The 138,660-nt window shown below is 35.0% G+C and overlaps 1 long non-coding RNA gene across 1 annotated transcript; it reads left to right on the forward strand.

The window, feature by feature from the left end:
* The first annotated feature begins 32,799 nt into the window (after positions 1–32,799).
* Positions 32,800–119,838, forward strand: LOC141516385 (uncharacterized). The gene is made up of 3 exons (XR_012476680.1): positions 32,800–33,331; positions 116,450–116,528; positions 119,777–119,838. It is a non-coding gene; the product is annotated as an uncharacterized LOC141516385 (long non-coding RNA).
* Positions 119,839–138,660: the final 18,822 nt, after the last annotated feature.

The following is a 138,660-nucleotide window of genomic DNA, read 5'->3' on the forward strand; positions in this document are numbered from 1 at the left end:
GGATCAAAAAAAAATGACCTTTGTTTAATTTAACAATAACAGCAAGATTTTTTGAGCCACTCAAGTTTGTAAGCAGTTCAGTGACCTGAATTAATCCTTATGCCTTCCAGGAACTTCCCAAGCCCTGCTTAAATCACTTGAGGACTGTCATTCTCCACTGCTACAGAAATCCTACTGAGGAGAGAAGCTAGCAGTGTTTCTGAAGCAGGGGTGAAAATGTGTAAAGGTTAAACTCTGTGCTAAAACCATTGACATTTGAATGGCCTAGATGTAAAGCAACTAGAAAGTGGGATACATTAACTGGAGGTATTGTACTGGAAATGTGATTGATGTAATGATTGTGAAGAACAATAGGCTTGTTAGAGATCAGTATGAAAGGACCAAAACTGACTTAATTAAAAAGGAGAAACCCCTATTCCAGGCCTTTAAAAAAAGGACATGATAAGGCAGAGTCAAAATGGTGGAGAGAAGAAAAGGACTTACCTGAGCATTCCCTCAAATTCCTCAGAACACCATTTAATAATGCCCTAAAACAAAGCCTGGAGTAGCAGAACCCACAAAAGGAATTCGAGGAAGCAATTTTCTAGTCTAAGACAACTTAAAAGTTTGGCAGGAAAGGTCTGTTGCCCCAGGGTGGCAGTGCAGTTACCTCCAGTTCAGGTCTCACCTACACAGATCAGATTCCAGCAAACTAGAAGCAGTCCTTGGGAGTGAAAGAACCTGCAGTGCAGGAACTGCACCCTGAGCTCTCAGTCCACAAGGGCATCAAACAACTGGTCAGAGATTACTAGGGTCTCTGTGCTGGCATTGGGGGTAGGTCTCTGTTGCTTTGCCCAGATTCAGGTCCAAGTAACAGTTGTGGGTGGTAGTCAGAGCTTGCAGCTGCAGTGGAGCAGGGACCTTTGTCACAGTTCTTGGGCAAAAAAGATGTTAAATGTTCATCTTAAATGTTAATGTTTTGTTCCTGAAATCCTGAGGGTCTATCCCATCCCAGGTTGGTTTTTTTCTTTTTTGAATGGGTAAAAGAGGCCATTCTCTGCCTTATTTCTTATCTAGCCTTATCACTGAGGCAACATTGCCTCAGTCTAACTTAGACATGTTAAAGACTTTAATTTAAAAATTCCAAGGTATTGGTACTTAATCCAGGGCCATCTCCAGTAATATTGACCATTGGACTCAGATAGCTCTAGGGGGAAAATAAAACTGATGACTTTGCACAGCTCATCCTCACTTAAATCAGATTCACTTGGACGTCATGGAATCACCTCCTTATTGTCATGGTCTTCTTTGAGAACAAAGGACAAAAAACAACAAGGCAGAAAAAAGTGCTTGTGGTCTCTCACAGAACAACATATAGATCAGGGGGGTAATAAACCTCTCCTTAGATCATACCACCTTGGGAAAACTGAAAATGTATAAATCTCTAGAAGCACATTGCACCCTCTATCCTGGATGTTTAGCCCCCACTTTAGCACAGATTTAAAAACCTGGGAAAGTAAGCAAGGAATAGAAAAAAAAATTGATCACAGAAAGTGACTATTATAACAAGGAAGATCAAAACACACACTCAGAAAAAGACAGCAAAGTCAAAATTCCTTAGCCTTTAAGAAAAAATAGGAATTAGTCTCAGACCATGGAAGAGTGCAAAAATCATTTTAAAGATGAAGTAAAAGAGGTAAAGGAAAAACTGGGAAGGAAAGTGAGAGTGATATGAGAAAATCTTGAAAAAAGAATTAGCAATTAGGTAAAGGGAGGAGCAAAAAATCCCGAATAAATAATACTTTAAAAACAGAATAGGTCAAATCAAAAAAAGACAAGCAAAAATTCACTGAAGAGAAGAACTTCTTAATATGCAGAGTTGGTCAAATGGAAATAAGAGGAAAAAATTCACTGAAGAAAAGAACTCATTAAAAAAAGGGGGGGGAATGGATGTACAAATCCTTAAAAATTATGTTTGAGTGAGTGAAAGCTAAAGAACTCTCTGAGGCATCAGGAAAAAGAAAATAAAATCAAAAGAATGAAAAAATAGGTGATGTAAAATATCTTATTAGAAAAACAACTTGACCTGGAATACAGATCCAGAAGAGATAATTTAAAAATTATTGGTCTTCCTGAAAGTCATGATCACAAAAAAAGCCTAGATATCATCCTTCAAGAAGTTAAGGAAAACCTAACTGCCCTGATATTCTAGAATAGAAAGTAAAATTGAAATTGAAAGAATCCATTGATCACTTCTTAAAAGATATCTCAAATTGAAAACTCTCAGAATATTGCAGTAAAATTCCATAGCTTCCAAGTTAAGGAGAAAATATTGTAAAAAGAATGTTGAAGACTATCTTTACATATAATTGGAAAAAATAAAATAGCATTCAGCAAAAGAGAAGAAAATATTATAAGTGGTCAGAAATTAACAATTCACTTATGATGGAGTCACAGACAGGATAAGACAAAATTTAGCAGTTTCTACATTAAAGGACTGTAGGGCTTGGAATATGATATTCTGCAGGGCAAAGGAGTTTTATTTCAACTAAGAATCACCAGCTCAGCAGGACTGAGTATAATGCTTCAGGGAGAAAATGGAGACTCAATTAAATGGAGGACTTTCCAATGCATTTCTGATAAAAGGAACAGAAATGAATAGAAAAATTTACTTCCAAATACAAGACTGAGAAGCACAAAAAGGAAAACAAGAAAAGGAAATCTTACGGGACTTAAAAATATTGAACTAAATACATTCCTACATGGGAAGATGACACTTATAAATCATAAGAACTTTCCATTATTAGATGGAATCTATATAGACAGAGGACTCAGGTGGGAGTTTAATGCAATGGGAATGTTTCTTTAAAGTCAGAATTAAGGGATGAGAAAAGATGAATGCATTAGGAGAAAGGGAAAGGGAGAGATAGAATGGGATAAATTACCTCACATAAAAGAAGTGAAAAAGAACTATTACAGTGGAGAAGATGGGGGAGCTTGAGGGCAACATTTGAATCCTACTCTCATAAAAATTTGTTCAAAGAGAAAATAATGCATACACTCAATTGGGTCTAGAAATCTATTTTATCCTATAGGAAGGGAGGAAAGAAAAGGTTCAAGGGAAGGGAGGGGATTGGAGAAGGCAATAGAAGCAAAATATTTTGAAGAGAGACAAGGTGAAAGGAGAGAGAGAGAAAAGAGTAAAGTCTGGGGGGAATAGAATGAATGGAAATCAACCATCATAAATGTGAAAATATTTTTAAGCAAGTTTTTTTCCTGGGCTGAAGGCCTCATCTCTCAAAAATAGAGAAATGGGTCATTTAAAATATCAGATCTATAGTCATATGAAAATATTCAAATTATTATTGATTAGAGAAATTCAAATCAATACTGAAGTACCACCTCTCTCCTATTAAGACAGAAAAGGAGAATAATAAATGTTGCAGATGTGAGAAAACTGAGGCACTAAAGTGCTGTTGAAGTTGTGATCTGAATCTACTATTATGTGAAACAATTTGAAATTATGCCCAAATTTTTATAGCAGTTCATTTATGGTGGCAAAGAATTGGAAATTGAGGGGATACCTATCAATTGGAGAATGACTGGACACTTTCTGGCATATGATTGTGATGGAATACTATCGTGATATGAAAAATGATGAACCAGATGGCCTCAGACAGAGTATCTGATAATTTAAGTTTGAAGAGATTTATATGAACTGATGAAAAGAAGTACCAGAAATGCAGAGTAGAACCAGAAGAACATTATTTACAATATCAGCAATATAATTTGATCAACTGCAAATAATTTAGTTATTTTTAGTAATACAATTCCAACAAAACTCTGAAAGACTTATCATGAAAAATGTTATCCATCCCCAGAGAAAGAAACTGTTGGAGTCTGAATATAGATTAAAGTATACTTTTTTAAACTTTCTTTACTTTTTATGGGTTTTTATTTTGGTCTCTGTTTTTTTCCAACTTGACTAATATGGGAAGGGAGAGAGTTTAGAATTCAATTTTAAAACAGTTTTAGAAATTGCTTTTTCATGTAATTGAGGGGAAATTGGGGTTCTTTTTGTCATTACTAAGAGCTAGGGAATCTTCTTTTATTTTGTTGAGTTGTGGCAGGGTAGCTTTGTGATTTCATAGGGTTGAGGAGATCCCAGCATAGACGTAACCTCCACTGTTTGAGATTGGTAGCTTTTTTGTAATTTATGGTCTTTGAAAGCTGCTTGGATTGATTATTGTAAGCTTAAATTATTGTGCCTATGTTACAGCTTAATGGCAGTCAACATCTCAAGCTCTATCTTTTGAACTTCAAAGCCTGTCCTCTATGATGCTAGACATCATTAGGAACATAAAAATAAAATTATCCCCTACCCTTGAGGAAGCTACCTTCTACTGGGAATATATTGTTAGCACAGAGACATATAACAAAGAGTAGAGAGTGAATAGGGTAAGGAGAAATTAGACAAAGATGTTTAGGTTATATTTAATTATTTCAGTGCTGAATTTTTTTACTTTCTTCCCATTGCTGAATATTTTGTACTAAAATTGGGCCAAAATATGAATTTCACAAGACATCAATTAAAGTTGCAGTTTATGTTAGTTTCTTCTTATCTACCCTAGAAATGAACCTAAAACAACTAAAATACAAATTACACTTGCAGAAAATATGTATTTTTTTCCAATATAACATGTTCCCACACCAAAAGAGTTAAAGAGGAATAGAGGGTTCCTATAAAGATTAAAGAAGTCTTCACTAGGATGTGGCACCTGAGCTAAACTTTAAAGGAACACAAAGATTCTGAGAAGTTTAAAATTTGAATCTTGATTAATCTGTTGAGCTCTCCATCCATAAAATTGGAGGAATGATACTTGCAAAAGCTTCTTTGCATAATTGTTTTGAAGTTCACATGAGATCATGGGACTTTGTACAGAGTGTGTATATCCTAATGTCTCAAAAAATGGGCTTTGCATTTTAATTGACCCTCTTGGAAGCTTTAAAGTATATATTGTTTGTATTATGCTTAAGTTTATTTACTTTGAAGAATAAAAATCATGCCCTTTGTGATTATATAGTTGATAAATGTTCATCTTAAAAAGGTTATTGGCAGGGACAATTTTGGTGTACCTGTGATGGAGAATATCATCTGTATCCAGAGAAAGAATTGTGGAATTTGACCAAAGACCAAAGATTATTACCTTTAATTAAAAACAAAACCCTGTCATCTTATTATTTTGCTATCTCTTATATTTTATGTTTTTTCCTTAAGGATATGATTTCTCTCTCTCTTTCAATTTACATCAGTGTATAGCATGGAAACAATGTAAAGACTAATAGACTGCCTTCTGTGGGGAGTGGGGGGGTGAGGTTAGGGGGAAAATTGTAAAATTCAAAAACAAATAAATTAATTAATTAAAGTTAAAAAAAGGTTATTGGATGTGCCACCCAATCAAATGTGCTGAGATATCTATGAATGAAATACTATATGTGAAAGTACATGGAAAGAAAATTATTTTTATTGATATCTTTTGTTTTGGTCATCAGCATTACCCTCCATATACCTCCCAGAAGGTTAGCTCTTGTAACAAATATTTTAAGATAAAAAAAAGTAATTTAGCAAAATCACCAGTATTCTGCAAGGGAACGGCAAAGAAGTGGGTAGGGAGTGCCTTTTCATCTCTTCTTTGGAGCCTTGGTTGTGCATTAAATTTGCAGCATTCAGTTGTTTCCTTATTTTGTGATGGCTATTCTTTCCATTTGCATTGTGACAAATACTGGGTATATTGTTTTCTGGACCCTGCTTACTTCACTTTGCATCAGATCATGTAAAAGTCTTTCCATACTTATTTATATTTAAGCTCCAGTGAAGGGTTTTCCAGGTTTGTAACTGTGTCATAATTTTGTACTCCTCTTCCCTACCCTATATATCTGATTGGTAACCATATATTGTCATTTCTACCATCTCAATTTCTCTTGCATCATTCTCCTCTATAATCACAACTATGTACTTCAGGCTCTCATATTTCTCATCTAGATCACTGTAGTAATGTCCTAATTGGTCTCTGCTTCAAGTCTCTTCTCACTCCATTCCATTCTTCACACTGCTGCCAAAGTAATTTTTCTTAAGCACAGATCTGACTATGTGACTCCCCTGCTCAGTCAACTCCAGTAGCTTCCTATTCTCTCTAGGATAAAATTGAAACTTCTCAGTTTAGCCCTTAAATCCCCACACAACCTGGCCCCAATCCATCTTTCCAGCCTCATTGGGCATTAATTCCCCATCTTTCAATCTGCAATCCAGCCAAGCTGACCTTTTCTCTGTCCATCATGAATGACATTTCATCTCATACTTGAGCCTTGACACATGTCTGGAATACAATCTTGACTCGTTTTTATTTTATCTTTGACTGATAGATGGACTCTTCATCTTCCTTCAAGATGTAGTTTAAGCAACACCTTTCACATCAAAACTTTCTTGATTCCTTCCCTCCCCTACTGTTCTTAGGGAATGTTCTTCTCCCTACCAAACTACCTTATAATGAAGTAATTTGAATTTATTTAAAGTTAACCTTTTAATATATATGTGCTCAATATATTTTTATTATTCATCTATTTATTCTGTTTTCTATATATGCATATGCATAAGCATTTTGTACATATGTATGTACATGTATAAAATATATACATATTTTAAGCTTGATAGTTTAACACTGCATTAGGATTTTGGGGACAAGTATGATTATATCTACATCATCTATATCTATATAATTTCTATAAAAATATATGTCATCTACATGTGTCATATCTATCTAAATCAGCAGTTTCAACTATAACTACAGTCATATCTAGAATTATCTATTTGTATTCCTTCTTCATCTCTAGCATCTATATCTCTACCTATGTCTACTTCTCTCTATTTCTATCCATATTTCTATCAGTACATACATTTGTCCATATCCATATCTACAGCTCTAGGCTATATATATATATATATATATATATATATATATATATATATATATCTGTTGTTCAAATTCATGTCTATCTCTACCATGTATTTCTATATCTAAATATACATATCTATATCTGCTGCTATAACTATATTCATAAATCTACTATATCTAATCTAATCTCTATAGATCTTTGTGTACATGTTTCATTCTCTCACCTGTTAGAATGGAAGTTTATTGTGATGAGAAATTGTTTCCTTCATTGTACTTATATTTCCAGCACCTACTACAGTATCTGGTAAATAGTGGATATATAATATTTACTGATTAAATGACAGGGCATTAAACTTAACAAAGTAGACTCTATGAGTATTTATGCATTTTTAATTAAATGGAAGGCACATGATGTTGATTTTCCTAAAGCACTTAAAAACACAAATTCTAACAAAAGTATATGAAATTTTGGTATCTAGTTTGTACATGAACATTTTTAAATCAAGTTCTTCAAACAAAAGAAAGAATGTTTGTGATTTTTATTAAAACAACCATAATAGTAATGACATTCATAAAATCTACAAACTGTTTTATAAGCCTTTATTTAGAAGTAGGACTTTGAATGTCTGCTTATAGGCTTCTAAGCATTTTTCTCTGCATATCTTGACTATCTTTTGGAATTAGAAAACTTAAAACATAATAGACACCTCACCAGATGTGGTTATCCTTAACTAATAAAAAGGAAACCTGTCAAAACAAGGAGAAGATAATTTTAAGTTATCTTTTAGTTTAGTAAAGAACCCCTCAGTTAAGATATCAGAAGACCTACGTTTAAGGAAGAGAAGGAATAAGACTGAATAATTGGGTGAAATCTAGGCTCTGAGAACCAGGGCAATGGATCAGAGTAAAGTGTTTAGTTTATTGCTTGAGAATTCCACTTCATTAGCTTACCTAGGAGGAATTGGGTACTGGAAAACCAATTAAGAGTAACCAAATTCATAGGAGATTTATTTATAAATCAGAATGCCAGTGGATTGCTTTACATTTGTATTAGGTAGAATTCCTCTGCTCATTTTCCAGGGCATCCCCTTCCAAATTATATAAAATTTCCTGGAAAAATAAATTGGAAAAAAGAATGGAATAAACAAAGCCAACAAGATGTAGGAGCAATAAAACAGCCTGGTCTCCAATAAATCCTCAAACGCAGACTGCTAAGGTAAAGACTACGTATTTGAGAAGAAATGGTGGAAAAACTGAAAAACAGTGTGGTAGAATTAATTTTATTTCAACATCTACATATCATAATAATCTCCAAATGTATTGTCAACTTAAGTTCAAAGTCATATTTTTTTTATATTAGAGGAAAATGTCAAGAGATACCTTGCAAAACACTGGCTAAGGGAAGAATTTTTTAAATATACAAGGGGAAAAAGATGATTATAATAGATAAAAATCAATTTCAATTACATAAAATTGAAAAACATTTGCATAAATATATATGCACACCTACAAATGTGTATATGCATGTACATGTGTGTACATTTTTATATAAAAATATAATATATATTATATGAGTAGCTGTTGAGAAGAAATCTTTGTAGCAAATATTTTTGAGTCAAGATTAATCCATAAGATATATATCTATATATGTACACACACACACACACACACACATATATATATATAATATATATATATATATTATATATATATGGAACTGATCTAAATATTTAAGAACGAGGGCCATTCCCCACCAGAGTAGTAGTCAAAAGCAGTTTAATAGCAACCATATGAAAAATGAGTCCAATAACTTGCAATAAGAAAAATGCATATTAAGACACCTCCAAATCTCACTTCATATTTAGAAGGTTGGCAAAGATGACAAAAAAATTTTTTGAGAAATTTTGAGAAGACAGATCCACTAAAATATTTTTTGGTTTGCTTAATATATCCTCCAATTTTATTGTTAAAAGCTTTTGCAGTGATCCATTTAAGGTTGTTCATTTGTTTTTTCCACTAAACTTTCTTTAAATATTTGCTTATTTATTACCTAAGAAGTTCTTTGCTTTAGAAAATAATATAGGGGCAGTTAGGTGGTGCAGTGCATAGAGTACTGGTCCTGGAGTCAGCACTCCCTGAGTTCAAATCCGGCCTTAGACACTTAATAATTACCTAAGCTGTGTGGCCTTGAGCAAGCCACTTTAACCCCATTGTCTTGCAAAAACTAAAAATAATAATACTAATATATAGAACAATGCATTCCATATTAAAGTATATATGAAACACAACAGAAATACATTTTATTACCTTTAAATTCAAATAATATGGAATAATTTAATGAAATCTAAAAATAAAGTTATTTTAATCTTTTCAAAATTAGCAGGTTAAATAATTTCATTAACTTATGTTGGGTAAATAGATACTACTAAGAGTTTTAAAACACTGACATTTAAAAATTCTTTAATAAATTCTCTGATATAACCTGTATAATCAAATCTAACTGATCTAACTCTAAACTATGGATCTAGTAGTTTCTAAAATTATGAGACCTTAAAGTAAAGCTTAATGTAATTTTAAATTTTGCAAAAATTAATTTTATTTTAAAAGTCACTGAACTTGCATAAACTCTTTTTTAAGGTTATATATATGTAAATATTTTTAATATAATTCCACATTAGTCATGTGAAAGAAGAATTAGAATTAAGGGGAAAGGAAACCCTGAGAAGGAAGGATTAAAAAAATCATAAAAGAAATTTTAAAAAGTGAACATAGTATTCTTTGCTCTCCATTCAAAATCAATAGCTTCTTTTCTGAATGTGGATAACATTTTCTGTAATAAGTCTTTTGGGATTGTCCTGGATCACTGAAATGCTGAGAGAAGTTGCTTCCATTGTAGATGATCATCTCACAGTGTTGCTGTTAATGTATACAATATTCTCTTGGTCCTGTTCACCTCGCTTGGCATTAATTCATGCAAGTCTTTCCTGGTATTTCTGACGTCAGATCATTCATGGTTTCTTACAGAACAATAGAACTCCACAACATGATATAATATATCTTGTTCTGTTATTTCCCAATTGAGAAGTATTATAAGGAATATTCGCAAAATTTTACAAACACTTTTTTTAGTTAGCCACATCTGTACAATGTCTTCCTCCATCTTTATCCCTTTTAATCAGGACTATTTTTGCTTTTGCTTTGTCTGAGTTCAAGATTGCTATCCCTGCTTTTTTTATTTGTTTGTTATTTTACATCAACTGAAGCATAATATATTCTGTCCCAGTCTTTTATCTTTAACCTGTGTGTATCTCTCTCTGCTACAAATGTATTTCTTATAAATAACATTGTAGGATTCTGGTTTTTAATCTACTCTGCTCTCCACTTCTGTTCTATGGGAGAGTTCATTCCATTCACATTCACAGTTAAGATTATTAATTCTATATTTCTGTCCATATTATCTTCTCCTCTTTTACTATTTCCTTTCCTTTCTCCTTGTCCCTTCTCATCTCTCAATCTGCCTTCCATTCTACAAGCTCTCTTCCTTTTTCTTCTCCCTTTCCCCTTTAATTTTCTTTTTTAACTTTTAGCTTTAGCTTTACTTCTATTTATCCCTTCCCTTTTTATCAATTTCACCTTCTCCTTTCTTTCCTCTTCCCCCTTACTTCCATAAAGGGTAGGATAAATATCCAAACTCATTTGAAAATGTATGTTATTTCTTCTTTAATCCAAATCTGTTGAAAGAAAGATTTACTCAATGCTCACACACTCTTCCTTATTTCCCTTTACTATAACAGGTTCTTTGGGCCTCTTCATATGGTATCATTTATCCTCTAACATCTTCTCCTTGTATAATTCTCTTTTTCATTTCTTGTTTTATACTTATCTTGTACACATATCCTCTCTCAAAGTATACTCCTTTCAACTGTCCTGATAAGCATCCTTACATCGTAAGTAATTAAAACTCATACCCTCTTTTCACGAACAATCTCTCCAGGTGTCCCAATATAAATACAAGCCTCACAGTCAATTTATACCCCTTTCAAGTATCCTTCCTTCCACTGACCCAATAGGATGACAGTCCTCAAGAACTAAGAGTTTGACCATATCACAGTCAATTTATACCCATACCCTATCTAAATATATTCCTTTCAATTGTCCTAAGAGAAATATAATTCTAAAGAGTTAACTAACATTCCCCCTTCATTTTCCCCTTTACCCATTTTTTGAATCTTTCTATTGAGTTCTCTATCAGATAAATTTGAAATTCCTTTAATTTGTTGAAATCCATCTTTACCCCTGAAAAATTATGCTGAATTTATCCTCTAGTATATCATATTCCTCCCATCCTTTAGTGACAAAACTGCTATCTTGCATAATCCCGACTGTGATTTCCTACTTCTTTTTTCCTCTTTTTTAATTTTATTGAGTTTTTTTTTACCTCAGCTACCTGCAAAAATAAGTTTCAACATTTCCAAATCCTTGAATTCCAAATTCTCTCCCTTCTTCCCACCTCACCCCCCCATGGAGAAATCAAGTTACTTGGTGTAGGTTAAAAATGGGTAGACATGAAACACATTACTACAATAGTCATGTTATATAAGTAAGTATAATCCTCTCATAAACAAAGAGAAAAATCAAGAAAAATTAAGTAAGGGAAAAGAAATGTGCTTCAGTCTATATTCAGACACAATCTGTATTCAGACACAGAAGTTACCACTCTGCTCCCTGGTCTGGGGATAGGTAGTCCAATACCACACTAGCTTCCCAGGGCTCAAAACCTTGCTCTCTGAGCTAGGGTTGGGATTCTCATTGATGGAAGAGTTGCACCAGGACTTAACAACACTATGACTAAAAGCTTCTTGCTAGCTTCCCAGCTCTCCCGCCTAGACTGGGCTTTCCTCCCCTTTTTACCCATTCAATGCACCTTCTCTTGTAGTTCCTCGAAGATATCTTGCTGAAAAGCTGTTTCACTATGTTTGTTTTTTGGTGGTTTCTGTCACTTTTAGGATCAGGTTAGGGACTTCATTAAAAGTTGTTTCAGGAAAAGCTCCAGAACCTTCCTAGCTTTGTGGCACCATCTCTTGACTCTACCGCAGAAGTCTCCCATATTTTTTAAAGTTGTCAAACATTTATCTTTTCTCCCTCTCATCTTGCACCAATACCATTGGAAAAAAGGGGAAAACAATCCTTTTAGCAAATAAGTATTGTAAAACAAAACAAGTGCCATATCAATCATGAAGAAAAATGTATGCCTCATTCTACATCTTGATTGTGTATTTCTGTCAGGAGAGGGATCGATTTCTTCATTCTAAGTATTTTGGAATCATGGTTGACCATTGCCTCAATCAGAATTAAGTCTATCAAAATTTCTCAATTTTTTCATTGTTGATTCTATTGTTTAAATCTTGTTTCCTGATTCTACTCACTTTTCTCAGCTATACTTCATATGTTATCATAGGTTTCTCTGAACCTGCCACATTCATTTTTATTACATTTATCATTAATACATTATATTCATTTACCATAATTCATTCAATCATTCCCCAATCAGGGACTACCCTTTAGTTTCAAATTCTTTGCTCCTACAAATAAGAGCTGCTGTAAATATATTTGTGCATTAAGGTCCTTTTCCTCCATGATTCATTTGGCATATTATTTAATCTTTTGAATCAACTATAAAATATAAAGGCCTTATATGAACATAAGTATACTCAAATAGATATGTGATTTCACGAATTGGAAATCCTCTCCAATGATGTTTTCTATTCTTTTGCCTATGTCTTCTTAAAAGTTTATGATTATGAATTCCCTGCATGACTCATCTTCTCCTGACAATGGGACAGGGTAGCAGTGGAGTTCTCTGGATGCCTAATTGTCATCTCTCACCCACATCATTTTTTCTTCCTATCATACAATTCCATATTGACATCTCTTCATCTTAATCTTCACCTCAACTAGTTATTGATTGCAGCCTATTCACACAATCTCATTTGTTCATACTTTGCCTTTCTGTATAGGATTTTGCTGGATGGTATTCTATATTTTACTACCATAGTTTGTATTAGAAGAAAGTTGTTTTGAAAAGTATAGACCTGGCTCCTGGATCCTAGGGAGCGACAGCTCGTGGCAGTAGAAGCAGTCTCCAACCTGGCAACCTGACGAATACCAAGTACAACTTGGAAGATCTGCGAGAAACCTCTGCCAGAGTGAGTGTGGAGTCCAGGCTAGCGTGGTCCTTAGTGCAGCCATGGCCCTCAATGCAGCTGCAGCTCTCGGTGGGAAACAGAAGCAGTCCCACAGAGCTGCATAACAAGGAACTGCCTGGCAGCTGCACCGGGAGTGCTCAGCCCACTGAAGGAAATGGGGTGGGGGGAGACTGTCGAGGGCTCTTCTCTGTCCCTGGGATAGGACTCTTGTGCTTTGTCCATATTCAGATCCAGGACACCGTCTGGGCCCCCATACTACCATAGGGGAATAGGGATCCTCCTCACAGCTCCAGGGCAGAGGGGAGGACTTGTGGTCATCCACAGAACAGGGGTCTCACTTATTAGGGCAGTTAAAATGAGCATATATAGACACAGGAGAGAGCTGAAATATATGGTATAATATATTGTAAAAATGGGTGAGAAGGGAAATGAATGTACTGGGAGAAAGGGAAAGGAGAGGGAGAATGGGCTAAGATATTTCATCTAAAAGAGTCAAGAAAAAGCTTTTGCAATGAAGGGGAAGGTGGGAAGGTGAGGGGGCAGGAATGAGCCTTCATTCTCAGCAGAAATGGCTCAGAGAGAAAACAAACACACACTTACCAGGGTATAGAAATCTTTTACCACAGAGGAAAAAGAAGAGGAAAAGAGATAGGGGGGGTATAGGTGATAGAGGAGAGTGAAGATCATGGGAGAGGGTAATCAGATACAACACACTTTTTTGTTTTTTTGCAAGGTGGTAGGGTTGTGTGACCTACCTGGGACCACATGGCTGGGTGGTTGCTGGGTGTCTGGTTTTTAATCTTAAGATGTGGCTTTGGGGCTTCTTGGCTCTAGGGTTGGTGCTCTGTCCACTGGGCCACTCAGTTTCCCCAAAACACACTTTTGAAGAGGGATAGAGTGAAAGGAGAGAGAAAATAGAATAAATGGGAGTAGGAGGAATGAATGGAGGGAATTACAATCAGCAATAGCAACTATGGAATATGGAAGTAACTTCTCCAATGAACTTATGAAAAAGAATGTGGTCCTCCCCAGAGACAGAATTGATGGTTTCTGAACACAGACTGAAGTACATTTTTTTCTCTTTCTTTCACTTTATTTCTAGTGAGGTTTGTTTATTTTTGTGGGGGTATTATGTTTACTCTTACAACAAGACTATTTTAGTAATGTTTTAGTAATGTTTAAATAAATAAAAATCTTTCCTAAAAGGAAAGATTCACAGAGTAGGGGAGGTGGGGACTACATGCATGTGATACATAAACACATACATATATGTATATATGTATGTGTTTATGTATCACATGCATATATATGCAAAATAAAATAAATACAAGACAATAATTTTAAAAAGTATATAATTTTGTTATTATGGGAAGCTTGAGAATAAGCCTTGCAATTTCCCAAAGACAGTTTAATCTGCTCACTTGCTTTTATTCAGATCTGGGTCCAATATACTGTCCATCTATTCTTTCTATTCCAGATATACATAATAATGGGAAAGTGTGATAAACTGGTGATCCAAAGGCATGCTATTATTTGGGCAATAGATGTTCATCATCCACTTGTTCTTTTCTATATGAATGGTCATGATTATAAATGCATGATTATAAATCTCTTCCAGGAAATTCTGCAATTTTCCAGATACTGATGAAATTAACAGTGATAGAAAACTTTTTTCTGCCAAGGAACATCCTGCCAAGGATATTTCTAACATCATTTGTGAGCCATACTTGGGCAAACATTTAATTAATTCACCCCTAGAAACCTTCTAGGTTTATTGAATTTTGTGTACCACCTGTGGTTGCCTTGGCAGTGCCAGACCATATGATTTTGTGGTCACTATTGGGGTCCCAGGCTGGACATTGCCTTCCTCTGAATTTGTGCAATTCCATATGCAAGTCAATGTCCTAGAGGCAATAGGGAGCCATTGGAATCTATGGAGCACTTAACAACTATCTGGAAAATAGTAGAAAGTAGATATTGAATGACTAAGAGAATCACCTGATCAGAGCTTCCTTTATGAAAAAATCATAAATATGTGATTTACTATACTTAGCTCTGCTTCTTTGGAGGGAGTCATTTTGGAATAACAGGAATATGAGAAAAAATAAAATATGTTTAAATTTTATTTTAAAGAAGGAAAATTGATAACTCGAAGATTGCCCAGTAAATGTGGAATTGGGACAAGGGGAGTTGAATGGTCCTGAGGAATAATAGAATCAAAGTTAGGAAGGATCTCAAAAGCTTAGCAGAAAACTTGATATTGAATCTCTACTAATACATTAAAAATAATCATTCAGACTTTGTTTAATAACTTCTAGTGATAACAAGGAACTCAATAACTCACAAGAAAGTTAAAATTTAAGTCAGCTCTCATTATTAGGGAATATTCTCCATGCCCTACCCTCTGCCCCAATTTATAGAATGTCCCAAAAGTCTTCATGCAGTTTAAAGAGTTACCAGTTTAATGATGCACTAAGGATTTTGGGACATTCCATACAATCTAGAATCAAAATCTACCTCTTGCTAATTTATAATGAATTGGCCCTAGACTGAACTGGGACCAAGTAGAGCAAGTCTAATCACTTTCTACATGATAATCCATCAAGTTTTTGAAAACAGAGGATATCCTCTCTAAGTTAACAATCCCCTGTATCTTTTACCTAATTCACCCTCCTCCAGTTCCCACCATATACACAGTCCACTATCTGGGTCACTATCTTCTGCATAGTTCTGATTTATCAGTGTTCTTCCTAAAACTATACATCTAGCATTGACTCTAAAATGCAGTCTGACCAGGCTATCCCTGGCAAGATATTTCTTTTAACACGATTCAACTATGGAACCCCCCCAGATTGGGATACTTGTTTCCTAATATCCTATCTTGTACAGTCAAAGCACAAATCTCTTATGGACAGTGGTGAATAAAACAATTTAAATATGTGCAAAGTATTAACAAAGACTTAATTTTTGACTTTCCTTGTTTTAGCTTCCATTCAAATTGCATTTTCTTCTTTTTGTTATGACAATATTACTTTGACCATGTTATAACTAATTAGGTCACAACTACTCTTATTTTGCATTTTTGTCATCTTGATGAGATTAGGAAGGACTAAAATCTCATCAGTAACAACTTTACAACTATCTCTTCTGATGGATGGATTATTTCTTAAGATAACTAATGTCATCAGTTTTGTTTTGCTCCAGCTTTAATTTCAGAGGAAGATTTTTTTAGCCACATTACCAAATTTAGTATCACATCTTATTTGAGTTCTCCTATACCTTCATACACTGAAATTGATTGTACTTTTAGATGCATATAAGATTATTAATTATTAATGAAAAAATTTGCTTGCTTTCATTTAGGCATGTCTAAAAGGAGCTACTTTTCTTTAAGAAGTTATATGAACTCAAAACTTAGGATAACATTTTCCCACTTATATGAAAGACTTCACCAAGTCCCACTTTAATGCCTCATTCTGACTAGGATAAAGCTTCAAATAGGGGCCTGATGATAGCCTGAGTCTGCTCTCTGACCCAAGAAACAGACAGGTACAAAATAATTGTAATGAGTAACTTTTTTTAACCCTGGAAATCCAAGGAACAGAAATTTGGGGAAGGTCTGTCATTCAGCAATTCAGATATCAAGTTTTCACTCCTAGTCCACCTCCATCTTAATAGATGGTTTTGAATAGTCAGAAATATTCATTTGATGGCCAATCTTCTGGCAATAAATCTATCTCTCTGTCTCTGACTTTCTCTGTCTCTCTGTCTCTCTCTCTCTCTCTCTCTCTCTCTCTCTCACACACACACACACACACATGCTGTTTTTCTCTTCTCTCTCTTTTCTTTTTCTTATAATAAATGTACTAGTATAGTCTGGAATGTGTGAAGGTAGAAATGGAGTAGATGAATCTTATAGTAGCAGTGGAAAGGAGTAGAAGGACAAGGTAATTGGGATAAGACAGATTTCTGAATGCAGAGAACCAAGCTGACTCAGAGATCAAGGAAGGTCAGGAAGCTAGATGCTTTGTGTTACAAGGTTCAGTAATCCTTGAAGTTTAGAAAATAGTAGTAGGTAAAAGCCCTGGAGGAAAAAGCAAGTTTTGCTTGGCATATTCTGGAAAAAAAAAAGATCAACTCTGAGTGTACTAACAAGCCCTGAACTATATTCTTTATAGTAGTAAACTAAGTTGATAAGATCTAGCTATATTGTACCCTAACCAGCATTTTGCTAGGGTACTTTCTTTCCCCATCATCAAGATTTCATATAAATGGTCTCATCTGACCTTCACAATAAACTGGTGATGAGGGAAATCAGTGTTATTTGTGCCACATTAGAAAGAAGGAACTAAAACCAAGAGTTGGAGTAACTTGGGGGACATAGTTTTAAAGTGGCAGAGTGAAACCAGGTCTTCTGCTTTTTCCATGATGGTACATCAGGGCATCTCTTCTTTGGTTAAAAGATTTATTGCTATTTACTTTTTCATGCATTCAGTTCTTACATCCTCAAGTAAAGTATAAGCTTCCTGAGGGCAGAAGCTATTACTTTCTACTTCTGGGTATTATCTCAAGAGCTTTATACCCAGAAAGTTATCAGTAAAAATGGTTGATTTGATTTGAACATATAAATTTTTTTAATAATGTCATTAGAACTTGCTCTACCAACCAATCTAAAAAAATTCATTAATTTGATGTTTGCTTCATCTTCTAGATCAATAGTGATTATGTAAGTTCTATTCCTGGCCTTCCCCTGAAATTCTTTGAAAAAAAAGAAAAAAAGCTCCTTTTCGCTCAGCAGACAGATGTTTCAGTCTTTATTTAGACTGCTTCTGTTGGCCTGTGCCAGTGATGGCATCAAGCTCATCTGAACTAATGTTGTAATTCAGATTTTATGCAGTTGTGGGGAGATATATGCTGTATCCCTTTTCATTCCTGACTTTTTAAATCTAATTAAAAAGACAGTTATGGCAGATTTGTTTCTTCTTAGTTTCACTTTCCTCTGAAGAATTTTTAGCTTGTTTTATAGGATTTTTTTAAAAGTGTTCTTCCAGTCATAAGGATTGCAGTCAAGGTGTTTACCATTTTTCTTGGATCTAGCAGCTGTGTAAGCTGTTGTGATGCCCAATACAATCCCCAAAGGTAAGCAGTAAAGGTAACTCCCTTTTTCCATCTAAACCATCTCATTTGCATTAATATCAAGTTAGATGTTTGCATATGTTCAGGTGTGACAGGAGGATGATGGGAGTTGGATACTAGCACTAAGTGTGAAAGAAAAGGAACCTTGTTATTGGCAAGGATTTTGTTAGAATAATGAAACACAGGAAGATAATTTATTCCAACTTTTTCATTTTAATAGATGAGGAAAGTAGGGGATCACTAAGGTGAAGAGGCTGGCCAAGCTCACCAAATCCCTATATCTGGCAGTAGTGGATAAATGAACAGAAATGAGCAGGTATTACTGGAAAATTATTCAAAACTAACCTTTCTCTAAGATATAGCATGCAACCATAGAAATCCAAAAAAAAAGTCGCCAAACTTTCACTAAAATATTTACTAATTAGTATTCAAACATTTTCCTCCTTGACTATTATAATTTTTGAACTAGAAAAGAGTACTCTTTGGAAGGCTACCACTGTAATATATTGATTATAAAAAATCAATAATACTGTTGTCATCCATTTGAGAAAAAATCACTTTATATTGTTGCTGGTAATTTCTTATGATTAACATTGGATATTTTCTAAGAATTGACTTGATTAGATTTGCTGTGCTAGAGTTATCCTACAACAATCCTAATCTTTGGTCCTCAGACACCAAAGGGGTTTGTCAATCATATTCAAGTGCTTTTTAATTTGAATGGGAAAAGTTTATTTTTATTTTACTAAACTCTTAAAGAAATTTAACATGTCCTACAATCATGTCTTAATATATTTGTATTCATTTCATTAAATGAATTTCATTTCATTATTTTTTATTTATTAAAAATAAATTTACATCTTATGTTCTTCTCTTTCCTCCTTCAGGAAGGATGTGTATTGATTATATATGTGGAATCTTGCAAAGCATTTCCATGTTAGGTATGTTGCAAAAAAAAAACAGAAAGAAAAACAAAAAATCACAAGAAAAATTTTTAAAAATTTAAAAATGCATGCTTCGATTTGCATGCAAAGTTCATCATTTTTCTTTCTGAAAGTGTTGTCTTGGGATTGTCTTGCATCATTATCTTGATCAGAGTAGCTAAGTCTTTCACAGTTTATCATCCTTATAATATTTGTTACAGTTTATGATGTTCTTTTTCTTCTCACTTCACTTTGCATCAGTTTATATGTCTCCCCAAGTTTTTATGGAACCATCCCATTCTTCATTACTTAAAACACAATGGTGTTCCATTATAATCATTAAAATAATTACAATCATATACCAAAATATGTTTAGCTATTCCCCCGTTGATGGGTAGCCCCTTGATTCCTATTTCTTTGCCACCACAAAAAAAGCTACTGTAAACTTATTTGTACAAACAGGTGCTTTTCCCTTTTCTTTGACCTATTTGGGATACAGCCTAGTGGTAGGACTAGGCCAAAAAAAATGTATGTACACTTTAATAACCCTTTGGGCAAAGTTTCAAATTGCTCTCCAGAATGGTTGGAACAGTTTACAACACTTGCAGTAGTAGATAAATGTGCTTATTTTTTTTCATCACTTCCAGCATTTGTCATTTACTTTTCTGTGACATTAGCTAATCTAAAAACTCTGAGGTGGCATCTCAGAATTGTTTTAATTTGCATTTCTCCAATTAAGCAGAGTATTTTTTCATGTAAATGTTGATAACTGTATTTTTTCTCTGGAAAACTGCCCGTTCATATTCTTCAGCTATTTTTTGATTGAAGAATGGCCCATATTTTTATGAATTTGTTTCATCTCACCACATATTTGAGAAATGAGGTCTTTGTCAGAGAAACATACTGTCAATTTTCCCACCAGTTTTCATCTAATTTTGGCTGCATTAGTTTTGCTTGTGGAAAACCTTTTGAATTTCATTTAATCAAAAGTATCCTGTACTTATCAACATAACTTTTCAAGATCCTCTCTATTCATCAACTATTTCCTTAGCCATAGATCTGACATGTACATTTTCCCCATGCTCTTCTAATTTCCTTATGATATTTTTACTAATTTATCCGTTTTACTTACTCATATCTTATTTATTATTAATTTATTTATGTTTAAATCATTTCTCCACTTTGACCTTATCTGGGTGTACAATGTGAGATATTGATCTATGCTTAGATTCTTATAAACTACTTTCCACTTTTCCCAGACAATTTGATCAGATTGTGAATTCTTGTCACAAAATCTTAGATCTTGGTTTTAGGAACATCAGATTACAGTTGTCATTTGCAACTGTGCATTGTGCACCTAATCTGCTCCACTGATCCATCACTGGATTTATTAGGTAGTTGCAGATTGTTTTGATGATTATCACTTTATAATGTGGTTTCAAATCTGGTACTACTAGGTGACCTTCCTTCATTTACCCTCCCCCCCCCACTGGTATCCTTGATATTCTTTTTTATTTTTATTTTATTTTTTTATTTTGTAAAATATCTTATTTATATAGTTTTCCAACTACATGCAATGGTAGTTTTCAACAATCATTTTTTGCAAGGTTTTGAATTTTACATTTTTCTCCTCCCTTCCTTCCCTCTTCTAGAAAGCAATCTAATATAGATTATACATGTATAACATGCTAAATATAAAGCCATATTAATCATGATACCTATACAGTAATTTTAACTCTTCCCCAAGTTCTATTCTTACTAACTCCAAATTCATGTCTCCAACAATCAAGCTTTCTATCATAGCTAATAGATAACTCCCACTTTTATTTTTTCCAATTTCTTTGGTCAGACCATCTTGACTCCTGACTTCCATTGCAGTTCAATTTCAGGGTCAGGTTTTATATCTCTTCTATTTTTGGTTTATTTATTTTATATTATTGCAATAATCTTAAGAGTAAACATAACCCCCCCTTCCCCCCAAGAAGATGAGAAAACTCAAAAATAGTAAGAGATTACTCTTTTAGTAGTGTACTACTATAAAGAGTGAGAGTACTACTCTTGTAATAGTGAGAAAAAAATATACTTCAGTCTGTGTTCAGATTCCAATGGCTCTGTCTCTGGGATGAGTAGCCTTCATTATCATAAGTCCACCAAACAAGTTGCTTAATTATTTTTTCCCAAAGTTGCTATTACTAGCTGTTTTTCTCTCCACTCTATTCCTTCCCATTCTCATTTATTCTATTCTCTCACTCTCTTTCACCCTGTCCCTGTTCAAAGGTTTGTTGTATCTGAGTACCCTCTCCCATGATCTTCCCTCTCTTCTATCACCTATTCCCCCCTTTCCTTCCCCCATTCCCCCTTATCCTATCCCTTCTCATTTTTCTGTAGGATAAGATAAATTTCTATACATTATTAAGTGTGTATGTTATTTCCTCTCAGAGCCATTTCTGATGAGAATGAAGGCTCACTCATTCCCTTTCACCTTCCCCCCATTCCACTCCATTGATAAAGCTTCTTTTTGACTCTTATGTGAAATATCTTAGCCCCTTCTTCCTCTTCTTTCTCTTTCTCCCAGTACTTTTCCTTTATCACCCATTGACTCCATCTTTTTTACCATATTATACCATTATATTCAGATCCTTCCTATGCCTTGTCTACATATATACTCCTTCTAACAGCTCTCATAAATGAGAAAGTTCATATGAGTTAATCAGTATCTTTTTCCTGTGCAGGAATATAAACAGTTCAATCCATTAAGTTCCTCATAGTTAGTCCTTCTCTTCCGCCCCTTCTATGGTTCACCAGAGTCCTGTACTTGGAGATCAAACTTTCTCTTCAGCTCTGATTGTTTCAATAGAGAAGTTTGAATGTTCCCTGTTTCATTGAAAATCCATCTTTTCCCCTGAAAGAGGATCCTCAGTTTTGCTGGGTGATTGATTCTTGGTTGTAAACCAAAATATTTTGCCTTCTGGAATATCATGTTCCAATCCCTATGAGCCCTTAATGTAGATGCTGCCAGATCCTGTGTAATCCTGACCAGAGAGCCACCATAGTTGAATTGTTTGTTTCTGAGCTTTTAGAATTTTCGCTTTGATTTGGAAGTTTGGGAATTTGGCTATAATATTCCTGGAAGTTTTTCTTCTGGGATCTCTTTCACAGGAGGTGATTGGTGAATTTCCTCAATTTGTGTTTTACCCTCTGCTTCTAGGATCTCAGGGCAATTTTGGTGTATTATTTCTTGAAAAGAAGAAATCTAGGGGGCGGCTAAGTGATGCAATGTATAGAGCACCAAGCCTGGAGTCAGGAGTACCTGAGTTCAAATCCAGTCTCAAGAAACATAATAATTATCTAGATGTGTGATCTTGGGCAAGTGACTTAATCCCACTGCCTTGCCAAAAAAATGAAATCTAGGCTCTTTTTCCTGGTTGTGACTTTCAGGTAGCTCAATTTTAAAATTATCTCTCCGGGATCTATTTTTGAGGTTGATTGTTTTTGCAATGAGATATTTCACATTTTCTTCTAATTTTTGGCTTTTTTGGAATAGTTTTATTTCACCAAGCTGCTGATTTGGTTTTCATGATTTATCTGCATCACTCTCATTTCTCCTCCCAATTTTCCTCTACCTCCCTTAATTGCTTTTCAAAGTCTTTTTTGAGCTCATTATCTATTTCTCTTGGAGGTTTTTGGTACAGATGCCTTGATTTTGTCATCTTCTGAATCTTCCATGGGATCAAAGTAATTTTCTATGGTCAGATTCTTCTTTTTCTATTGTTTGCTCATTTCCTCAGCCTGTGACTGATTTACCACACTTCCAAGACTTTGGAGGGTTTTGGGGGGCATTCCCACTGGGACCTTAATTCCTTCAAGGACTTATGAGAGGCTCTGACTGCTTTCTTGCCTGTGCTTTGATATGTAAATGACCATAGGCCCTCCCCTCTTCCCTGGAGCTGTGAGTATGGCCCCTGCTTGGCTATCCTAGTATGGAAACCCAAACTGCAACCTGGATCTGAGTGTGGACAAACAGCAGAATCTTGCACCAGGGAGAGCAGAGAGATTTCTGAAGTCTCCCCGATCCCCTTACTGTCTGTGGGATGTACTCTGGATATGGAGGCTGGCTTCCCCAATTCCCACTGCAGAGTTGTTCTGAGGCAGTGCTCACTATACTCACTCTGGTGCAACAGAGTTCTCTCACCACCCCTTTAAGCTGTTCCTGGTAATCCCTGGACTGTGCTGCACCATGGCTGTGGTTCTATAGAACTTCTAAGTTATCTTGGCCTGGAAATTGTATCATGCAGTCTTTCTGTGGGTTCTTCCCCTCTAAATTTTGTCTAGAATTATAATTTGACAGTTTTTGGAGTTTGGGGGGGAACGAGTTTCTGGGAATTATTGCTTTCCCACAGCCATTTTGGCTCTGCCCCTTTTTCCCTTGATATTCTTGACCTTTTGTTCTTTCAGGTGAATTTTGTTATTATTTCCTCTAGCTCTTAGAATAATTCTTTGGTAGTTTGATTGATATGACACTGAATAAGTAAATTGACAGGTTGAATTGTCATTTTTCAACCTAACCATGTATAATTAATATTTTTTGAGTTGTTTAATATTTCTAGTATTTCTAATACAATATTGAATAAAAATGGTGATATTGAACATTCTTGCTTTACCCAGACCTAATTATGAAAGCTTGAAATTTAAATATTATAGACAATACTTTTGTTTTTGGTTTCAGATCGATATTGCTTATCAATGTAAGAAAGTCTTCATTGAATTTTTTTCTACTTTTTTAATAGGAATGGGCATTGAATTTTTATAAAAGCTTTTACTGTATTTATTGATATAATTATATTTTTGTTTTGTTTATGATATGGTCAGTTACTAGGAAGTGAATGATGAATTAATTTAGATAGAAGATCAGGTAAATATGTTTATGTGCATTTTGTGAGTCCTTAGTTAAGTCCAGTTTGAAGTGGTTGAGTCAAGTCTTGAAAGATCATCCCATTAGTAATTCAGTAAGACTGCTTCCTTTAAACATAGAATGACATGCTTTATGATAGGAATTCTTGTTAGCCATTCTACTCCAAACTTCAGAGAATTCTTAGAAGCCTTTCAAGTTGACTGCTTGCTTGAAGAGGGTGAAGTAGAATCATGGCAGTTCTGATGATGTTTCTATCTAGGGTCAGAATGACAGGTGCGAGTAATCTGTGTTATTCAAATAATCAGTACAGAACAAAAATTGTTGCAACAGAGACTTGTAAAAAACTTGGGAACCATTTAATTATTTTGAGAAGTGGTCAGTATTAATCAAGTTCTTCCCCATGAATAGTTCTACCAAACAATAAAGCTTCTTGAGCAAGACCTCTTGACAATTTACTGTAGAAAAGGAGGTACTCTTGGTACATTAAACCAACTAGTCTAGAAGAACAATGATTCTTTACAATCTTTCCACTTCCTGAATTAATTCCAAGTCATCATCCAGCAAATACTTTCATGTAAATAGCTCCCAGATGTGTAACACATAATACCTGCCTCCTAGAATAATAGAATTACATTATAAAAAGCATCCTTAATTCTCAGACAATTTATAGAGATGAATTGTGAATCACATATTCCTCAGGATGTTTCTCTATATACAATAGTCCTTCATACCCAGTTCAATGCACTGGCCAATCTTGGACCCTGCACAGCAAATTGAACAAAATAGTTAGTTAGAAATAACTTAGTCATGTTTTCTAGCATCAAAACTCCCAGGAGATGTAGAACAACATAATCAGGTACTAATAGTGCTTTATAGGTACCAGATTATAGTGTTACTCCAGACTTTTAGATTAGTTTGTAATCAAAAGTGTTAAGGAATTCTATGTAGATATAATCAAAAGTTATAGATTTATCCATCAGAAAACAAGACTGAAGAACTTGAGAGCATGATAAATTGTAGAGTCACAAACATGAAAATAGCTCATGAATTTGTTGACTCAATAATTGTGGCAACCACTTGTTTTAGTTTACAAAATCAGAGTTTGAGAATTGGGAGGGATTTTGTCATTGCTGTGATGCAGGGATTCTTAGCCTTTATTGTATCATAGATGGATCCCTTTAACAGTCAGTTGAAGTTATATATCCTCTTTCAGAATATGTTTTTAGATACATGAAATAAAATATATAGGATTAAAATGAAATCAATATGGTTATCAAAATGATGAAAAATAAAATGTTTATGGACCTCCCATTTCAAGCTGTCTTCTCTGTCCTCCAGATGTAGTTCAATTCATACTTGAAATGAATCCTCACTATTATATACTCAGCAATTGGTTAAGTAGTTTTTTCTGGAATACTTTTTTTTTTTTTTAGTTTTTGTGAGGCAAATGGGGTTAAGTGGCTTGCCCAAGGCCACACAGCTAGGTAAGTTATTAAGTGTCTGAAGCCAGATCTGAACTCAGGTACTCCTGACTCCAGGGCCGGTGTTCTAACCATTACACCACCTAGCCACCTCCTGTAATACTTCTAAGGAGGCTTAAAGCAATTGCTGTCTTTAGGAGATATGTGTGCCATGACCTGCATGGCCCTTACTTTGAGAAGTTTGAGAACCTAGATCATCATGATGCTAGAAATTTTAATTCCATATTCTTTTTTCTAAACTCAATACTTGATATTACAAAAATGCAAAATTTCATTTCAATATTGTAATCTGTTGATCATCAAAAACATTGACTTACATGTAGAATTCTACTATTTCTTCTTCCTACATATCAAAGATGACCATATCAACAAACCAAATAATTGGAGGCATGAGTTGAATTCTAAAAACAAGGGCTACAAAGGTCAATAAAACTTTGCATACCCTTTGATCCACCAGTACCACTGCTAGGTCTATATCTCTACAGATCATAAAAAGGGGGGAAAGACCCACATGTTAAAAAATTGTTTATAGTTACTTTTTGTGGTGGCAAAAAAATTGATAATGAGCAGATGTCCATCAATTGTGGAATGACTGAACACCTTGTGGTATATGAATGTAATGGAATCTTATTATTTGATAAGAAATCAGGAGTAATGGGGCGGCTAGGTGGCGTAGTGGATAAAGCACCGGTCTTGGAGTCAGGAGTACCTGGGTTCAAATCCGGTCTCAGACACTTAATAATTACCTAGCTGTGTGGCCTTGGGCAAGCCACTTAACCCCATTTGCCTTGCAAAAAACTAAAAAAAAGAACAGAAATCAGTAGTAAATGGACTTCAGAAAAGTCTGGAAAGACTTGTATAAACTGATATTGAATGAAGTGAGCCGAACTAGAGGAACATTGTATACAATAACAACAATGTTGAATGATGATCAACTCTTAGTAATTCAGTGATCAAGGATAATTTTAAAAGATTGTGATGGAAGATGCAATCCACACCCAATAGGAAAAGCAAACAAAAACATAAAGAAAACTATGGGGTCAGAATACATGCTGTTTTCACTTAAAATTTTTTTTCACGTTCTCCCCCTTTAGTACTTTCTTCTTTCACAATATAACTAATATGAAAATATGTTAACCATGATTGTATATGTAAAACCTATATCAGATTACTCACTGTCATGGGGAGGCTGCTGAAACTGTCTTTGCCTGTAATTGAAGAAATAAAAAAATACATTCATAAAAAATAGCAAGTACTACATCAAGGAGGCACTGGATTAATGAACAGATCACATAAATTCCTAACTGAAGTTATGTAATGAGAAGAATTTAGTTGTTGGGGGTATGTATGGTAGTATCATTTATTTTTAAGTATTGCTAATCTTGGGCAAAGTCAGTTTTCAAAGAACATCCCCAAATTACCATGAACAAAGTACATGAGTGAAATGGATGATGGAGGGAAGATGTTTTTCTTCATTTTTGATAAGGAGTTAATTCAGTGATAGAGAAAAACTGAGTTGCAAGTAGAAGGCTTAGAAGAATTGTGAGATATATGACAACTATAGTTACTGATGACTATTTAGTGTATGTTCAAAGATTAGAGAATATGAGAGAAGTACTCTAACATTGAAGAAAGAAAATACTAACCTGGGCTCAATTTCCTCATCTGTATAATGAAGGAATTGAACTCAGTGACTTCAAATTCCTCTCCTAGTTCTAAATCTGTTACTTCTGAGCTATCCATGAAAAAATGGGAAGACAGCTGAGTCTGCAAACTATATGTTAATGAGCTTGACTTTCACTTCTCTCAAAATTCTAGAACACATTACTGAGTGGATTATTGGTAAAGGAAATGTGGATTACAAGAGCTAGAATCAAGAACAATGTATGCTAACTTAAATTGATTTGATTTTTCAATAGGACTATTAGACTATCAGATCAGGGGAAGGCAATAGATATTACCAGAATTTTTAATAAAATATTTATTGATAAAATATTAATAAAACTATTAATTCTATTTTTCTGAACAATATAAGATATGAGAATGGAACTTATAGAATGACTTGACTCAAAGAGTTGGTTCAGTGTCAAATTGGAAGATTTCTAGTGAAGCATCCTTAGAATGTCTACGTGATATTATCATGTTTCAAATTTTAATCAATATCTTGGATGAAGCTATAAAGAGCACGTTTGCACAATTTATTGACAACAAGAAGGGAGGAGTGATTGCTAACATATTGGATGACATAGTCAGGATCCAAAGAGAATTTGATGGACTAGAATTGTATTGAATCTATTATGAACAGTTAAAAAAACATGAATTATACTTAGGCTAAAAAATCATTTTTCTTAGTATAAGATTAGGGAAAAATGGAAAGCCAGAAGTTCATCTGGAAACAATATGGGAGTTTTAGTGAACTGGAAGAAAAGTGACACAGTGAGTAGCATAACGTAGTAGCCAAAAAAGTGAATGTAATTTTAGACTGCATTGAGGACCTAGTATTCAGAATTACTGTCATATGACCTGGTTCAACCATGTCTGAAGCTTTTTACTTAGAGCTGACCTTGTATTTTAGGAAGGCATTTGATAAACTGAATAACTTCCAGAGGAGAATAACCAATGTGAAGAAAAGTTTGGGTTCTTACCATGTGCATGTAGATTAAAGAGAGTCTGTTTTGCCTGTAGAAGACAAAATTTAGAAGGCACTTGACAATTATCTATAGACATTTGAAGGCCTTTCATTTTGTTTCAAATCTTTTTTTTAATCATTGTCTTTCTATAAGTCATTCTTTCAATGTCCTGGTCACCCAGTATCAAACTCTTTGAATTGCTCTAACCATTCAGTTTTAGTACAGAGTCTTCTCAAGTTATATGTAAAAAACAGAGCAAAAGTCATATTTATATGTTTATGGTAAAAATTACCTTGAATATTCTCTATCCTTGGGGAAGTCACAGCCTTTCTAGGTTTTAATTTTTTCATCTTTAGATGAAAATTTCATCTTTAGAGCTAGTTTTACAGTTTTGAAAACTATGACACAGTATACAAACTTAATCTGCTATTATTGTTGTTAATATTCTCTTCATCTCCAGAAAGATGTATTGTATAGCACTTTAAAAGTGTGTATGTCCATGTATGTGTCTGTAGTGGGAAGAGTACTCTAAGGGCACAAGCAAGCTTTCAGCTAGATAGTCTTTTATTGCTACAATGCTACTTTGAGCTAATTCTACCTTATAAACATTATACAGTACAATTAAATATGGGGAGACAGAATTAGTATGAAATATTACTTATGACTGAGTTTTCTATTGCTGACAAATATGCTCAATATAGTCTGGAATCTGAACAAGATTTTTCTTTTGCTTTGCCTTATTTTACCAATTTACTAGGATTTTAGAAATGAATTTGGAATTTGCATCCAGACTCCACCCAGCTTATAGGAGGAGAGGGAGTTTCAGAGTTTCTGAAATGAGTGTGGGATGCCTAGGATCCTTAACAGGAATTATATTACTTTTGGGGCATCTAGGTGGAGCAGTGGATAGAGCACCAGCCCTGGAGTCAGGAGGACCTGAGTTCAAATGTGGCCTCAGACACTTAATAATTAATTACCTAGCTGTGTGACCTTGGGCAAGCCACTTAACTCCATTGCCTTGCACAAAATAAAAAACAAAAACAAGAATTATATTACTTTAACTTTTAAGAATCTGTATTGTATTGTACTTTCTTTGTTTTTAAAACTCTAAGCCCATGACTGTGGACTTTGAATCAGTGCCAGACACTGGTGGTAAAAATAATAGTCTTAATTTTAAATTGGAGCACTCTAGTTAACTTCTGTTGGTTTCCCATCACTGGGGGTTATGGCTCAGAATTAATATGTATTTAAAAGACTGAGAAAGTGTCTTTGTCAGGGAGAGGCTTTCTGGACATTTCACATGATTATATGGGAGCAAAGACCCCACTAGATGATCCTGAAGAGCTGAAACCCAGAAATGAGTGGAAGAGATAGATAGTTTCTAGTAGATAAACATTCCACGAGCAAAAATGTTGCACCCAGAACAGAGCACGTATCTAGTAGAGACACCATGTCTTGGGGAGATATCCTACCTAGCAAAGAGTAGAAGTGTGACACTCAGAAAAGAGCAAAAGGTAATGTAATGACATCACTGGAAGACATGAAGAATACAAGCATGAAAAGTATGAGTGGACCTAGTCAGTTTAGTTTTCTAGGACCATTGATTTTGAAATTGTATCTTCTAGACACGTGGTTTCTTGACATTTCCCAACTGTGCATTTTTGTTTGACCACATGCACTTAATTTCCTTCTGTCCAAAAGAGAGATAAAAGTATTTATTTTTTAAATTGTGACAAAAATATCTAGCAAATCTGAAAGTTCTGTATATATGAAGAATTCCTGAGAAGCCAATAGAAATTATGAGACATTAGAAATAATCCTACTGCAATAAGAGGTAGAGAGTTTAGTGAGTGAGAGCTGTCTTAAGGAACTATAATTCTCAAAACCAAGAGAAAGAAAAACTGGATCTGAACGAAATCCTAGTGATCTCAGAACTAGGAAACAAAGACTACAATTTATGTTGTATTTTAATATTACCAGGGTATTCTTTTTTTAAAAGATTTTATTTTGAGTTTTACAATTTTTCTCCTACTCTTACTTCCCTCCCCCCACCCCTAACAGCAGGAAATTTGCCAATCTTTATATTGTTTCCATGTTAACAGAGTATTTTTTCATCATCCTATAAGGTAGTTCATATAATATTTAGCATTGCCATTTTACAGATGTGAAGCTTAGAACAAGAAAGGTACAGAATATTCTAGAATCCATTCCTTTTATAGTGTACAGTTACATTATGATGTGAACCAGGAACTTTCCAATCTACATTCTCAATGTTGTTGACACACTGAAGAGTAGGGATATCCCAGAGGATTAAGTGGCAGGGAAGAATTGACTCCACCAGGGTACTATAAGGGAAACATAGCCTTAAGACTTGATGGTAGCAGCAGATATACAAAAGGAGAAAGCCTTCTTTAACATAGTGTGTGAAGATTGTTAATATGATGGGAATATTCACTGAAGCCTCTAAATGGAAGGATCAAGAAATTGCTGCACATTGGACCCCATTACAATGAACTCCAAAGGGATTATTGTTCTGATACTTAGGGAATTTTACTAGAATTGTGGTGTACAGAAGTCCAATGACCATCATATAAGCTATTATATGGACCTTTAGTTTAAGTTAGCAAAATTTCTCTTTTTGTTTCATAGGACTATAGATTTAGAACTGATGAGGTCTTCTGAGATTTAATCCAAACCCCACATCTGACAAATCAGGAAACAGATTAAGAATTGTTGGAAGTTGCACAGGTAACATGAGATAAAAATTGGAATCATACCTCTACCCTCCAGGCTTAAAATCATGATCTTTTTCAATATATTATTTGTCTTCCTCAAAACAATCCATTGACATAAGGTAGTATGTCAGTTTAGTAGAATGGAAAGAAATCTAGGTTAAAAAACCTGGGTAAAAAATTCTGGTAGATATTCACTGTGTAATTTTAGGCAACTCGTGTCATTTTGTGCCTAGATTTTTCCATTTGTAAAATGGATATGATAATACTTGGGTTTTCTAGGCAGGTGTGACTTTAGGCTTCATCCAGCTCAATCCCATAATTTTACAATGTGAGAACATTTAGTCACAGAGAGTAAAATATTGGATGGAGGTCACAGAGGTAGCAAGAAGCAGAGGCAAAGATCTAACTCAAGTCTACTACCTCCAACTTGCATTGCCAACATGATAGTATATTGAGGAACTTATTTTTTAGCCTTAAAGGGATAGAACAAACTTTTAATTATAATCAAACAGATTGGTAATATGATTTTCAGAAATAGAAGACAATTAATGAAAGGTCATACAGCTAGTAAGGAGCAAAAACGTTAGATTTCCATCAGTGCAACTTCCACTAGGCTACATGTGCCCATATAAAAAGGGGTAGCAAGGAAGGATTTTTAAAAAGTTTTATTTTGTTATATTTTTCTCATTCCCATTGAAAAATGGTTAAATAAAAAGAAAACTCATAACAAATCTGGACAGTTATGCAAAATAATTTCTACATGGAAAACATCCCAAAATTCAGAATCTCATTCTGCATTTTAATTCCATCACTTGTCTGACAGAGGGTGGGCAGTACACTCATCCTCAGGAATTAGAATTTTTCATTTCCCTGATCATATTTCTAAATTCTTTCAAAATTGTCTTTATAATGTTGTGGTCATTGTATAAATTGTTCTTTTGGTTCTGTGAACTTCATTCTGCATCAGTTCATAGAGGTCTTTCCAGTTTCCTTTAAAAGTATAACATTTGGTTTCCTGTAACATAGTAGGTAGGCATTTAATAAATTGATTGATAAATTGGTTAATAAACTGATTGATGATTTATTGGTACTTTGGTATTTCTGCTGGTACAATAATATTCATTATATTCATATACCACAAGTTGTTTAATCATTTACTAATAGTTGAGCAATCCTTTTCATTTTTTTTAAAGCAGGGCAGGTTAGTGAAATGATCTGGAAGCTATGAACAGACTATGTAAGAATCATAGAATCTCAGATTTAGTAGGAATTTCATAATTTTTTTGTTCCATCTCATATCTGAATGGAAAACTCGTAACTTAACCAGAATCTACTCTACAAAATAATCTGAAGTGGTCACCTTTTGAGATAGTGAACTCATTCCTTCCTGAGGCTGAATTTTCCATTTTTGGAAAGCTCTTAGGAAATTTTTGCTTACATTAAGTGTTGGTCATCACACACTAAGTTCAGACTCTTTGTAAGGGGAGAGTTTACATGGAGGTAAGAAAGAGAGAGGAGCAGAGAGTCAGAGCCAAAAGATTAGAGATACCATTATAAATATTTTCACAAATATGAAGACAAGAAATTGAGTGTTACTCCTCTAAGAAAGACTATTCGAAACTAATGACATCTTGTTCCCAGTACCATGGATAAAAGTATGCTCCAAATTTAGATCAGAATGTATTCCATAGTTCTCACTCATTTTTGAGACAAATTTCCACAAGAATTGGAAAGATTTATCATATCCCATCAGTTGGGGAGACTGATATTCCAACTCATTTAATTTGTTTTTAGGGATTCAAAGGTGTCCGAAGAAAGAAAATGATTCTTGAAGGAGGATTTGTATGAGGGAGTCAGGGAGAGAAGGTTTGGAAGCTTATTCAGTTATCTGGCATTCCTATTATTCCATTTGACTTTTCTCTCCCCTTGTCTCCTGCCATCTAGTTGATTTTATGTTCCCTTGTCAGAGTCCACAAATCAGTACAGGATATATAGTATATGTCAGTGAGTCTAAGAGGGCTTCCTTCCAGGCCCAACTGTAGCAAGGGTCAATTAAGTCACAGGGAGGGTAGACAATGGAGCTGCAGCTGGAACAAATCAACTAGCCAGGCAATAGGGTTTCAGCCTGTAAAAGGTCAGCAGGCAACAGAAGGGAACAGTTGTAAGCAGAGTGAGGAGGAAACGTGCTGCCAGTTGTTCAAATTCTGGTTGTAGAAGAAGCAGAACATCCCAATGAAGTGATGCTTCATGGTCTTTGTAAACAAAGGATAATGGCTTTAGAGTTGGGGGACCCCTTCAAACTCATCCAAGGCATCTCCATTTTTCTGAGGAAGAAACTGAGAGGAGAAAAGTTACCTTCCCAAGTTCACACAAGCAGTAAGTGATATATCAATTTGTGGACCCTGGTTTTCTGATTGTAAATGTTTCCATTATACCATGTAGTTTTCATTTCTCCTCTTGACTTTTCCCAGTTGATTTTTTAAACATGATTCCATCTCACTATGACAGCTCAGTTTTAGTATTTAATGGATCTTAGTATTTAATGTCAGTGAAGAAGATACACAAGCATCTATATTAAGGAGATGATGGATACTCATGGGAAGAGATGCATTGCTCAAAACTGTATGCCACATCATATATAATAGTAATGGATCCAGTGCTAGTCTTAAGCAAAGACAACTTGGGTTCAAATTTGATCTCTGACAATAAGTAGCTGTGTGACCCTGGGCACCTCATAAAACTTATCTGATTCCATTCCTTCAACTACTAAGTGATTAATAGTATCACTAGTAAATAAGTCATAGGGTTATGGTGAAGCTCTAAAAATCATATATTTAGAACTGGAAGGGACCTTTCCATTTCACAGATCAGGAAACTGAGACCTAGGGAGGGTATGACTTGCCTCATGTCACACAAGTAGTAAAAATCCCAGAATTACTCTCGCTTTTTCCATTTTCCTTAGTGAGATAAAGTATGTTAAGAACTGCATAAATCTTAAAGTGATATCTAAATGTCTGTTATAGCAGTTTACAGTTATAGAACCTTAGCTCAATTCAATCAATAAACATTAGGTAACTCTTTTGTGCTTTGTCCAAAGCATTGGTGATACACACCAAGGCAAAAGAACATCCCGACCTTCAAGGAACTAATACCTGAAACAGGATGCAACAATAAAACAAATGTGTACAAACAAGCTATAATAAGGAATAATTAAAAGAGGAAGGCTAGAAATAAAATAGTGGTGTCAAGCACAAATAGAAATAGTGGTCCCTAAACAGTTTTAAAAAGATCCCTGGGGGCAGCTAGGTGGCACAGTGGATAAAGCACCAGCCCTGGAGTCAGGAGTACCTGGGTTCAAATCCAGTCTCAGACACTTAATAATTACCTAGATGTGTGACCTTGGGCAAGCCACTTAACCCCATTTGCCTTGCAAAAACCTAAAAAAAAAAGATCCCTGAGTCTGCATACTGATTAGAAAGCCACATATTAACATTATCTATGTTCAACTGTATTTTTTTTTTATTTTGCTAAACATTTCCCAATTATATTTTAATTGGGTTGGCCAAACTCCGGAGTACTGGGGAGAAGAAGGCATGCCGTCAAGTCTTATTTGACATCTCTGTTGTAAAAAGATGGATTCTAGTTGGGACTTGACAGAAGTCAGGAAAACCATAAAGTTACCTGTGTTAAGAATGGAGAGCATTCCAGACATAGGAGACAGAGAAAAATACCAGTACATAGAATATCTTGTTTGAGGAGTAGTAAGGAGGTCATTGTCAATGGCCTGAAAACTTGATGGTGGAGAGAAAAGCCTAAGAAGAATGGAAAGGTGAAGTAGAGGGGAGAGTTGGTTGTGAAGAACTTTGAATGCTAAATAGAGAATTTGCATTTGATCCTTATGGGGGCTAAGAAGCTACTAGAATAACTAGTAGGGGATGGTGGTGACATGGTAAACTTCATAAATTGAGAGGTAGTAAGCACCTCAAAAGTCATCTAATCCAACTCCTTATTTTAAATATGAATAAAATGAGACTGTAGATGCTAGGTGTCTCACCCAAGGTCACATAATAAAAACATATGCATTTCAAAGTTATTAAATTACTTTGCAAATATTGCACTTAATCCTCATAATAACTTTAAGTAAGAAACTACTATTATCCTTATTTTACAGATAAGTAAATTGAGTTATGCAGGAGTTAAATGACTTATTCAAAATCTCAGAACTACAAAGTATTGGAGACTGGATTAGAAGTCAGGTCATTCTGACTGCAGGTCTAATGATAACCAATGAGTTACCTTATCAGTCAGTTGAAGCTGATCTTTAACTTAAAATTCAATATTCTTTCCATTAATCACACTGTCTACTAATCATGTTTATGCCTTACAACAACCTTGTAAGGCAAGTGATATAATTATTATGTTGTTGCTTTTATTATCTCATTCATCTCTTACTTAAAGAGGTCCATATGGAAACAACCATCTAATAAATAGCTATCTTGCTATTATTCATTTATGCTTAATATTCTTTGAAATCTCGCAAAGGCAGGTCAATAAATGACTTTGATTAAAAGTATTAGCATATAAGCTTAGCTTCTAAAGGCTTATAGAATGCACCCTTGCTACAACTACAGATCAATTAAGTAATGACTTAATTTCTCTATTTTTTTTTTACCAGTTGATCTGTTGCTCTAATAATATTTATTAGTATTGTCCTACTTTGGGGTGGTCAAATAGGAATCACTCTTTGATGGTCCTTGGGTAACATTAATATTGTACAGGCATTTGTTTGGATACTTTCTAAATCTAGTATGGCTCACTTTCCAAATCTTAAAGCATATATTAAGTCTGATATCAAGTGGGTGTCAATTGCTTTAGAAAATGTTCTATCAATATTGGATTATAGAATGCTAGAATTTGAATGTATTCAAGCATAGTTTTCTTTTACAATCAATATGCCTTTCCTGAAGGAGATAATGGTATTTGTAGGTATTACCTTCATCCATTGCTTCAGTATGACCTCAGATCAAAACCTGAAACATTCAATTCTCTATCTTTCCTTATCCTGTGTGTGTGTCTGTGTCTGTGTATTACATCAAAGCAATTTTGTAATTATCAAGTTGCTTTGATATGAAAAAATCCCCTTGATATCAATGAAAAAAAGATTAAATTATTTTAGTGGAGTCATATAATTTGTTTTCATTCATATCCATCAAATGATTATGTTTTGGTTCAACCCTCTCTTTCTGTTTAGGAAAGGTGATAATGTATTTAAGAACTAGGCAGAAGCACAATCAGATTACATTTTCTCTGTGTAAATGCCATAATTCTTGATATTCCTATGTTGGTGGTATCATCTAAATATAGAATGGTATGACCAGTGGACTTCATATACTCCAGTATCTGGGTCTGTTTTAAATAAGGACTTTCAATTAAGATACCATGAGTATAGGGTATATTGAAGGCTCTGAAACAATCAATAAAAGCAGGACTGTATAGTCAGTCAATAAATGTACCATTTGGAGTGACTTGTCTAATAAGTAAGTATTAAATCATTATAAATTTCTCCTTGTATCTATGAGATTCTTAGTGTATTCTTTTTTATTTTTGTTACTTATCCTACGTATTTTTCTTTGTGTTTATACTTTTTTTGATGTGTTATGTCACGAATGCTTTGTAAAAGCACATAATTAAGTAACCAACCCATTATTGGAGTTGTCACTGTTTTTCTCATCTTTTGGTTGTAAATATGGGGTGTCTTCGATCAAGGAAGATGAGATCAGACTTCTACATGAGAGACATTAATAAAGTGTTTTGATTGTAATCCGTGTGCCAATATGAAATGTTTAAGCCAGAAATTATGAATCTTATCCAGTTCCATCACTTTCTAATTTTCATAGAATCTGGAGTTTCAGTTACCTCCCTGTAGGGAACTTTTGTCATTTATATATTAACAATGGGCATCCTGTCTGTTTCTCATTATATGCAATTTACATTTTGGTTATAAGGGGCTTCTTGTGAATGTATAGATGACAAGAGATTTTCTATATTCTCCTTTTTTGGAAATTTTCTGACTCTCTCTCTGTTCTTTGTTTTTCCAAACCTCTGTCATAAAATTTTTGACTGATGTTGAATTGTTAATTTGGGTTTCTTATATGCCTTAATATTTTGACTTTTGCTGTAAATTAATAATTAAGATACTTTAGAATTTCTAGTATACTTTCTCTCCCTAGATTCCATCCTGCATCGGTTTTTCTTTCTTTCAATTAAATAACATGTGTTTAGATTTTCTATTATGCTAACTGGCTAGATAAGGCATTTAGGGAGGTCAATGGATAGAGTACCAGCTTTGGAATCAGGAAGTCCTGAATTCAAATTTGACTTCAGACATTTACTGGCTGTAGAACCCTGGGCAAGTTGCTTATCTCTTCTTGACTCAGTTTCTTCATCTGTGAACTGAGTTGGAAAAGAAAATAACATGCTACTCCAGTATCTTTGCCAAGAAAACCCCAGATGGGGTTACAAAGAGTCAGACATAACTCAAAACAGCTGAACATCTTACAGTTTTCAAAACTTTCCTGCTGATCTTCAACTTTTAATGTAAGTTACTTCTGACTTTGTTAAGGTCTTTGAACCTAGAAATATTCTTCAATAGTTATCCCTTTACTCCTAATAATCTTACTATGATAGTGCTCATTGTCTTGAAAATACTGTGGTGCATAATCCCGAAATATTTTCATGCTTTAAGTCAAATATCTGAGAGAATCCATGATTCTTATGCCAAATGATAGCTTTCTTTAATTACTTTGTTTTGGTGTAGTTGGTATATTAATTGGATTCATACCAAAAAGATTCAAAGCAAGCTTTTTGAAATTCCAGTCTAAGTGTTCCCATTTCCTTGTCAAATTCATTTGAGCTACTTAATTCTTGTTAATCATACATACATACTTTTATCACACATTTCATTTTAAGCAAAAATCTATAAAGTATATTTTAATTGATGATTTCCAATGACCTTGAGTTCCTTCTCATTTCTCTTTTTATATTTGAACAATCCTTGACTATTTGTCTTATTTCATCTAATTTAGAATTAGGGATCAAGTGTTTTCTTATAATTTCCTTTTACTGATCTGTAATATATTGGTATGTGACTAGAAGCTAAAGATTGCAGTGACAAAAAGAAGTACAGTGCTCTTGCTTGTTAACTGGTAAGATTTTTTTCAGTTTTGTTATGATTTAGTACTGGCCCACAATTAAAGTATTTGTGTCTTAAATCCCTCTTGCTTATTCTAATGAAATGCTTGCTTCCATGGTCAATTCCAACTGCACTGAACCATGTCTAACAGGTGGATGTTACTATTTTTGATTCTTTCTTCCTTGTCATTCTTTTTTGTGGTACCATAACTTGATAGAACTCTACTCAGAGCTGATCATTATGACACTTTTGAGTACAACCAGTCCTCTCTTCTCTATTGTGTTCTCTTCAGATTTCTTTGAGTTTTCACAGTGCTCACATCACCTTTCTTGGTTGCTAGTCTAATACATGATATTGCTAGATATTCCCAATTTATCAATGTTACAGAATTCCTGACAATCTTTTACTCAACAGTCAGCCAATCAAGAAGCATGTCTTAAGCACTAAATATGTTCTGACCACTGGGCTAAGTGCTTAACATAAAAAGCAAAGCAAAAAGCAGGTCCATCTCTCAAGGAGCACATAATCTTGTAGAGGAAATAATGTACACAGGATAAATTGGGGATAAGTACAGTAGGAAGGTGATAAGATTAAGGGAATGGAGGAAGGTTTCTTGCAAAAGGTAAGATTTTAATTGGTCTTTGAAGGAATCCTAGAAGTGAAGACAAGGTTGGTGGGAATTTCAGACTTGGGAGACAGCAAAAATTAGGGAAATGGTGTTATATTAAAGGAAAAGTAAGACTAGATATCAATGAACTGCAATATTTACAGAAGCAATTTGAATGTAAGAAGACTAGAAAAGTAGGAAAGGTTCAGATTATTATAGACTTTGAATGCCTGAGGATTTTTCTGTTTCATCATGAAGGCAATAGGAAACCAGTAGGATTTATTGAAAATTGAGGATTAGCATGGTAAATCCCACCTTTAAGGAAGAATCAATTTAGCAACCAAATGGAGGATGAGGTTAAATTGGAAGAGGCTTGTGGCAAGCAGACCAATTGTAAGGTTATTGTAATGATCCAGATGTGAGGAAATGGGTTTCCTGCATCCAGGTGGAGGATGTATCAGAAGAGAGAAGGGGAAAGTATTTGAGAGATGTCATGAATGTAAAATTGACAGGTCTTGGCAACAGATTGAATATAAGAAGAAAGAAAGAAGGATGTCCAGCTTAGAGGACTGAGAGAATATAAGGAGAGGGAAAGGCTAATGAGCTAAATTTGGCATGTGTTTACAGGACATCCAGTTGGAGGTGTTCAACAGACAATTCTACGTGTAAGAAGGGAAGATAGGAGAGTAGTTCAGACTGGAAAAACAGATCTAAGAATTATCAGATTAGAGATGATAATTGTGTTTCAGATGCTCTTCCGAACTGATTGTTAAAATATTGTTGTGAGCATTTACATCTTAAGAGTCAGCAAATGAGGGCATAGTTTACTGTTTTGTTGATAATTTAGTCTTAAGAAAGTAATGGAGAAGATATTAATGATGCAGATTAAACTGAAAAATGTGCCCTGTGTACATTTCTCCTTCCAAGAACTGGTTGTTAAAATTTTACCAGCACACTCTTGGTCTCAGAGCACTTAATCTTCTCTGTGTGTCACCCTTTGATATTCCTCTATTCTTTTTACAACTTCCCTTTTACCTCCCTCTCTCCCCCATGAGTTACATGAACAGTGGATTGGGCTTTGAGGTGACATGATGTTTTATTATTATTATTTCTCTCATCATCATCACTATTTTGATCAGGGTCAATGAATTTATCAGTGTGGGAAATCTCTCAGGTGGGGAAACTCCCTTTGTTAATTCAGAATAGCATTTCATTTATAACTTGTTTTAGAGTTACCCAGGTCACCAAGAAATTAGTGACTACTCCATGGTGATGCAACTAGTAGTATATGTTTATCAGTGCTTTCTTTACTATATCATAATGATTTGTTAATTTTTTTTAAAAACCCTCATAATTTACTAAAATATCCACTCTGTGAAAAGTGTTGGATTCTAGTAGCTTTGCTAAGGAAATTCTAAATGGGGTTACAAAGAACAGACATGACTAAAATGAAACAACAACCACTATAATAAACCTTAAGAGAGGCACAATATTCAGGGATGATATGGTCTGTCATTTCATGGAGCTTTCAGAGATATGCCATATACACAAGTAATCATAGTATTCCATAATATATGATAATTATAGAGTATAATAAAATTCCTTATAGGCTTGTTTTCACCCAGGAATCTCCTACATGTATATTAGAATCACTCAGGAATTGTTAGAAGATGAAGCAGGAATCAAGAAGCCCTGAGTTTGAATCCTGCCCTAGACATGTAAGAGACTGCAAAATTCACTTGATATTTCTTAACTCCAATTTTCTCATCTGTAAATTAGTAATCATTGTGACACCTACTTCACCAAATTATTGTAAGAATCAAAAATATAATATGTAAGGCATTATATCTGCTCTATAGAGTTTTATAAATCTTAAAACTCTATATAAATCCTAGCCATTAGTAGTGTTAATCATTGCCCTACTGATAATTTAATCATATTAATACTAGCTAAAATTTTATAGACTTTGATATTTAGAAAGTACTTTACAAATATTCCCTCACTTTATTAAATGGAAAGAAATTAGTTCCTATATATTTCCCAGCTATTTATGCATCTCCATACCGTGTTACCCTCATTTCAGCCTTTATCCTCATCTATCTCTCTCACCAGAATCTTGAACTTCCAGTCCTGGGATGCTGAGCATGATATATATGAAAAAAATTTTCTCACCACACCTTGCTGAGATAATGCTGGAAGATTTCCACCATGACTCCCTAAAAGAAAGAAAGTACTTAAAAAATTCTGTCTCTTTGTGTGTGTGTGTGTATGTGTGTCTCCACCCCCTCCTCCACTCCTTTCAACCTGTCCCTCACCCCCCCCAAAGAATTGTGATTTGAAAAGATAAACTTTTCATTGAACGAATGAATGGAAGTAGGAAGGCTTATTATCAGAATGACTCCTTGGGAGATTCCTTCAAGGGATTCACTTAGGCCCTCAAAGGACTGGCACCAAGGTACCAGCTGCTCTCAAACAGAAATGAAATGCAGTAATACAAGAAGAGGGAATGACAATGCTGAGGGAAGAGTACTCAACTTGCTGTGGTCTGTAATTGTGAAATTGAAATGGGTGAGAGGGAAAAGAAGGATGCAACTCAATTGCTAGAAACCTTTTGATGACCAGAATGAAACTAGAAAGGGTTGAAAATTTGGGAACTAAGACTCTTACAGAAGAGAGACAGACACAATAATTGCTCAGCCCATCTTTGTGGACCCTAGGAAAGGAAGGCAGTCTTGTGATGGGTTTCCTCAATGAAAGCACCCTTTCACCATTTCTGCTTTTTAATCTAAGACCCCTAGTCTGCCTGATGTGTTCCAATTACCTGACTTTATGCCTACTATAATGATGTCATTGCTTCCTTCTCTTTTTGAAAGTTTATATAACTTTGTTTAACAGTACCTCATTGGTTTATGTTAGAATTAGTACATACATATTAATTGACATTCTGTAATACTCCTACTTCATGTCTCTTGATCTAGTATTTAGAAAAGAATAGTTGACTGGATAAAAAGCTTTGCAATAACTTTCTCTGGTAAAGAGCTGACATATATAACATGTATATATACATATATATCTTTTCAATATATATAAGTGAGAAATTCCTTAGGAGATAAATGGTCAAAAACATAACTAGATAGTTTTGAGGCAAGAAATATAAGCATCAATTACCAAATGAAAAAACTTCTCCAAGTGAGAATTGCAAATTAAAAGAATTGCTATTGCATCTTAGAACATTGACAATATTGACAAATCTATTGACAAAGAAAACAAAAGAAAGGAAAATGATAATTGTTGAAAGGGCTATAGAAAAAACAGGCTCTATTGGTGGGGCTGCAAAATAACCCATATTTCTGTATAGTTGTTCTGCCTCTAGCAGAGAGGAGAGAGAGAGAGAGAGAGAGAGAGAGAGAGAGAGAGAGAGAGAGAGAGAGAGAGAGGCAGAGACAGAGAGAGACAGAGACAAAATGTGCTTCAGCCAAAAGCTAAATGACTAAAACCTACTCTCTCATGCTCTTGTACCCGACTTGTTCACTACTGTGATGGAGCTGATCCAGGGAGAGGTCCAATGTCTTTTGTGTCATATTTATTTATTTATTTCTTCAGAGGCTATAATGATCAAGGTCTTGATGCATATAGGAAAAATTGTAATGGAATGATCCATTTTTCTGGGCTTCATTTTCCAGATACCTAGATGAGAGGAATGAGACAGATAATTTCTCAGGTCATTCCCAACTAAACTCAATGATCCTCCTTGACACTATTCATTCATTCATTCATTCATTTATTTATTTGTGGCATTGGTTAGTTATCATTCTTATCTTATTAATACTTGGTTATCAAATTTCCATTGCATGGTGCTGGAAAGGACAAAAAAAAACAGCTGACATTTATCCAACATTGTACATGCAACAAAGTGCTTTAAATATATTATCACAACATGCCCAAAGGGTAGATAATTCAAGAAGCATTATCTATATATTTAAAGATGAGTAAACTGAGCCTCAGAGTGGTGTATTCAGCCCAGGGCAAACTTGCCTTGGTCCTCGAGTACAGATAGGAGAGCAGTGCCCTCACACCTGATCCATGGCACCTCTTTTTCAGGTCTATCTTCCTGCCTGCTTACTGGAGGCATAGGGCTTGACCCCTTCTTCCCAGAGGAACTATATAGAGTTCAAATTCTCTTCTATACCACAACCTTCCACCTATGAGAATTATTATTGTTATTATTATTATTTTACCTAGGTGTTGACATTTCTGGTTACAGTTGTAATCTGGTACAGATTGCAGATGGCTTTTAATGCCAGAGTTTTTAGTTGATGCCATAGGCAATAAGAATCCAGTTGAACTTTATGTTTAAGGAAGTCATACAGTCACAGGTTTATTTTCAGAAGAAATCTGTGATCCTGGGCAAGACAATGAACCTCCTTGAGCCTCAATTTCCCTATCTGTTATAAAACCCTTCAAGCTCTATGTCTGTGTGGATTTGTGCTTAAGGAGAAAATGCAAGATAGGAACTTTAAGATTCCTCAGAAATACTTCATGACTTGGTCACACAAGCCAATTAGCATTCAAACAGATAATTTCTTAGCATTAACTAAAAATGTTTCCAATTAAATTGTTGTTGCTGTTCTTTCTTTGGAATATATATTATTTCCAGGCAGGAGTGTGCTGGTACATGTTTAACAATCTGCTTTCCAGAAAAAAAATACATTAAACACTTTTTAAGTTTCATCTTCATTACTAACATTTTATTCATTATTTTTTTAAAAAATCTAAAAATCAACAAAACAGTAAATCATTCCTTGAATTATATTTTACCAATTTTTCAAGGTATAAATGTTATCTTGGAAAATTTAACAATTTGCTCACTCTGGTTGAGCAGGCTCCTAAACAGATTCTTCCTAGTACTTAAATGCAAAATAATGAAGAAGGGATGGAATACTTTTGAAAATTTTGAAATACCTTTTTTTAATGAACCTAGAAGACAAGGAATGATTTCATGAAGATGAAAGGGAAACTATGGTTTAATGTAATTAATTGAAAATACTAGATAAAGTATACAATTAAAATAAACTTCAAGTTTACAATTTAGAGGGACAGCTAGGTGGTGCAGTGGATAGAGTACTGGGTCTGAAGTCATCGTCCTGAATTCAAATTGGACCTCAGACTCTAGCTTTGTGATCCTGGGCAAGTCATTTAATCATATTTGCCTCAGTTTTCTCATCTACAATGTGAACTGGAGAGAAGGAAATGGCAAAGTATTCCAATAATTTTGCCAAAACATCTCAAATGGAGTCACTAAGAATTTGGACATGAGAGAAGAGTAAGAAGCTGAAGATTAAATATCATGTAGAATGCATGGCCACATTCCCGAACTTGCACTATGTAATGATTTGCATCTGCTCAATGCCAACAGAAAGAGATTGAGGGCTGGGAGGGTGGCGATGTGGGGGGAAGGTAGAAGAGGGAAGACCTTTTGAAACCAAGTTAAGGAGTAAAAATTGTATCTTTTCCTTTGTGGAAACATTCATTCCTCATCTTTTTAGCCTAGGTTTTAGCTTCAAGTTGAAAAGTATAATTATACCAGGAAATAAGACTTCTGATGAGTCTGTTCATCATTCGCTTGTCCATTTGAATAAGGATCCCACCAATTGAAAAAACAAAACAAAACAAAACACACTTGTTCTTTCTGCACCAGTTTAAGCATGGGCCCACACCCACACACAGAAACAGATACTCCTTCCCCAACCCCCCCCACACAAAAAAATCTAGTGAGATAGCTTTAATTTTTTTCATATATGGAATTAGCAGCCACAAGTAAATATTCCTTAGGACTTGCAGCAGACAAGCTCATCCTTGTGGCTACTATGGGCTGATTCCTTTATCAGAGCACTTTAGTAGTCCTACAGCAAATGAATCTATTTTACCCAAATATTTGATTTAATTGTGTGAAATGGCCTCATACTTTCTGTGTAGTATTTGCTTTCCTACTCATCCCCCCCACACCGTCCTAGGTTTCCATGCATAAAATATTCATATCTATACTTTTTACAAGTGAATTTTGGAAAACAAAAAAATAGAAAGTATAAATAAAAACAGCCAGGGGCAGAACTGTATTCTGTGCTCTGGACATTTATATGACTATTTACAGTTCTCACCAGGGGAAAGAAGGGGGGGTGGGGGTGAAGAGAGGAGAGAGACTTACCATAGCAACTGAAGCAAGTCTATGATACATTTTTCTCTTTGTCTTAGAGCTGCAAAATACCTTGCAAAGAAAACACAGGGAAGCCAAATGTGCACTTTGCTACTTTTTACAGTTTAGAAGGAAGGCGTTTTCTCACCTCGACTTTTTGTTTCATTGGTGGGCAAGGCTGTTTTACACATGATGCCCTGGCTCTAGTAGTGAAGGTCTGGGCACAGCTGGAATGCATTGTCCTCAGTATGCCTATGGTTCGGTTGGGAGCCTGCAGTGGTCACTGGGCTACTGTGATTTTTATGGCATTTTGAAATAAGTATCATATGTGAGCATCTGGCCATTCCATCTCTAAGTATAACAGCCTACAGCTCTGACACTTGCCTTTGCAGGCCTAAAGGATTGATTGGGAAGTCTGCCTTGTATACATACACAGGCAGCTGAGAGCTGGTCTATAGTTTTTCACATACTTTTTTTAAACAATAGAGGCAACAACTTTGAATTTAGAACTAGAAAGTCTAGTAATATGATCCTGAGCAAGGTCAGTCTCATTTTCCCTTTCTGCAAAAAAGTGGCGATTAAATTTGTACTATTATGCTTAAAGGGTTATCATAAAGGAGAGACCTTCATAAATCAGCATTATTTGAATATAAATTTTGTCATTACTATACATACTTAACACATGTTTGATGATTGAATATGAAAGAACTAGAATTGGAACAAAAGAATTATGACTGTCTGTTTTTTCCCTTGCTCAGTTGATGACCTAAATAATTAACTCTTGTTGGATCTTCACCCCAACCATTTTTCATTCATCTCAGTTGATAAGATTCACAGCACTTTGATCGTGACAATTTATGCTCAAGGAGCATTATTTATTCAACAAATATTAAGTATCTGCCATATGCTAGACAATGGGTGAAACACAGTTTAAACAATTATCTATCATCTTGTCTTCATGGAACTTACAATTAGGTAAAGGGTCAAGGTACAAACTCATAATAGGTAATATTACATGATGAATGAGTATGAAGTTTAAAAACAAAGTCCAAAGGAAAATGCCTGGTTCTAGATGTAATATTTCATTTCTATGATTCTCAAATGATTATAATAGTTATCAGCCTCCTTGAGCACTCTGACTCAATATACTTAAATAAAATCTTCATATATAAAATATCTACACATATGTAGATATTATATATGTATATACTTTATATGTATATATATATGTATATACTTTAAAAACTAACACTGGATATAGCAGAAATTTATAGTTTCATGTACAGCTTTCTCCTATTCTGTGTCTTGAAATATTTATGATAATTGATAATTGTTTAATTCACAATGGTTTAAAAAACATAGGTAGTTCTATACTTTTGTAGGACCTACATAGTAGTGAAAGATCATTACCTACAATCTAATAAATTAAATGCTTCTTCAATTGTTCTTGGATCAATGTGGGTATTAGCTCCACATTATTGCAGATTGCAAACTAGCCTTATATAACCCTTCATCCCATACAACCCTTGCCCAAGTCCTCCAATAAATCTTGCACAGCAGTTCTACTCAACCATTTGAAGACTTTTCTCTAATCATTTGACATGGCAGTTGGATCAGCAAAAGTATGATAATTTCAACCTATAATTTCCTTGTTTTTTTTAGATTTATTTATTTCAATTTTTGTTGAAATGATCTTGCTTAACTGTATCTCTTTAAAATTAATTTTCTTTATACCTCTTCTAAATATATTGTTCATAATTTCTCACTGTCTCTTTCCTTATGGTTTTACAAGTAAATTTATATTCTAAAAATGATGTTTCCCTTAGCAGTCACATCTTCCTAGTTGCATAGATATCATATACTTGCTGACCAATTCAAATTCTTTTTAAAATTTTTGTTTTTCTATTTTTATTAAATTTATTTATTTATTTTCATCCATATGCACATGTATATTAAGTTACAAAATTTTCTTCCACCTTTCCTTCCTATCCTCCTCCCCTCAGTAATAAAGTCAGGTTAGCATTGTACATACATGTAATTGATAAACATGTTTACAGTTTAGCAATTTTCAGTATGGGGAATTAGGATTAAAGGAGAGAGAGAGACATAAAGAGATAATTTTATAAGTTGTTCATCAGATTCTGAAGGGTTGTTTCATTTTGTGTGTTTTGTTTTGTTTCTTCCTCTGGATGGGGATAACATAGTCCATAGCCAGTATAATACAGTTGTCCTAGCTCTCTGGACTGTTGAGAGGAGCTGCTTCCATCAACATTGTTCCTCTCACAATGTTGTTGATGTGCCCATTGTTCTCTTGGTTATCTGCCCTTTGCTCAGCATCAGATCCCATAAATCATTCCATACTTCTCTAGAGTCTGACCATTTATGGTTCTTATAGAATAATAGTATTCCATAGTATTCATGTACTGTAACTTGTTTAGCCATTCCCTAATTGATGGGCATCCCCTCAATTTCTAATTCTTTGCAACTACAAAAAGAGCTGCTATGAATATTTTGGAACGTAGGACTTTTCCCTTTTATATAATTTCTTCTATATATAGACCTAGAATTGGAATTGTTGGGTATAAGAGTATGAACAGTTTTATTACTCTTTGGGTATAGTTCCATATTGCTCTCCAGAAGAATTATATCCTTTCACAACTCCACCAGCAATACATCAATGTCCCAATCCACCCACAACGTATCCAATATTGAACATTTTCCCCTTTTCTCATCTTGGCCAATCTGAAAAGTGTGAGATGATACCTCCTTGTTGCTTTAATTTGCATTTTTCTAATCAATAATGATTTGGAGCATTTTTTCCTATGATTATATATATATATATATATATATATATATATATATATACACACACACACACACAGAGAGCTTTAATTTCTTCATTTGAAAATTGTTCATATCCTTTTATCATTTATCAAATGGGGAATGGCTTGTGACCTTATAAATTTGATACAATTATCTATATATTTTAGAAATGAGACCTTTATCAGAACTCCATGTTGTGAAAACTGTTTCCCAGATTTCTGCTTTCCTTCTAATTTTGGCAACGTTGATTTTATTAGTGTAAAACCTTTTTAACTTACTATAGTCAAAAAATCATTCATTTTGCAGTTTCTAAGGTGCTCGAATTCCCGTTTGATCATAAATTGATCCCCTTTCCATAGTTCAGATTGCTGAGTATTTAGTTCTTGGTCTATTAATTTATTTATGGTGTCACTCTTTAAGTCTAAATCTTGTATTTATTTTGACCTAATTTTGGTATAGCGTGTGAGATGTGAATCTATGCCTAGTTTTTGCCAAACTATTTTCCAATTTTCCCAACATTTTTTGTTAAATATTGAATTCTTATCCCAGAAGTTGATGTCATTAGATTTGTCAAGCAGTAGGTTGCTGTAGTCATTTACTGTGGTTTCTTTTAAATCTATCCTAATCCACTGATCCATTACTTTATTTCTTAACCAGCACCAGGTAGTTTTGATGACCAATGCTTTATAGTATAGTTTGAGATCTGGTAGAGCTAGACCGCCTTCCTTTACATTTCTTTATCATCAGTTCCATTTCTATTCTTACTCTTTTCTTGCTCCAGATAAGTTTGTTACTATTTTTCTAGCTCAGTAAAGTAGTTATTTGGTAGTTTCGTTGATAAACTGTTTTATTCTCCTATATGTGACAATTTATTTAGGAGTACTTCTTTAAGAAATAGTCATAGTCTATGCCACTGTCATTCTTTTATCCACTTCCCATTTCCAATCTAAATAGATTACTTAAATAGGTCCAGTTTAGGTTATTTTCATTGCATACTTTAAATATTTTGTCTTTCAATTTGATATTTGTGGTCAATGATCTCACTATATATTGTCAAGTCTAAAATGACTCCCACAGTAGTCATTTCCTTCCTTCCTCCTTCCCTCCCCCTCTCCCTTCTTGTCTCTTTCTCTTCCTACCATCCTCCTCCTCTCTCTGTCTCTCTCATTCTCTCCCCTTTCTCTCTCTCTTCCACCCTTTTCTTCCTTTTTCCTTTTGATATTAAAGGGCACATTTTTGTGTCTCAACCTTTTCAAGTAAATATTCATGAGTTTTAGGCATGATGCTTCTATGTAAACTAAATTCTTTCATTTCTAATAATGCAATATATTTATTAAATGTCCATGCGCCAAACAATATGCTAGGCACTGCAGGTTTTACCAAGTTTAGACAAGATGCTGTTCCTGTTCTGAAATAATTCCATGAGATAGAAAACACAACTATTATTAGTTCCATTTCTTAATAGACATAATGAAGAAAGTTTATTTATTCTTGGTTTCATCAGGACTTGATTTTAGGCCTTTATACTTCAATATTTCTGTCACCAAATCATGCTGCTTATCTCAAATGACATTTTGTTTCTGTTTTTCTTCCTTTTCTTTTGAGATCATGAGGAGTTATCCAATAACTTTTCCTGTTCTTATCCCTAGTAGTCATATTCCAATTCCTGGAATAATTCTCAAAAGTCTTCCATTTGATGATCATAAATATAGTAAATATATATATATATATATATATATATATATATATATATATATATATATATATATATATATACACATATATATACATATACATATAAAGATAGGGAAAGTCCCAGGAAAACAAAGACTAGGAAAAAGCTATCACTCAGCAGAGTAAGAAATAGCAGGAGAGACTTATTCTCCTCCCAGCTTTTCTAAGCTAACTATTTATCTAAGACCATGTTCCCTTCCAGATCTTTCCAGTTCCTTCTCAGATTTTTAAGAAATCCTTATTTTTTAAGGGACTCTGGCAGTAGCAGCAACTTCTGAAGTATCCTAGTCGAAGGACAATAGAAGTAGTTTTGATATACAAAGACAACCTCACAGATGTACGCTATGATGACTCTAGGGTCACTGTGGATAACTGCCTAAAATTGGGCATGTTTTAGTAGAAGGTTAGGTTGTGTTTAAGTAGCAAATTGTGATTTACAAATTAAATTGCCTTTGACTTTTTTCAGTAATCCTATCACAGACTGCTGAGAAAAAAAAAATTCATAGCCCCCATCATTGGTCCCCTTAGAGAATCTTGGTTTACTGAATGTCTACACTGTATCTTTCAACCACTAGGGTGTGATATAGTCATATTTAACTAATAAGGTAGGATTCCATCCAGTTTTGGGCCACCTGAGGTCAGACAACAAATACAACAAAGGAAGTCTGTAGAGACTGTATTTATTGAAGAACATCTAGCCACTTTTCCCCCAGCTTCCTTGGCTTGACTCGACAGTGGTTTGTGGTAAATTGGCTAGAACGTGATATAATGAGGTCAAAGGCCTATGTTTGATCCCTACATGAGCCAATTATCTTCACTTATGTCTCCTGGCCACAGAGTGGACCAAATATTCCACATGCACCTACCTCTGTCTCCAAAAGTAATTTTGTTGTAGATGAGACCATTTAGATGGATCAGGTTAGATTACAGTCCCAGACTTGAAAAGTAAATATAGGATGATGTTTTTAGAGGTGAGGATTTGGAGATCACCTAGTTACATATTTACATAGACTATTTAGCATTAGGTAAACACCTAGTCCATGTCATATCTGAAAGCAATTTCTACTAAATCATAGTCAACAAGTGATCATCCAGAGGAAGAAACTATTCTCCAGATAAGATAGATGACCAAGATCACACAGATACTTGGTGGAAGAACCAGAATTCAAATTCATTTCCCATAATTTCATATCTTATGTATTGTATTGCTCTGTATTATTCTCAATGTCTCTGAGTTTCAACATGCTTAGCTATATAATGCTGGAATTAACTTAGATGAATTTTAAGATCTTTTTCAACCCCTACATACCATAATTCTTTCAAGTCCCTCAACATAACTGTTCAAAGAAACAAAAAAAGATTTCCCACTGCCCTTCTAGTTTGTATAAAGTTGATAGTGTGACTGAGTAGGTAAACTTCAATAAAATGTGAGTTCAAATCCTGGCTCTGCTACTAAATACCTGTAGGATCTTGAGGAAACTACTTTTGAGACTTCAATTAAATGGTGTTGAATTTCTTAGGTTTCCATGTAAATATATTTTCCTTCACAAATTCTGAAGGTAATATGGTGGGAAAAGGATTGAGATAGCCAGGAGATATGCATTCTAGCTTCAGTTCTATTATTAAATAAATCACTGAGTGATCTTGGGCTAACCTCAAACCTCTCTGTGAGTTTTCCTATCAATAATTCCTATTCCAATAATTTCCTATCAATAATTCTTCCAGAGGAGGGATGCCCAAACTTTTAGCTCTTCTGGGCTGTTGTCAAGGGCTACATACAGAATTCAATACCCATTCATGCATTCCACAGCAGCAAGGAGCAAAATAAATCTCTCTTCCCCTTCCCCATTCTATATCAGTGCACCCTGAGCCTATGCAAGCCCAAGGGCCACAGGTTGGATACACCTGCTCCAGAGGGTCAAAGAATTAACACAAAATAATCTGTGAAGGCATCCTGAAAATTGTCAAGTCCCACAGGTTTATTTCTTTCAGATTCATACCATATATACATATATATATATATATATATATGTATATATGTAATTCTTTTATTTTTCGAAACTCTTCCTTATTTTCTATGATTGCTCAATCCATATTTTTTCATTGATTGGCTTTATTTTTAAAAGGACAACCCACTTGAGATAAAGGCAATGTGGTACTTTAGAAGTAACCTGAGACTGAGAGCTAGGGAAAGGATCTATATGGTATCTATGGACTAGATGATCTTTTTATGTTTATGTTACAAATTGATGATAGGATTGTGGACTGAGAAATGGAAGGAAACAAGAGGCCATTGAGTCTTATTCCCTTATTTTAAAGAGGAAAAAACTGAGACTCAGAGAAGGTCAATAATTTGCCCCAGATCATAAAGGTAGGAAATGTGAGAAGGGGGTTTGACACCAGGTCCTTTGACTCTATAAGTCAGTGTTCATTCTATGGTTGTTAACTGCCTATATTCTAGGGTTCCTTTTAGTTCTGATATTCTCTGATTTTAATGCTCCCTATGATTATAATAACAATAATACTATAGATAATAGCTCACATTTATTTAGCACTAGACATTTATAAAGTGTTTTTCAGGTATTATTTAATTTCATTCTCAAGGCAACCATAGGAGGGAGGAGCTATTATAACTCAATTTACAGCTGGGAAACTGAGACAGAGATTAAGTGACTCACCTAGGGTCAATCAGTGAACAAGTATTTTTTATTTATTTTTCCAACTACTTGCAATGGTAGTTTTTAACAGTCATTTTTGCAAGGCTTTGAGCTTTGCATGTTTCTCCCTCCCTCTGTCCCTCCCCCTCCCCCTGACATGTATAAGTTATACATGTATAATCATGCTAAATATAGATTCAAATTAATCAGGCTGTGAAAGAAGAATCAAATCCAAACCCAAAAAAAGCATTAGAGAGGAAAAAAAAGACATATATAAGACAACTTTTAAAAATTGAAGATAATAAACTTTGGTCTACATTTAAATGCCACAGTTCTTTCTCTGGATGCAGATGGTATTTTCTATCACATGTCTTAGAATTTTCTTTTATATACTGCTGATCATCAGTCACTGTTGCTGTTAGTATACATAATGTTCTTCTGGTTCTGCTCACTTCACTCTACATCAGTTTGTGCCAGTCTTTCCTGATCATTCTGAAGTCCCATCCCTCATGAGTTCTTATAGAACAGTAGTGTTCCATCGCATTCACATATACAATTTGTTAAGTCATTTCTCAATTGATGGGCATCCCCTCAATTTCCAGTTCTTTGTCATATAAAAAGAACTGCTATAAATATTTTTGTATATGTAGAATTTTTACCCTTTTTGTGATCTCTTTGGGGTATAGATCTTGTAGTGGTATTACTGGATCAAAGGGTATACTCAGTTTTGCTGCCCTTTGGGTGTCATTCCAAATAACTCTTCAGAAAGGTCAGATCATTTCCCAAGTCTACCAACAATGCATTATTGTTCCAGTTTTCCCACATTCCCTCCAACACTGATCATATTCCTTTTTAGTCAAATTAACTGATCTGATAAATGTAAGGCAGTACCTCAGAGCTGTTTTAATTTGCATTTCTCTAATCAATAATGATTTAGAGCATTTTTTCCCATATGACTATAGGTAACTTTAATTTCTTCATTTGAGAATTGTTTTGTCATATCCTTTGATCATTTATCAATTGGGGAATGACTAATCAAAAAGTATTTATAAATTTTATTATATGCCATACATTGTTCTAGGTCTGGTAAAGCAATAATAAAATAAAAAGCAAAGTAAAAGCAAAAACCCCTGATCTCAAAAATCTTAGATTCTAACTCTGACTAAGGTACACTCTAACTCCTACATTTTAATTTGATGAGGCCAGTTTCCTCATGTATAAAAATGAGAAACTTAGACTAGATTGAACTTCACATTCACATTCCTGCAATGCAGAAATCGTATGATTTAGCAAATCTGTTATTTGTAGCAAGAAGAATCAATGATGGTGAATGTGCATTTGGAATGTCAAGTTCAGAACCCTCAATTCTCAGAACTCATATGCCTGTCTCAAGGCTCTCCATTCACTCTGGGGTTTTTCTTCATGTACATTTAAGATCTCCAAAATGAACTAGGTTCTAATTCATTCCCTTTGAAGTTGTTATTCCAAGTTGAAGTAGACCAGAAGAATGTATACTTTTAGCTGAAATCTAGTGATGTTTGAGACACTGGGAAGTAATGTGTGTGTGTGTGTGTGTGTGTGTGTGTGTGTGTGTGTGTGTGTTCTGTGTATATGACAGAGGTAGACAGACAGACAGACCCAAGGAAAAATTTTCTCTTGTTTCTTTATTGCAAATGACCTCAACAAATCAGGAATGGTCTCTCCAGCTTTGGGTAAAGTTAGGTGTCAATGAGGAGAGACCCAATATGAATTTACAAGAGCTCAAATGAAGCTTGAATTAAGAGCAAGCAGGGATGTTTTTCCCCCTCTTTCTCTCTTCCCTGAGCTCATCATGCAGTGACAATTTGAAATTTACTGCTCAGACATTTAACATTCTTCAAGGAGAACATTATCATTTGAAAACCTTGTAAAGAGAAATGTGTCTGTACTAAAAAGTGACACTATCTTCCTTTTGTAGAGAGACCCCAATCATTTACATTTTCGGTTTAGCCTTCCATCTCTTGTTCAATAATTCTGACATTTTCTTCAAATGCAAATTAATTTTCTGAAAGTTGCTCAAATTAGAGATCCCCCCCCCCCCAAAGAGTTTCTATGTGACAACTCTGGCAGGCTTTGGGATCTCCATCTCCCACCTCCACTGGCAAGTACAGATTGCCAGCTTCATCTTTCTTCTGTGGAACGGAGGTTGTACCTGATAACTAGCCATGAATTCTAAATGAACCCTGGAGAAAACCCAGGTTCAAATCCTGGCTCTGTGATGCTTTGATTGACACACAGCATTTATTTCATGCTTTAAAATTTGCTAAGTATTTCCATGGATTATTTCATTAGTTATTTTACTGATGAGAAAACTACAGTTCACTGAGAGATTAAAGATGTTGCCTATTGTTGGTGTCAGTGACAGAATGAGAACTCAACCACAGTCCCGGACTATGGAGGATTAAGAATAGTGTTCAGATAAATAAGCATGTAGGTATGTAAGTATTTGGGGTAAAGTACACTTTTGAATTTGTCAGATTAATAAAACAGATAGCTCACTGTCTATTGAATTCTTTTCCATTCTTTAATTCAAGTACTTCAACAGACCTGTGATTTTATTTTTTGACTGTTCCCCATGCATAAAAAGCTATAAATGCCTACCCATTCTGTGGAACTATGGTCCAAGTGTACTTCCAGAAGTTCACCCCAGAGTGTTCATCACCAGCTACAGGCCTCCCTCACTTTGTCCATCTATTATTTCTCAACTTTGACATGAATAGTCCATTTTTTCTTTTCATACATTTTCATGATGGCATCTTTTACTTTTGTTGTTCTGAAGTTCTTCACTGGTTAAATATTGCAATATGCTCATACTCACCATGTATTTCTGATTGTCTTCTGCAGGACGTTCTTTAGAAACCATCTCACCTATCACATTTATACAACAACATTTGGAGCTTGCTTGTAGAGTCCTTTTTCCTGGACTCCTATATTAAGTCCCACTTCTGAACTCACTCAATCTCCCCAGGTGTGCATTGGAGGGGTGGGAGACAGGGATGACAAAGGAGACTAGTACTCCATCAAGATCCCCAAGTGTTCTGTTTATTCACCAAAACACCAGTTCCTAAATACCTTTCCAGTCTCTAATCCACTCCCACTCCCATGGCACTTAGTAAAATAAGATTTTGGTGTTCAAGGACACCAGGTGAAGATAATTCACAATCTCCCATACATAATGGTTCCCAACATATCTCCATTCTTGTTTTTGAAACAAAATTATTACAAGATGAATGCCACAAAAATTGTAAACAAAATTTCAAAAATAGTAATAAAATGTCAATTAAACAATAGTAAAAATCAATATTCCCCAATTCCTTGCAATAAATTTTATCCCCAATTTACAAAGATTACAAAGGTTTTTCTTTAGCCAACAAAAAACCTTTCAAAACCCAAACTAAAAGGGAGTAACTTTTAACTCAGGTAACATTTAACTGTTTCAGATCCAAATTACATACACACACATACACACACACACACACACAGGAATTTAGGCACTAACACGAACACAAAAACAACTCTCTTGTATCACATCTAGCAGGTGAGACTGATACTCTGCCAAGTACCAGATCTCAGAATATAGAAACATTTCTCCACCTCTCCAGGCCAGTAGAGAGAGATGTAAAATGTCCTATACACACATGCAATACATATATAACCAATCAAGACTGGTCAACAGAAATATAAGCCATAGGCACAGACTTCATTTGAAAGACAAAATCCAAATTTCCCAATCCCACATAAAAATCTTCTTCCCCTTTTTTCTTAACTAATTGAACCATGAAGCTTTCCAATCAATAACCTATTGAAAAAAATAGGCGTTGCAGAACCCCCTGCCTCCTCCCCAAAGCAGGAAGAAGGCATGGGGATCTCTTGATTTCTAAAATAAGTTTTAAGAGGGATCTTGTGCTTATAGCAAAGCCTACATTCCATTTAAGACACAAGCTTCAGTTTTGAAGTTCCAAAAAGGAAGATTTCCCTTCTCCTTCCCCTCTCCCTCTGCAGAGGGTGGGAAGGGTAAAGAATGAGAGAGAGCATTTGAAATCACCTAAGCGGTTAGCACCAGCACAACCTGGAGTTGCTGCACCTTGTGAACAGTGGCCATCACCATAACAAACTGTCCAACATCATGAGACACTTTAGTTCTCAACACAGAAAGCACAGCTAGTGTTCCATTCACAGCTCTCTGCTGCCCAAGCAACGGCCAAGATGCAGCTGTTTGTAGGCTGACAAGTGAAACTTGTGATTTCTGGAGTGCAATTTGTTGTGGTCTGCATCAAAGTCTGTGTCAAGGTCAAGCTCTGGGTCAGGGTCTTGGCAATGAGAAGTCTCTAAAGTTGACTGTAAGTTTAGGGGTTTGGATCTTTCTTAATGTGCATAGAGCAATCAGGGGGGCAGCTGGGGCCAAAAGGAGCAGCAAGCAGGTCCTCCCCATCCCATTCATTGTGCTGCTATGGACTGCTGCTGAGCAAGAAGCTTCATCCCCACTTCCACTGATTCCTCAATGTTGACTTCTTATCACTTTCACAGGCTATGGGGCTGACACTTGACTGCTGCTTGAGGAAGCTCGGTCCCCCTGCAGAGCTGCCTCGGAGACTCCACTTCCCAACTCAACAGCAGCCCCAATGAGAGAATCTCTACTAATTCTAGCTCCTAATTAATATAGCATATCTCTTCCCCATAATATTGTAGGGAGTCCTTCAACTATGAAAGGAGTGATAGTCCCTCCTTTTATCTTCTTTTCTCCATTTCAAGGGTTGACAAGAAATTTCTGTTTCCTGTCTGCCTCCAATGCCTGCTATGCTTGGATCAGCAACCTGCTTAGGCCAAGCACATGGCTAGGTTTGTATGGGGAACACAGTCCAATCTACCCCAGTGTCAATCAAGCCTAGGAAAGCAATTCCTTCTACTTGGATAACACAAAGAGATTTTTCTGAAGAAATCGTAGTTATAAACATAATTTCGTTGTGGTTTCTCTGTTTTGAACCCTTTTTCAACTCACTTTCCTTCCTATTTATACCAGATCTTGGAAAAAAATGATGTAACAGATAGGCATTGGTTCTAGCTGTCATCATTAGCATTCATTATGGCAATAAAGAAAATTTCTCCACTCACGTGCTTTACTAAAGGTAGAATGTGAGTATACTTTGGATTAGGTGGAGCCAAAATGATTACAAACTCCTCATCCATTAAACATAAAGGATGAATAGATACTTCAGTAGGAGCATGGGGAGGCACCCCAAATTTCCCTGCACTTTTGACCTCAATAGTTTGATATGGATCAGCTTGCTGCCAAAGCTGCACACTGGTTTTTCTATTCCATTTCCTGCTGATCCTGAACTGTCATACCCCATGATTGTTTTTGAGAGGCCGGGGGCGGGGGGACCGCTTTCTCCAATTAAATTGCTTTGTCTACCTTCTGATGCCCAGTGTCCTGCTTTTTTACACTTTGGGCACGGAGTTTTAGGATGATATGCCCTGACCTTTCTGGGTTTAGCTTCTTGGGCACTCCAACAATCTTTCTTTAAATGTCCAGGTTTTCTGGGGTAGCTACGTGGCGCAGTGAATAGAGCACTGGCCCTGGAGTCAGGAGTACCTGAGTTCAAATTTGGCCTCAGGCACTTAATAATTACCTAGCTGTGTGGCCTTGGGCAAGTCACTTAACCCTATTGCCTTACAAAAACATAAAAAAAGTCCAGGTTTTCCACAAACAAAGCAAGTTCAGTTCTCTTTATTTCCAATGCATATATTAGCAAATCCCTCTGTCATTAATTCTGTATGATATACCTGAGACCCTACTCTGTCACATCTGTGAATCATTTCCTCAATGGTGGCATCCTTTCTTAAACCAATCATTGCTTTCTGACAAACAGCATTTGCATTAGCCCATGCTAATTGTTTTATTAATACATCTATTCCTGTTACATCTCCTAAAGTTCTTCCTACTGCCTCCTGTAACCAGGCAAAGAAATCTACAAAAGCCTCATCATTTATTTGTCTAATAAGTGCAAATGGTTCTTTCTTATCCTTTTTTGTTGGAATACGTCCCCAAGCATCCTTTACACAGGTAGCAATTCTTTCATATGTCTATAACCCATAATATAATTGATCTTGAATTGAATTGAATTGAAAAAGTGACCTATTCCACCTAACTGTTCATAATATATGGTGGCATTGGAACCTTGTGTATGCCTCAAAGACATCTGTCTACATTGTACTATAAACTCCATCATCCAAAAAAAAGATTGTCCAAGTGACAAACGTGCTCTATCTGCTTCCAATCATTAGGTGTTAATGTGGAGTATGCAAGAGTATCCAACTGTAGCTGGACAAAAGGTGATCTTGCCTCGTACTTCCCCACTGCCTTAAATCTCTGACTGCTTTTATATCTAATGACTTATGTCTACGCCCAGGGTTTCCTGAATTAAAAGGATTTGGGCTCCTCAGTAACAGGATATGAGTGAAACTCAGCTCCTAGATCCATCAAACTGTCTCCCTGATCTTTGGCTTTTACCATGGCCTTTTGTACTGCTGAAATCTCTTCCCTTTATTCTGTAAGGGCTGATCCTAGACTTTTCTTGATTATACTTCTTTATTTCTTCTGCCTCAGGCCATGAAGGCAAATGCATTTTCACTTTACCTTCACTTTACCTTCACTTTCCTCCACACTTCCTTGTTTCAACTTCTTAACATGAGCCTCATGATAAACTTGTTACCTTCTCCAGAGTCCTCTACTCTGGGATGTCACCTGGTTCTCTTGCTTGTATCTGCTATGTCCTTGTTCTGGACCTTACTCAGATAATACCAGCTTTATTGTCCCTGTTCTGGTGCCAATATGTAGATTCTCTTTTCCTGGACTCCTGTGTTGTCTCACTTCTGGACTCCCTCAGTCTCCCCAGGTGAGCTTGGGAGGGGTGGGAGACAAGGATGACAAAGGAAGCAAGTACTCCATCAAGATCCCCAAGTGTTCTGTTTATCCACCAAAACACCAGCGTCTAAATACCTTTCCAGTCTCTAACCCACTCCCACTTCTGTGGCACTTAGTAAGATAACAGTCTGATGTTCAAGGACACCAGGTGAAGATAATTCACAATCTCCCATACACAATGGTTCCCAGCATATGCTGATACCAAAAAGATGAGTCTTTGTTGACTTGGGAGGAATGAAGGAGTTGGCAATTTTTTTTCTTTTTCTTTTCCTTTTATGCTTTTTGCAAGGCAAATGGGGTATTAAGTGGCTTTCCCAAGACCACACAGCTAGGTAATTATTAAGTGTCTGAACTCAGGTACTCCTGAATCCAGGGCTGGTGCTCTATCCACTGTGCCACCTAGCCACTCCTAGTTTAGCAGTTTTCTAACAGCAATTCAGCCCTGGTTGCCTCTCAACTTCAACTCTGGGCCCAGATTCTTGTTCATTTTAACTATAAGCATCTAAATTAAATGACACCTCTTCCAAAAAGTTTTCCTTGGTCTTTGAACTCAAAGTCTTTGCTAGATTATAAATTCTAAGGGAACATGAGAAACAAATCCTATCTGAATTTTATATCTAACCCAGGTCTAACATGGGGCTATGCATACAATAGGCACTTAATAAATATCAATCTTTGGAAGATCTGTGATTTCTATGGTATGGCCCTCTGTAGGATGTCAGGTTAATAAATCTCACCATCTATTGAATTTTTTCCCATTCTTTAATCCAAGTACTTCAACAGACCTGTAATTTTATTATTTGCCTGTTCCCCATGCATAAAGCACTACGCATACCTACCTATTCTGTATTACTGTTGTCCAAGTAAACTTCCAGAGATTCACACCAGAGAGTTTATCTAACCTGCTAGAGGCCTCTCTCACTTTGTCCATCTGTTATTTCTCTACCAATCCAGGGAGCAGACATTAAACCTGCTAGATAATTCTTTTTAAAGTTTTATGGATATGTTTTGTTTTTGCACAACAAACATTTATAGCTTGTTACCAATCCATCAGAAACATTTATTAGATGCCTATAGTGTACCAGGAACTGAACTAAACATTTCTCACTTTGTGAGAGGTTTATTGAAATTAAGTGAAACAGTTAAATAAAACTTGTCATTTTCATTTATGGTATCATCACTACATTGAACCTAGTTTGCTTTGAAAGTACTATTATCATGTGAATCGTTTTCCTGATTTGCTTATTACATTCTCAAGACCTCAAAATTGTTAATTTTTAAAATATTGATGTGATAATATAAATTATTCTTCTGGTTCTTCTCACTTCACACAGCACCAGTCAATATGAGTATTTCCAAGTCTTTTTGATATCATTGATTCCCTCAATTTTAAGGCACAACAGTATTCCATACAATTCATATACCACAATTTGTTCAACCTTTCATAAATGATAAACTTCACATTAATTTCCAGATTTTGGTTTGTAATTTTTTTTGCCACCACAGAATGAGCTCTTAAAAATAACTTTATACATAAAAGACCTTTCCCTCTTCCTTTGATCTTTCTGAAAGCTCAACAGTGGAATAGCTGCTCATCAAAGGACACATTCTATTCAGTAAGATTTTGTGTATGACTTTAAATTGTTTTCTATAATAGTTGTACCCCAGACATAGGTCTACCAGTGGTGCACCAATGTGCCTGTTTCCCCACAACTCTTCCAACACCTGTCATTTTCCTTTTATTTTTAGTAATTAGTAGTGATTTGGATCAAATTTTCATAGGGTTCTATATAGGTATCCTATAATGTTCCTTGGGGCTCAAGAAAATTGGGTTGACTTATTGCCAAATAATTGTAGTGGCAGAAGTAGGATTTGAATCCTTGTCTTTCTTAAAGTCTGTATCACCCAACACATTTCATGAATTTTAAAAATTGAATTGAATATTAGGCAAGAACCTGTCACTTTAACCTTGCATAAGACTAGTGTCCTTTCCAAGAATGAACATTTTCCCTTTTTTGGGGGGGTAAATCTTTTTCTTCTCTGGGCTCCTAAAGCAGTGGTCTTCTGAGACACCCTTTCACTATGAAATGATACATTGTTTCCCCATAGTTTCAGGTTATGGATCATCTCTCTCTCCTTTTCATTTCAAGTGTCTAAACAGAAAGGAATTGCTATTTTTCTGGGTTGTATTATATGAGACTAGTGACTTGGGTGATAATTGGGACTAAAATGAGCTGCTAAGGTTCTTTCTAATATCCTGTTTGAATAAAAAAATCTCCACTTTTGCTCACCCTCAACTTGCAGAATCCACTTCAAAGGTATGAAACTGATAACCAGTTTAACTTCAGGGAAGCCCAAATCTGCATTATTTCAGACAGATACTGTAATAAAATTAGTTTGGTGACCTCACTGCTTTTCTTTTTCTTTTTTTCTTTTAACTTTTTTACAATTAGTTCCAAAGATAGCTTTCAACATTCATCCTTTTGCAAGCTTTTGAGTTCCACATAGTTCTTCTACTACTTTCTCCCTCTCCATTCCTATGACAACAAGCAATCTGATATAGGTTACACGTGTACAATTGGGTTTAACATATTTCCATATTAGTCAAGTTGTGAAAGAAGAATTAGAACTAAGGAGGAAAAACCATGAGAAAGAAAGAAAATAAACATGAAGTTTTTTTTCCATAGCATACAAAAGTAGTTTTTAACAGTCATCCATTTGCAAGTTTATGAGTTCCACATTTTTCTACTACTCTCCCTTTTCTCTCCCCTTCCCATGGCAGCAAACAATCTGTTGTTTTGTACACGTACAATGGTGTTCAAATTATTTCCATATTGATTGTGTCATGAAAGAGGAATTAGGACTAAGAGGTGGAAAAACCATGAGAAAGAAAGAAAACACATAAAAGAATTTTTTAAAAACATGAACATGATATGCTTTGCTCTGCATTCAGACTTTGTAGTTTCTTTCTGAATGTGGATGCTGTTTTCCATAATAAGTCTCTCTCAGGATTATCTTTGATAAATGAACTGCATGTATTATAGTTGATCTATCTCAAAATGTTGCTGTTTAGGTTTATAGTGTTCTACTGGTTCTGGTCACTTCATTCAGCATCAGTTCATGCATGTCTTTCTAGGTTTTTCTTAAGTCTGACTATTCATGAATAAAAACAATAGTACTCCATAACATTCATATATCATAATTTGTTCAGCCATTCCCCAGTTGGTGGACATTCCTTAAATTTCTGATTCCTTAACTCTATAAAAAGAATTTCTATAAATATTTTCCCCTTTTATATGACCTCTTTGGTATATAGACCTAGTAGGGGCATTGTTCAAATAATATGTCCAATATTACTGCCTTTAGGCACAGTTCCAATTTGCTCTCCAGAATGGTTGGAAGAGTTCCCAAACCACCAACAATGTATTAATGTCTCAGTTTTTCCACATCCTTTCCAACACTGATAATTTTCCTTTTTTTTTTTATCATTTTAGCCAATCTGAGAGGTGTGAGGTAATACCTCAGAGTTGTTTTAATTTGCATTTCTCTCATCAATAATGATTTAGAGCATTTTTCCATATGACTAAAGATAGTTATAATTTCTACATCTGAAAACTGTCTATACATATCCTTTGATCATTTATCAATTGAAGAATGACATATTCCTATAAATTTCACTCAATTCTCTATATACATTTTAGAATTGAGTCCTATAGCAGAAATGCTAGCTGTAAAAATTGTTTCCCATCTTTCTGCATTCCTTCTAATCTTGATTGCATTTTTGTGTAGAACATTTTAATTTAATGTCAAAATTATCTATTTTGCAATTTATAATATTCTTTATCTCTTATTTAGTCATGAACTACTCCCCTTTCTGGGATGTAGAAGATTGACTATTCCTTATTCTCCTAATTGGCATATGGTATCAACCTTTATTTCTAAATCCCTTACCCATTGTGACCTTATCTTGGCATAGGAAGTAAAATGCTGATCTAGGCCTAGTTTCTGCCATATTATATTCCAATTTCCCAGAATTTTTTGACAATTTATTATCTGATTCAAGTCTTTGTGTTTATCAAATAGCAGATTATTATATTCATTTAATACTATTTCTTTTGTATCTAATCTATTCCATGGATCTATTTCTCTATTTCTTAACTAGTGCCAATCAGTTTTGATGACTGCTGCTTTAATATACAGTTTTAGAGGGCAGCTAGGTGGTGTAGTGGATAAAGCACCGGCCCTGGAGTCAGGAGTACCTGGGTCCAAATCTGATCTCAGACACTTAATTACCTAGCTGTGTGGCCTTGGGCAAGCCACTTAACCACATTTGCCTTGCAAAAAACCTAAAAAAAATACAGTTTTGGATTTTCAACAGCTAAGCCACATTCCTTTGTAATTTTTTTCATCACTTCTCTTGATGTCATTGACTTTTTGGTTCCTCTTAATTTTGTTAAAATTTTTGTGACTCTGTATTATGATTTTGGTAGCATTATTTGTAGCACTGAATATGTTATTTAATTTATTTAGAATTATCATTTTTGTTATATTAACTTGATCTACCCATGAACAATTAGCATTTTTCAGTTGTTTTGATCTGACTTTATTTGTGTAAAAAGTGTTTTGTAATTGTGTTCATATAGTTTCTGGATTTGTCTTGGGAGGTAGATTCACAAATATTTTATGTTGTCTATGTTTAATTTAAATGTAATTCTTTTTTTATCTCTCACTGTAGGGCTTTGTTAGTCATATATAGAAATGCTGATAATTTATGTGGTTTATTTTATATTCTGCTAATTTGCTAAAGCTGCCAATTGTTTCAAGTAGATTTTAAGCTGATATTCTAGGATTCTCTACATATGCTATCACATCATCTGGAAAGAGTGAGAGTTTTGTTTCTTCATTGCCTATTTTAATTCATTTAATTTCTTTTTCTTCTCTTATTGATAAAAATAGCATTTACTAATGCAATCTAATACTGATGATAATGACATGGAGTTTTCACTTCTGATGGTTATGCTTCTGCCTTGTTCCCATTATATATAAGGCTTGCTAATGGTTTTAGGTAGATACTACTTATCATTTTAAGGAAAACTGCATTTATTCCTATGCTCTCCATTATTTTTAACAGGAACATTTGCTGTTTTTTGGCAAAGGATTTTTCAGCATCTATTGAGATGGTCAAATTTTCCTATTAATTTTGTTAATGATATGGTCAATTATGCTGATTATTTTCCTACTATTGAACCATCTCTGCCTAATTGATATAAATCCTACCTGATCATAGTACATTATCATAGTGATAACTTTCTGTAATCTCTTTACTAATATTTAATTTAAATTTTTACAGCAATATTCATTAAGGAAATTAGTCTTTAATTTGTTTTTTCAGTTTTTATTTTTCCTCATTTAGGTATCAGCATCATACTTGTAACATAAAAAGAATATGGCAGAATTCCTTCTTCATCTATGTTTTTAAATAGTTTATACAGAATTGGAATTAATTGTTCTTTAAATGTCTAAAAGAATTCACTTACAAATCCATCTGACCATGGAGAGTTTTTCTTATAGAGTTTATTGAAGGCTTTTTTCAATTTCTGAAATATTTAAATATTTTATGGGCAATTTATCTTTTTTGTAAACATTCATTCATTTCACTTAAATTGTAAGATTTATTGGTATACAGTTGGACAAAATAGTTCCAAATCATAACTTTGATATTCTCCCCATTGGTGGTGAGTTCACCCTTTTCATTTTTTATACTGGTAATTTGTTTTTCTTTTTTTTTTCAAAATCAAATTAACTAAAGGTTTGTCTACTTTTTTGATTTTTTCATAAAATCAATTCACTTTTAATGATGAGTATAAAAAGTTTTCTTATTTTTCATTTTGTTAATTTCTCCTTTGATTTTCATGATTTCTAATTGGACATTTAATGGGGGGGTTAATTTATTCTTTTTTAGATATTTCAGTTGCAAGTCCTAATGTCCTCTTTCTCTATGTTATTCATGTAAACATTTAGAGACATAAAATTTCCCCAATAACTGCCTTGGCTGCATCCCACAAGTTTTGGCACAATGTCTCATAATTTTCAATGTCTTGGATGAAATTATTGATTATTTCCATGATTTATTGTTCTATTCACACTTTTTATAAAAAATAGTTTTAGTTTCCAATTAATTTTTTGTTGTCTTTCCATGGCCCTTTATTACATATACTCTTTATTGTATCCTTAAAAGGATGCATTTTATATTTATGCCTTACTGCATTTTATTGTGAGTTTTTTTTGCCCTCCCACATAACCAATTTTTGTATAAGTTCCATGTACTACAGAGAAAGTATATTCCTTTCTCTCTCTCCATTCAATTTTCTCCAGAGGTCTATCATATCTAACTTTTCTAAAATTCTATTTACTTCCTTAACTTCATTGTTGTTTATTTTGGGGTTATATTCATCTAATATAGAGAGAGGGAGATTGAGATCCCCCCCATATAGTTTTGAGTTCTATGTTTTCCTGTAATTCATTTAGCTACTCCTCTAAGAATCTGTTTGCTCTGCCACTTTGTGCATGTATGTTTAATATTGATATTACTTCATTACCTTTGGTGCCTATTAAAATATATATAGTTTCCTTCCTTATCCTTTTTAATTACATCTATTTTTGTTTTTCCTTTGTCTGAGATCAGGATAGCTATCCCTGTTATTTTTTCATTAACTGATGCATAATATATTCTGCTCCAACATTTTATCTTTACCCTGTGTGTATATCTCTTGTTTCAATTGTGGTTCTTGTAAACAACATGGTGTATGATGCTGATTTTTAATCCACTTTGCTATTCACTTCTATTTTATTGGAAATTTCATCCAATTCACAATCACAATTATGACTACCACCAATGTTTTTCCTTCCATCCTATTTTCTTCCTAATTATACATTTCTCTCTTTCCTCCATCCTTCCTCACAGGTATTTTGCATCTAATTTTTGCAACTCTCAATTAGCGTCCTTCCCTTTTCTTCTTCCTTTGCCCTTTTAGTTTCCCCCCTCTCCTTTATCTCTCATTTATCAGCCTCTCTTTCCCCCTTCTTTCTCCCTTCCCTTCCTACTTCCCTGTTAGAAAGGATAAATTCCCAATTGGATTTATATTATTTCCTCTTTTGAGCCAAATTTGTTGAGAGTAAGTTTTATTCAATGATCACACACTCTTTTATCCCATCTACAATAATAGGTCTTTTCTACTCTTCATGTGGTGTATTTTTTCTCTTATGCCTCCACCTTCTTCAAGTATGATCTTGTTTTCTGTCTTAATTGTTTTATATCTGTCTTTAGTCAACACTCTTTAGCTAAGTATATTCCTTTCAACTGTTCTTTTTTAAAAAAATTTACTTATTTATTTTCATCAATATGCACATGTTTATTTTTAAGTTCAAAATTTCCTTCCACCCTTCCTTCCCACTACCCTCCCCTCAGTGGTTTTAGCATTGTACATTCATATTTTGATGAACATGTTTACAGATTAGTAATTTTTGGAATTATAATTAAAGGAAATAGATACATAAGAGATAATTTTTACAAAATGTTCATCAGATACTGAAGGGTTGGGGTTTTTTGTGTGTTTTGTTTTTTCCCCTCTGGATGGGGATAATATAGTCCCTAGGAAGTCTAATACAATTGTCCTAACTCTCTGGACTGCTGAAAGGAGCTGCTTCTATCAAGACTGTTCATCTCACAATGTTGTTGTTGATGTGTATATTGTTTTCTTGGTTCTGCTCCCTTGCTCAGCATCAGATCCTGAAAGTCATTACATGCTTCCTAGAGTCTGACTATTTATAGTTTCTTATAGAACAACATTATTCCATAGTATTCATGTACCATAAATTGTTTAGCCATTCCCCAATTGATGGGCATCCTTTCAACTGATCTAATAAAATTATAATTCTCAAGGTTATAAGTATTTTTACATCGTAATCTATTTTTACCCTCACCCTCTGTCTAAGCAAACTCTTTTCAACTGTCCTTATAGAAAAATAATTCTCAAGAGTTACAAGTATTATCTTCCAATGAAGGGACTTAAAAATCTGTTTTTTTTTCCATTTACCTTGAGTCTTGTATTTGGCCATCAAATTTTCTGTTCAGTTCTGTTTTTTTTTAAATCAGGTATATATGAAAGTTGTCCATTTTATTTAAAGACCATCTTTTCCCCTGAACAAACATGCTGAATTTTGTAGAGTAGTTGATTTTTAGTTGCAATCCAAGTTCCTTTGACCTCAAGAATATTATATTCCAGGTGTCCTGATCCTTTAATGTTGAAGCTGAAAAGTTCTGTGCAATCCTAACTGTGGTTTCCTGGTATTTAAATTGCTTCTTTTTGTTTCCTTGCAGTATTTTCTCCTTTAGCCGAGATTTGTGAAAGTTGACTACAAAATTCCTTGGAGTTTTTATTTTGGAATCTCGTTCTTGGGGTGATAGATGAATTCTTTCAAGGACTATTTTATCTTCTGGTTCTGTGGCAATTTCCTTGATAATTTCTTGAAAGATACTGTCCAGACTCTTTTTTAAAATTGTGACTTTTAGGTAAACCAATAATTTGTAAATTATCTCTTCTGAATCTATTTTCCAAATTGTTAATTTTTTTCTAAACAATACTTTACATTTCCTTTTATTTTTCCCATATTTTGGTTTTGTTTATGGAATCTCAATGTCTTATAGAGTCATTAGGTTCCACTTGTCCAATTCTAATTTATTTATTTTTAGTTATTTTTTGTGTCTCCTTTTTTCCCTTGGTTAACTTTATTTTAAAGAAATTGGCGTCCTTTTCCAATTGGTCAAATTTTCTTTTAAAGGAGTTCTTTTTCTTTTCCTGTTGAATTTTCCTTTAAAAGGAGTGCTTTTCTTGTTAATTTTTCAAAATTCTCTTGACACTCATGTCTTTTCTCAGTTTTTCTTCTTCCTCTCTTCTTTGTTTTTCAGAATCCTTTTCAAGTTCTTCCATCTTGTGAAATGGTGTTTTTATCCTCCCTATCAGCATAGGAGTTTTCTATGGTTAGCACTCCTTTTGATATTTTTGCTCCTTTTGGAAGTTGATCTCTATTCCTGAGGCATGGGGGGGGCGTTATAGTGACAGCCTTTTTGGACTAGGGGACTGGGTTCTGATGCCCGATTTTCTGCTCTGGACTCTCAGTTTGCTCACAGTTTTCTCCTTTGTGTTAGTGAAGCTCAACCTAGTCCCAATTGCTGTACCAGCATCCTGGGTTCAAACTTTAGTTTCCTGAACTGGAGTTGGGACCCTCACTACTGGCCTACTTTACCACTACCCTTCTGAGGTAGGACTTGAGTTGTGCTATGGCTAAGAGCCTCCTGATGGCTTCCAAGTTCTTCCACCTAGGCTGAACTGTAGGCCCCCCCCCACACACACTCCTTTCAACCATATGAGACAGACATTTCCTGAAGTTCCTCCAAGATATCTTGAGCTGAAAAACTGTTTCAATTCTGTGGTTTTTTTTGGTGGGTTCTGTTCCTTTAGGGACATTCAATTGATTCATTTAAAGGTGTTTTGGGAAAAGCTATAGGAGTTTCCTAGAACCACCCTCTTGGTTCTGCCCAGAAAGTTTTCCCTCACTGCTTTTAAATACAACTAGGTACCTAGTGGATTCCCAGTGAATAACTCCTTGATGACTGAGTGATTTTGATTGGAGCATAAAGAACCCTTTTCAATGTGGAAGGGACAGATTGAATACTTGTGGCCATAGTTAAAAGAAAAATTGACTCCAAAGAACTTTGAATTTTGAATTGTTAGCAAGGTTTGTGTATACATGGTATGATTTTATATTAAGTGTACCGGTTGTGTTATTACTTTGTGTGTTTGTCTTGGGCAATTCCATTAGACCTCTACAGTGGGGTAGAACATATCTTGAATAGGTTAGTCCTTACTTCAAATAGAATAGCTGATTGTTAGTGAACTCACAGAGAGCATTTTTGTTTGATGTATGTTGACTTTTGAGGTCCTTTCCAATACTGAGATTCTGTGGTTCTGTGACTCTCTAAGATTACTGATGTAATTACTGATTGTAAAGTTGCTGATCTGCAACAGTAGAGGTACTTGAAGAACCTCCCCCACTAAAAAAAGTTTTTGTGAATTATACATATATGTATGCATATAAGCAATGCAAATATGCATATGTATATATATGTAAATGTATTATATTTGTGTGCAAATACATGGGGATATAAATATATTTTTCACACTTTTATTTTCACATAAATTTCATTTCTCCTCCATTTCTTTTTCACCAAAAAAATTATTGTATATCATGTATTTGTACATACATTTATGTGAGCAAATATAATGAATGTGTGTTATAGATTATGTATATCTACACATACATTATATCTTTATATCTGTGGGTACAAATATGAATATGCATATACATTTATCAGGTATATAAATCATATATTTTCCATATATAATATATTTATATATATCATAAATATTATAGATAAATGAGTTTATATAAGCTCACTCTCTTTCTATCTATATATATATAAGAAATATATATTTCTTACATACAAACTTTTTTTTCCTCTAAAGATTTCATCCCATTCCATAGTTATAGACTTTTCATTTCTCTTCATTTCAAAATGAACTAGACTCCCCTACTTCACCTCATTACCATTTTACAGAGCTTCCAATGGTAAGGCAGTGCCTGAATGTTTTAGGATTCAAAAACTCTTTCCTTACATTAGGGCTCCAGAATTTTATGAGACTTCAGGAAACACAGGATGAGTCCTTGATCCTCAGACATGTACCATATGTCACAACCCAGATTGAAACAAAGCAAAAGCATTTTAATTCATTCTTCTTACGGTTTATTCATAGACTACAGGCTCTGTGGAAGCTGCACATTGGCTGGGGATTGGAATCCTTTAAAGAGGTAAACAGGTTGCATTTTCATTGCTTCTAAATATGTTGCTGCCTTAGGGCCTTCTGATTTATTTATTTTTTTTAATGGAGTGAGAGGCCATAAAAGTGATGTGCTATAAAGCTAGCAGACTCAGTACACACTATTACCAGCTCCCCAAACCCCAGGAACAAGCCAGGTATCTCTGTACTGACTGACTTTTTTATTTTTTTTGGTCTTTAGTCCTGGTAATTAAAACCATTCCTGATTCCAAGGGTCACATCTGATTTCATCTAAAATATTCTCTTTGGACTCCTGATTAACCGAAACTTTAAGCATTCATATGGTCTTCCTAGTCAGGAATAGAGGAGGGAGAGAAGTCTCATGGCATTGGACGGGTTCAGAATCTGGGTTAGTGACCTGATTCCTCTAACTAGGTATGTGGGGATCAATAAGCAGCTATTTTTGTCTTCTGAATGTTACCTGTGGTAGGTTGTTTGTTTTTGCTATAACTGATACCCTTCTTGGGCCCACAATTGCTATTGCCCTTTCATACAAACTCCCTTGATTTTAGCCACTTGTATTAGTTTGAATTTATTTTCATACCATAAACACATAAATATTTTTATTCACCTATGTATATGCAGACACATGTATGCACACAAATATATAAAACATATCTTGTGCATATAAGGATTTACAGTTATTAGAATATTTATATTTTTCTGTATATACATTTTCATATACATATGTATAAATACCTTTATATGTGTAGACACATATATACATATATATGTATAGCTATATATATATATATATATATATAATATACATTTATTTTCCTACCCATATATACATTTATTTCCTACCCCCTTCAAAATATCAGCTCCGTATATGTAGTAGAGCAACTTTGTATTATAGCCCCTGGTTTTTAGGGCTTGGCACATTGTAGGTGTCTAATAAATGCAAAAATTTTAAAAATAGAGCAATTAATGAGAATGCTTCGGCATAAAAAACTTAGAGTTACAATGTCACAAATAAAATAAGACATCTAGGTTTGTGAAATTGAGAAAGCACTGGAATCAGGAGAATACCTGAATTGGCATCTGAGCTCTGTATCTACAAGGTGCCTAATCGGAGACAAGGTATTTCCTCCACTAGAACTCAGTTTCCCCGATCAGAAAATGAGAATTTTGGATAGATTCATCTCTGAAGTCCCTTTTAGCATCAAGTTTCTATCATTATAATCTGTCATTTAATATTAATCATTTAAAATTTTTTCCCAGCTGAATGGTAAGTTTATAGATGACAGGACCAATTTTTATGTTTTCTTTGTTTCCTTAGTGTTTAACAAAGCATCTCACATATAGTAAACACTTCAAAATGCTTGATGGATCGATCATTGATGTTGATATAATGCTTGGAAGTTGACATCTAGCTGATGTCAAGACAGGATTAACACTCAGGTCTTTCTGACTCCCGGGTTATCACCCTATCCACAGCACCATGCTGCTACTTATTTATTTAAGTATTAAGTCAGTTATTTATTTATAATAACTGACAAAAGTCAATGTAATTTTTATTTATATTGCTATGATTTATATTGATAATGAATTATACCTAACAACCATTTTGGTATCATCTTCTTAGTTCACCTGTTAGACTCATTTTCTATTAACTTTTGTTCAGCAATCTTCATTCCTCAGTTATGCCCTCCTTAAGAAGACCAAATTCAGGTTACTTTAATAAAAATTCATATGCTATAGTACAATGGAGCCAGAGCTGGTTCTGAAGTCAGAAGAACTGGTCAGATTCTTTGACTAGCACATAGTACCGGGGTGATTTTAGACAAATCACTTAACTTAGATTCTCAGTTTCCTTATATGTAAAATAAGACTGTTGGATGAGAGCCTCTGAGATTCCTTTTTTAGATCGATGACCCTATAAATATAACTTAGTAACCTCTCTGACTATTTCATTTTGGGGGGCTCTGGAAGAGTTCATAATCACAATTAGGTCTTAGTGAGCGTGAAAGGATCTTAGCCCAATTGCTTAGGGGCATGTTGACAATTTACTTTCTCTGAAATTCAATTTGATTCAATTCAATAGATACTTATTAAGCTCCTGCTGTGTTCATTCACATTGTGCTAGATGCTGGGGGAGAGATATGCTATGTATCATATTTTTAAAGTCACAGGATCACAAGATTTCAGAACTGAAGACAGACCTTGGCAGTCAGTTTATCCAATACATATCTCCACAATGGTGTCTTTTATAAGTCATGTCCATTCAGCCTTTCAGGGAGCGAGGATGCTTTCCCCACCTCTCCCAGAGGCCCACTCTACTCTTAACTAGCCCTGTTAAGGCATTTTTGTTTTCATTTCCGAGAAACCGATTTGTATCTTTTGTAATATCCACCTCTTGCTTCTAGTTCTGTATTCTAAGGCCAAATGGAACAAATTTAATCCTTTTTCTGTGCCATAACCTCTCAAGGACTTGTTTTTAACAACAGCACTCTCATAATCCCCAATTTTAATGTATGTTCAATTATTTAAAATATATTCTGGACATTGGATAACCAAAATGAGTGTTTGCCTTTTAAAGATATTATTACCTATTATATAACCACTGCTGCAAATAGACATTCTGTGTTTAAATGTAGGACAACTAGTTTTTGTGGACAAAAGTTGGCCATTTTTTTGTTCTTTTTTGATAGAATTTGAAGGTATACCTAAATTCACTATATTTACTATAAATTCACTATTGGCTTCCTCTATGTACATTATTGTCAAGAATAGATTATATTTCAGTTTGCATTGAATGTTGGACAAGAAAATCTCTTTTCCAGTCAGAAAATAGCAATTAAAAATAATTCACATGAATTTAGTATTTTTTAGGTTTGCAAACCACTTAGACATATTACTTATGATGTGATACAATAAACATTTATTTAATACCTACTCTGTGTACCAGAATTGAACATAGATACAATTAAGAAAAGAAAACCTGTTGCTTCCCTCAAGAAGTTACTATCTATTGGGGTGAAGACAATACAAAAAATAAAGCTATCAAGTGGATAATGTGGTACCCCAGGGTACCTACAGTGGGAGCATGATGATAATGATGATGATGATGGTGGTGAAAACAGTTGGTGGGAAAAAGACAGATTTCATCTGATATTCATAAGAACCCTATGAAGTAGGTGCTATTATCACTGGACTATAGAAAAGGAAATTGAGACTGGGAGAGGTTAAGTGACTTGTCTAAAGTGACACAGTTAATAACTGTCGGAGGCAGAATTAAAACTCAATTTTTCCTGACCTAAAGTTGGGTGCTCTCTTCAAGATGCCACTTGGCATGAAATATATGTTTTTTCTAAAGATTTTGTTCATTGTGAGTTTTACAATTTTCTGCCTAATCTTACTTCCCTCCCCCACCGCCACAGAAGGTAATTTATCAGTCTTTACATTGTTTCCATGATATACATTGATCCAAATGGAGTGTGATTAGAGAGAAATCATATCCTTAAGTAAGAAACATAAAGTATAAGAGATAACAATATCAGACAATAAGATATCAGGTTTTTTTTTCTAAATTTAAGGTAATAGTTCTTGGTCTTTGTTCAAACTCCACAGTTGTTTCTCTGGATATAGATGATATTCTCCATTGCAGACAGCCCCAAATTTGTCTGTGATTGTTGCACTGATGGAATGAGCGAGTCTATCAAGGTTGATCATCGCCCCCATGTTGCTGTTAGGGTGTACAGTGTTTTTCTGGTTCTGCTCATCTCACTCAGGCTCAGTTCATGCAAATTCCTCCAGGCTTCCCTGAATTCCCATCCCTCCTGGTTTCCAATAGAACAATAGTGTTCCATGACATACATATACCATAGTTTGTTAAGTCATTCTACAATTGAAGGACATTTACATGATTTCCAATTCTTCACCACCAAAAACAGGGCTGCTATGAATATTTTTGTACAGGGGATGGTATAGACCCAGTAGTGATATTGCTGGATCAAAGGGTATACATATTTTTGTTGCCCTTTGGGCATAGTTTCAAATTTCTCTCCAGAGAGGTTGGATGAGTTCACAGCTCCACCAACAATGTATTAGTGTCTCAGATTTTACCACAACCCTTCCAACAATGATCATTATCCTTTCTGTTCATATTGGCCAGTCTGAGAGGTATGAAGTGGGACCTCAGAGATGCTTTAATTTGCAATGAAATATATGTTTTAACCAAACATGTCTCAAATGTATGGTCAAGAAAGAGAGGGAGTGCTTATTCCTTCAGCATCTCTATTCCATGATCTCTTTTCCATTTTGCGTTTACCTTTTGTTATATGGAAAAATTTTTCCCCTTCCAATTCTACATGCTCTGGGATATTTCTCAAATCCATCTGATCTTTGTTTGAAGAGCTGAATGAAGACATGTAGATTTAAAGATGGAAAACTACCTTGTTCATCTCTGTCATTTTATTGCTGGAGTCCAGTAACTTTTCCAAGGTCACAAAGGAAATGGGCAGCAGAGCTGGAGTCACACATGTAAAGAGCTTTTATTGAGTAATATCGGGGGGGGGGGGGCAGCTAGGTGGCATAGTGGATAAAGCACCGGCCTTGGAGTCAGGAGTATCTGGGTTGAAATCCGTTCTCAGACACTTAATAATTACCTAGCTGTGTGGGCTTGGGCAAGCCACTTAACCCCATTTGCCTTGCAAAAAACCTAAAAAAAAAAATAAAAATAAAAATAAAAGAGTAATATCATGTGGAAAATACCACCCACATTCAGAGAAGGAACTATGGAGTCTGAATGCAACTTAAAGAATACTATTTTCAATTTTTAAAGCTTGTTTTGTGTTTTTTGTCCCTCTCATGGTTTTTCCATTTTTTTCTGATTCTTCTTTTACAAAATGATTAAAATGGAAATATTATTAACATATTTATACATATATAATCTATATTAGATTACTCAGTGCCTAGAAGAGGGATGAGGGGAAAGAGGGAGAAAAGTGTGGAACTCAAAACCCTACAAAAATGAATGTTGAAAACTATTTTTGCATGTAGCAGGAAAAATAAATAATTAAAAAAGTATCATGATTTCAGGAATAACAGAATGAGAGGTTTGAATACACATGTTTGCAGGAAATCTATTGTTAATCCATTTAGCCCAATTCACTTTTAGGTGGTTATAATTGTTAAGCAATTTTTCTTTCATAATATCTAACTTTTTCTCTTTAACTTTTGCTCCTAGTTCTGCTCTGTGGGCAAAATAGTGTAGTCCAATACTTATTTTTTCCTCAGTGGCAGATTTTCAAATACTTAAAGATAGATAAGTTTTATCTTATTTAAGCAAAATAATCTGTTTTTTCCCAGTCTTCATGAAGCTGAGACAATCTGCTATTCTAGCTCAACCCCCCACCCCCCGGTAGTCTTTAGTTTATTATACTAACTCTGAGATCCTATGATTTTTTTATTTAATTCATCTTTGTATTCTCAATACCAAGCACAATTTGGACAAGGTAAGGGCTCAATTCTTATTTGTTGAAACAAATGAATTTAAAAATGAAATGTGTTTAATGTATCCCCAGTATAAAGCACAGTGCCTAATATTCAGGGAATACTTGAGAAATGTTTGATAATTTGACTTTTGAAAATCAGTTCTTCATAGAATTACAGAATTTTAAAATGAGAAGGGACCTTAGAAGTCATCTATTACAACTCATAATCTAGATTATAAAACATTCAACAAGTGGTCATCCAACCTCTGCTTGAAGATTTATAAGAAGAGGAAACACGACACCTCTCTAGAAAATCCATTTCACTTTGGAGTGGTATTAATTAGAAAAAAAATTTTCCCTTCTATCAAATTGACATTTGCCTCTTTGCAAGTTCCATTCATTGTAGTCTACATTGGCCTTTAGAGAATCACAAAAATAGTGTGCCCCACTATTTCCTCTAGCTCCTCAGTTTAATGAGGAGATTGTATTTAAATAATCCTATTTCAGACACTGATTAGCTGTATGACCCTGGTCAAATTATTTAACTGAACTTCAGTTTCCTCCTCTGTAAAATGAAGGTGACAATAACACCTCTGCCATAGGGTGGTTGTTGGGCTCAAATGAGATAATCATGCTATATGTAAAGTGCTTTACAAACTTTCAGGTATTTTATGAGTTATTATCTCTAAATTATGTTTCAGCTGTATATCCTATGAAATGTTGCTTTTACTTTTAATAGAAAATGTTAGGCTCCAGGTTTACCATCTCTCTAATCCAAATACATATATACATACATACATATCTACAAATAGACATGAATTGTCTGTGGCTTTAAGCTCCTCACTCTTTCCTTAACTCAAAACCTTAAACCAAGCTCCCGGAACAAGCTTCAAGGAAAGTAATGATCCTCAAAAGTGACTGCAATGTAACAGGAAAGAAGAATTTTAATTAGTTGACATAATAGCATCATTTAGGCTTCTTTTTATTTTCTTTCTTTTAAAAATCAATGCAATGACTGGAAATAATGGTTATCAATGCCTTAACACAATTAAACCTGTAACTGGGGTGGAGGGAAGTTTCCATCTTCTTTATTCTATTTATTAGAAGAAAGTCACTGACCGCTAATGGAAAAGGTGAAAAGCATAGTCCTTTTACAGAAGAGGAGAGGAGAAAATGTCAACTGTATATAGGGAAAGAATACTGGGTTGATCCAAGATGTGTGTGGCCTTGGATAAGTTAGTTTCCTTACTTTGGTTCTCAGTTTCTGGAAAACATGGAAAACAGTCATTTTTATTGAGAATCACCCTCTGTTAACTTCCTCTCTCTCAGGTTAAAGATGAGGAAGTTGCTGCTATCAAGTGAAGTTAAGAAAACAAATACCTTCTGGTTTTTTCCTACCCCTAGTAATAGAGTAACATTACCATGTCCCCTTCCCAACACCCCCTTCTAACTCATTTATGGCATTTTCCCCCTTCCAAAACTGATTTTGATGTATAGTTGACCTGATTTCCTGTGTATAAAAATGAAGGGAAAGGAAGGCAGGAAACATAAAGTGATTTGATTCATGTCTATCAAGTTGTGAATTATCTCATGTGATTCTCCCAACCACCATTTGGGGTAGGCAGTCCTGTTTTAATAGCCTGAATATTGTGGTGAAAGGCCTTGTACAATTGGTCCTGGAGTCAAGGAGAACTCGATTAAAATCCTATTATGTGATTTAATTCCTTTGGTCCTTGGGCAAGACCTAATATATCTTTGAGCTTTGACTTCCTCCTTTGTCAAATGAAGAAAGAGGTCTAGATGCTCTCTCAGATCTTTTCCAATTCCAAATCTCTATTGGCTAAGTGAACTAATTTATGAATGAATTGCCTACCTCAGAGAGTAGTGGCAAGGAAAGTAACAGAGAATATGTGCAAGCCAAAGTTCTGAACACAACTGATAAGATATAGGATGACTCCTTTGTCTCCCTCAGCTATTTCTAAAATAAATGTCAAAAATACTACTAGTAATGTAGTATGATGAAAGATGTAAACCTGGGATCTCAGAAGGCATCTAGTTCCTTTTTTCTTTTTTTTACAGATCCAAGGTAGTTAAGGTTCAAGGTAGTTAAGTGACTTGGCAAGTACATTCAGGTAATAAGCATCATAGGCAGGATTTGGAATAAGATCTGATTCCTTAGCCAATATTCTTAAACATTGAACTATGATGCATAGGTTAAATCTGTGCATAGGTTTTCAATTTAAATTCATCCATCCAACAACTATTAACCACTTCCTATTTGCAGGGATTTATACAAGGTCTCAAATCATCAAGAAAGATTTGTTCTAGTGATAAAAATCTCATCAAAATGTAAGTGGGAGGGAAAACTACGCCACCCTATTTTAGCCCTGATATCATAACTTGGTTGGAAAAATTGCTGTTTCAACCAATCAGTCATAGATTTCAGATTGAGCATGAGAAGTCCTTCAAACTGAGGGGTGGGGAGGATGCACAAAATCATCCTTGGCCATACCCTAGTGATTGTCTATAATTGATCAATTAAGAATGGAAATATTTATAAGTTGGAGAAAACATAGCATTAAGCTAAATTTCCTGAATAGGAATTGTTTAAAATTCTGGAGGAAAAGAAGTCTTGACTGGCTTCAGCCTCACCTAGGTCTTTTTCCTTTTATTGGACAGAAGAGAACCTTACAAACTTCAAGGGGTCCAGAAGATTGTGGGGTTCTCATATTTCCATCAGAATCATAGCTGTATGGCAGTTTTTGTCTAAAGACAGATGGATGAGATTTACCATACATAGAGAACTTTTTGAACACTCCATGAATGGGAGAAAAAGACATCTAACCACCAAGATCTTTGAATGACCTCTTTGCCATGTGTCTCATTCAATATGGGTTAGACTCAGTAGACTCTTAAGCTCCCTTCACACTGATTTTCTGTGTGTTGTTCTACCTCAGTCTAAGCTCCAGATTCACCTCAAAGACAGTTCAGCTGTATAATATCAATAGACCTGTTACCCTAAGGGCAAGTTAAGCAGCCTGGTCCCCAGAGAAGTGAGTCACTTTCTCTATTTTTTTAAGAGCTTTTTTTCCCCCTCAACTTTATGAATTAGAATAGGTTTTGGGAGACCCAGATTCCCCTGAAAAGGAAGTCAAGTTTTGCCAAAGGGAATCCTTACCCCAAGGAGGAATTATTTTTCACTTTCATATCATACTTTTTCCACACTGATTTCATATCAGCTGCCATAATGGGCCACAGGGAGAAAAACAAATATTTCCTGACTTTCTAAAGCGAAAAAAGCAACCACCAGTGTCCCTACAGGCAGCTACTGCCTGGTGGGGAAGGGATATAAACATTGCTCCATGTGACCACTGCCCTGGTAAGGAAAGTAGCAAATTGATCTGCTTGGCTGGAAGTGAATGAGGAGGAAGAGAGATTATTGACCTCATAAAGTCTCACTAATCAATAGACTAACCAAGATTTATCGAGCATCCCTTATGAGCTGGTTGGTTATGCTCCAGCTGACTTATTGGGGATGCACCGATAATGAAAACTGGTCCCTGGCTTCAGGGAGCTTAGTCCCCTGTTATGGAAATAGGACCCATATGCAAGAAATTTTGATTGCACAATTAAGAACTAAATAATACAGGTGGCAAGGATTCCAGAGTCAACAGCAGTTGCCGAGTGAATAGTCCTGGTTCAGTGTTATGAGTTCAGAAGCTCACTTTAAAATGAATAAAATAAGAAAGTTCTGGGGAGGAAGAATTTAAGTTTGCTCTGGAAGCATATGTAGGATCTAGATAGGTACAGAATGCAAGTGATAGGTTGATTGCAGGGATCTGGGCAATGGGGAATATTAATGATGTGTTTTTCTGGCTAGCCTTAGATACTGGTAAACTAACTTCTTTAATAGGAGAAATATTTGAAAAAATGAGATTCCATGGGTCAGTCACATATTTTCCTTCAGATATCAAAAAAATCATAAGTCCAAATTTTGTTGAATCTTATCATTTTGAGCTCCACAATGTCTTTTACACCCATCCCCTAGTCTGACAAATCCACTATACTTGTTCAGTCTCATATGCCACCTCTCACCTGGACTACAACAACGGTCTCCTAATTAGGATAGCTTGTGAGAAGAGTTGGTATCTCAAGTCTCTTCCCTAGCCAATCCATTACTCACACTGATGACCAAAGGATTTACTAAGACATAGGTCTTAAAAATATTACTTCCCTTCCTTATAAAATGCCAATGACTTCCTACAACCTCAGGAGGAGATAGAAACTCCTCTGGTATTTAAAGAGCATTAATGCTAGGCTGCCCAACTTACCTTTTCAGGCTTTTTTGTACATTAACCTACCTTTATACTTTATGGTTCAGCCAAATTGGCCTTTCCATTTTACCTCATACTTATATCCTCTTTCCAATTTCTCTGCTTTTGCTCTCATCATCTTTCTTTTTTAAAAGTATATATTTAAGGCAATGGGATTTAAGTAACTTGCTCAAGGTCACATAGCTAGGCAGTTATTAAGTGTCTGAGGTCCGATTTGAACTCAGGTCCTTCTGACTCCAGGATTGGTGCTCTGTCTACTGTGCCACCTAGCTGCCCTCTGATCATCTTTCAAAGCTTAACTCAACCATCTTACTCATGAGGTCTTTACTGATTATTCCAGCTGTTAATGCCTTTCACCCCAAATAATGTTGCACTTATTGTGGTGATGAAAGTGCTTTATAAACTAGTTTAAAACTGGTAGGAAACATTGGGTAGTGGAGAGATTGCACTCAATTTGATGTCAGGGAGATATGAGTTTGAATCCTTCGGATACTGCTTGTGTGACCTTGGAAAAGTCACTTAACCTTTCTAAGGCTCACTTTTCCTTTTTTATATAATGGAAATGATAATGCATAGCTTTGAGATTGGGTTTTGTCTTGAACCCTGAAACACTTGGGTTTAAGTCTTACTTCTGACACATATTTGTTGTGTGACCCTGCTCAAGTCAATGGTCTGGGTAACTTTTTTTTTTTTTAGGTTTTTGCAAGGCAAACGGGGTTAAGTGGCTTGCCCAAAGCCACACAGCTAGGTAATTATTAAGTGTCTGAGACCAGATTTGAACCCAGGTACTCCTGACTCCAGTTCCAGTGCTTTATCTATTGCGCCACCTAGCCACCCCCGGGTAACTCTTTAAGATGATAAGTTGCAGAGAAATTTTCTTAACTGAGAATTTTCTAAAAATAACATCTCAATAAAATCACAAATCCAGACATATTTTTTTTTTGTATTTGCAGTGATCAGCACAGAGCCTAGTTAGAGTAAATGCTTGATAAATAGTTGTTTGTTGAGTGACTAAATGAATTTTTAAGAATTTTCTGTAGGTTCTTCTTAAGTGGGATAAAAAGAGTAGCTTTTTTTGTTGTTGAATGGGGGCTATTCCTTTTCCCTGTCTGTCTAAAAGAAGGAAACCATTACAACAGCTTTATGTTTTTCCTTTGTTTCACTGAAATGCCAGAACACAGATTTAATGTGTGAATTATATTGCTCAGATGTTGCAGCAATCAATAAAAATAACCTATATAAGAAGCAAGGACTGCTGAGGATTTGCAGAAAGACTTGAAGGAGGAAGAAAGGATGGGCCTTATGTGGACAAATTGAGAGATATTTTCCCCATCTTCAGGATATACAACTCATTGATATATAGACTCACCCTAGGAAGCAAATATCTTGATTCCCAGAAGAAATCAAGGACATAATTCACAAGAAAGAGAATAACAAATGAAATGAGATTGCATATGTGGGAATAAGTAGTAACTGAAATTTGGTGAATTCAGTATTTATGCTGAGGACCCTTCTAACATCCTGGCCTCCTGATTCATCACCTTTTCACCTTCCAGGACTTCTATCTCCTCTCTGTTCAGATATACCTCAAATCCCTCAGATCCCACTCTCACTGAAACTACCCAGAGACTGAATTCCCAAAAGCTCTCTGATCAGCACCTCCTGTCCTTCTATCTATCAGACTCCACCTCACTTTCGTACTGTCTCCATCTAGACTCAATGGAGCTCCACAAATTTCAATTCTTTGCTTTTATCACCCTTATTGCTTGCTTTACTTTTACTCTTTTTCAACCATAATTTCAACAAGACAGTGTTCTTACTCTTGAGTTCTTTGTTTCTTTTTTCCTTCTATTATTCCCACCTGGATAATACCTAACCATTGACTTGTTTCATTTGCCTTTTATTTTCCCTACTCTGATCCTCCTAAAATCTCAAGTCACAAAATCATACAGACTGGATCTACCATCAAGCCATTATTTAATCTTATCTATTCTCTTCCAGCTCCATGAAGATTTTTTTATTGATCTCATTTCCCTGTTTCACATGCCACAGTGGCTATTTTAAATCTCTCTTGTCAAGAAACTCCACCTCCAGTGATATCTTTCAGTAGATGGCCTTGCCTCCTTTGTTTTTGTGGTGAGTGAAGTCATCTATGGTGACTTCCCTTAAGTCAGACTCCTCTTTCCTCTACTCTCATAGAAAGAGAGAATCCTCATCTTTAACAAGGCTCTCTCCAATTGTATTCTTGATTCCCCTCTCCTTTCTTCCTATCTTCTTTAGGAACTTGTTCCATGAATTATCTTTCTTCCCCTATAATCTTTAATCTCTCTTTCTGTGTCTTGAATCTTGAGCTCTCCCTACCAATAAACAGGACATAGGGTTATATTGGAGCCACAGGGGAATTTAGAGATGATTATTCCTCATTTTATGGATGAGAAAACTGAGGCTTATAGAAGTTCAGTGAATTAACTTAATTGTTAATTAAGAGTTAAATGACTTCCAAGGTCATAGAGGTAATAAATGGCAAAACTAGAATTCAAATAAGATCCTTTGACTACTTTAGCCAATAATCTTTTCACTGTGTCAGTTTTGCCATATTCTAAAAGCAAAGCCTATTAGCTATACCACCCCATTGACTTGTCATGATATATCTCTCCTCTTCTCCATTGCTATTTTTTAGGAGGAATATACTATATTAAAGAAGTTTCTTCTTTCCTCCACAACTTTCATATCACTGTTGTTCTTTCATTTCAGTCATGTGCAGCTCTTAGTGAGCCCTGTTTGGGATTTACTTAGCAAAGATTTCTTTCTTCAGGTCATTTTTGATGAGAAAACCAAGGTAAATGGAGTCACACAGCTACTAAAGTGTCTCAGGCCAGATATGAATTCAGGAAGATGAGTCTTCTGACTTTAGGGCTGACATTTCATCCACTACATCACCCCGCATATTTCTGTTATCTAGATTCAAAACCTTAGAACAATCTGTGATTTTCCTTTTCCTTTACCTACTACAACAATCAGTTGCCAATTTCTGCTTCACAATTTCTATCATATTAGTCTCCTCTCTCTTGCCATCATGCTTGTTCAGATCTTTATCACATTCCAATTGGACCTCACACTTATCATCCTTATCACTATTGCAATAGTCTCCCAACTGGTCTCCTTGTTTCCTTTTCTTATCTGCTTTCCTCCAATCCATCTTCCTAATAAATAGATTGGGATATGTCACTCTCCTGATTGATATATTCTTTGCTTCCTGTGGTCTCAAATGGATCTATGATTTCACCGATTTGGAAGCCATCTCCAATGATACAGATTACAATTTATCTGTGCCTGCCCAAACTGTACTATTCTTGACCAATCTTCCTTTAAGTTCATTCCAGGAGTCTACTCAAACTGGTGCAGGTCTTCTTTCCTTTCTCATGACATTTTGAGAGTATTAGTAGTGCTCTTTGGCTATCAACCTGCTATCTCACCCTTTTATCCTTCATGAAATCTTTTCTTCCTTTTCTTCTTCAGAATTCCTCATTGGTTATCTGTTGTAGCCTGTTCACACCCACTGCCTCTCCATTACCCTCCATGTGATATTTATCTTTAGGAAGCAATTGAATCATTCCATGACTATTGTTCTCTTTTTTAAAATTTAAGTTTATTTAATATTTTATTTCTTTTTCAATTACATGTAAAAACAATTTTAAACATTCATTAAAAGATTGATTTCCAAATTCTCTCCTTGCCTCTCAACACCCCCCCCCCCCACAATGAGAAAGAAAACAATTTTATGTAGGTCATACATGTGCAGTCTTGGAAAAACATTTTGATATTAGTCATATTGGGAAAAGAAAAACAGACCAAAAAGAACTCCCAAGAAAATCAAAGTTTAAAAAAAAATCTTCAATCTTTCATAAGTTCTTTCTCTGGAGATAGATAGCATTTTTATTGTAAATTCTTCAGACTTATTTTGAATAATTGTATTGCTGAGACTAACTAAATCATTCATCACTCATGATGTGCAACATTGTACAATATATGATACCCACCCTGGTTCTGTTCATTTAACTTTGCATCAGTTCATGTAAATCATTCCAGGTTTTTCTGAGAATATCCTGCTTGTCATTTCTCATGGCACAATGGTATTGCATCATTATCATATACCACAACTTACTCAACCATCTCCCAATTAATGGACATCTGCTTAATTTCTAATTTTTTGCCACCAAAAAAGAGCTGCTATAAATATTTTTGCAAGTCCAGCTCCTTTTTCTTTTCAAAAAAGTATCTTTGGGATACAGATTTAGCAATGGTATATCTAGCTCAAAGGTATGCATAGTTTTATAATTATAGAATGGTTAAATCAGGTGATAATTTCACCAACAGTAGATTAGTGTCTTAGTTTTCTCTCATCCCCTCTAACATTTATCATTTTCTTGCCAATCTGATAGATGTGAGATAGCACATTGGAATTGTTTTGATTTGCATTTCTCTAATCAATAGTGATTTAGGGTTTTTTATATGACTATAGATAGCTTTGAATGCTTAATATAAAAACTGCCTGTTTATGTTCTTCAACCGTTTTTTTCAACTGAAGAATGGCTCTTATTTTTATAAATTCAACTCAGTTCTCTATTTGAGAAATGATGCCTTTATCAGAGCAGAGGCCTCTTGCCTGAACTTTTTTTTTCATGATTACTAACTGTATTTCAGTCTCTCCTATTTTCCCCATTTATTCTTCTCTCTCTCCTTTTACCTCTTCATTCTCAAAAGTGTTTAGCTTCTGACTACCACCTATCCCAATTCATTCGTCTTCTTTGAACCCACTATACACACATACACACATACACACACACACACACACACACAAAGACACAGACATACACAAACACACACACACACACACACACACATTTCTTTTAGCCCTTTTCCCTCCTCCTTTCTTGTAATGTAAGATAGATTTCCATACCCAACTAAATGTCTTTGTTATTCTCTCTTTGAGTCAATTCTGATGAGAGGAAAGTTCAAACACTTCTTGGCATATCTTTTGTCTTCTCCATTCATCTTAAAAGCTCTTTCATGCCCCCTTTATGTGAAATAATCTATCCCATTCTACCTGTCTCTTTATCCTTATCCCAATGCATTCCTCTTCTTCATTTCTCTTTTTTTTTTGATTTTTGCAAAACAATGGGGTTAAGTGATTTGCCTAAGGTCACACAACTAGATAATTATTAAGTGTCTGAACCTGCATTTGAATTCAGTTCCTCTTGATTCCAGGGCTGGTGCTCTATCTACTGCCCACCTAGTTGCCCCAATTTTTTAAAGATATCATCCAATAATCTTCACCTCACATCTCTGTCCTATATCTATGTACACTCCTCTAATTGCCCTAATAAAAAGAAAATTCCTAGGGGTTACAAACATCTTTTACCCTTGTAGAAATAGAAACAATTTAACATCATTGATTAGTGCCTTATGAGTTCTCTCTCCTGTTTACCTTTTTATGCTTCTCTTGAATCTTGTATTTGAAAAATCAAATTTTCTATTCAGCTTTGTTTTTTCCCCCTATCAAGAATTCTTGAAGAGGGGTGGCTAGATGGTACAGTGGAGAGGGGTGGTTAGGTGGTACAATGGATAGAACACTGGCTCTGGAGTCAGGAGTACTTGAGTTCAAATCTGGTCTCAGATACTTAATAATTACCTGTTCAGTTTTGCAGGGTAGGTAATCTTAATTGTAACCCTAACTTCTTTATCCTCCAGAGTGTCATATTCCATGCCTTCCAATACTTTAATGTAGAAGCTGTTTAATCATGTATTAGTTATGACTGTGACTCCATGATATCTTAATTTCTTCTTTCTGGTCATTTGCAATATTTTCTCCTGGACCTGGGAATTTTAGAATTTGGCTATAATATTCCTAAGAGTTTTCATTTTGGGATCTCTTTCAGGTGATTGGTCTTTTAATTTCTATTTTAGTCTCCTATTGTAGATTATCAGGCCAATTTTCCTTGATAATTTCTTGAAAGATGATATTCAAGTTCTTTTTGGGATCATCTTTTTTAAGTAGTTCAATTATTCTTAAATTCTCTCTCCTGCATCTATTTTTCAGATCAGTTGTTTTTCTTCTTGTTTTCATTCTTTTGATTTTGTTTAATTGTTCTGATGTCTTATGGAGTCATTAACTTTCACTTGCATTTTTAAGGAATTAGTTTCTTTGGTGAATTTTTTAATTCTTCTTTCCCCCATTTGGTATAGTTTGCTATTTAAAGAGGTCCGTTCAGTGAATTAAATTTTTTTTATTTGATCATTTCTGTTTTTCTAAGGCATATTTCTCTTCAATGAAGTTTATATATCTTTTATCATTTGATCTCTTCTGTTTTTAAAGGTTTTATTTTCTTTACTTTTTAATGCCTGCTATACCTGCTTTACTAAGCTACTGACGTTTTCACAATTTTTCTTTGATAGCTCTTCTTTCTTTTCCCACTTTTTCCTCTATCTCTCTTATTTGTTTTTCAAAATCCTTTTTGAGATCTTCCGTGACCTGAGATCAATTGACATTTTTATTTGAGACTTTCAATATTGCAGTTATGATTTTATGCCTTCTAATTTTGTTTTGATCTTCTCAGTCACCATAGTAACTTTCTATGGTCAGGATTTTGTTTGTTTTCTCATTTTTCTAGCCTATTTCTTGACTTTTAACTTTATATAAAATTTAGTTTTGCTTTTGCGGTGGAGGAGGCATTGAACCAAATTTCATGTTTTTTTGTGCAACTGTTTTCAAAGTTAGTTCTAGAGGTCTGTAAGCTTTCTGTTCTGCCAAGGTATTATGATTTAAGGAAAAGAGTGTTATACTACTTCCCTATTCTGTGCTCTGAAATGTGAGCAATCATAAACATTCTTTTCTGTCCTGGAACTATGTCTAGCATCCTGATTCCCCTGTAATCACAAATTCTTACCATGGAACTGTAATCCAGATCAGCCAATGCAACAAGGTCCTGAGCCCAAAGACTACAAAGGAACAGATGCAATCTCCTTTGAACTCCTTATCATTAGTGATCTGAAAGTTCCTGATGCAACTATTACCTTTGTTTTGAGGCATTATTTAAAATTTTTGGAGGGGAATTTGGGAGACTTCAAGGGAATCCTTGACTTTTCTCTGCCATTTTAGCTTTGTCCCATTATTCCATGTAAAATTCCTGTAGCAAGTTTGCGGTTAGTAAAAAAGCTTTGCCCCCTTTCCTTTTGTTTCTCTCTTGTTTCCTATAAAATACAATGCAAATTCTTCAGGTTGCTATTTAAGCTTCTTCATAATCTCTCTGAGCTAACCTACCTTTCCAGCTACATTCCACATTCTTTGGGGGGAGGGGGGTTTGCAAGGCAAATGGGGTTAAGTGGCTTGTCCAAGGCTACACAGCTAGGTAATTATTAAGTGTCTGAGGCCTGGTTTGAACCCAGGTACTTCTGACTCCAGGGCGGGTGCTTTATCCACTGTGCCACCTAGCCGCCCCAACATTCCACATTCTTTCTCGTCATATACTTTTTATTCCAGCCAAAAGAACACTACCTATCCTCCTATTTTGTCCTGTAACCTCTTATATTCAATGGAGGCCATGACTCAGTTAGTTAAAACCTTAAGGCCCAGTTCAGATTTTATCTCTACTATTTAGCTTTTCTGATCCCTAATCATGTGATTTCTTCCTTTAGTTTGTTTAAAATCTGTTATTTAAATTTTTCTCTGTTTCATAGGATTTCTTCTTATATTATATTTATTTGTTCCATTTCAGTGGAAGGTCGAGAAGTAAACCCTTCACCTTACTCTATTTCTTCTTTTCTTTCCTTTCATTATTTCTCCCTAAATCCACATAGCATAATTTCCCAGACATATTATGGGAAGTTGTTTTCTTCACTGTAGGAAGGCAATCCATTTACTCATCCTAACTGATTTTTCTATTTGACCCCTAAAAACAGAAAAAAAAAATCTTCTCTTCTCCCCTTCTAACTCCCCAATCATATTAGCTGAAACCTTCGCTTTATATTTTTTTGTTGTACAGTTGTAACCAATTCTTTGTGACCCCATTTGGGGTTTTCTTGGCAAACATTACTGGAATGGTTTGTCATTTCCTTCTCCAGCTCATTTTGCAGATGAGGAAACTGAGGCAAACAAGGCTAAGAGTCTTGCCCAGGTTCAAACAGCTAGTAAGTGTCTGAGGTCAGATTTTTAACTCAAAAAGATGGCTTTTCCTATGTCCAGACCAGGCACTCTATCTGTTATATCTCCTAGGCTTCTGCTTCATGCATTACTAAAAAGCCATTCACTCTGTCTTCTTCCTTATTCTTTATCTCTAATCATTCCCCTTAATATCATTCCCCATTCTCCTCTTTACTCCAGGCCCATATGAATTGGTGGGCCTTGTTCCTTTCCTTCCCCTCCAGCAAATTGCCTCCACCATATCCCCTTTCTCTAATCTTCAATTTCTTCCCATATACTGACTCAATCCTCCTGCTACCCACAAACTTGTTTACCTTCCCAGCATTAAAAAAAATCTTCATTTGAACCTTCTATCCCCTTGAATTGTATCTCTCTCTCTTCTTTTTTCGGAGTAAAACTCTTAGGATTAAAAAAAAAAACACTTTCTCTCCTTTCACTTCACAGCTCAATGCAATCTGCTTTCTCATCTCATTACTCAATTGAGTTGGTTGTTATGGTTATTATTATTGTCATTTTTCCTGTTTGGGTTGGTATTGAATATTCATCATCCATGACCCTGTAGATTCTGAGCCAACATTACATCAGAAGGCTTTCATTCCTTGGTATGGATTATTTTCAAGTTGCAACGTCGCCTAACCTGAGATTCTTCATGCATCCACATGTGTCTCAGAAAAGAACTTTAATAAATGATAACAACATGTGAACAGTGTTTTCAAATCTTTGGGTAGATGACAAATTTTCCATTTGAACCTTTATGATACATTTCAGACCTAGTTTAGAGAGAGATTTCTCTCTTTCAGAAACTAAAGTGACGAATCAGAAGACAGCTTTTCAGTATTAACTTCCTGAAATCCCTTTGGAAGCTTGGGGACCCCAAAAATCTAACTTGGAACAAGTACAAATATTGCCCAAACAGCCCTTTAGTCTGTAGGGGATCGACCAAGGGACAAATTCACTTTGCCAGTATTTGTTAAGTATTAATAATGCTTAAGTAATATTAAGATAAGTGGAATATACAATTCAACAATAAAAATGGAAACAGTTTTTGCATCTAGGGAGTATATAGGTAAGGGTTGCACTATGATACATGTACATGGATTAAAAAATACAGATTATACATAAAGGAATGGGGAACATAGACAATTGGTGGAGGGAGTTAGAAAAGACTTGATGGGTCTTTTCTCAACTGAGTCTTATACTTCAAAGGGTCTCGAGAGGGATTGTGAATTGTTTATTTTGTCTTTGCGAAACTCTGAACAATTTGGCTTAGGTTTCCAGGACTCAAACTTCCAAAGTAGTCAGAAAGGATGGGAAGAATAGGTTATCAAGGTCATCTAGTTTGAACTTGAGCCACTCAGAACTGGTTTTGGTCACAGGATGTGCGGAATTGCACTTTTTTTTAATCAAACTGCTGGTGGAAACCCTTTTTATGCATAACTTTTATTCACAGGCTCCTATCTCAGGGACTGCAGCTGGCTAATACCTTCTTTCCCAGGAAGCTGTGACCAGGAAGTGATGACAAAGCTCCCAATGAGTGTGTGAGCTGTGTGACCACTGTAAACAACCCCCATCTGAGCTCCTGGGAGGAAAGGGATGGGGGAGGTGGGGTGGACTACCCCACAGTTTTCTGAAGCAAACTGTTCTGCCTTTTCTGTTGGATCTTTGGAATCCCTAATTATGACTTTTGGCTCAGGACCCTTTTCCCCACTGAGAGTCTTTGCTTTTGAATCTTTTTTTTTAAACCTAAATATCACCTCAAAATCAACAACTTACAGCTTGTTTAGTGTGATTGAAGAGAGAAAGAAAGGAAGATGGACAAAAGGAAAGAAGCAAAAAAAAAAAAGGAAAGAAAACAAAGGAAAGAAGGTAGAAAGAAAAGGAATAAAGGAAGGAAGGATGAAAGAAAAAAAAAGAAACTGTCAGAGTGTATATAAAGCCATCTTCTCTGCAGATCTCTGGCACTCAAAGCTAGCACTTAATCTAGATCTTCATCTCCTTACTTTGCTGACTTTTTTTCAAGTCCCAACTAAAACTTGCCTCTTACAAGGAGTCTTTCCTAACCCCACTAATACTTGTATTTTACTTCTATTGATTATCTCCAATTTATCCTGTATAAATCTTGTTTGCACATCATTGTTGTATATTGTCCTTCTCCCCCATTACTCCTGTAAGCTTAGTGAGAACAAAAAAATGGATATTGTTTTGCTTTGTATCCTAAGTTTTATGAGAGAAATATCTTCTCTCTGAGTTCATGTGACAGGTATCTGCTTCCAAAATATATTTACTGTAACACAGAAATTAAAGAGGTAAAAATCTAGATTTTATTATTATGCGCAATGATAGGTTCAAACCTCAGAGGAAACCTGAACTCTGATTAGGAAGCTAACAAAGCTTTGTATAGGTAGCAAACATGTCAGAGCGACAGAGAAATAATTTATTGATCTATTGCAATCTTATACATTCCTCTTAATTCATAAAAGTTAAAGAAAAGATAGATCTCATAATCCTGTGCTCCCTTCAATACCACAAAACTTGAACTAACTTAGAGTCATCATTTCCTACACCCCTTAAAGAAGCAAATTTCATCAAACTTTATAAGTAAACTAAGTTGGGTTACAGATTTAAAACTACATTAGAAGGTTTACAGATAGGCTGATTGAACATTCACATGTTGCCAAAAAATCAGTAGTTTAGATTCTTCTTTTAGCTTCTTATTTAAGGAACATTTAGAGCTCTAAAGTCATATTTCTCATCGTATAGGATAGGGTTTAGTCTGATGAGGTGACTATTAACTGAAAATTGCAGGAAGAATAAATGAATAATAAAAATTCTCAGCGCCAGTGTCATGTGTATATATATATATATATATATATATATATATATATATAGTAATTAATATAAGGGCCTTTCTGGTGCTTCTTGCAAGAATTTGTGGAAGAAGGGCTTAGCATAGCCAGAAACATACCTAGACTGTATGCCCAGTTATGGAACCTTCAGAAGTTAGGCAATTTGGGAACATAAACTTTTATTCTTTGTTTCCTCTTTATTCAGAAAAGTAAGTATTTCTTTAAGTATTTCTTTATTTTTATTTTATATCCATATGTACAAGTGTATTTTTAAGTTACAAAATTTCCTTCTACCCTCCCTTCCCAAGACACCTCCCCTCAGTAGCGAACAGTCAGATTGTACATACATATTTTTGATAAATATCTTTACAGATTAGTCAATTTTAAGATGAGGAATTAGGATTAAAGGAAAGAGATCCATAAGAGATAATTTTTATAAAGTGTTCATCAGATTCTGAAGGATTTTTTTTTCTTTCTCTGGATAGGGACAACATTGTCCATAGCCAATCTGGTATAGTTGTCCTAACTCTGAACTGCTGAGGGAGAATGCTTCCATCAGAGTTGATCATCTTACTATGCTGTTGTTGTTGTTGTTGTTGTATATGTTGTTCTCTTGGTTCTGGTCCCTTTGCTCAGCATCAGATCCCATAATTCATTTCATGCTTCTCAAGAGTCTGACTATTTATGGTTTCTTATAGAGCAATAATATTCCAAAGTATCATAAGTTGTTTAGCCATTCCCCAATTAATGGGCATCCCCCCAATTTCCAATTCTTTGCCACTACGAAAAGACCTGCTATGAATATTTTGGAACATGTGCGACTTTTCCTACTTTTTTATGATTTCTTCTGGATTTTGGTCTGGAATTGGAATTGTTGGGTCAAAGGGACTATTTATTGCTCTTTGAACATACTTCCGTGTTGCTCTCCAGAATGGTTGGATGCATTCTTGCTTCCACTAGCAATGCATCAGTGTCCTAATCCTCCCACGACCTCTCCAATATTAATCATTTTCCCTTTTTTTCTTATCTTGGCCAATCTGATAGGTGTGAGGTGATACCACATAGTTATTATAGTTGTTTTGATTTGCATTTCTCTAGTCAATAATTATTTGAAAATTCTTTTCACATAATTATATTTTTATATATAAATACATACATACATATATATATATATATATCTTTAATTTCTTTATTTGAAAACTATCTGTTCTTGTCCTTTGACCATTTATCAATTGGGAAATGACTTGTGACCTTATAAATTTGATGCAATTCTCTATATATTTTAGAAATGAGACCTTTATCGGAATTCGTGGTTGTGAAGATTGTTTCCTAGCTTTCTGCTTTTCTTCTAATTTTGGCGTCACTGATTTTATTAAAGCAAAGCCTTTTTAATTTAATATAGTCAAAATCATTCATTTTGCATTTTATAAAATACTCTATCTGTTTGGTCACAAATTTATTCTCTTTCCATGGATTTGATTTATTCCCTTTCCTTGGTCCATTAATTTATCTATGTTACCCTTTATGTCTAAATTCTGTACCTATTTTGACCTTATTTTGGTATAGGGTATGAGATGTGTGTGTGTCTATGCCCAGTTTTTGCTATACTATTCTCCAGTTTTCCCCCAAATTTTTGTCAAATAGTGAGTTCTTATCCCAGAAGCTGATGTCTTTAGGTTTGTCAAGCAGTAGATAAGAGCAAATATTCCAAAGAGACAATCTGAATATGAGGAAAACAGTTTATGTTCCATGAGCACACCATTAAAGAACACTGCTCTGCTATGCAACCTTTTACATACCCTTTTAGCTTTCCAAAATGCTTTCTATCTCCTGAGGAAAAATTTACAGATGAGGAAACTGAGGGTCAGAGCATCTTGGGTCATGGGTTTAGAATTGCAAGACAATATAGTCCACCACCATCAATGTTTTTTAAATGAACATTAATATTTCCTCTAGATTAGAAGGTGGATTTTAGCTGGAATTTGAAGGAAGCTAGGGATGACAGGAGATGGAGATCTTGGTTGACAGCTAGCTCATATATGATTCAGCAATGTGAAATGACTTGTGGACTTACTGTGGCAAGCAACTTGAAACCCAGAAAGTCAGTAAAGAAACATTTATAAGCATTTATTATATGATAGACATTGTCCTTAGCTCTTTACAAATATTAGCTCAATCAATCCCCCACAGTAACTCTAGGAGGTAGATGCTGTGATTCCCAGAGGAAATGAAGGCAGAGAGGTTAAGTGTCTTTCCCAGAGTCCCAGAGGTCTCATTTCAATTCAGTCTTCCTGGCTCTAGGGCTAGGGTTCTATTCAAAGCTACTCTACATTCTTCCCATTGAACTACCTTTCTTTTATAAATCCCTCTTAAGGGACCTGTTCATAGTTATATAGCTAGATTTAAAGATTTAAATCAAAACCATTTCATGATTTTTGTTGATATAAAATTTTAAAGCTATTTTGTTGTTAATTCTGGGGCAGATCAAGCATTTATAGCACCCCCCCCCCAAGACACACCTTTTTTCAAGTCAAAAAACTGTACCAGGTGCCTAGGTCATCAAAATCGACCAGCTCCAAAGAAATGTCTTACCAGAAGGAACCTCAGAAATTATGCTGTGCAAAGGAGAAATTGGTGAGACTAAGGAGTTTATTTCTCAATCTGTCATCAGTTTGCACCCTCAAACAGGGGATTTGATTACCCTCTTTAAAAAAAAAACTTAATCATAAATGCTATTGTTAACCATCAAATTACTCATCTTCTTTCTACTCCATGGCTACAATATTGAATTCTATAGTCTATGATTTCCACAGGGTGACTCCATGCTGTGTGATGAAGTATTAATTAGCTGATATATGTAAAGTGTTGAAGATGAAAAGCATCAAGAGCTAAGTAACATCATCTTTATCAGCAATTTCATTAGACTTTGTTTGGCTTCTATTTACCTGCAATTAACTTGTTCCTTTATTAGAGGACTTCCAAAGAAATGGAAGCATCCTTAGTCCTTATCATCCTTTCACTGCCATCTTTAACAAGAGACATTATACCTGCTCAGACTTTTCCTGAATATGGGATTAGCTGAGATCTGGGTTCTAATCATACTTTTCCTACTAATTAATTGGAAGGCATTGGGTATATCACTAACTACCTACCACAGAATTCTTCAAAATGGGGGCGGGTGTTAGACTAGAAAGCTCTCAAGTTCTTTCAAGCTCTAAAATGAAAATTCTGCAAAAATATTAAAACATAGAGAGAGATTTACTTCAGTTGTCTTTATTGCTCTTCTGTCCCCCTAACCCCCATAAGTACATCTATAGATGATATAGTACGCAGAACACTGGGCTTGGAAACAGGAAGACTCATCTTCCCTGAGATCAAACCTGACCTCAGACACTTACTAGCTCTGTGATCCTGGGCAAGTCATTTAACCCTGATTGCCTCAGTTTCCTCATCTATAAAAATGAACTGGAGAAGGAAATGGCAAACCACTCCAGTATCTCTGCCAAAAATAGTCAAAATGGAATCATGGAAGGTTAGAAACAACTGAAACAACAAAACAACAATAAAAGAAGCTTTAACTAGGTCATTTTCCATCAGACAATCCAAAAATGCATATTTCCCATATAGTTGCAGGGTACTCATGTTTATGGCAAACATGTTATCTTAAATGATTTTAGCGAGAGACAAGTTGAGGAGGTTCTGGTTGAGATATTAAAGTAAACCTATTCCTTGCCTCTCCAGCTATTTTAGAGTCCCACTTCTTGGACCTTCCACTTCCTATCTTACTCAGTCTGTCCATATTGCCTTTCTAATAATTAATTGTAATAATAGTGACAATATTAAAACATTTATACAGCACTTTGATCCCCATAACAACCCTTGTAGGAAGGGGCTATTTTTATCTTCTTTTTTATATATGAGAAAACTGAGATAAACAGAGGTTCAGTGATTTGTCCATGGTCACACAGCTACTTAGTGTCTGAGATCAGATTTGAACTTAGGTCTCCCTGAACTCCAGCACTCTTTCCACAGTACCACCTAGCAACTAGCAGAATTATGAAACCTAGATAAGCTGAATTGGGTTGGTAAAGGAAGGGCAGAATATTAAAAAGGAGAACTCACCTTCAACAGATTTATAGTTAGCCAATAGTGGTTTATGACTAGATTCTGAGTCTAGTAGAGTTTTTATCCAATTCAAAGAATTATGTTATGTACACAAATACTTGACAGAAACATAATTAATATAAATAGTATATATGTAAATAAATATGAACCATATATGTAGGGAGTTATTAACAACTGGGGAGAAGTCAGGGAAGACTTTTTATAGGTAGTATCTAAGCAAAGTCTTGAAGGTAGCTACAAATGGCAAGAATGAAAAACAAATAAAGTGCAATCCAGATTTGATAGACAAAGGCAAGATGGTGGGAGACTGAGTATTGTACTTAAGGAATATCATTAAGCATTAATAAGCAAATAAGCAATAATTGACTGGAATTTACAATGTGTAAGAAAGAGTTCAGTGAAATAAATTTGGACATGTAGGATGGAACCAGATTGTTAAGGACATTAAATGCTCAACAAAGAAATTTGCACTTCAGTTGGAAGAGTTATAGAACTTAAGAATCAAGGTGACTATCTACTCCATCTAGTCCAACTAAGTTTACATTAAAAAAACTCAATTTCGATTGTACTGTTTTTCCCTCAAAACAATTCTTTCACTTCAGTGGTTCTTTCTCCCCCTCCTTCCCTAGAAACCTCATTTTATATATGAGAAAAACTGAACCTAAAAGAAGCAAAAATCTTGATCAAGATTAAACAGGCTGGGTTGACTCTTATCTCTGGTTGGGGTCTTTCTCTTTTATCACCATCTTCAGCAATACTAAAGGCCTCCAAACTTGGGAGGACAAGTCATCTTGGGAAGGACCTAATCTGGCTCATGGTTGTGGGATCAACCAATTAGAAAGGTAACATTCTATCCTCACTGCAATAATTTACAACGGGACTCATCTCCCACAACTTTATCTTTCCTTCAATATTTCCCAACTCTGTACCCCACTTCTGCTATTCAACCTTCCGATGCCCTCATCTGAGTCAGATCTCTTTAGCACTTTTATTGTCTCAACAAACAACCCATAGCAGCTCCTAAAGGTCCCACTGGGAAAATTTTGCATTCTTTTCCCACACCTAATAGCTCTGACAGGGATTTTTCAGAGATCCACTTGACCTTCTGGGAAATAGTTGGTCAGGAAGGATACTATCCCCTTAGATTTTGGGTATGACAGAGTGAAACATACAGATTGAATAGGCATGGGTAGAATGTGATCTAAATCACAGCTGCTATTATTATATTATTATCTCCTCCCAAACCCCCATTACCTATTGAATAAAAATTATTTAGTATTCATCTCATTCTTTTGAATTTTGTTATATAGTTTTGTTGTATTATATAAATTTGCTCATATTTGTGCTATGATTTGAGTATAGTGGTAAGCTTTTTTATATTTGTGATATGATTTATTTATATACATATATAAATATAGAGATTTTAGATTTGTGATATGATGAATATGTATGTCACATTTTGACCAATGAGGCAAGCTATGAAAACAGTTTGGAGAACTCTGCCCTCTATTTACTTCCTCAGTCCACACTACCTCCACTTTATCTTCCATTTCTTTATGTTTAAAATGAAAGCAATGGTATCGACTTATTTCTTCAGGAGGAATGCAGGCCTGATCAATCTGTGCTAATAACTTCTGAATTTCTTAAACCAAAAATGAATGGGAGTGCAAAGGATCATTTTTAGCATCTTAAAATTTCTTGTTAAAATTGCTATTGTTTTGTGGTTTTGCTTTTATATTCATCAAGAAATTCATTTTTTCCATAATGCCTCCCAATTATGCAAGCCCACAAAGATTTCTCCTTTCCCTGAACTCTTACTGAACCATTTATTTAATACTTTAGCATTTGGTAGCCTGTGTTATTAATTACCTTCTTACAAATATAGGCCAAAACTTTCCCTTAAATCTGGTTTATATAAAAATATGACTGTATTCTATAAGGAGTGCAACATTTTAGAGTGTACACATATACATACTTATGTGTATCATATAATATATATGTATGCTCATACATATATTTATGTACACATGTATATATTTTTAATGTGGCCATAGCTTCTATTTGGGGAAGCAACCTTTAGTCAGTCAAGTTTAACCCGATAAGTAAAGCACTGTGCTGCAATAATAACAGAAATAACTATAACTAGTATTTATCCAGTTAAAGATTTGAAGAGCACTTTAAATATAATTTATCATTTGGGCCTCCTAACAACCTTATAACATAGATATTATGATCATGTCCATTTTACAAATAAGGAAACATCCTAAGAGAGATAATGTGATAAAATTGATGCCAAGCTTCTAATAGGCTTCTGAGGCAGGATTTAAATTGAGCTCTTTCTAACTCCAAAACCAAAACTCCATTCATTCTGCCAGCTAGTTAAAGAGTTGGTGCCAGAGTCAGAATGACATCTTTTATAAATCTTGCCTCAGGAAAATTTTGACTATGTGACCCTGGACCAACAACTTAACCTCTAAGTGTCCCAGATAGTTCTTTAACAATATAATTTGCAGGGTAAATGCAGATCTACATTGGTAGAGATAATTCTTCCCAAGAATTATTTAAAATCATAGAACCAATCCCCCTTTCCCCTTCCCTAATGGTAGGGAACATTTAAGTCCTAACAAAGATGAACCTAATTCCAGGGATATATACCTTCTTTTTATGAAGGTATTTTTAATTTTAAAAAAAAGTCTTACTAATTCTTTTCCCCTTTTAAATCACAGCTACTTGTTAATAACTATCCTTAAGAAAATTATTCTCCATCATCAGGTAGAAAAAATCAATTAAAACAATCATAGTAGTGATGCCTCATAGTATGTACATGTATATAATACATAGTCCATCATTTTACTGAGAAGAAAGCTAGAACCATTCTTGTTTCTTTGTAGCCAAGATTATTTTTTGTTTAATTTGAATATTGTTTTGCTTTTATTTTCATTTACATTATGGAAATTATGTGTATTTTTGCTTCTGCTTTCTTCACTCTTTGATGATTCATACAAATCTGACATTTTTCTGAATTTCTTGCAACTGTCCTTTCTTATGAACATTTATATACCATAATTTATTCAGTTTTCTATTGCTGCAAAAAAGTACAATGAAGAATATCTTAATATCTTGGCATAATTTGGTCTTTGATTTCTGTCCATACCTTCTTGGGTTATGTAATCACTAAGAGGATCAATGAATTAAAGGGCATGAATAGTATACTAACTTTCTTTGCATTACTAAAAATTGTTTTCTAAAATGATTGGAGTAAATCAAGCTTATGATGTCATATCCCTTGGTTCTTCCAACATCAAGTATTTCTATCTTTTGTCATATTTTCTAATTAACTAAGGTTAACAAGAAACCTCAGAGTGATTTTTATTTGCATTTCTCTTATTATTAGTGATTCAAAATATTTTTCATATTGTTATTGATAGTTTTTATTTCTTCTTTCCAAAGCTGATTAATCATATCCTTTGCAATTTCATCTCTTGAGTGTTAGCACAATTTCCTATCTATTTTAGTTATCAAACTTTAATCACAGATAGTTGACACAAAGACTTCCTCTCACTTGAAAACTTCTCTTCAAACTCTAAGCATATTGATTTAATATTTGTGAGAATTTAAATAAATCTATGAACTTATCAACTTAGATGACTCCTGCCCAAGCTGGTAGACTGTTGTTCTTCTTTTCTCATAAGACTAACACTGCAAGGGTGGAGGGATAGAGTGGTGATATCTAGTTATACAATATACTTAGGGGCTTTTTTTATTTCTTCTGATACCAAAAGGATTCAAGTCCACACTCTTGCTAGCCATGTGTCGTAATTCACTTTTACCATGTGGTAAATCAATCTATTTTTCTAATCTCACATTTCCAGAGTGATGAATTTTACTCCTGATCTCTAATCTCATTGGTTATATGCTGCAGACTACTGAAGTTCTTTCTGCACTTCTGCAGAAAATATATTCCAATTCTCAAAACTATCCATAATGCTACTAGATTAAAATATGCAACTTAGTTTCCAGGAAAATTAGAATTATCAAAAAGGATTTACAATTTCCTGAAGGCAAACTAGCCTTCTCCTCTTTAATTTTTTTCATATTGCATCCATTTCAATTGTGTATTTCAAATATATTTGTGATGGACAAATGCTATACTTTTCTTCCAATTATATATTATGATCTGAACAGCAGATAGTTTCTAGTTACTCGTCTTGCCTATGTGGGTAGATTTAAGATTTCATAAAATCAAAATTATTTATTTTATATTATGATTACCCACAACTTCTTTGATTATAAATATTCTTCTAAACACGGACTGAAATGAAGGGTATTCCCATTTATTTTCTAATATTTTTATTGGTTGACATTTTTGCAGTTAGTTTGATTATCCTTTTGGTATTCATTGCAGAATATGGTGTAAAATGCTTGTTTAGTTTTATTTTCTACTCAATTATTTTCTAGTTTCCTCTAATGTCCTGGTTGAATAGAAATTCCTTTTCCTAATACCTTGATTTCTCTTTGTTCCACATTGAATTACTGCTTTTATTTATTTATATCTGGAATCATGGAAATACTTTTTTATTTTTTTAACCATTATGAAATAGTTTGGGTGATATTTGGATCATAGGACCATATAGAGGTAGTAACATTATTATTATAATTATTATGTTTTCTTTTTGCAAGGCAATGGGATTAAATGACTTGCCCAAGGGCATACAACTCTAGTATTAAGTGTCTGAGATTGGATTTGATTCAGGTCCTTCTGATTCCAGGGACCATACTCTATGCACTGCACCACCTAGCTGCCCATCCATGGCATCACATAGCTGCCCTAACTAGTAACATTATTAATATGGTATCTTGTCCAATCATTTTACAAATGGAGACATTGAGATACAGTGAGATTGGATGATTTACCACAGGTCACACTGGTGGTGGGTAGCAGTATGATTTGAATGTGGGTCTTCTGATTCCAAAATAATGACATATGATCAGAATAATCTCCTTAAATTTGTGCGTTTTTCCCAATATTTCCCTTTGAAATTCTTCATCTTTCTTTTCTAAGTAAATTTCATTATTTTGTATGCTACTACAGAACAGCTCCCTAACTAATATAATATAGAGATCATTTGTAAATTAATTTGCATATTCCCATCTTTTATACCTTTTTATTCCCACAGTCAATTTTTCTTCAGCCACTGTTGTCTCATACCCTGATAATTTGACAACTTCCTAATGGGTTTTCCTTGAATCCAAATTCTCTCTTCTGTAACCTGCCTTACAAACAACTGAAATATTGAATATATTTAAAATATACTTTCTTTATGTCACTTCTCCACTCCAAACCTGTGACTCCTCATGACTTAAAGGGTAAAGTCTAAACTACTTAACATTCGATATTTTGGGAAGTTTTAGTTACAATCTACTTTTTTAAATTTTTTTCTCCCACTGATCTTTAAAGAAAATCTTCCATTTTGGCCAGACTAATCTATTCACTCTTTCCAAATATTCCTTGCTTATTCTGGATTATTGACCTTTTGTTCACATCATTTTACAAAATTGGAATATTTTCTCTTGTCCTATAAATCAACCCAAATCCTACCCCTCCTTCAAGATTCAACTAATTTCTCACCTCCTCCATTAAGTTTCTACCATATATAGTCTGTTTCTAATTCTCAAAGAATCCATTGCTTCTACTATTCATTGAAGCTGATCTTATATAGTACTGTTTTCAATTTTTATTTAACTCTTCCTTTGATAATAATACCTTTCCTTCTCAACTAGACAAAAAGTAAATACCATAAAGGCAAAGACTTAAGCTTCATGCTTCTTTGTATTCTCCACAGTGCTTTGCACAAGGTAGGCACCCAATAAATATTTGTTGATTGACTCATGAATATTTTATATCCTTTACCAAATCATATGCTTCTTGGAATAAACCCAAGATTTCAAGTGAAGTAGTTGTGATGTTGAAAGAATCATGCTGTAGTCTATTGTATGGTAGAATGGAAAGAGCACTGGAGAAAAAGGGGTCAGATAATCTGGATTCAAGTCCTAGCTAGACAACTGGCTAGATATATCATTGGCAGCAAAGGCCTTAATTAACCCTCTCAATTTCAGTTTTCCTAGTCTGAAAATGGAATCATTTTATTTGCAGTGCCTATACCTCAATATTGTTGCTTGACTCAAATTAGATTTTTATGTAGAAAATTAAGTTGTAAATCATAAGACTTTATACAAATATCTACTGATATTATTTGAAATTAAGTAATTGGTCTAGCAATCATTTAACCTTTTTAAAAAATTGTATTGGCAATATTTTATATTTGTGCCTACCATTTTATATGTAGTAGCTTTTTTAGTACTGAGAAAACACTTTGAGTCATGATGTTTAGATTCCAAATAATTTGTGTATAAGTTTTAATTTAATTTCAAGCACATAAAAACGCATACCAACATGGAATTAAAGTGATTTTTAGATGATATAGCATTAACACTTTAAGGATCTGACATTTTTTTCTAATTAAAATTGATTTTAAGTTAAGTTAAGCTTGTTTAATTTGTAATGCCATCATGACAAGGAGGCATGACCATCCAAATCTCTTGGATGATAAAGGCGGGTGGATTAATACCTGCAGGTCACAGGGTGATCCATATTCTGGGCTACTGTACTCAGTACCTGTCAGCAAGCTTGACATGATGCTTGTAATCACTGCCTCCAAGCAGCAGTCTCACTTGCCTATGTCTCTTCCACCCACACATTGCTTCACTTACCTCCTAAAAAGCAGAACATGCTGATAGCAACATATGGGATAGAAGGAAAGCTGTATGAGACTGGCTTGGAGAGAGCAGGAAGGGATAGAATTAATCTTTCATCTTTGAACAAAGGAAAATAAAAATTTCTTACTATAATAATGAACTAAGATTAAAGAAAATATGGTGAAACAGTATTATTAATAAAATGATAAATTATTATTATTGTAGATTTATTCTGATTATTAATATTAAGTGTTTAATTTATAAAATTAGCCTTTTTGAAAAAGCATATTCACATGGAATCTTATTAGATCTTTACAGCTACATTACAAGGAAATTGTTACCTGCCTTTTACAGATATAAGAACTGATATTCTGAAAGGTATCATGTTCTTCTGCCTGAGATCACATATCCAGTTAGAGGAAAGCTGGGACAGGACCTCAGCTTCTCTGACTCCTACTTTGGACTCTCTATTTAAAATCTTTTCTTTTAAGATAAAAAAATAGTAAAAATTATAGTGATCCATACTTTTTCTAGTGATATATGGTTTACAAAACACTTTGCTTATGTTACCTTAGCAATAAATACTGGAATATTTTTTTCTGACAAGAATGGTGTCAGAAGTTGGAACTAGTATCAATGGGTAGAAACTATCATAAAGTCAAATTTGGTTTGATATAAAGAGAAATTTTCTGACAAGTAATACTGGCCATAAGTGGGAAGGACTGCCTTCCTTTTACTAGAAGTCCCTGGAAGAGACCAAAAAGAACATATAATCCAAATACTTCATTTTGCTAGTGAGGAAACTGAGGTCTAGGGAGGTTAGGTGACTTACTTGCTGAAGGTCGTCTAGGTAATATATGTTGCAGGTATGATTTTCCAGGACTTTAGACTCTAGAAATGTTCTTTCTGTTGTGCTAAACTGCTGATTGAGCATATTATAAATGAGCTTCTTATTCATTGATGTTTTCTACTATATGATCTCTGGGACTCCTTTGAAGCCCCACACCATGGAATGGGATGCTAAATTAAACTACTTTGTGCCAATTGCTATGTTAACAGTAAGGGGTACAAAGAACAAAAGTTTTTGATCCTCAGGAGATCCCATTCTAATTGGGAGGAGACTATAGGAATAGAGTTCAACTCTGTTGACAAAGTCCAAGAGTCTCTTTTATGCATTGTTGGATGGAAAGGAGAGATCCTGGTCAGATCTTGATGGGGCTGGGGGAGGTTATGAGCCAGAGTTCTTAGGGCATGAAGGAATACCATGTGAAGTGAAAAGAGTTTTAGATTTAGAATTAGGATAGACTTGGGTTTGAATTCTATTTCTAATACTTAACTAACTGTGAAAGGATATGAAAGTTCACTTAAGTCACTTTAGTACCTACTTTGAGTCCTGGGAAAGACCTGAACTTTTAAAGGTCAAGGTTTCCCCACTGCATCCAGACCCATCTCCAGGCATCCTTACCCATATCTGGCCATTGGATCCAAATGGATCTGGAGAAGTAAGTGAGGCTTTGCACAGCATCCCTTCACTCTAATACAATTCAGGTGCATGTCATGGCATCACTTTCTTGATATCATGGTCTTCTTCGAGAACAAAGGACAAATATCATCAGTGTTGTGCCAAGCATTGGGGATACAAGGAAAATCTAAAGACCATCCCTGCTCTCAAGGAGCTTAGAGGAGGAGACAACTTACAAAATATATTCAAGGAAGCTCTATATAGGATAAATGGAAAATAGCACAGGGAAGACAATAGAATTATGGATCAGAAAAAGATTTCCCAAAGAAGGTGATATTTTATTTGCAAATTAAAAAGGAAGTCTTGGAAGCCAGGAAGTAGAGATGAAGAAGGAGAGAATTCCAGGCATTAGGGACAGTTAGTGAAAACACTTTCAATTTGGAAGAGTATCTTATTTAAGAGACATCAAGGAATCAAATATAACAGCATTGTCAGCTTCATTGATGAGATAGAAGGTATAAAAAGACTAGAAAGGTATGGGCTGGGGTGGGGGTGATAGCTGTTTTGAAGGATTTTGAATGTCATATAGTCAATGTGGAGGTCATAAGGAGCCCCTGGAGTTTGCTGAATTACAAGGAACTGGGTTGGAGGTGACATGGTCAGAAATGAGTTTCAGTAAGAATAATTTGACAGCTGAGTGGAACATGGCCTGGAATGGAGAGAGATCCACAGCAAGTGGATCAAGTAGCAGATTACCGCCATTAGTTCAAGTAAATGGTGATGAGGAGTTGATGTCAGGATCAAATGAAATAATGTGTTGGAATTGTAACAAAGGATGTTAACTATTTTGTAATTTGTTGAAATAGATTTCACTGTTACTCTGAATTTATCTCTTAGAGTTTCCCCTATTTCATTTCTTTTTTCCTTCCCAGAGAAATATGCCTTTAAGAATATTTTTTCAAATAAAAAAGAAAAAGAAGAGAAAATACATAAAATCAATGAACAAATGTACAAAAAATCTTACATTGCATACAATGACCTCATCTATAGACTCTCCTCCACAAATTCTGCAAAGAAAGCTGAAAGGGTTGTCTTTTCACAATTCTTTGTCTAGCTTAGTCTTTATTATTTCACAATATTCATCTTTGTGTTGTTTCTATTTAGAGTCATTTGAGTGTGTTTTTCTGCTTCTTCTTTTTCTTACTTCTCTTTGCATCAGTTTATGTAAGTCTTTCCGTGCTTTTCTGTATTCATTATGTTTGTCTTCTTTTACAGCAGAATAATATTATGTTATATTAATGTCATAATTTGTTTAGCTATTCTCCAATCAATGGGCATCTGTATTAAGTATTATTAAAAATTCATGACGTATATTGAGCCTAAACTCTGTCAGTAACCTCCTTGGAACAATGAAATCTCTGTTTCAAAGAGTATACACATTTTAGTCACTTATTTTATATGCTTCCAAATTGCTTTCCAGAATGTTTGTACTAATCCATAGCTCCACCAACAATGTATTAGTGTGCGTATCTTTTCATAGTTCCTCCAACATTAACTATTCGAATCTTTTATAATCTTTGTCAATTTATTGGATGTGAAGCAAACACTTAGGTTGTTTTGATTTGCATTCCTCTTATTATTAACAATTTGGAGGAGTCTTTCAATGGTTTTTAATAGTTTGCATTTGTTCTTTTGAGAGCTATTTGTTCATATCCTTAAATGTCAGCTCTTATTAGAATCAGCTTTTCCTACCAACTTCTTTGTTAAGAATCTCTGAGGACAAAGACTATCTACTACTTTATTTACTTCCTTTCTCTCCTTTCTCCCAATAAGCCAAAATGGCTCTCTATTCAAGTGTTATGTGTTCAACAAATAATGTTGGATGGTCAGATTTGTATATCTGTAGTCTATCTTTTTTTTTTAGGTTTTTGCAAGGCAAACAGGGTTAAGTGACTTGCCCAAGGCCACACAGCTAGGTAATTATTAAGTGTCTGAGGTCGGATTTGAACACAGGTACTCCTGACTCCAGAGCCAGTGCTTTATCCACTATGCCACCTAGCCGCCCCCTAGTCTATCTTTTAAAAAGGAAACTGTCAAAAAAACATTCACCCTTCCCTTCAGAGTTATACCTAAAACTGGAGGGTATTTTCATCTTCACTTAACCTCTATAGTCTTAGAACCTAGATATGGAGTAGAGTAACATAGCCAAGATCACTGTATCAGAAGGGAATACTTCACCCAGCCTTAGGGATTAGGGAATAGTATGTAGATGGAATCCATGTTGGGAAATAATGTTGGTGTATGAGCGTCAAACCAGTCTGTCTCTGGAAATATTCACAGAACAGTGTTGAAGACAATGGCAGGGTCAATTTAGACTCCAGGGATTGGTATTATATTTTAGCAACGATGCTTAGCTACCTTCACATTTCCCAGTCTCTAAATTCTGTATATCCCTTGTTGCCAGTTCTCTGGCATGCCTGTGCTCAGTATCTATCTTCCCTTCATTGATTATCTCTAATTTAGCCCTATCTATATCTTTTTTGTAATCATTGATTATATGTTGTTTCCACCATTAAACTGTATGCTTCTTGAGATTAAAGACTCCCCCCCACTTTGTATGTGCTTAATATACTGCCTAGTACAAACCTAGCTCCTAATCAGTGTCTGTTTACAGTTTGAACTACCTACTGCATCATATGGTTTCTTTCCTAAAGATTGCTTATCCTATGAACAAGAAATGGATCAGTCACAAATTTAATCACTGATTGGCTTTTGGATTCTGATTGTCACTACCAGTTTCCCAGCTCTGGGTCAGGACTCCCACCTGGAGAGGAAAATCTTTGCATGAAAGGGATAAGAGCAGGAGGATTGGTACATTAGGGTTTTTTTTTCTTTTAGAAATACTTTAGAAAACAAATGGAGAGAACTCCTCCACTCCACCAATGCAACATATTGTTCTAGACTCCTCTGCTGAAATTCCATATGCTACACATCACTGGGAGAAAAATAATCCCTCAAAGAGCAAGATTTTTTTTCAGAAGTTTCCACTTAAATTGAATTGTATTTTTTGTATTACTTTTATAGCAATAGACCTGGGCTAGGAGAGAGAGAGAAAAAAAAGGAAAAAAAAGAGAAAGGTTTCATAGTGTCAAGGGGAGGGTTTAGATATCCTCCAGATTTAAGGTAAAGAATGGACTAGATTTGAGTCTTACAATTGTTTAAAATAATTCTCACTTATTCAAACACTTTTTTGCTCACCCTGGTGAAAATATATACATTTATACTCAATATATAATTGATACACATGCATTTTGTCTGAATAACTGAATTCTTGGATCATTCTACCAAGATATTCACTTCCCAATAAACCATTCACATCCCCAGGAGATGTAGTCCACAAAACAGACAGTTCATCTTTTGTGCATTTTTCCCCTCTTAAACTGCCTATTCGACATTGCACCTCAGCAACTCCAACATTATGGAAAGTTTGCACTGAAAAAAAATATACACACGATCTAATACAGGTCCACCTAAGCTGTGTACTAGACCAGATTCTCTTCCCCAGGCCCTTCTTGACCATGTCTATGTTGGCAATCTCAGAATTAAGGAATCTTTGACATCTTATCTAATAGTACAGACCAATATTAAGAGCACTGGCCTTTACATCAGAAAATCTGGGTTCATATTCCCCTTAATTCTTGTGCTCAGTTTTTTTATCATTAAAATGGGGATAATTATACTTGCACTATTTATCTCTTAGAATTGTTGTAAGAATCAAATAAGATTACATAAAGCCATCAAAGCTTTATATAAATGTTAGCTACTATTATTTCTCCTTAAGATGTGGTATGGATCAATTCAATTTAAATGGGGCACTCAAAGATCTGTATTACTAAAACGGTACTTAAGTTATAGCGACCTCTTAAACTAATTTGATTGCTCTGAAGCACATGCACTTGATGAGCTTGAATAATATATTGAATCTATTTTATATGAGCATTCTACTTTCATACCTTCCAGTGGATATTCACAAGTCTAACTGCTTCCTTTATTATTGGTTGGTAGCACCTGTTTTTAAGGTAGAGCCCTAGGCTCTAGGCAGTTGTAGTGGATCAGGAGATCTCCAGGTTAAATGCAATGGACAATGTTGGTACTACTATGTTAAAGGTAAAACACATGTCTACCCTTTCTTTTAACAAACAGGAAATTTCAAAAGATCCCATTCTCTTCTTTGTTGTCATTTTGCTTAATGATTCCTGGAAGACTTGGTTTGTATTTGATTTTGTTTGCTTGTTTGTTTTTTAGATTTGTGAATTTTATTAAAATGAGATATCTGCCCCCAAACTGAGATATTGCCCACTTTCAAAGAGTCTATGGTCTAATTGGAGACACAAAGCACAGAAGGAAGGACTTGAATAAAAGTTCTTTGTAACCTGTGCCAGCAACAAAATGAAAGGTGCAGAAAATAAATTACTACAAGTTTTCTGAGAATGGAAAAGGCTGAAAGTTTTATAGGGAAAGTGGCACTTTAACTAGGTGTTGAAAAAAGACTTAGATAAAAGGAGGGCATTTTAGGCAAGAGGATCAACAGGAACCAGAATGTGGAGGGAGGGATATAGGTATTATATTTAAGACAAAATGGATAACTTGATTGGAGTAAAAGTATCATATAGAGAAGTATTGAACCACAAATGTGGAAACATAGATTGAGGTCAGATTATGAATGTTAAGTTAAGGAGTTTGAATTTTTGTCCTCTATAGGGTACAGAACATCTGAAAGGAGTAACTATATTTTAGGGACTATGTTTTAGGAAACTATATATTAGGATTAGTAAGTATATTTTATGATTAGTAGCTATATTTTAGGAAAATAAATATGACATCAGTATGCAGGATGTATTAAAGAAGTGGGATATCAGAGATGGGAATATCAATTTAGGAAGACTATTATAATAATAGTAATAACTATTTATATAAAGCTGTAAGGTTTGCAAATGCTTTTAACACATTTCTTCATTTGGGTATCACAACAACTCTGAGTGGTAGGAATTACAGATATTGTTAGTCTGCATTTTACAGATGAGGAAAACTGGTTTGCTCACACCATCTGGGAAAGGCCTTGCCAGATCTCTTGTTTCTGAATCTAGGACTCAATGCTATACTCCTTCGTGGAAGCATACAGCTAGGCAATGGATGAGAGGGGGGACAGTAAGAGTCCAATGCAGGTAGATATGACAGCTGGTTTGGGGGAAGTAGTCTGAGTTTTATTTTATATGTGTTGCTTATCATAATTTAAATAGAAGTATATCACATACAAATGAAAATATAGAATGAAAACTCATAAGAAAGGTATGATTAAAGATAGAGAATTTGAAATTTTTGGAAAGTCATCATTTGAGGCTGTAGAAATGGATGAGGAAAAAAGAAAATTAGAGAGCTAAGGATTGATTCTTGCTTCTGTATTTAGGAGAAAGGGTAAAATGAATCAGCAAAGATGTTATAAGGCAAGAATTCAAATAATAGAAGGATATATGAAGAAAACCATATTGTCCCAGAATCCAAAGGGCAAACAAGTTTCAAGAAGGGGATAGTTGCAAGTGTTAAGTGCTATAAGAGAGTGAAGCCTGGGTAAACTTTGGGCCATAGATCATGTTAAAGAATGAAGTTTTAGTAGGAGTAATTATTGTCAGGATAACCTTCCTAAAGCATGGGTCCCAACCATATTCCTCTGACCAATAATGTTCAGCCACTCTACCTTCCACCCAAACATCTACTTATTGTTCTCCAGACTTCTATCTTCTTCATTCAAGTCTTTGATTCAATACTCACTCTTGTCTAGAATGCAATCTCTTCCCTTATAATTCTTAGCTTTTCTTAAGACAACCCAGGCCACCTCCTATGGGAAGTCCTTCATGATCCACCTTATTTTTCCTAATTTCTTGCTTCACAAATTAATTTGTATTTTTATATCATATCCCCCAATAGACAATGAGCCTCTCAAAGGCAATTACTTTTTTCATTTTTTTCTTTAAGCTCAACATGTCTAGTACTGTCCTATACGTAATAGGCTTTTATTAATCCTTTTCCTCTCACTACCCCAATCCTATTCTTTCTCTCCTCTCCTTTTCCCTTCACTTTCCTGATCACTCTAGACATGCTTCAACTTGCATACTTTGATCTTTATTTTTTTGTGTGTAGCTTTTTCCTTCATTAATACCTAATGCCATCCCTCCTAAACTTGATGAGTGACTCTGAAAATTTCTGAGACCAAATAATCCATCACCCTGCTCTCAATTTGATAGAAAGCTCCTTTTAAAAGCCAAGCAGGTTCTCAGAAAATGTATCCTTGAGGCTCAGTAGGACCTCTCCACAACATGGCTCCATTTGACATAGACTTAGAGAACTCATAGTCCCCCCTCTATACGATGATAAGGTGCAGTTGTTTATTTCATCTCTGTTATGCATAGAACTAAACTCAATACTGCGGATGCAATCTTACCAAAGCAGCAGACAATGGAACTTATTGCCCCCCCTCAATACCTAGGATTAGTTTTTTGACAAATGAATCTCAATATACTGACTCCTATTGATTTCTTAGTGCATTAAAACCTTCATTTTTCCTATGAACTAGTATAAAGTAAAAGGAGAATGATAGGGAAACTGAGCAATAGAACAATACTGGAGGTTTAGAAGTGATACTAAACAGTAAGGAGAAATCTGAGTTCTTTCTCTCATTGAGTTAGGGTAAATAGAATAGGTGAAAATCTCCAAGAGAGGAAGCATCATTTTTTAAAGAATAGGTAGATTTTTTTATTGAAATAAGGAAGTCGATGGAGAATGTAACAACCATAAGAGACTATTGTGGATTGTGTCATCTTTTTCCTTTCTCCTACCTAGACATTTGGAAAGAAAAACATCATCATGTACAGCACTTTCTGACTTCAGCTACCTTAATGGCCATGGAAATTCAAAATTGCTTGTGGTATGTGAGAGGCCTAATGAGAAAATAGCCCACAAATGATGACTGGTGTTTTGTAAGTGCTGTATGATCCCATCTGAAAATTCTAGAACCAGCTAGGCAATTTCTGGTCATTGAATCTCAGAGGAGGCAAAACTATAGCAAGAGTCAACAGTAGTGTCTTCGATCGTTTTAAAACACTCTTAAAAATTCTTCTGTGAGCATCACCCTTATTTACCATTTTCCAATGTCCAAACTCAAAATACTCTTTTTTCTTTTAAACTCCCTCATTATATATTGTCTATACCATTTGACACTTGGTCTTTATGGGCTATAAATCATAAATATCATAAAAAAGATTTTAAAAAATCATAGATAGTATTTATAATCTTTTCATTATATGAAAGACCTCAGATACTTCCTAGTTGTGTGAGTAGTTTTCAGGCAAATCATTTAAAATTCTTATCTCTTTTTTTCCCCAAATGAGGAAACTTAAGTTGGGACAGATTGGGTGATCATAGTTACCTAGTCCTTTCCAGTCTCAGTTTCCTCATCTATATAAAAGAAAAAAGAAAAACATTCATATACCTCCCTGAACTATTGTTAGGGAACAAAGGCAGAAAATAAAACAAGGATACATGCTTACTAGAGAGCTGATCATTGCAATGAAAGATATTTTGATTAGTTCACAAATTGAAGAGGGTTTCCCTAAAGATGATAAGGTCATTCAGATAGCCTTGTTTGTAGATAGAATGTATATGTTGTATCAAGTTCTAGGACATTTCAATGCCTCCTAAATGAAATATAGAATCACTCAAAAGAGTTTGACCCAATATCCACACTAGAAAAAAACAAGTGGATGAAAAATGCTTGAAGTTCAGACTATGATATGAAATTGAATGGAAGCCTATAGAGCTCATCTATCAATATATTTTCCCATAAAATAAAAATAAACTATGAAACAAGGCCAGAATTGAATGGGAGTAGAATAGACTTTGAGAAATTATGCAGCGCTTTTTAACAACATGCATTTTCCTGAATAAGGGTATATCTTGTTAACACCAACAATCTGGTCCTGTTTTATGACTGAATTTTGGAATGTCACAGTCATCAAAGAAGTAAAATTATAAGCCTCTTAAAGATTATATGAAGAAATACTTGGTAGGAGTGAATAAAATCTTATTCATCTTAAACATTTTAAACAAAAGATTCATCCAAAAAGGATACTGTCAGAGAAACATAAAGCCTAAAAATGAGAGAGGGACTAATCCTATAGGACGGGGGAGAGAAAACTTAGTGGATATCCCATTTGTTCCATCAATACCGATACTATCTCTAGTCATCTTGAAAAAGTTCCCCAAACTAGTGTGTGTGTGGACTCCCTTTGGAAGACTGACTATCAAACCTAGGTAAGAGTAGTTTCAAATAAAAACTGTGCATTGGCTATTATCTGAATCTGTTAAGATCCTCCTCATTAGAATTTATTTTCCTTTTGTCTTTCATTTCTCATTACCTGGTACAAAGCCTAGCACTCCATGTAGACAACCACCAAATGCTTGTAGATTGATTGATTTTGATTAACTGATTGTACCATTAGAAGTTGTACCTACATCTATGAAGTTATAGAGTCAAGGGAACACTAAACGACTTGAGTGCTAGGAAGAAGTTCCTTAAGTTGATCTAAAACTACTTTATAAGAACTATTCTTCTTTGTTCCTCTTTCTGCCTTCTGACTCCAAACAATGAATTTAATTTCTCTTCAACATGAATGCAAATCAAAATTATTTTTTATTGGAGGAGGAAAGAGGTCAATGTTGCTGCCATATTCATGAGGAAAAATCTTGTTTAACAGATTGGTCTTTGCTGAGTCGTGAAGAAATTGTTTACATGAAGCAGAGCTGGAATTCTTTTTTAAGTATGGAGATCCATCAGAAGCTGAGTAGCTTGTCCAGTTATGTACATTTTACTGTCTTTCAGGAACTAAAGTGAAGGAGTTGTTTTATTTTGCTATTGTATCTATATAAAAGTCCTGATTTTACTAAGATTTCAAGTTTCTTCAATTGCTAGTTAAGATGAGTTTTGATCAACCCTCTAGATAAATCTTTTTTTCCTTTTTTTGTTTCCTCTTTTTTGCATGGCACAGATACTTATAGCTACTTTAAATTTACATTTCACCCAATGAATACAGAAAGAAAGAAATGAATGCTTTCGGTTCTAAAATTATAACAAGTGGCAAAAAGTAATAAAACATTAAAACTTCTGCAGAAAGGAAGTAATTTGGGTTTTTTTGCATCAATAAGAAGTCAGAACTCTGTTCACATATTACCAAAAAAAGTTACATCACTAATAAATATTGCTCTTGGAAATGCCCACAAGTCATATTAGGAACTCTATGAAACCATTCAAAGGATATGAGAAATTACCCCAGAAAAGGAAGAATGGAACTCTAGTTTGAACATCATATATCACAAAACTATACAGTCCAATGTATTGAAGAGAATTTAAAGTTAACATGAAGGATTTATGGAGCTTCTGGCTTAGAATCTAGAAGGTTTCTTAGAATTGGTAGGATTAGAGAGAGTTTCTTTAAAAAAGTAAGGTAACAGGCACAGGAAGTTTCTAGAAGGGGAAGAAATGTGTCTGTGTCAAAAGGTGGCCTTCTCTAATATAGCATAAGGAGGGAGAGACACAATTTGGAACTTAAAATATAGCAAAAAAAATTAAATAATAAAAAACCTGTGGAGAGAAGGAAAAAAAGGGAAACCTAGAGATAAAAAGTTAGCAAGTTATGATCAGAGGTCATATTTAATCCTACATGAGAGCCATAAAATTTTTATTTTGTTTAAATAAAGTTTGGATCCTTTTTCATTCATTTTTCACCAACCACAGGAAGATAATTTTAAAATAAAATAAAATCCATAAAGCAGTGGAAAATTCCAGTCTCATGAGCACCTTCTTTACTTTTTCTCTACCTTTCAGTTCCACAAATGCTTCAAGGCCAGTTTAAATCCCTTCTCCTTCATGAAATCTTCCATGGCTACTCTAGTCTTCACTGCTCTCTTCCTTGACTTCCTATAGGCCACAGTTTGTACCACAGCACCATATGATATACTTGGGGTGTTATTGAGTTTCTTGCATACTTCTTTTAGCTCTCTCAAGATCAAAAGCACTTGAGTACAGGGACCATTACATTTTACTTTTTAAAAAAAAAACCCACAATATTAGATATGCAATAAACCCTCATTGAATGTTTGTTGGTTGTAAAGACTTGAGTCTTTCAAGTTTCTGTGGTTTCATCATTGTGGAAGCTACCTCCACCAATGCACATTGCAACCTCTTTTTTTCAATAAGTCATTCAGGTAGTACACATTTATTAAACGTTACTATGCATTAGCCATTGTGCTAAGTGCTGGGAATAGAAAGAAAGGAAGAAGGTATTCCTTCTTCTCAAGGAGTTCACAGTCTAACTGTGGAGACAATATGCAAACAACTATGTATAAACAAGCCATATGAGAAGAAATTGGAAATAATGAAGTATTAAAGGAGACTAGGAAAAAAATGTAGAAGGGAGAAATCAAGCTAGCACTGGAAGGAAGTCAGGTAGCAAAGTTTCATTGCCATGGTCAAAAAATATTAACCTTGTAGTTAATCCTCTGGTGCTACACTTCGTTGCTTAACTAGGCTAATCTTTGTATGACATAAAAGCATGTCATTGTTAGACCCTGATTAGACGGCTTGACAGTTCAGCAGAGCATGTACTCAATTCTCATGGGAGATAGAAAAGTTTAAGTCTAGATGCTGCTATTTACTGTCAGTGTGTGACCTTGAGGTTTACTTCTTTAGGTCTTAGTTTCCTCATCTCTTATAAGGAGACAGAGAGAGAACACAGATCATGAGACAAAGATAGACACAGAGATAGAAACCTAAAGAAAATTAATATTTACATATTTTGAAAAAAGATCAGATCATTATTAGAGTTTAGTAAATGGTGTGTTATTCCTATGATGATGATGGACAAAATAAGCAATGAGATATCTCTAAGAAAAGTCAAAGGAGGAATGTGGGGAAATAGTTATTTGATATGGTAACAAATGCTGACCTCTGGGTGGATCTTACCATGAGGTATTTTGTTTTTTTCTCATATTTTATCCCCTTCACATATTCTATGTCCCAAATAAACTGATTTGTAAGCTTTTTAATTACTACATGAATGAAAAATTGCTATTAAACATTTGCTATGTTTCAAGTAGGAGGCAGCAAGCTGGTTCAGTGGATGGGATGCTGGACTGAGAGTTAAAATCCAGCCTCAGACACTTACTAGATGATCAAGGGCAAGTCACTTAACCTTTGTTTGCTTTAATCTATTGGAGAACAAAATGGCGAACCATTCCAGTTTCTTTGCCAAGAAAACCCAATGGACAGTATGGTCCGCAGGGTCACAAAGAGTCAGACGTGACTGAATGCCTGAACAAAAACAAATTATTCTAAGTTACTATGCTAAGAATTGAAAAGAGAGGTTGAAAATCAAAGTATACACTGCCCTCAAGGAATTCATATTCAATTCCCAACAAACAGTATCATTTCTACTGATAAAAACATCTCCTTTTCTGATATTGAACCATTTGACAGTATAGTACAAGGATGTTGTTGGAGATAACTTTATTTTGAGATCTTTAGTAATTGTGATTACCAAAAAGAATGGTGGAGATAAGGACATAATGGTGAGGATTATAGCTCCTGCTTGAGTTTCTAAAACATATGGGTTTCCCTAAATGTTGGCTGGATGATTGTGTGAGAAGAGGAGAAGAAGTTAGACTGGTACGCTGGTACATTATGGAAAACATAGTCCCAAAGTTTTCAGGCAGAGTTCTGGGATACTTCCACTGGGGCTTATGGAATAGTAGTGGTGGTAGTGGCGGTGGTGGTGGTGTGGTCTTCCTGGGACAACACTCCACCTTCTGTTTCTTGAGTTTTTGTTCCGGCTGTCCACCATAACCTGAAATGTAATCCCTGCATTCCCTCCTCATCCTCTGTTCTTAGAATTCTTGACTTGCTTAAAAAAACTCAAGTCAGGGGGCTCCCATCACATCAGGTGTGAGTGTTCTAATATTACTCAAATTCTCTAACATTTACTTATCTCTATGTGCTGCTTGTGCACAGGAAAAGGTAAGGCCCACTCCTTGTTTTTATTTTCATATATCCAGCACCTAAACTGTGATGTTCTCATAGAAAATGCTTAATTAATGTTTGTTGATTTGAATTGAATTAAACTGAGAATCAATTTCTAGGAGGTACTTTTATGGAAACATTAAAATCTTAAAGTTATCAACATGCTGGTAGGTTTTCTTTAATTTTTTAATTATGAACTTAATAACCAATCCCAGCAAAAAGAAAGGGAAAAAATTAAGAAACATGCAAAAATAAGGAGTAAAATCTCACATAAAACTCCTATATTTAACAGGGTAGAATCATATGAATTAACAAATATCAAATAAGCAGAAACTGCATTTATTCTGTGTCTTCAGTTTTCCTCCCTCTGGTTTTGTTTTCTTTGAAAGAAAAATTTAATATAGTTATAGTGAATGTGTATGGGGTTCTGGTTTCCCATGCTGGTCTTTTGACTGTGATATTAGCAGGGAAAATTCTTCTCTGCTTTGGTGGAAAAGCTCTATGGACCTTTTACTGTAAGTGCCTTGCTTCTAGGACATTATTGATTATTATCATACAAATATTGGGATTCATATTCAGCTGAAAGTCTCACCACTGAACTGAAAAATAAATTGTGCAGCATTTTGGAAAGAACATTGGAAGGACATTCACTCACCAGTCCATAAATTAACATGGCCACTAAGTAGCTGGGTGACCTTTGACAAGCCATTTCCCTGAAACTTTAGAGATGGTTTATTATTCTCTATTAATTTTTCTTCCAATTCTTGGAGATACTTCAATCTCCTATTCCCTTCCATCTATTTCTTTACTAGGTCTTTGATATTTTCCTACCCCATAAGGCAAATATTCCAAGTTCTTTCTTGACTCTCTCTCTCTCTCTCTCTCTCTCTCTCTCTCTCTCTCTCTCTCTCTCTCTCTTCTCTGCATCTCTCTTTCTCTCTGTCTCTGTCTCTGTCTCTCTCTCTCTCTCTCTGTCTGTGTGTGTGTGTATGTGTATGTATATGTGTTTCTCTCTCTTCTAACTTATATATTTATGCAGTAACGTCACTTTTCTATATCCTCTTTATTTTTCCTCCAGACCAAGCCTGAATTGGTGAAGACTAGGAAACTGTCAAGTAGAGAAAATTGGACATACTCCTTCACTAGTACTCTTAGAGGTATGGAAAACATAGGGCCAAGAGGTAGGTTAGATATGTCAGAGGAAAAGGAAATTCTTTGGGAAGGAGAAAATTTTCTTTTGGGAATTTTAGTCACTTGGATATGAACATTCCATATTTATATGGTCCAAATTTTTTTAAAGAACAAAGAAAACATTCTATATTTGATGTGCTTGCAGGGGAGTTAAGGGACCTTTTTTGGGGAGAGCAAAACAAAGGAAACACTGACATTCCTTGATTTTCTAGGGTTAGAAACAAAAGCCAAAAAGATTTTGTGAGAAATATGTGAAAATTTTCCCTGGATTAGGTCCTCAAGGGACAGTGGATTAAATTTGAGGGGTTTATCTAGCATTATTGCTCCATGTGTGGAAAGTGTTACTCCTAGTTGTATATATAACATACTTGAAAGTACTGAGATAAGTTGGATTCATGTTATTGTATGCGTTAGCTATCAATATGACTCTGCAGGTCTTGGAAGGCTGAGGCATAAGAATTAGGTATTCACTGAGAACTCACCTTTGTATTGTACTGAAGGCACAATTGAAAAGGAATTTGTAACCAGAAAACTATTGTGGATTGATGACAAAAGGGGCAAGCCCAGACCATTCAACAAGACATCAGTTGCAAATAAAGTTAGCAGTCCTACATCCCTACAGATAAAGACATCTATTCTCTAGGGGAAGGGAAGGGAGGGGAAGATTTATCTGGTGAAGAAGTCACATGTCATATGAACATATCACAATGACATCATATGAGTGTCAGAAATGTGATGTGGAAAAAAATGGACATATTTCTCAGAGACCTCAGGGGACAGGTTCTGGCCTTTTTACAACCTTAATGTTAACTGTTCTTAGGCTATTTACTGTATTTGTTCACTCTGAATAGTCAATTAGTAGTTACTGAGTAGTCATTCATGTTGAGCACCTAATTATCTCCTAACCAGAGGGAGGATTTCTAACTTTATGCCTAAATTGAGGAGAGGTTTTTGAAGTCATGGTTAAGGTACTGTGGTCATGACCCATTACGGTGATTCTATGTCATGAAATGTTATCATAGCACTCACTGCCTAAGCAATAGGAACTGTTCCTGTCTACTCCCACTCATCACCTACTGAGGACTAATAAGATCAATCAGGCAAGAAGTAGAGAGCTAAAACAACGGGGTCCTGAATAAGCCATGGTGTGTGTATTGGGGGGGTCACCAAAACCAAAAGAAAAGCTGAACCAAACCAGATAGATCTTATTCAAGAATCCAGTCCTGGTTTCAAAAAGGACTAATTTTTTTCAGAGTAATTTTTCCCTGAGGATCCAGATCCAGCTCAAGTTCACAGATCCAGGAGGCCATTTAAGGGAAGTGAAAGAGACCTGGGAGTGCTAGGTATATTCTAAAGGAAGAATCTAAAGAAGATCCTGAAGGCCTTAATACTTCAGTGATTGTTCATTGATATTTGCCTCAATGATCCACTACCTCTTGATGTGCTTCAGCATCTCTAGCTGGCTTCAAGTCACCAGAACATTAAACAGGTGTTCCACTTGTTTGCCTCCTCTTCTAGTTCTGGAAGTATAATGAAATCAACTGTCATTGCCCCATGCAAAGGGTCATCCTTCTACTCCCCGAGGAATTTATTTACTTTCTCAATAATTTTCTCTCTCCTGGTTTCTCCCTTATCTGCAATCTCTCCCATTAGAATGTAAATTCCTTGAGGTCAGGTATTTTCTCTTTTAAATTTGTGCAATCCATTTGGCCTGTTCTAGAAGGTCTAGCCCCTCTGGTATGAATATTTGCCAAACCCTTTTTTAGGAGTGCTCATCTATCTTTTGCATTGACTGTGGCTGCAAGAACTTGTAGCAGTGGCCACATCCTGGTAAACAGGATCAGTAAGCAGACAGGTTAAATCAGTTGAGGCCAGCTGATAGACCTCAAACCTATGGATGAGTTCAAGGATTCCTGCTGAAAGCATGTGAAGATTCCCAAGTGGAATGGGTAGATGAGAACAATTGGGTTCAAAGCCCATGAGGGTAACTGAAGCAGAGTCTATGGAGCACTTAGGGTTTAGTCAGTCATCAAAGACACCAAAGTTAGCCACTGTATCCTGGGTCATCCCTAGTCATCTTGACGTTTTTCTGGTCACTGCGCTCCAATGACTGGAAGAAAGAATGAGGTTGTTGACTTTGTGTAACTCTGCCTCACTTAAATACAATTCACACACGTCATCACCTCATGATGTCATTAGTACTCTTTGGAAAAAGGTCAAACAACAATAACAACCAATGCTTAACACATAGTAAGTGCTTAACAAGTATTTTTTCAACTATTTATTCAACCTAACAATTGGTTGTTCAGTTGTTCCAATTTCTGTCTGACTCTTCATGACTCCATTTTAGGGTTTTCTTGGCAAAAGACCATTTCCTTCTCCAGCTCATTTTACAGATGAGGAATCTAAGTCAAACAGGGTGAAATGACTTGCTTTGGGTAACACAACTAGTAAGTTTCTGAGACTGAATTGGAATTCAGTCTTCCTGACTCCAGACCTGGCAATCTATCCACTGTGCTACCTTGCAGCCCCTGGAAGGGGAAGGACTGGATGGAAATAAAAAAGAGATAGGAGCCAGGGCTCCCCCAACTCCATGAGACATTTCATTTTTCAACAAGAAAACATTACTTATTTATATTAGCTGGATGATAAGAACCTACGTAGTAATAATAGTGAATGAATGATAGAACATTTATTAAACACTCTATACCAGACCCTTTCGCAAGGGCAACATTCCCTCCTCTCAAAGAATTTATATATTAAAAAAGAAAGACAACACATAAAGGGAGCTAGAAGTATGTATGTATGTGTGTGTGTTGTTTAGAAATGACTAGAAAGTGATGGAGGTGGGAAGGGATTCCAGGCTTGATAAATTTAGAGTGCAAAGAGATTCCAAGAACAAAGACCATAGTACTAGTGAGATGATGATGTTGATAGTGAGATTAAAATTGATGGCAACATGGTTCAGAAATATTTGGTTATATGGGTATATGACTGTTAAATAGTGAATTGCAGATAAAAAGTAATTTTATGGATTAATTTTATAAATTAATTTTAAGGAATAATTAAAAGACTAATAATTAAAATGACAATTGTCATTTATATAATACATTTAGGTTTGGAAAATGCTTTACATTTGGGTTATATCATTTGAGCCTCACAATAACCCTATGAGGTAAGTGTTACTAATATTTTTGATTCCTTTATTTTGTAGATAAGGAAAGAGATTTGATGAACAAGATGCGTATGGTCACATGGTGACTAAAGATCAAAGGTGAGATTTAAATTCGGGTATTCCTGACTTTACTCTATTGTTCTTTATCACTTGCCAGACTATCTAATGAACAAATTTTATCTCAGAAAAGGAACTCTGAGACCTGAGCAAAGACTACTTAGATCAGTGTTATATCAGAATCCATTTGGCATTCTCCAAAGATGTGACTATTAGAAAAAATGTAAACTATATGACCCATATGGTAGGCAGTCTCTACCGGATTTCCACATTCACTGGGAATAACTTTAATCTATTAAACATCAAGATAGACAGCATAAGTGCCTACTATAAACCATATACTATTCTCAGAACTGGCAATATATGGAAAAGCAAAAAAGAAATCATCCTTGCTTTCAAGGAACTCAATCTAATGGGGAGCCAATATTCAAACAACTATGTTCAAGATTTTTACTATGTATCAATCATCTATCTATCTATCTATCTATCTATCTATCTATCTATCTATCTATCTATCTATCTATCATAAATCTATCTAACTGAATTGGAGATAATCCAAAGAATAAAGACATGAACATTAAGGGAAATTGGAAAATGCTTCCTTTGGAAGGTGAGAGACTTGAAGGAAGCCAGGAAGAGGAGATGAAGAGAGAAATCTGGGTGGGAGGGGGGGAAGAAGTGAAAATGTTAGCAACAGTAAGGTGGCCAGTGTCACTAGATAGCAGAGTGTGTAGGAGGGAGATTAAGAAATAAGAAACCCCAACGGGTAGGAAAAGGCCAGGTATCAAAGGACTTATAGAATTTTCCATTTTATCATGGTGGTAATTGAAAGCCATTGGAATTTGCTGAATAAGTCCATGGCACATCCAATCCTGTAAATTTTGTGAAGTATTTCAGACTGTGAATTGAGACTAAGTACTTGAATACCTCGACCATCCTTTGGTTCTATGTAAAAAATGCAGAGGAATGCTTTTATATAGAGTCCTTCATTTTCACTAATCTCAGTGAATTATCATTTCCATAATAGGATCTCTGTGTCAAAGGACATGAGAAATTTAGAGACTTTTCTCCCTAAGTGTTTTTCAGGAAAGGTGAATCACTTCATTGTTCCACAAAGAATGCGTTAGGAAGATGGCTTTCCCACAGCTATCCCAAAAATTAGTTTTCTATTCTGGGTGTGAGTCAGCTGTGATTATTAGTAATTGTAAACATTTATTCAAGTTGTTATTGGTATTTTCAGGATTGTGCTTGAGCCAAACTGCTAATGAAAACTGATGATTAAATTTTCAGCCTTGAGCATTACACCTCAGAAATCCACAAATGCTGCAAACTGGGGCTTACATTACAATTTTGGTAATTTTCTAAAAGTGATGGAGAAAATACTTATAATGCCAATTAAACTTGAAGATATATATATATATATATATATATATACACACATCTATCTATCTATCTATCTATCTATCTATCTCTCTCTCTCTCTCTCCATATATATATATGTATGTATGTATTTTAAAAAGCTAGTTGTTAAATATTTACCACCAAACTTCTGGATTATAATATATGTGTATTCCTTAAAGAATTTTATGCTCTTGTTTTTGGCTTATATATTGCAGTTGATCTTAAAATCATATATTTGTGTCAAATCCATAAAGATTTTTTGATATATGATATTTAATAGATATAACTAAAATATGTCCCCCAAAAGTTGCCTTTTCTTCTGCTAAATAAGGATACATTTTTTTGAAGAAGTAGAACGAAGGCAAGAGGACCTGGATTCAAATTTCACCCATATATTTACTAAATTTGTGAACAGAAGCAAAATCACTTAGCTTTTATGATTCTCAGTTTGTTTCCTCATTTGTAAAATGAGTATGTCAATAATAAGTGAAGTATCTACTTTATGAAATTATTGTGAGATACAAAGAAAATATGTATGCAAATGCTTTGTAAATTTTGAATGCTGTTATGAATGTTACTTTGTGAAAAGACTTCTACATTTCATTTAATCAAAATTGTCTCCTTTGTCATGATTTCTACTCTCCTGTTTTGGTTATGATTTTCTCCCTAACCATAACTCTGAAAGTAATAACTTTTCATTCTCTTCCAAAATTTTTATGGGGTGACTCTTTATATTTAGATTCTTTTTTCATTTGGAATTTATTGTGGTGTATGGCAGAAAATGACAGTTTAAATTCATTTTTTTGCTAGATTGTTATTGTAACCTAAGAGTTCTTGTCAAATAAAGAATTTTTTCCTTATTATTATGTCTTTGAATTTATCAACAAAAAATGGTTATACTTGATTGTTGCTGTCTTACATATCTAATCTATAACTTTCTTTTTAATAGAATATTAGTTAGTTTTGATAATCATCACTTTGTTGTATCATTTGCCATCTTGTCATGTGAAAGCTCACTTCTTCCAACTTCTCCCTCTTCTATTATGTCCTTTAATATTCTTGACCTCTTAATAACCCAAGTTTCTCATAATTTCTATATTGGCAACTAGTGTTTTCTTTGTCAAAATTAGGTCTAGAAGAATATCCCCCCCCCGATTCTTTCCTTGGCTTTTTGAAAAATAAAACTAACCTAATTCAAGAATTTTCTAGCTGCTATGCTTTTGATTACAGGAAAAAACCAACCAAACAACAACAAAAAACTCCAGCATCTCTTTGTGCCAGATTTTGGATCTGTTTCCTGAACTTATCATCCATTTCTTCCTTTTGGTTGGTTATTTATGGTTTGTTGTTGTTGTTACCCAGTTGTGCCTGAATCATCATGATCCCATTTGGGATTTTCTTGGGGAAAAATACTGGAATGATGTGCAATTTTCTTTTCTTGATCATTTTACAGATGAGAAAAAAAAGCCAAATAGAGCTAAGTGACTTACCCAGAATCATTCACTTGGTAAATGTCTAAGGCCCAGATTTAACTCAGGAAAATGAGTCTTCCTGATTCTAGGTTCAGCATCTTATTCTTTGGGTCACCCAATTTCCTTGTTATTTGTGGTATACCCTTGCATTAATTTCCCTTCAGCATCTTCCTATACTTGCTGCCACCTGATGCTCTCTACTATGCTTTCATCTTACCTAGTTCATGCCAAACCTTTTTTGTATAAAAATTTATGACTATCATTTTTATTAATGGTTCTCTTGTTGGACATTGTCTCTTATGAATTAAGTATCATCTCTTATGATATTGAGATTCCTATGTCATACTTGTCAAACTTGTCTTGCCTCTTTCAATGTCCCTTTATCAAATTTGGAGGTTAAATAAGTTATTTTGCCATCCATCATTAGATACACACCAATAGCCTAACATTTCAATATATGTGATATCTCACATGCCATCATCGCTTTATTAGGCACCATTTTTAAACCAGTTTATCTCTTCCCAAATCTGATTTTTTTCCCCTTGACGTTCCTTCCAGAGATTACTTCAGTGATTAAAATCCTCTCTTTGTCCATTTAGAGGTCCCATGGTACTTGACTCCATTCTTCATTGACTCAGCAACCCACTCTTAGGAGAGAGTTGCAAGCAGAATGGTGATGAAGAAAGAACATGGGATTAAGATGATGAAACCCTGCATCCTAATGCTGACTTTGTCACTGACTTACTTTATAGCTTTGTACAATATTAAATCACTTTTCTCATGGTCTTAATTTCTTCATCTATGAAATTAAGTGGTTAGTCTGGATAGCCTCTAAGGCCCTTTCTGATGCTTGAAATTTATAAAATTCTGGTGGAGATCACATCCTTGTGTCCATACTTCTATCTGAGCATGAGGCATTAATTTAGTGATGATGGGCAGCATTTAGAAAGATATTCTGAAAATGTTGATCATATTATATACCATCACCGACAAAAAGAGGGATGTTTCAGGGCTTTATTTAACTGTCTAATCCATGCTATGCCAGCAGTGTTTCATGTCAACCAAATACAATGTAGGTTTTAGGTATCTTGACTCCACTATCCATCAAGTGTCTCAAAAACACTCAGGCATGAGGCTACAACTAAACTTGATTCCTCAAATACCCTTCACTTCCTAATGTTTGCCTACTCCTTGCCTTGCATCCTTTACATCTGGATTTCTAAACCTCAACATTTAATCATTACTGCTGTGAATATTTCAAAGTTCACTAATAGCAACATTTCCTCTATGATCCCTTAAGGGTGAGAATTGTGTCATGGTAAAAATACTTGGCTCCACATTAGGATATCTAATTTCTAATCCCAGTCAGGAGGAACATGTCAGTTAACTGCCTGAGTCTTAGGTTGCCCATCTTTAAAATGGGGATAATAATGGTAGCATAAGCTACTTCACTGGGTTGTTATGGGGAGAGTTGTTTGTAACCCTTAAAATAAATGAGTTATCTATGGATAACTTCGATATATTCATTCTGTTCTATTTTGTATCTCTTGTGTATTCTACTAGATAGGCAACTTATTTTTTTATCATTGTTGTTAAGTTGTTCAGTTGTATTTGACTCTTCATGATCCTAAGGACTCTAACCTATCAAACTCTCATGTCCACTATCTTCCAAAAGTTCATGTTTGTTGCTTACATGACATTATCTCTCCACTTTACTCTGCCATCCCCTTATCCTTTTGCCTTTGGTCTTCTCCAACAAAAAAGATTCTTTCCATCACCTTATGTAGTCAAAGTATTTAAATTTTCAGCTTAATTATTTCTCCTTCCAGTAAATAGTCAGAAACTATGGTATTTATTTAATTCAATCTTTAATTCAATCAAACTCAGGAGTTCCAGACCAGTCATATCTTTTTTTCATTTTTAGAATACTTTCCTGACTCTCTCAGACTTTTTCTTTAATATGTCACCACCCACCTACCCATCGCCATTATGATGATTGAACAAAGTGATAATGTGAGGAGGAGGCAGAGTAAGGTGGGTGGGAATCATGGTTCCTGCTCTCAAGTTTTTTAATAACTAGAAAAAGAAATAAGACCCCTCAACAGAAAGAGATGATTGGTGGTATAAGACAATGTTGTCAAATAATCATCACAAACCACAAGGTATACAGCCCATTGGAGGAGATACAGGGCAGCGTGAGCTAGGCAATCAAGGAAAGTATCTTAGAGGAAGAGGACCAAGGGCAAGAGATGATTAGGCATCTCCAGGTAACCAAGCCATCAGCACTCATGGCAACCAACTCTTACAAAGCCTTGCTATTTATAGCTATAAGGTAGAGAAATTGAGAAGGGAAGTTTAATTCATCACACAAAGTAGAGCAGGCTTGCAAGAAACAGTATTGGTCAGGGTGAACAGAATCAGGGGGTGGGTGAGGCAGGATTTTAATAAGCAATGAAAAATTCAAGGAACCAGAATTTTTTTCGGGTTTCTATTACTTAATACTGTCAGCAATAATGTTTCTGTGTGGGAAAGGATCTTGACGAATGTTGTGGGATGGTAAGAATTGTTAGGAGTGGCAGATTTTTTTTTTTTATTATCTATGAGAATTGGACAAAAGACACTCATACTTATCAAACCCATGGTTTGTGTCAAACATTTTGTAAAATACCAATATCTTTTCATGGAATGAAGGTGACCTTGGGCTTGCTCCTGACAGGTAAGCCTGCAATGAGATTATGGAAGGTTCTGCCAAGCTAGAAAAACTTCTGGTACAGAATCAGTGATGGAATATATAGATCTGCTATCTGAGGACCAGTCTAGATGAGTTTGCCTACAGGGTGATGAATGTTCTTTGTCTTTAGCAACTCTCAAAGACTATCTGTTAAATCATAGAAGATTTGAAATGTGTGCTAGTGGAGTAGTTATTCATTCATCAGGCTAGATTCCTTTTAAATTTTTATTTATTTAGTTTTACATTTGTGGTAGCTAAGTGGAGAAATGGATAGAGTTCTGGATCTGGAGTCAGAAGGAACTTAGCGAAAATCTGCTCTCACTAGCTGTATGACCCTTAAATCCTATTTGCCTCCACTTTCTTATTTGTTAAATGGCAATAATAATAACACCTACCTTCCAGAGCTGTTTTAAGAAGCAAAAGAGATAATATTTGTAGAGTTTAGTACAATGCACATATAAGTACAATGCACTATTTAAATATTATTATTGCTATTATTATTATTGCTATTAACAGAAATCTATTTTCTTGTAATCTCTCCTCCACCAGAAAAAAAGAAAAATAAATTTCTTGTGAACAACAATGGACAGTCAAGAAAAAACAAATTCCTTCATTTGCCATGTCCAAAAGAATATACAGTCAGTTTTGCTATAATACTTGTTTTGAAAATGTGAATTTGTTCCAATGTGATTGATATATTAGGGAAATAATTGAGCATAACATGAATTTTATCTTGAGAAATAGAGTGCAAAAAAAACTGCACTACTTCACAATAATTCACAAGCAGCAACCTTTCCAACACTCAGTTCCACAAGCAAACTTCACTTCTTTTTTAAGGTAAAATGTCATATTTATTATACCTAATCTGACACAGAGGAAACCGGATTCATACACACCTGCTCCACCCCCAAACTCTGTCCCCACCCCCCACTTTGGTCATGACCCCTGTCCTGGCCATTTTCCTTAGCTTCCTAGCTGTGTGTGTATGTGTGTGCATGTGTTTGTATGAGTGCACGCATATATGAATATGTGAGACTGATGTTTTTGAGTGTTATCCCCCTAACTCCATCTTCCCCATAAACCTAGTAGGTTTTATTGTACAATTTTGCCTACTGCGTAGTGATTTGTTAGGAATGTGTATGTTGCTTTATAGTGATTAATCACATAGCACAGTGGTATTTTAAGGATGCATATGTTGCTTTACGACATAACTGACTCTATGTCTTAGTCAGTACCCTGATACATTATCTCTATCAGGAGGTGGGTTGCTTGCTTCATTGTGGATCCTCCACATAGATGAGTAAGGAGGTTTCTTTGAGTGTAGCATCCTAAAACTCCCTGTTCTCCTCCTGTGTAAATAATAAATTTCTTTGTCTGGCATTCAAGTCCCTCTAACTCTTCCACCTACCTTTCTAAACTGGAACTGGAAGAGTCTATAACTTTTCTCATTCTTTTAATTTTTACAAATCAGATTTGTTTGGGGTGGGGTTGGGAGTGCAGAAAAGGTTTAGGGCATAAATTGAATATATCATACTAGTAGAGACATTAGTAAAGGCAGTATTGTACCATTTTTTGACTTTGAAAAAGAACTTTTCTCTCTCTGAATTTTGATTTCTTATAGAAATGGGTATTCTAAGACCTAATCTCCCTGACTTCATAGAGTTAATGTGAACTTCCAAGAGGTTCTATATACAGAGATAGAGATAGAAAGCTGTCTGGTCCAATTCTCTCTTAGCTATGGGGAAAACAAGGCCTAAGGAAGTTGAGTAACTACCCAGTTGCTAAGTTTCAGAAGTATTTTGCCAATCCAGACCCTTTGATAACAGGGTTGCTTCTCTTTCCCTTGTACCACATAGTAAACTTCCTCTTGATAACCTCAGTTCTTGACAAAGGAATCTCTGCTTCCTCTAACCCTGTAAGAGTTGGAAGACAAATTATTGACCCCTCTCACCTCAGGCAAAACAGGAAGCAGTAAGTTTAGGAAGAATTAGCCTCTTATTTTGCTGGATGCTTAGTTTTGTGATAATGAGGTGAAATATCACAAAAGGCAGTAATGCCATCTCATTGGGAACCTTAGCTTCTAGGGTAAATTGACTATCCCTTTCAACCTGGAATCATAGCACCAATGAATTTCAGATTAGAGGAACCCTTGGAAGTCATCCACTCTAATCTTTTTATAACAGATGAGGGAAGAGAAAACCACAGAATATATGTGTGTGTGTGTATGTGTGTGTGTGTGTGTGTTTGAGAGAGAGAGAGAGAGAGAGAGAGGAGAAAGATAGACATGGAGGGAGGGAGGGAGGGAGGAGGAGGAGGTCCTTATGGATCATGAGATGAGAGATTTAGAACTGGAAGGAAGCTTAGAGGCCATTAAATCCAAACCCCTTCCTTTTACAGGTGAGAAAAATCAGTCCTGGACAGGTTACGTGACTCGCCACAGTCTCACATAGGGAAGATTCAGCTCCTTATTCACTGCACTGTATTATTCAATGTAACTAGGAAGTTAAACCTGTCCAGGGCTCTAAGTCCAATGTTATCTCCACTACAATAAACTGTGTTTCACTAGCTTAACATGAAGAGCATGTAGGTGACACAGTGGATGGAAAACCTGACCTGAAGTCAGGAAGACTCATCTTGCTTAAGTTCAAATACAGCCTCAAACACTTACAAGCTGTGTGACCCTGGTCAAGTCACTTAACCTTATTTGTATCAGTTTCTTCTTCTGTAAAAAAAGCTACAGAAGAAAACAGAGTATCTTTGCAAAGAAAATCCCATAAGGGGTTATAAAGAGTAGGACACAACTGAAACAACTGAACAAGAATAACAACAGTGTCACACTAGTAAAGTACTTGTCCCACATTATATTTACTGAAATAAACAACTTTTAGAATGGATTGATTCACATGAGCTCAGTTTTCCAAATATAACCTTCTGTCATCCTGGAACTTGCCATTACCTGCTGAACAAATCCCAACCTCCTTGCCTTGGTCCTCAAGCTTCCCTAAACTTGATTCACTGTAGCTCTCACAGTCCTCTTCCATATTGGTCCCCATATATTTCATATATTATATTGTTTGATGCTCCCTCCATTCAACTCTGGACTTTGACACCTCTGTTCTTTTATACACATATAACTTTCTTTCTTTCCCTCCTTTGTCCCACTGTCCTCTGCAACTCCCTACATTAGTTAGTTCAATTTTTACCCATCCCTATGACTGTTCTCCTTCCCAACCTTATATGCTTCACTTTCTCTTGAATATAGGATATGACTCAAATCATGATGGGTGATTTTGATAGGAACCTGCAGAGGGTTGATTACTTTTAAGTGAGGGAGATACATTCCCTGGCTTTCTTGGTTAAATGGCATGAAAATTCGAGTTAAGTGCTGTGTAAATGAGTAGACTAGAGCCCTTTGTATGCCATTGTTAAACTGTTAGAAGACCTTCTGGGGATGTAACCACAGAAATCCTGTCCTTTCCCCCATTTCATAGGATAAGTCTCTGAGACTCTTCCTCTTTTGTAGTCTGCTCTTTAGTAAAACATATTCCTTTAGTGAAATGTTCCTAAGACTTCCTTCTTGAATTTGAAATAATTGCAGTATTTTTAAAATGCATATGTTTTGAGTTTAATAATAGCTAACATTTATGTAGTGATTTAAGATTTGTGAAGAATTTTACAAATTTTATTTTACTTGATCCTTACAGCTATCCTGAGACACAGGTACTATTATTATCCACATTTTACAGATGAGGAAACTGAGACAGACAGAGAGGTCAAGTCTTGCCCAGTATGTGGACAAATTAAATCACTTAATAAAATTAGTAAATGTCTGAGGTAGGATGTGAACTCTGTTCTTCCTAATCCCATGTTCAGAATCCAACTCCCTCTTTGCCTGAGGATTTTGCCCCAAGTGAAAATATTTTCAGTATTGGTTCTACTAATAGATGTTGTAGAGTCTACAGTGTAGAGGACAAGTGACTTATCTGAGGTCATTCAGAGATTATTCCCATCTTTTCCTATATGTATCTTGTTTATAAATGTTTGTTTCCATGTCATCTCCTCTATTAGACTGGAAATTCCTTGAAAGAAGGTCTGGTTAAGAAAGAATTATGGAGCCCAAATGCAGACCTAAGCATACTATTTTCAATTTTTTTCAATGTATTTTTTTTCTTTCTCATGATTTCTTTTTCTCTTTTGTTCTGATTCTTCTTTCATCACTTGACCAATGGAAATTTGTTTAACATGATTTTACATGTATAGCCTATGTCAGATGATTTGCTATCTTGGGGAGGGGGGTGGGGAAGGAGAAAAATGTACAACTCAAATCTTACATAAAACAAATGTTGAGAATTATGTTTACACATAATTGGAAAGAATAAAATGCAAAAAAAAAGGTCTGGTTCCTTTGAGTTGTTTTGTTTTGCCTTTATTTCTATATTTATGTCTTATCCCAGTCTCTGATGCATGGTGGGTACTTAATAAATGCTTGTTAAGCATTGATAAGGTCGATGGTAGAGCTGACATCCACTAGGTTTCTTGGCTCTGAATGCAGTTATCTTTCCACAGTATCCTACTGTGGCTGCATCTGAAGTACATGGTCATCTACCAGGAACCCTTCCAACATCCTTTAATACCTCTAGTATCCTGAACTTAAAGTGCTGTATCTGGATCACTGGAGCTTTGAAAAGAAAGTTAAGAGTTTCTCTGAAACTTGCCTGGTAAGCAAACCTGGACCTCAAGGAAGATTAACCAAATGCTTTAATTGTAAAGGAACTTAGAGACCATCTAATAGTTTACTAGAACAACCAAGATAGAAGAAAAGTTGGAGGTTATCAAGGATAATGCCCCCTTCCCCCCCCCCCCTATTCAAAAGCATAGTCACTTCTTTAGCTTCATGACCCTGGACAAGTCACTTAATCTCAGGGTCTCAGTTCCTCATCTGTAAAACAAAGAGGTTGAAATAGACAATTTCTGGGGTCCCTTCCAGCTTTAATGGTTTCATCCTATGATGCAAAAAGTTCACGGGAGACCTAAAGACACAACTGACCAGTTTCATAACCATATTTCCTACATTGGTAATGTCACTCAACTAAAAATGGGGTAGGTGAAACCACATATAAGGATTCTGGCAATCATTTATTTACTAAAAAAAACACACATTCGTATTTTCTTTGTCTTACAAAACATTAAAATCAGGTAGGAACTACATATCAGCCTGTTTCAGGTCACACTCAGGAATAACTCTGGCCCAGATCGAATAGACCATCTATATGTTATAGACTCTACACTATAGAAGGAGGACCAGTAACTTGACTAAGGTCAGAGAATATATCCAACTTATCCTCTATGTGTTTATGTTCAGGCTCATAGTCCTAGATAGGGCTAACTCCCACCAGAATTTGGATCTCCTGACTTCCATTCTGTTCCACTCTCAACATTGGGAAACTTTGCTACCAGGTTATACAAGTTGGGCTTTGTGGAATGGAGAGAAATTTTTAGCTGGTGAGGGACTACAAGCCTATTTTTGCCTTGTATGATTTGCCTGCTGGTGAGGTAAACAGAAAGTCAGGCTGCTGTTCAAGGGTAGAGTGACCTTTCCAGTAGGAGGGCGGGGCAGGCTGGGCCCAGGTCTGGTGTGGGACTTGACTCAGATCCTCTATGAGGCAGGCACTAAGGAGAAGTATTTGGGAATATTCATGAGATGGGAACTTTCCCTCATGAAAATAGCTTTACTGCCTAGTCAGTGGTACAGAGCATTCTGTTTAAAATCTTTATTAAATTAAGAGGAAATGTGCCCCCACTAGGCTGAGCTGCTATGTATAGACTTCTATAATATTGTATGAACACTGGAGTTTAATATCAACTTGTGGCTTGAAAGATGTAGAAAATACAATAAAATTCAGATATAACCTGATTACTGGAGAAATAAAGACATAGGACATAAAAAAGCATATGTCTGACCGGAGGAAATATGAACTGCTCTTACTCTGTTTTTTTTTAAAAAAAATATCCCAAACCCCATACTCTTTTTCTCCACTCATCAGTATAATCTTCCCAGTTAATATGGCTAGTTTGAAGGTTCAACAGACATATGTACAACAATATGCTAATATGTCGTCTCCTTTGTCTTTGCTGATTCTCCTCTGAGTTCTTTTTGCCTTGGTCTTATTTTCTATGATTAAAAAACCCTCCCCAGAAAGGAAAGTGTGTTTGTTAATAGCTAGGACCTGATTCCTAATCATATTTCCTGTCCTTGCTATTTGATTTCAATAAGGCTTAAATGTTCTCCCAATTTAGGGGGGATGGGGTGAGTCTAAGAACAGGCTTCTTTGGAAGGCTATGATATATAACTTTAATTTACTTAAAAGAAATCCTTAATAGGGTCCAGTATTTTGCATCCCAATACTCATTTTTACACAACCTTGAGATGGCCTTTTGCCTCCTCCTTCCCCAGAGAAGCTCAGGGGGAAGGGTGCAACGCCTCCATAAATCACAAATAAAATTAGTTTGTGGGTCTGAATGGCATTTCTTCTTGCAAAGCTCCTACCCCTCCCTCCACACACACTCTTCACCACATTCCATTAGCTATTGTTCAAAGGAGGCAGTTCTGTGACCCCAAAGGGAGGGGGAGGGACTTTGGGGTTTAAATGTGTTTTCTGATCAGTGTATAGATGAACATTGTTCCTGTATTCTGTATGTCCTGTTTACAGGAAAAGGGTCCCTAGACACCAATCATGAAATCATTCCTCTAACCCTCCAACTTTTCATTCTTTTTTTGGAGAGGGATAGGAATGGGAGACAGAGATAGGTCAGTATTGACTAAATTAACACCACAGCTTTGACTCCTAGCAATTCAGTCATCATTGATGGACCCAATCAACTACTATTCTTTAAAAATCCTTGTGCGTGTTTACCAAAAATTTTATAAATGTGATATTTTTGAGGGATTACAAATATTGAGAAATATGCAATGTTAATAGTACATAGCATCTGAACAGCCATGAACCAAAGCCCAGAAGTACATAGACAAATATTCTGTTTCCTGTTTGCAGAGATGAGCAAGTCTGAAAACTCATTCTTCCTCTGATCTGAAGAGGACAAAAGGTCCACTAACAAGGAGGTCTTTTGTATAGGGCTAGGCCCTTTCCAATGCAACAAAACGTGTGAGTTGGGGGGTTTTTTCTCCCCTTTTTCTTTCGTTTCGTTCTTTTAATGTCCCAGTGTGCCTCTAAAGGCCCTGTTTGGCCTGTGCTTTTTGGAAACGTGCACACACATCTAATCCAATGGTACAAAGCTGCTAGAGCCTTAGCCCCAGGAGGCTTTGGGTTCCTGGCAGAAGCTCAACTTCTTTGAATAAGATGGAAATTTATTAGGAGGAAATTATTCTGGTGTCTTCAAAAAAACACAACATTCTTGATAAAAATCTTGTTCTTGACAGCAGCCTAACAAGATACATTTGTTAGCAGTTTCTATTGCTTGGATTTGCTGGTGGAAAGACAGGGAAATCATCCTTCCTGTTCCTAAAACAGTTGCATTTAGAAGTGGACATGATCCATGCATGTGCTGGGAGAAGATTTTATTTGCAACAGTAGCCCAAAAGTGAGAAAGACATAGTTAAGTTACATTTTTCCTTCCAGAATTCCAATTTTACCTCTTTCTTAGTCACTGATGGTTCCCCTATTCCTACAGGAAAAAAGAACTTTTCTTCTCTTGGTCCTCATTTAGCAATTCTATAATTATCTATGTATATGTCATAATTCCCTTGTGGGCTGTAAGTTTTATGAGAACTGGAGCCATAGTGTCTTATAGTGAATTCCCCATCAATGGCAGTCTTCAGTCAGATGTTTAATGCTTACTTTGGGGATGTTATTGAGGGGATTATTATAGGCTGATCTTAGATGATCTCTGGTTTCCCTTCCAACTTTAATATTCTATGAAATATAGTAGTAATCACCTTTCCAAAAAGGATTCATCAAACAATCTCAACTGTCCTGGGTATGCCAAGAATCAGAGAGGAAACATAAAGCAACCCAAATATTTGACATGCGAATTGATTAAAATATGTAAAAATAATTAAATTTATTCTTCAACAAGGCTTTCAGATTTTCATATCTTAAAATAACTTTTAATATGCATGGCCTTTTGCTAAGTCAATTCTTGTAGTGATTTAGTATCAAGTTCACAAAATTTTGACACATTCTTTAATTTTCATCACAAGCCATATATCATATTGAATTATCAATTATACCTTTTATGAATAATCTATTTTTCAAGTCTAGGCTTGATGCTAATCCAAAGCTTTCTATTGACATTTAAATTAATCTGGGTAGCAGGCCATTGAAGCATGTGTATCTACATAGTTTGGGAAAAAAAATCACCTTTTGTGATATTTAACAATGCAAGATTGTGCTGCAATACTTCATATTTTGGGGGGAATTCCTATAATTCTGGAAAAATCTTCTATAATATTAAAAAGGACTATATATTATAAGTACTTGAGCTTCTTTTGATAGTGGTTTTGGCTTATTCTGAAAAGAAAAGTTAATCTTATCAGTAAAATATCACTTTTTCCCAATCTTTAGTACTCCAGTCTTTGTATTGTTTCATCCATGACAAATGCTATTGTTTTTTCTTCTTCCTGATAATAACACATATTTTGTTATTGGTCTTCTTATTATTCTTCCAACTTGAAGAAACCCACTCTGCACTGTAGATTTGTCAATAATAACCCCTCCAGTCTGCAGATTCTTGTGAAGATCTTTATTTTCTGAGAATTATTGTTCTGTCTTGCAGCCTCTGAAGTTGAGATGCAACAAAATATGGATTGATTCTTTGCTGCTTGTGCTAATTTTGACCTAACAATTAACACCAAGAAAACACAGATGCTCCATCATCTGCCAATACCACACCATCCACATGTGGAACCATCAATTACAGCTAATGGAGAAGTTTTGATTACTATGGATAAGTTAATTCATTTGCCTTCAGAATATTTTCCAGAAATGTATACATTAAGAATGAGGTTGATGCATCCATTACCACATTGAGCTCAGTTTTTGGGAGGCTGAAAAGGAAAGTATGAGAGAAAAGACTGAAGTCTATAGAGCCATTGTGCTGACTTTATTGTTGTATGTCTGTGAAACCTGAACAGTCTACCAGTGTCATGCCAGGAAACTCAATTATTTCCATTTAAATTGTTTTAGGAAGATTCTGAAGACCATCTAGCAGGAAAGATACCAGACACTGAGGTCCTTTCTGAAACTAAACTGCCAAGTATTCAAATTCTACTATACACCTTGTTCAAATGCCAAATGTACGCTTGCCAGAAAGACTATTTTATGGAGGATCACACAGGGCAAGTACTCACATGGTGGTCAAAAAGAAGTGATACAAAGATATGCTGAAGTGCTCTATTAAGGATTTTATAATTGACCATATGACATAGGAGACACTGACACAGGATCTCCCACCTTGGAGTACCATCATCAGAAAAGGTTCTGTGCTCTATGAGCTAAACAGAATTGAAGAGGATCAAAATAAACATGAGATGCACAAATTTAGAGAATCCGACCCAAATGTTCATATAGACTATTTGTGTCTGACCTGTGCTAGAGCATTTTGAGTTCATAATCATCTGGTCAGTCACAGTTGAACACACTGTAACTTGACTCTAACATAGTGATGTCATTTTGGTCTTCAAGAATGAAGACTCCAATTAGGGTTTTCCTGGCAAAGATACTAGAGTGATTTGCCATTTCCTTCTCTAGCTCATTTTACAGGTGAGGAAACTGAGGAAAATAGGGTTAAATGACACAACTAATAAATGTCTGGGGCCATATTTGAATTCAGTTCTTCATGACTCCACATTTGGCATTTTATCCACTGCACTACCTACCTGATTATTAATTAAAGTATTTTTAAGGAGTCATTTGTCAATATTAAGAATACTTTTTGTCTTATGTACAACATGATTTTGCTATCTCTAATATTTTATTTTCTCCTCAAGGATATGATTTCTCTTTCAACACATTCAATTTTGATTAATGTATATCATGGAAATATTGTAAAGATTATAACTGTGGGGGGATGAAGGAGTGAAGGGAGGATGGGGAAAAATTATAAAATTTAAAACCTTAAAAATGATAGGTAGAAACTACTATTGTATATCATTGGAAAACTAATAAAATATTTTTAAAAATTCTTTTTAAACCATACTTTACTTGGAACTTAAATGTGATTGATTTATTTTTATTATGAACTTCATTGATTAATGAAACATGTGACCAGCAGTCACCAATTGTTACTAATATCCCTTAAGAATCAGTAAAGTGTACTCTCTAAGAGTTCAACATTTGTAGATTCCCTTAGAATAATATCCAAAATAACAATTTAAAACCCTTTTATGGAAGTAGTTTATAAAATTGGGTAGAGAATTGCCTAAAATTAATAGCAAAAATTTTTCATAATCACTGAGAGTTTTCTTAGTGACCCAGTTATTTTACTAAACATAAATAATTTATTTTCAGGGTCTATTGGTGTCTGCTTTGGCCCAATCCCTTTATTGGGTGGAGTTCCCAAATGGAAAGAATGGAATTCACAGATATTCATATGTGTCAGCTATGTAACTTGCCCTGAACTGGAATGCTATTCTTTTTTGTCAGAAGCAACATTTAACTAAGTAAACATTACTGCTATTTACATGCATTGGATATGATTTGAGGGACACTTAAATAACATTTTTTCTCACACTATGTTTTTGCCTCAAAAATCTATAAATATTTATTGCTTATGGATGAAGTCTGAACTCTTTAGTCCATTGTTAGTCAAGGCCCCCCCACAATTGTATGGCAACCTACTTTTCCCATCTTATGTTAAATTACTTCTTTATATGAACCATGCTTTTTAACTAAATTGATCTCTTAATCATCTCTTAAACCTGAGTTATATTTAGCCATCTCTGAGATTTTACTTGAATTGTGCTATCTTCTTGGAATGCTTAAATTATGTATTGTCAATATCTCAACTTAACATATTTATACCAATGTTTCAAGTTCTGTTCAAAATGTCCTTCCTCCATTATGCCTGTCCTACCACCTCTGTCCCTACTAATTTTCTGAAATCCCTTCCTTATCAAAACTCTCATTATATTATTTATTATAAGTGTTTCCTCTGTCATAGACCATAAACTTCTTAAAAGTAGGAATTATGTCTTAATACATCTTTGGTCCTAATTTAAATGTTTTGCTTATCACCTAGATGAATATTTATGTGATGAGTAAGTGATTGTGATAAAAAGTCACTTCCTCCCATCGCAAAATTCTAGACTTATCTAGGTTCTCCTTCCAAAACTATCACTTACGAAAGATGCCCAGTTAAGTCATGTCTTCATCTTCTACCTACTTGCACTCCTTTGGACTTTACCCTCATATCCTTTTGCCAGTTACTTTCCCTCCTCAACCCCTGTGCAACTTCGTTTTTTGTGATAGATGTTGTCTTCCCTCTTAGAGTGTTAGCTCCTTGAGAGTAGGTACTTTTGTCTATTTGTATCACTTGCTAAATGCCTGTAATATAGTAGCAGCTTAATACTGTTTTGTTGAATGACTACTTTTTGTTGGCATAATGTATACCTGCATCAAAAAGATCTTTAATGAAGGTTTGAGAATGAAGCAGATGTACTTTCACAAGTGCCACTCTGGAGTGAATCACATCTTTATGGTCACACAATTGAATGAAAAATAAGGAAAAAGCAAGATTCTCACAGTGTTTATCGGCTATATAAAATTTTTATCAAAAGGAGCATCATTCTACTTTAGAGTCCCTACTCCAATGAAGCATCTTTACTGTATATGTCAAAATCACACATTTCCTTGAAAAATAGAATAATAGGGAGTTTATTCTATAGTCCTTTCCTAAATAAATACCAAATGCAATATAAAATAGGGATACACCTACTCACCAAAAGTGCTTGCTAGCATTAAATGAAAAACATGTTGCATAAAGTTGAAATGGGAAAAATGTTTCCCTGTCTATAGTTGAGGTCACTAGATGTCCTTATTTGTGAAATTCAATAAATTAATTCAGTAAAAATTCAGTAACTTAACAAAGTTATCAAGCCCCAAAATATCAGAGAAATTCCTAAATTGGTTCTATAATTAGTTTAGAAAGTATTTAATTAGCTCATAGGAAAAACAAAGTGGATGAAGAATGTCCAATGTCTAGATTAGGGGTCTTCAAACCATTCTTATCCTTCTTAAAAAATAAAACAGTGAACTGAATGTGGGGCCATGGTTTGTAAAAACCCTAATTAGTACTATGATATATAGATGGAATTGACTACCGAAAGAGTTAATAAATTTGGAACTATATCTTCAACAGACTCAAAAATAAATAATGCTCTGGGCACATCTTTGAAAGGAGGAAAGAACATGAGCTGGATTGTCTATAAAAACTGTGTGGTACTTTTTCTCAAGTTAAACTTTGCTTTGAAACAAAATTCCACTTATAAAGACCTTTATTATTCCAGTAGTGTTATATGAATATGAATTTTGAGTATTACTGTTTTGAAGAAATTAAATCAAATATCATGCAAAATACATTGGAGATGAACCCAGTACAATCTGGTGGTCACAAACAGGTTGAAATGGATTATAAATGAGGAAGAAACTGCATAAGAGTTAATATCAGAGGAATGAAACCCTGGGAAAAAATAGACACACACACACACACACACACACACACACACACACACACACACACACAAACACACATACACAAGGGTTTGGGGAAAGTAGCAAGAGTGAGGGATAATTTGCAAGTTTCATTGGTATCCATGTAATGTCAAGAAAGCTAGATGAATGCCCCCCAAATATTGGGGTGACCCCTGGGGAGTGTTTGTGAGACAGAATGAATAAATTTGACTGGGCTTTGATTTGGATTGCTGAAAAGCATTAATTTGACAATGAACTTAGCAAAGAATCAGCAAGGTGTTGTAAGTATTTTATTCTTCACAATGCTGTGTGAAGAACTTTTGAATCATTTTCATAAAAAAACAAACTTTATGACTTATGGAGCACTTATTACCATCCCCACATTGCATATGAGCCATCTCTAACTCAAATAGTTTAAAGAAACTTGTCCAAATTCAAAGTGACAGAACTAAGCTCTCTGACTGTTCTTGAATATATATGTATGTGTTTGTGTGTGTGTGTGTGTGTGTGTGTGTGTGTGTGTGTGTGTGTGTGTGCCTCATTGGAACAGATCAC

The sequence above is a fragment of the Macrotis lagotis genome, chromosome 3 (assembly GCF_037893015.1).
Source record: "Macrotis lagotis isolate mMagLag1 chromosome 3, bilby.v1.9.chrom.fasta, whole genome shotgun sequence".
Classification (NCBI taxonomy): domain Eukaryota; kingdom Metazoa; phylum Chordata; class Mammalia; order Peramelemorphia; family Peramelidae; genus Macrotis; species Macrotis lagotis.